The 144,179-nt window shown below is 44.1% G+C and overlaps 3 protein-coding genes and 1 long non-coding RNA gene across 10 annotated transcripts; 1 reads left to right on the top strand and 3 right to left on the bottom strand.

Annotated features, from left to right (window-relative positions):
• Positions 1-35,151: 35,151 nt before the first annotated feature.
• Positions 35,152-61,064, bottom strand: NAB1 (NGFI-A binding protein 1). 3 transcript variants are annotated; one of them, XM_066322535.1, is made up of 9 exons: positions 59,370-59,611; positions 58,274-58,447; positions 54,844-55,677; positions 49,279-49,412; positions 48,342-48,393; positions 42,764-42,874; positions 40,314-40,455; positions 38,932-39,081; positions 35,152-37,843 (listed from the first exon to the last, which is right to left on the bottom strand). In XM_066322535.1, the coding sequence occupies exons 3-9, from the start codon at positions 55,660-55,662 to the stop codon at positions 37,752-37,754; spliced, it is 1,500 nt and encodes a 499-aa protein (XP_066178632.1). In that variant the 5' UTR covers positions 55,663-55,677; positions 58,274-58,447; positions 59,370-59,611; the 3' UTR covers positions 35,152-37,751. The 3 variants fall into 3 exon arrangements, with proteins under 3 accessions (XP_066178632.1, XP_066178631.1, XP_066178633.1); XM_066322534.1 differs by lacking the exons at positions 58,274-58,447; positions 59,370-59,611 and adding an exon at positions 60,815-61,064; XM_066322536.1 differs by lacking the exons at positions 58,274-58,447; positions 59,370-59,611 and adding an exon at positions 60,286-60,420.
• Positions 61,065-83,934: 22,870 nt separating this feature from the next.
• Positions 83,935-96,712, top strand: NEMP2 (nuclear envelope integral membrane protein 2). Its single transcript, XM_066322533.1, has 9 exons — positions 83,935-84,074; positions 86,341-86,456; positions 87,997-88,225; positions 88,399-88,471; positions 89,476-89,569; positions 90,260-90,374; positions 91,025-91,250; positions 93,463-93,639; positions 95,657-96,712. The coding sequence occupies exons 1-9, from the start codon at positions 83,945-83,947 to the stop codon at positions 95,874-95,876; spliced, it is 1,380 nt and encodes a 459-aa protein (XP_066178630.1). The 5' UTR covers positions 83,935-83,944; the 3' UTR covers positions 95,877-96,712.
• On the bottom strand, positions 94,605-96,840 carry LOC136363359 (uncharacterized). The gene is made up of 2 exons (XR_010743976.1): positions 96,706-96,840; positions 94,605-95,694 (listed from the first exon to the last, which is right to left on the bottom strand). It is a non-coding gene; the product is annotated as an uncharacterized lncRNA (long non-coding RNA).
• A 2,071-nt stretch (positions 96,841-98,911) lies between these two features.
• On the bottom strand, positions 98,912-127,694 carry MFSD6 (major facilitator superfamily domain containing 6). Of its 5 annotated transcripts, none has more exons than XR_010743975.1 (8): positions 127,548-127,694; positions 117,940-119,530; positions 112,904-113,001; positions 106,470-106,631; positions 105,807-105,905; positions 103,734-104,014; positions 99,841-101,349; positions 98,912-99,799 (listed from the first exon to the last, which is right to left on the bottom strand). XR_010743975.1 is itself a non-coding variant. In XM_066322532.1 (8 exons), the coding sequence occupies exons 2-8, from the start codon at positions 119,481-119,483 to the stop codon at positions 101,339-101,341; spliced, it is 2,214 nt and encodes a 737-aa protein (XP_066178629.1). In that variant the 5' UTR covers positions 119,484-119,530; positions 127,548-127,694; the 3' UTR covers positions 101,207-101,338. The 5 variants fall into 5 exon arrangements, 4 of the variants coding, with proteins under 4 accessions (XP_066178626.1, XP_066178627.1, XP_066178628.1 ...); XM_066322532.1 differs by lacking the exon at positions 98,912-99,799 and adding an exon at positions 101,560-101,578 and having other exon boundaries at positions 101,207-101,349; XM_066322529.1 differs by having other exon boundaries at positions 98,912-101,349.
• Between the last annotated feature and the right edge of the window lie 16,485 nt (positions 127,695-144,179).

The raw sequence follows: 144,179 nt of genomic DNA, 5'->3' as shown, positions 1-144,179 counted from the left end.
GACCAGCACCTTGAGAGAAGCTGGGATTTTTCTTCTCTACTGAAAGAAAATATATCGTATAAGTCAACATTTAGCTGTCATCCTGTAGTGCTGAACAAAGTGCTGCAAACTGCCAAGGCTGCTCCAGACCCACCACCAGCAGAGCCTCAGATGAACCTACGAGTCAAATGCAAGTCATACTGTACACCTGAAACAACACATCTGTGTGACTGTTCACTTCAAAAAGCTACACTGTGCATTTAGGGTAAAGTGGTTAGGGAAAGCACAGGTCAGAAAAAAGATGCTCAAGAATACTTCTCTAGATGCTGCAGTACTTTCAAAGGCAAAAGACAAGAGTTTTAACCAAGAAGGGTTTTAAACAGAAGGGTTTGTACTTGTTTCCTGAACTAGTCAGTAAAGTTATTCATTAGCAGTTTGAATTCAGGCACAGGGATGTTTGTTTGGGGCAGGAATGCATGTTTGTTTTTTATCTCCTCAGAAGCAGGTAGCTTACATCTGAGGGATATCAATTATTAACTCCAGCCTGAGATGAAAGTGTACAGGTTTAACTTCCCTGAGAAACTGGTACCTCTCTGTGTTTCTAGATCTGACAGGTTCTGCTGTGCCTTACTCCCACACAGGAGGTAAAATACCAAGTGATCCCTCTGGGAGAAAGGACACTGCACTAAATGCTGATGGGGATATGGAAGGGATTGATTTAATTTAAATTCAAATTTTTACAGTGCTAATAGAAAAAATGTTGTGAAAAAATATTTATTGTTCCTAATTATCCTTAGGCCTCAGGTTTTGCTAAAATCTGTCAAGAGTTTTTGACAAGGTGCCATATTCCTGCACCTGCACTCTGTAGATGAGGTTTCAGACCTCTACAGAGCCACTTATGTGTGTATGTAATTAATGTGGGGAAACAACCTCGCACTTCTGAAGGCTGCTCTTGAAGTGTGACTTCAGACTCCTTCATCAGACCTAATTGAGCTCTTGGGTATCAGATGTTTCTGCACAAACATTTTTTTCCATGCACAGCAGTATATGTATTTTTTTAAATCAGTTTTCACTGTTAATCCTTTAGTGAGGGGACCTGAAGCTTTTTTCATGAACACCGGCTTATCATCATTTACACCAAAAATCACCACAGCTTTACAGCTGTGTGCCAGTAGCATCACCCATGCACAGGAACAGCAGCAGACGGTATACTTGAGCACTGTCACAAGTAGGTTTCATGTGTTACGTGAACAGTTGCCCTCAAGGTATATTCTAGGGCAGAACTTGTTCCCACAGAAGTCATAAGCAGACTCAGAGCATGCCTGACAATGGGCACTAAACTGCTGCCCCAGAAGTTTCCCTCTCCCTCAGGAGGATCAGTGTACCACCAAAGCAGGGGGCTGCCCAAACTGAATTCCCAAAGTGTTGGAGGTCACTGCCCCTGTGCTGGGGTCAGCTCCCAGTGGGACCAGGTGAAGCTCTCCTCTCCGTGCACAGGCACGACAAGCTGGTGGGGATTTCCCAGTTTTGGCCCTTGTTTTCTAAAATGAGGAAGTTCCCCACATCTGCTCGCTTGCAAATTCCATTTCTGTCTGACAGTAGACCTTACAGCCCGCGATGGCAGCACAAGCAGAGCCGGGGGCTGGAGCACTGCCACGGTGCTCTGCTCTGGGAAGCTGCCTCCCGTACAAAGCAGACCTTGTATTCTCCCACCAGGGCTGTGCTTCATCCCGCCCCGTTCCAGCCGCCCGTCTGCGAGCGCTGTCTGGCAGCAGAGATGCCAAACCCAGGGGAGTCACATGGCTGCGTGGCAGACACGAGCAGATCTATTTGAATTGATTAGGCTTCAAACAAAACTGGTTCGATGTCTACTTACATTCCGGTTTCAGGAACATTTCATAACCACCAAGCCTTTTAATTAAAAAATGCACGACCTTCGTTGCTGAGCCAGCAGTCTTTGCAAAGCATCTTTACAAACAGCATGTGAACTCAGGAAGAGACCTGAGGCACGAGAGGAGAATCTATTGACCTGAATCCCTCTCTCAGAACCTTTGAGCTGCCTGGGCACATCTGCACATAGGTGAGACTCTTACAGACCACAGCATGAATTATCTGCCCCGGTAGTCAGAGAGGACGGCTCAGACTGGTGCCTGGGGCTGACAATCAGGAGCATTTCCTAAACCAGGGGAAAGAGCTCTCTCGGTCCAGCTGACAGTGCCTGTAGTCAGAAAGTGTTTATAGCTTCCAGCGGAGGAGTCAGCTAAAGCACCAGCCTGCAACAGAGACTGTGCACAGGCTCTCACAAAGGAGGCTCCTGTTCGGGCAAACCTGTTGCTGTTTCTTTGGTATGACTGCACACAATGCTTCTCGGAAGGAAGCTGGTGGCCTCCTTCACGCTGAAGTTTTGCAAGGTTATTTAAAGGAGGGCTGTTTTTCTGGCTATCCCTGCAAGCTCCGGTCTGACACATCACCACCGCGTTGCTTTCTGGATTTCTCTCCCGAGGAGAGGCTTGCCGGAGATCTGCGCTTTCGGGCAGTTCCCTTATAAGGCAAAGCTTTGGGCTCAGCTGGGCTTAGCTATTCCCTTAGTCTTTAGTCTTCAGTGCAAAAAAATAGTCCTGCACTCTGATAAGCCATTGCACCAGGGTCAAGCCAGAAAGAAGAAAACAGAATTGCTCTTTTTGCCTTTGCTAAATGCCAGCTGACTTCGGCCTTCGAAAAAACCACACCACACCACCACCCCCCCCCCCCCAAAAAAAAAAAAAAAAAAAAAAAATCCGCTCAGAGAATGTGTAATGTTTGTACCATGAGCTTTGCCCACCAACAATAGCCTGCAAACTCTTCAGCACTCGTCTCTTCATCACGTGCTCATCCAGTGCTTAGCTCGGCAGACTCTGCCACTCATCTCTGATCCCTGGGCAGCATAGTCATGTAAGCGCTACAGAAAACAGGGAAAAGCCCATCAAACAACGACTTGAGTTACGAGGAGACTGGGCTGGGCCCTGACTCATCCCTCCCAAGAGCTCTCTCACAAAGGGCACCAGAGAATCGGTAATAACAAACATGCCAACCCAGCTAACTCCCTTTTGAGCTCTTAGCCAGAAAAAAAAAAGCGCTATTGTCTCAAATCCAGGGAGTGTAAAGTAATTTGGAGATAACAAGCAGTTCAGTTACTGTAGCAGCAATACTGAGAAGCAAAAGGAAGAGGCAACATATATTCAAACTGTGATATATACACTTACACTGCGCTCACGCTCACGCTGGAAGCCAGGTTTAAGCCTGGCCGTGTTTGTGGTTGAACTGATAATGCTCAGATCAGATCTCGAGCCCTAAATTTTCAAAGGAGCTGCAGAGATGCAAGTTTGAACCTAGTTCTGCACGATTGTGGTGCCCTGGATAAAGATATTCTGTGTCAACCATCCTAACACATAAAGTCTTAGCAATAAACACCTCACTGCTGTGTAAAGTGGATTACAGATTTGCCTTAAAAGAAAACCTATTGCTCAGATGCCGATTCAGGCACAGATTCAATGAAGTATTGAAATAAGGTGACAGAGAAGATGCTATCCTTGGCTGCCCTGTCTGCTGTGGATTATTAAGCCAGTGGCTAAGAGTATCTTTAGCTGGCAGCCTCCTCTTCCTAAGCAAGAGCAATTACTTTGGTATAGTTAAAAGCAGAACTTATTATTTCTTAATAAAGGATTAGCAGTGTCCCCATTGGTTTTCCTATATGCCTGCCATGGCCCTACTTGTAGGATGGATCTATATGTTATGACTGGATCCATAAATGCAAGTAACCCTGCTCCTAAAAGCCATTGAAAGGCATCATTGTGCTCCTCAGCTTGGAGATGACTCACTTTCAAAACTGAAATGCCAGTAGTTATGTGGTGGTTTCTCAAACCCCAAGAGCATTCTGTTGGAATAGTGTCACTGGAAAAAGTTACGTCAGCTTAAGGGAGAAGCTGAAATTTGTCACCTTGCCGCTGCTGCCCAGTTTATTTGTTACCTGCCTGCTGGAACAGCTCCTTACCAAGTGTTGTTTCCTTTTTGAAGGATGAGCACTTTGCAAAAACAGCACGTAACAAACTCTCCCTCTGGGATCCCATGATGCTGTCTCCTCTTCCCGTGGAGAGAGAGGGGCCTGCCACCCCACACTCCAGCAGCAGCATGTGAGCCCTGCTGAATGGGTGATGAGGCATGTGCACAGTCAATGGGGATTTACTGCTCCACCCAAAATTAATCTCCTCATAATCCAAAGTATTTGTACACCAGTGTGTGGTTCGCTGTAGATAACCAGGGCCACTGTGTCACAGGAGGCTTGTCTGTCAGGCAGGGCACGTAGTGTCTACCACTGCTTTCATGCTTATCTTACAAATCTATTGCAGCAATCAGCATGAAGATCATAAAAGTCACTAGAGAACAACAAAAATGTTTTAGACCAGTAGGTGTGCAGTGCAAGAGGAAGAGTTGTGGTGCACTTTGTTTTGTTTACTTCCTTGAGTAGTACCACCATGCATACCACAGCGATGGCTTAATCCAAAATAACATCTTTTTGTGTGTGTGAGAGGAGGAGGAGAGCTGAGAAAGGAACATGCTGTAAAAACAATGCAAACTGGATTTGCAGAAACAAGGGATATTTTTGTTTCTTCTACAAAGTCATTAAGCAAAACAAAATAAAACCTAACTAAATTCAACTTGTTCCGAGCCAAGCTGCCTGTTTCCTCCTGCGCCTGCCATATCCAAGCTACTTCTCCATTTAGCAGCACAAGGCACAGCCTCTTCATACTATAACGGCAAAACCAGCACAGGATTTTTCTCTGCATTTCACAAAGTTTGAGGAGTGGCACATTGTCAGGTGTGGTCAGCAACAAAGGTATTTCATCATGAACAGCAAAGAATTCAACAGAAAAAAACCCTCGACCATAGAAAACACATCAGCCCCAGCATTTTCCTCATGCCACTGACATTAATTAATCACTCAATGACATCGCTGCTCCAACATCCCAACCAGACAAGGCCCTTCCTCATTGCCCTTCCCCTAAACTGCTTTTGCTCCAAGGCTGCTGTGGGGCAAAGATCTGTCTCCCAAGGCTTTGAAGTGCTTAGTGCACTGCTGGCATCATATGAAAGCATCATAAAATATACACAAGCAAGTATCTGCATAGATGATTGTTATTACCAAGGCTGTTGCTACATTTGTTGGTTATTTGACTGTGCAGCAGCTATCTCGCTCTGTTTTATTATAAGCTCATGATAGTTTTATACAGATGCAAAGGTAATCTAGCAAATGCAAGTGATTAATAATTTCCCCAGCTAACATAATCCGCGAGCGGTAAGACAGAAACTGCGTCATTTTCCGGGCCGGGTCTCGGAGAGCGATTGGGAAAAGCTCTGCTGGGAAAAGCTATGCAGAGGCACAACCTACAGGTACAAACTGATACTGCACCTCGGGCTGAGGACTCGGCCGTGGAAAAGCAGTTTGTCCACCAGGGTAAAGTCCTCCTGACAGGATAAAACCGCTTATGGATGTGAAAGGGATACAAGCTCCACAGCTCCCCGTGCAGAGCATCCAAGAGTTCCCTTTTCAGAGCGAGGGACTACACTTAGCCCTTCTGGTCAAGGTGCTGGAAGAGGATTTCCAAACCTGACCGGAACGCAAGCACTGGGTACTGAGTAAAACGGTGAATGAAGGCTGGAGCATCATATTAATGATGGTTTTACCTCCAAGTTCTTTTGTCCTTGGAGAGAATTGGTCACTGTAATTTGTAATATCACCTCCTTCTCCAGCAAGTCAGGAAGACTTGGAGTCCATGAAAACATTATGTACACCAGATACAGAAAGAAGAAATGGCAAAAGGAAAGGTGGGCTGCCTGCAGGGAAAGCTCCTTTTCTTCAGGGAGCTTCCTGACTAGCTGTGAATGCAGCCTGCTCACCCTGCTGGCTCCCTCCTTTGCCTCCATCCCCTTTCCTACAGCGATTTCACAGGGAAATAAAAACTCTGTATTTCTGCATCTCCAGGACATTATTTTTATCATCAGACAATGTTTTTTTCCAGTCTTACCAACATACCTGGGTCCAGTGAGCTGGAACATAACCCCAGCGGGCTGCCACAGCCAGGGGATAGGGTTTGGAGGGCACTCATCACAGGCAGGGCTGTGCTGGCACCAGGTTGTCAGGGTTACCCAAATCATGGATGGGGGAGGAAGAAGAGGGCCCTGACTGCAAATAGTCAGCTGTGCCCCCTTCAGGGTCATACACCAGAGGTGAGGGGTCTTGTCAATCTCCTCTCCCCAGGCAGCTCTGTGCCCATCAGTCTCATGACTCCCAAATATATGAGCATTTTAATTTGTGTCTTGAAAAATGCAGGCATTCAGCCACTCCAGAACTAATGAACAAGGTTTGTTTCAGGGCTGACACCTCTAAAAAAGCCTGGCTTTCAGCTGCACAGCAATTTTTTCTAAATTGGCTCCACTTGAGAGGATTCAAATGGAGTGGCCAACCATCACCTACGACTCTTCAAAATATCAGTCTTCATACATGCCCTTGTGAAGGCCAGATAGAATCTGAAGACCTTTACTGCTCCCAGGTAATTCAGTCAGGCTGTTAACTGCAGCAGCTCTGCCTGTGGAGATCAGCTGGAATAACTATTTCCAAATCACTGCAGACATTTTGTTCAGGGATAAAGGGAGCATTATTTCTTTGATTTTTTCCCCCTTTTTTTAAAATACTTTTTTTTGGGGTGGAAAGTCATATGGAGGCAATCATCACATGAGCATCTGGGAGAGATTCCAGAGCAGAATCAAAGAACAGGTCTTTTTTTCTCTGTGTTGCTATTCTGGTAATTTTCTTCACATGGAAAAATCCCAACAACGGCCAAGCTCACAGTGTTGTTTACCTCTCTTAGGGCATGGAAAGGTGTCTTATATACCCCTACATTAGATGTTAGCAGTTTCAGATACACGATTAAATCGTTTTGGTAGGCACATGGATCTGGTAGAGGTTTCCAAAAGTACTGGAATCTGCTGTGGGAGCAGTCCTGCTCAGGCAACGTCCCTAACTTCTGCAGGTCCCTCCTTAGCAGCTCACACATCACTGCCCATGTTTTCAGAAGAGAAAACCAAGAAAGACACCATGGCGAAAAAGTTAATTTAGATTATAAAAAGACAGGAATGCCGTCTCTTTATAAGAAGTGTAGCCATGCATTTCCTTTGCACTCTTGCTACAACCCAGCAGGGTGTGCCAGTGGACCAGCTTTCCTACAGAAGGCTAATTTTTCGCCTTAAATGATGCAAACTCTCCTCATGCATCATAGCTTTCTTTTTTTAAAAAAGAGGCCATGGCCCAATTAAACTAACAAGAAAAGATCATCCTTGCTGATGCTGCACCACCTTTCTGTAGTTTCTCGCTAAAATACAGCAAAACTTCAGCAATACATAAAAGGAGCAGTAGACTGAGAATCAGAATCACCTCCGGTTTTCTAATGAGCATAAAGCACTCTCAGACTCCTCTTTAGGCTGCCTGCTCTTAGGCGGATCAGCTTGGCAGCCTTCCCAGCAGCACCTCGGAAATCAGGGTTCCTGGGGAGGCACACGAGGCCAGGGCACCTCCTTCCTCCCTCCAGCACCATGGAATGCAGCGAGTTCTCCAGCCCGCAGGGTTGGGAAGGGACTGTCCCCCTAGGAAGTGCCCCACCAGCAGCACAGCCTCCAAGAGCTGGATGCAATCCCTGAATTGCACCACCCTGAAAGCTACAGCTACCCAGAATACTGTTCTAGCACCAGGCAGTTTAGTTCATTGCTGAGTGAGATGCCCTTAGGATTGAGCTGTGCAAAAACACATCAGAAGCAGCAGTTGAAGACATTTAAAAGCACTTTGTGCTCCTCAAAGGAAAGCCTGGTTTCCCCCTATTCTCTTGTAATATTGTGCACATCACTCTGTGAATTCACCTCCATTGACCCAAAAGAGCTACAGCTGGCACTTGATCTATTTTTGACACTAATGCAAAAAAGCTGTCCTGGATCACTAGCGAGTACCATCTGCTCTTTGCAACTGAAATGCCATCAATTCACACACCAGGGCCAGGAGCTTCAAAAATAGCTAGTCTGAAGTGAGCTGCCTAAATCTGTATTTAGGCACCTGACTGACTTTCAGGGAGAGCTGGGCCTGCTGCAGCTCTCACTAACCTGAATTTGGGACCCTCTGCCATTTCAGCCTTAGCAGTGTCCTTCTGGGTTTCTCCAGCCTGAGACAAACAAAAAAGGGACTGGTTTGTACTAAATGCTGATTTAGCAGTCGCTCACGAGTGAAATTCTCCAAAGTCTGAAGTGACCAGATTGCTACTTACTTTTAATTTTTTAAGCCAGGATATACCTTTTAACTTGGAAACTCCTTTTTTTTTAAAAAAAAAATGAAGTTAGAATGACAATTTTCACCTTACAGAAATAATAAAATACAAACTCCAATTTTTAGTGTTTACAATGCGAAAAACAGCTTGCAGGAGTGATGGGAATGCTATGCTGAAGTTGTTGGAAGCTACAATCCATTGCATCCTATTTACAAAAGGTACTGTCAGGAATGTTCTTGTTCCTACCACACTGACATAATATATTCATTTTCTTCTGAAGGGGACCACAGGTACACAGTTTCATACCTACTGTTTAGGTCTAGGAGGACATTTCTATACCAGTGGAGATCCAGCATTTATACAATGCAACATAAAAATGCTGAAAGCTCTAAAAGATGTTTTCACTGTATAAGTGACGATCATTTTGATGTGAAACCTGCTTTAATGAATACCTGACAAGTAAAACTCTTAAAGGAATGATTTCACTTGACATGAATGCATTCAAGTACTGTTTGTTGAACAATATTCTTCTTAAACAGCCAGCCAAAGAATATGTGACACTGTAAATCAGGGGTTCACAACCTTAGCATCACTAAGGGCCACGTCTCAAACCTGCCAGTGCTCTCAGGGTGATGCTGGATTTCAGGATAAGCTATGGGGGATTTGCATAAGCAGAGAGAGGCCTTCAGGAAGTCAGTGTTTGCTTTGTAACCAAAGAGCAGTCCTCACCACAAACATTATCAAGGACTGCACACAGAATATCTCTTTTGCAGCCAGCATATTTACTTTTTCCTCATAAAATGTGGACTGATGTAATGTCAGCCTCTGTGGGCCAGGCACTCACTGCTTTCAGGTCAATGTACTGGTTCACGTTCAGAGCAGCTTCTGTTGGCACTGAAATAATTCGAAGTTTAATTACTTTTGGGGTGGGGCTTTTGGAAAGCCCGTTTTCTGCAGAATTTAAAAAAAAAAATCAAACACCTAAAGAGATACATCCTGTATGCATAAGCACCCCGGGAAAAGGACTTTCCAACCTGCTAAAATGAGTCAGAGTGCTGAGAATACCAACCAGGAGCACCAATAAACTCCGCAGAGGAAGGGTGTAAGAAATGAGTGCTTTTTGGAAGAACAAAAAGGCACGAACTGGTCTCGTTTCCACAGGGCAGCCGTGCCTTCTCTTACCAGCAGGTGTCACATGGAAGTAAGCTGTCATTTCAGCTGACACCGCATCCCCTGCAAGGACAACGAGCCTGGCCACAATTCACGGCGCCTGGGGAACACGGTCCTGGCCAGCAGATAAATGCAGCTGTCCTCCACCCGGACAAGGACCAGGATTACCCATAGATACCTTACATGCCACACCGGGGGCCTGGGTGGCATTTCAGGAGCCACCTCTCACTGGGCACTTCTCTAGCAGGACACACGACCCTCGTACAGGGCAGGGATGCCTGACAACCGACCCTTAGCTGCTTTCTTACGGGCACTAACAACACCGATGCTAAACAACTTTTTTGTTGTTGTTTTCAGGAAATATCACTATTTTGTGTCACTTCAGCCTACATTGTTCTTCCCACGAGGTCACACCTAGGTCCTCCAGGCTGCCAGGCTGTCCAGCCCAAAGTAAATGCACTAGATGGGGGATTTTAGCAGGATGTGCAAGAGCAAGGCTTTGAGTGGTGTTTCTTTTCAGAAGCCTTGGGATTCTCAAAGCATCCCTATCCTAGATGTGAGCTGTGAACAGTGAGTGAAAAAACACAGGCAAATAGCAATTTCTCATCTCACAGCAATTTCTGAGCTTGAGGTAAACACTGTATAGGTCATTTTTTAAAACACTTCAACAACTGCTTTCACTCAATGGGATCCTCTGAGCCCAAATCTCCTCTCAATCAACTCACCAGAAACACTGTGGGTATCATGAGCGTTGCACAGCAGCTGCACTAATCAGCCCAGCACTGTGAGTGCATCATCTCCTAGAGGGAAACTGTCTTGGGACCATCAGGAACTCACCCAAAGCTCTACCACCAGTGGCACTGCAGACTCCCCTGGCCCAGACACAGACAGTCTGCAAAAGCAGTTTCTGGGTGCCCCATGGGCTGGGAAACCATCAGGTGGATAGCAGCCCCAGGACAACAGGAATTTCACCCTGGATGAGTGCCTTTGGCTGTGCTGGCCCACTGCTAAGAGAGAGTGACAACCACTGCTTTGCCTAAAGGGGGAGGCATGAGCTTCAAGTCTGTCGCACCCAGAAAGGAGGCACCATCCTGGGGGAACCCTCCACATCAGCAGCTGCTAGGCCACAAAGCTTCAGCTGCTGAGTGACCAGCAGTGGAGCAAATCAAAGCAATTATAACTATTAAATATAAAGATTGATTAGTATGGTTCATAAAGTCAGGAATCATGCCATGTTCTCTTGCTTTGGTTTTGCTCCTAAATGCTTCCATGAATGTGGGTATCTTTTCTAGGATCCATACAGCCTTGTATTTTGTTCCCCTCCTGGAACAAATAGAAAGGAGAGGATGGATGCTTCATAGAAACCCATTTTCAACAGCCCTGTGAAAGTGTGGGAGTACAAATGTCTGACATCCCCCTGCACAGCTTCAAATACCCTCAGGCCCATCTCCTGCTTACAGGCTCCATCAGCCTATGCTGCTCTGAAATACCTTGAAATAGAGATGAGTCATTTGTAAGGACTGATGGCTAATGTTGCTTCCATCACCCTCTTTTGTGCAAGAGACTTTCAATAAAATTTTAAAAGACCAAGAAAAGCATGAGTTTTGTGGAAATTAAATGCTTCAGGAAAGCTTGAAAACTAAAGAATAAAATAATAGGGTGACCAATACAGTCCCTAGAGCTGGGGGATGCTCAGGAAAGCAAAACAAAAGAGATTTGCTTTACTGGCTTTGAGCAAACAGCTCAGCTTTAGGAACACAAGTGGCACAGAAACACCTGTGGCCCTAGCAGTGCTCCACAGTACTGGGATTGAAATGACCCACACTCATTCGTGCCAGAAAATAATCAAGCTCACAACTGAAGTCATCATCTCAAGATGGAGATGCTCCATCAGGGATGCCAGGTGGCATTTCCCTTGCACACATGCAGCAGGGAGAGGAGTAGACCAAAACCACAGAAAGCAGTGCTTATGTGCCCTAAGTGCTGCATGGCCTCATCATTCTCATCACTCCACAATCCCTCTAGTTCCCCACCATTTCCAGCTTTCACTTTCCAGTCCTCATTCATCCTGGAACTCTGGGAGGCTCATGGCAAGGAATGTGCTCTCATGCATTTCTGCTACAGTGGCTACAGGCAGCAAACAAAAACCCAGCTGTTCCCATCTCCCTCTCCAGAGTACAGCTGCCTCTGACACCCCAGCATCTACCAATGTTCATGCAGGGAGAAAATACAGAAGTTATTTAAATAAACAAATTCACTCTGTAAATGCTACGTGTGGCCAAACCGGATCTGCCAAGGCACACGGAGCTGCTCCTTAGCTGATACAAAGTGTATCAGCAAAGGATATTTGCTCAGAGATTACAGCCTCAAGGAGCAAAAGCCAAGCCTTGTGACAGGGCAGAGAAAAAAGAAACTGGAACTGAGAAGAAGAGAAGGAGACAAAAGGAGAAATCGGAAGAAAATTAAATGTCATCTTTCAACTGCACATTAATGGGCTTTGAACAGAGCCTATTGCTACACTGAACAGCAAAGTGCATGTTGCCACAAAACTGTCCCTCTGTACTTTGACATATTTTTGCAGTGGCTGAATACTGTGATTTTTTCATCAAGTGCAGCTCCATCAATGCCAGGACCTGGCATTTCCCAGGCCCAGGAGGACCCCTCTCCTCTAACTCAGAGGTTGAGGGGTGGGAAAGGGAGCAGAGAAGGGGCCAGCTGGGCCAGGGCAGCTCAACTGCCCTTGGTGTGAAGGCAGGGCAGCAGGGCTGGCTCACCCTGGGAAGATGCTGCATTAGATGAACTCCATCTCAGTCATCCTTACGAATTGCCACTGGAAAGGCACTGGGAAGAGCACAGTTGTGGTTTGCTCCTCAAATTTTCTTTCTCTTGCAGAAAGACCAGACTACAAGCACAGAGATCATGATTTTCTCCATAGGAGTCTTTCTGACCGAAGATCAGACTGCCAGAAATGTCTCCCAGGCTGCTGCATATAAAATGACTTAGCCCTTTCTCCCTTACAGGTGGAGAACTGCCATAATTAAAAAACATTTTATATACATTAGTCTTATGGTTTTATCCTCTTCATACACTCAGGTGTCTGCTGCGAGCCCAGTACAGCCACAGCCAAACTGGTTGTATCAGAACTCTGGCAGGGCAGGGACATCGACTGGTGGGAATTCATTATCCCCCTGCATACATGGTGTATCTCCCACCCTGTCTCTTCCCTTCTTCATCTCAGTGCTCCTTTCAATTGCAAACTTTCAAATTGGAGTTGTTTGTTTTTTTCCCTAACCCAAAGCTCCTTTGCCTGTGAGAGGGGATCAGAGTTCTGCCACCACCAGGCCCTGCTGCAGCTACTGACAGGGAAGCTCCAGGGCAACCCCAGCAAAAGACCCTTTGATCCAGAAAATAGAGGTGAGAGAGATGGTTTGGTATCAATGATTCACAAAACATTAGAAGTTCAACAACAAAGCAGTTGTGACATTTAGCAGAAGCAGCTAAAAAAATAACACTTATGCTCCTACCTGGTATCCCACCACCAGGAAAATGAAAGCCTAGAGAGGTGCTCATCCAGCGGGGTTGTGGGATCCATGGCTAAGGGGGAACAAAGTTTTAAAGATCTCAAGGACTTCTGCACCATCCCCTGAAGCACCTGGACAAATTCACAGGCTGGTTGAAATCTTGAACCACAGAGAGTATGAGGTGACAAACAAGTATGGCAAGAGGCTGCCATTCACTGCCATCACTAGTGGACAAGGGGAACGGCAAGAAAGAATTGGGTTTGATTTCTAAGTTCTTCAAGAGGTTTTAAAAAAATAAAAGAAAAAAAGAAAAAGACTGAGTGATGGAGGGAGTGGTGAAGCAGTCACAGCAGTGTGTGAAGGTGCGGCAGGGCAGGCAGATGAGTCAGTGTGAGTGAGCTGGGGCGAGGGCCATGGGAGGGACTGGGGATGTGGGCAGGCGTGGAGCTCCTGCTCAGGGTCCTTGCAGAACACATGGGCTCCAAATGGCACAGGGAAAAGGCAAAAAAACACTAAAGACCTGGTTTTACATAAAATGAGAAAGCTAAAAGCTGATGGTTAATGGCTCCAGACTCTCTCCTGCATCCTGCACATCTGGCAGCTTCACAGTCCCCTGATCTTAGGTTTTAAGCCTAAAATTCTTCTCCTGTGAGATGCAAAGCCCTCCTGCTGGGCACAGCTTTGTGAAGCAACCCTGGTTCCAGGAGAGCCCTCAAGCAGGAGGGCCTCAAAGAACCCAGCCCTCAATCCCCTTGAAACCGTTTTCCATATTGAGTGATCATCATAATTAAACCAAAGCCAAGTGTCATGGCAGAGCAGCAGCTAAATTACAGGGCTGGGAGGTGGGGAAAGGTGGGAGTCTGACTGCCTGGCAATCAAAGAGGGCAGAGGAAACCTGAGCTCCAACACACTGTAATTGCACCCCAATCTGAGAACAGGCAGGAATAGAAACATGCCTTCAAAAAAAACCATGTTGCAATAAAATTTCTCTCCCTTTCTAAACCATAATTTGAAATGTAACTATTTTAAATTACGGTGGGTAATACCTCTGTAGACCAGAGAGTGCTGTAAATTAAAAGCTACCTAATATGCAAACCTAAGCTATCTCCAGTAAGTTACATTCCATGAAACTGCTTGCAGACCATGTCCCAAGGAAGTGCAGCAAGTAAGGTGAGCACCAGGGTGGCTGGAAGTGACAGAGTTTCATCTCACCTCTGTACAGGACATCCACCACCCAGCCCCAAAGTCTCCAACTCATTCCCAGTCATCCCTACTGGCAGGGATAACCAGCAGTGAAGGTACCACCCTGGGCAGCTGTTTCAGAATGACTTCTTCAGTATGACAAAAAGCAAATTGTCGCACCCACGGCTTGGTGCAGTCTTGGAGTAGTTTCTGAGGTTTAAAAACCAGGTGAGATGTGGGCACTGGAGCTGACAGTGGCCGTGCTCGGCTCTGACAACAGAGAGAGGGCTGCTCATACATGCTGGGAAATGCTGCAACTGTGTGGGCAGAGAATGATACAGTGGACACATTTAGAAGCACTTACACTGACTTTTAAAAATACATTAATTTTACACATCTACTACTTCAAGAGTTTGAGTTTTTTGGGGGTGGTTTTTTTTTAATATTCAAAATAACACCCTTTCTCCCTGTGAAAATTTGTTCTGCATATCAATCAGAGTGAAGAGCAATCTTTTGGACCCTTCTCCGTACACAACACCTCGAAAAAAATTATCAATAAATTATAAAGCCTTCTTTCCACAGCCATCTGTGTGGAGAAGGAAATCCCCAGCATACATGTCTCCTGGCAGAGCCACTTTATCAAAATGCCACTAAAAAACACGCACAGTTTCCACCAGAAGTTAAGAGGTTTTCTGAAGCATAAAGGCAACCCTGAACTGGCAGACCTGGAAATGTGCTGGGCCCCGTTTGTAGGACCTGGGAGGACATCTCTTCTGGGAGCTGTGCTTCAACACACAACATCCTCATGGCACATGAGATGCCTGAGGCACTTGCTGGCAGCAAACCTAATTACAATTCATCATTAAATGTGGCAGGAAAACACACAGGGAATTATTTATCTCTCATATTGTAACAGAATGGCAAAGTTGGCCTTAGAGAATGACTTTTTAAATTTTTTCACCTCAAAACACATAAAAATTACTAACAGACTGAAGTAAATTACTGCTATGATTTAAGTCAGCAGTGCTGCTGCATAGAAGTGAAGCTTAAACATCAAAAGCCTAGGTATCAGCCCAAAGCAGGTGCCATTCCACTGGTTTTGCAGGTTTGTGACCACAAGATTTGAGTTTCCTTCATCCCTTACTGAATGAGGGCTTCATTGATTTATTTATTTTAATCAGATTTCTCTCATGTCACTCACACTCATCACATCTGATTGGCAGGGCATGAAATAGCAATACCTAAAAATAGAAGCGAGGAAGAGTCTCGCTCCACTTCCACTCACACTCTCCTCCCAAAAATCTGCCACATGGGGCCGCAGAGAGGTGGGATCCCATAGGATGGGGTCGGCCAGACTGTGGAACACGGATGCTGTTCCCATTGCAGGGGCACCGAGGCGAACAGCAAAGGAGCCAAAGCCACGTCCCTTGGAGGCTCTTGGTTGCAAGGGATTTGCATCGACTGCACAGGCAGCAGTACTGCCCAAGATCTTTTGGGGCTGGAGTACTGGGGTCATGTCACAAGTAGGATCTAGCACCAGTCCCTAGAAGCGATAGTGATGAGCAACAAAAAAAAATAACAACAAACCAGTAGCTCAAGCTTTTCTGTGAGCTCTGGGCATGATCCTAGTCCCACAGAAGTGTGTGGGCGTTTTGCAACTATTCCCAGTAAATGCAGATCTGTTCTCCTCTCCTTGTTCCCTTACTGTCTCTGCTTGGCATTCCTTCCTCGCCTCAGTTCTCCTTCCTCTGGCGGGGTCAGCGCCCGCGGCCCCAGGCAGGGATTCGCCACCCATCCTGTGCCGTCATGGAGGTGTGCACAGCAGCTGGAAACAGGCCCGTTTCCAGCCAGCAACTACCGGAGTTACCTCCCACATCAGCACGGATAACTGGCTCCATCCAGGAGCACAGCATCCAAGGGGAAACGCCCGCCAGCCCCCGAGCTGCCGGGAAGGAGCTATCTGCGAAACGCCGCGTTTGAAACCTGCGCCTTTAAATTCATTTTACTATTACAGTAATTTCGCTAACTACTTAATTGCAGCCATCTCTCTGCGTCTGTCTCGGTCCGACACCCACAGCTGCGGCCGCCCACGCCGCCACCCATGCCGGCCCACGCTCTGACTCATGCTCCGAGCCGGGCTCGAAAAGCCCCGCTCTCCGCCGAATGCTCCCTTCAAATGTGTGCTGCTACTTTGATCTATTTCCACAGATTCCAGTGAGTCATCTGATCCGTCTCTGATCTAAACCCAGTAGACTAGAGCCTACATGTATCGTGTTTTGCATGAATTTGACTTGCACAGAGGGCTGACCCTGCTGAAATGCACAGGCATGCGAGAGCACAAAATTTCTGGGAACTTCTTCCAGGAGGGAGTTGCTTACTTATCCAAAACGAAGAGCAATTATTTCCTATTAAAAAGTCCCATTGTACTCTAAAAAATGTTATATCTATATCTATATATATGTATGCATAGGTAGTGGGAACAGCATTATTCTGAGATACAGGGCCACAGTGATGCTCACATTCCCTTTCCACCAAATCCCTTCGAAGCCTTTTCCCACCTCCACCAGCTTGTTACCCTCTCCTCACTTTGCAGATGGCAGCATGGTGGTGCCAAATCTCGAAGTGCACTTCAGCAGGAGCGGGAGCCAACCTGCCACTGGCAGCACCTTAATGAAGGCACGGGGGATGATCCATCCTGGGCACCTCAAGGCACTGCGATTTGGTTGCTGTCACGGGGAAGGCAGTAATGACACCCAGCTACCACCAAGGCTTCACGCTGACAATCTGGCAGATTTGTGGTCCCTCATTATCCCAAACCCTGAGAGCTGTGCCCCAGGGATACCCAAACTCTTCCCGAGCAGGTATTTTCTCCTGGTGATCTATCCAGCACATGTGGGCGGGTCTACAAAAGCCACGGGGGAACATTTCTAAGCCTGCCATCTCTTTGAGCCATTATGTGGTTTGTGGAGGATGCTGTCATGGATGAGTGTGGATAGGCAGATGTTCATTCCCACCTGGAGGCTGTTGGCCAGGTCATGCCAGCCTGTACCTGAGCTACCCTTCCCCTCCCACAGCCAGCACTGCTCGCTGGCTGTGCCTGCCCTCGACCTTGCAGATGTACCTTCCTCAAGCCTTGCCGCTGCAGCCACCACCATTATTCCCATTCCACAGCCTCCCTGCGCACTGCAGGCAGGCAGCATTCCTTCCTGAATGCTTCACAGGCAAGTAGCAGATGGTGCCTGTCACTAAAAGCAAATAAATGCTTTGGTGCCCTGATTTATCTCTGCAAACAGCACCTGAATTATCAAGGACAGGAGGCCCCGCTGGAAACGCCTTTCTTAGGGGATTTGCACTCGTTGATAGCAAGCTCCAAGCACACGCAGTTCACACGTTACAGGGTGCACATCACTAATGGCTTATTTAGGTTTGCACAGATGCATTGGAAACACAATTAAAATTTAAAAAAAAAAAAAAAAAAAAAAAAAGGAAAAAAAAAAAGAGAGAAGCCAGATGGGTTTCACGAAGTTGTCACAAGGTTCATTCCAAGACATGCCTAAAACGCTAAATATCAAGAAAAAAACCCCAAAGATGTGAAACGTGAAGCCTACACCTGAGCTTCCTGAAGTCAGTGGCAAAGCTCCTGTCACCTCCCTGCGAGAAGAGAGCTGCAGGCAGGCAATTAGAGATGGAAAACCCAGGGCCAAACTGCTTCCCTTTGCTCCCTGGGTGTAAAACAAATTAACTCCCTTCTGCACAGCAGATGAGTAACAGAAAGCCAAATCTTCAAAGCTTCCCAGTGGCTGATGTTTAGGCTCACCCTTTTATATTCCCCATCCATCCTCTTAATGGGTCTCAGCACTGCCATCATGCCTGGCACCAGGGGAGAGTGGGGAACCTGTGACCATCCATCCCCCTGCAAAATGCAGCCCAGTTGTAAAGGAGCTCTGGGAGCCAGAGGTTTATTTGAACCAAGTCGATGGAACTTGCCCCCCTCTGAGCCATGCACAGCTGGTCTCAGCTCTCCCTGGGAGTGCCGGGTCTTTCAGCAATTCCTTCTGGTGAGCACCGCAGGGTGTGGCACAGGGAAGGCTCTGCCGGGCCCGGAGCGGGGCTGCTTATTAATTTAAACATCTTGGACTAGGGAAGCATGAATCTGGTAATTTGTCACAGGAATAACATCTGCATCAATACAGAGACCAACCCTTACTGCAAAATGCAGCTGTGCTCCATTCCTGGACGCCCCAAAAAGTGCCCAAAATAGCCCAAGTGTCCCAGGGAACGTGGCAAGGATTGCCAGCAAGGGATAACACTCCCTGGTTGTTTTTTCTGGAAAACCTACAGTGATGTAGCACTTCAATACTGAACAACCCCTTCTCCCTTTTTTCCCCTGGTTGTTTTTGTTCATTTTCTTTCATTTTGTTTTTGTTTGTTTTCAGGAGAACTGGAGGAGGAGGAAGAGAAAGGGGTAGAAAAAACATTGTGTGATTTGATTTGAATTGCACTGCGCTTTCCCTGTGCTTTTTTTTATGCTCGATGGGAATGATGCATGCAAGTCTGGGAAAACAGCACATTTCACCAGCCTGAAAATATTGCCTTGGGCCTAACCCAAATTTTCACCAGTTTCACTGGAAGCTGAATGACGCTTTTTGAATAGCCTGAGTGGCAACTTGTGATACCCGGAGTTCTAAGAAAATAGATAGTATATGATAACTGAAGTCTCAACAGTCTCAAACATTTTTAGGGTGTTGATGGCCATCAGCAGTACTGAGCCTTGTGCTCAGAAAGCGGCACAGCCCTTGCCAACCCTTGCAGCGCTTCCGAGTGGGAAGCAGAGAGGCAATCGAGTACTAGAAGGAGAATTTCTGTCTTCCAGGTCCATAAAGGATATGCAATGTAGAGGCAGAATCAAAACTAGTCACAAAACCACATGGAAACTGCCTGATTTCCCCTATTATTCTTAGCACATCAGCGCTAAATGATACACCCCAGAAGAGCAGCAGTTAAAATGTGGTTGTTTATTCAGTTATTTCCATACGCATCTTATTTATTTATTTAGGATCAAGACAAATACTACTCGCATGCCTGCTCCGCTGGCATTAATCATCTCCTGGGATGCAGGAGGTGGGAGGAACATGACAGCCATGTGTGTGGGCAGGCACAGAGGTGGGCGTTCGCCTGCTGGAGCAGAGGTTTGGAGCAAGCCGAGGTGAACGTTCAAATTCAGAGCCTAGCCAGGGTCTTGCACAACGCTCCGTGTTTATGGTTTAAATATCTATTCTTTGTGAAATTCTATCAGTGATCAGGGGCTATATTGGTGGGGCTTGCCGCTTTGGGATAAGATGGGGTATTTGCTTCCCTTTGCTGGAGGCTCACACCTCTGTGGCCTTTGAACACGGATTTTCAGCCTTGCCTCTCTGCTGCCTCTTGGCACTGAGCCGCCCTCCCCACGAGCCCTCCCTCTCCATTGAGAGCCGCTGAAAGCACCTTGGCTGTGTGTGAATGGGGGAACATTTGTTCCCAGGGAGGGAGCTGTGTGTCAAGAAGTGACGTCGGTGCAGCACACAGGAGCCCCGCCAGTGTAGCCTTGCACTGCGCCGAGGTGCGGGCGCTGCTGCCTCCACTCGGAGCAGGAATCCGATCCGTTCAGAGGAGCAAAGCCACACTGGTCGGGAAGCCCCAGGCCGTGAGAGGCACGGCAGGGCTCTGTGATGAGGAGGCAGCCCACAGACACCCTAGACAGGGATGGGGGCTATGGCTGTCCCCCAACACCACCTCCCCGCAACCCCCCAGCCGCTGACTCCTTAACCAACACAAACCCTTTCTCAGACATTTATTTCGTTTAAGAAAATGGTCAATTTCACTTGGAATGTGGGCCTAGCCTATCGAATTAAAAATCGATTAATCCCGTATCTAAACAAATGAAGGCAAAAGAAAGGTTTTGCACCAGCTCCAGTGAACCTGATTAGAGCAAGCCTGATCAAACATTCCCAAGCCAAACACCTCAATCCATCTGTGCACAGCCACACTGAGTCAGTCCTTTAGGTTAAACCTCACTGGCAGTGTACACCACTTGGGATATTAACAATACATTTAATATCTGAATGTCCCCTTTTATTTACCTTGGAATTACAGAATCAATTAGGTTGAAAAGACTTGCAGTCATTGAGTCCAACCGTAAACCTAACACTGCCACTTCCACCATGAAACTATGTCCCTAAGTGCCACAGACCTTTTTATTTCCCACCTACTTACAACAGCAAGGAAACCCATAACATCTCCTGTTCATGTGGTTCACGACCCAGCTGTGCCCACAATGAATTAAGTGATTTTTCAGCTTGGACAGGAGAACAACTCCCTGTTTTGGGAGCCCTCCACCATGAACAGAGCCTGAGTTGGCATTACAGGAGGGCTGATGTCCTGCTGACCTGAAGATCAACCTCATCCAGACAAATTTCATGCAAACAGCAAAGCAAAAGCCAGCGTCACCTACCTCTGCCTTCTGCTACCAACTTCCAGTGACAACAAGGAAGGCTTTTTAATCTCACCAAAGCCTGAGGCACTGCGGTAACATCCATTCTCTTACATCCTCTCTTCTCCATCCTTTCCAAGGAAAGTCTTCAGCACAGCAAAAAAAAAAAAGAAAACAGGTAAAAAAAGTAGTATCTGCTTAAATATGCCTTCTGCCTTCTTTTTAGAAGAGAAATTTTAGTTAAGACCCTGAGAGGGGAGCCCAAGGAGGGACAGGTTGCATCCCATCCTGCCCAGAGGAAATGTAACAGCACATTCCCTGAGGAACAGGGATCAGCTGCTGCCCCTCTCCCAGCTGCACCAGGACCACTTTGATTTCAGCTGAGGAGCTAAATTTTTAAAAAAACACAAAAACCAAAACAACAAAACAACAACAAAACAAAAAGTAAAAGCTCACTGTATTTTGGTTCCTTTCACCAAGGATCAAGAGGGCAGTGTGGGAATGGCAAATGGGAATTCAGGGTGATCTGGAGAGCAAAAAGGACCTCATGCCTTTTCTTCCTTCTTTGAAATACATAACAGTAACTTTAAAGGATAATTCTTCTGTCTTCTCTTAAACAATGGAAAGAAAAATACAAACTTGGCATTTCTGGCCTCGACTACAGAGACTGTGAATTTATTTTGGGAGAAAGCAAAATGGCATCTCAGAACCTAACACATTCAAGACACTGAGTGCTCCAAAAATAAAGCTGAGCATCACAAGGCAGACAGCCCTGTCAGCAGGCTCTGTGCGGGGATCGCCTGCCCCTGTCAGAGCAGATTTCATGAGGCTTGATAGCAAAGGCAGCTGGTGAGGGCTCTGCTGTCTAATCCTCAAAGCACACCTGATATTGCAGGAAGGAATCTTGGATGTACTCAATAGTCACACTGTCAGACTGGGGCTCCATTTAGCAGCGGGAGCTGTTTCTAGAGAGCTTGAGAAAAAGTGAGGGAGTGAGGAAATAAGGAAGAAAAATGGGAAAAAAATACAGGATGACACTTACATAGATGTAATGGCTAGCAAATGGCATATTTTCTACCCCTAGAAAGGTTCCTTTTGAAAAAATACTGTATTAGTTGTCTCCCAGTATTGGAGGCTCTATAGGACACCTTGATACTATACAAAGCACAAGGCAAACACGATCCTTACAGTGGAAAATTGGTGGGGCTTTGTTCCAGCAGTGAGAATGGATCATTTCTGGAATTAGTATTCAAAGTCATTACAATGACATACAAGGCTTTAAAATATGTATTGGGTTTTCCTGAGTAAATCAGCATTTACACAATAAGAGCACATGGGGAAATCCTCTAGACACTGTTGAGGAATCTTTTCATTTGTCATTACTGAGTTTGATAAATGCTCCTTAATGTGTGTCCTGCACTCCTGGAAGTTGCCATCGTTTGACAAGGACTGAGTGTGCCCCAGCTGCAGGAGAGATGTATTGTAGGGGGCAGCCCCAGCAAAGAGCTGTCACACTTGTGGGTAACAGAGCATCCTGCTCCCTCCTCACAGCCCAGTCATCAGCACAACGTGCCAGAAATACAGAGGCAAGGGTTGTTTCCACTGCATCTCAGTATGAGGATGAATCACGGAGCACCCTGACCCTCAGGTTTTACTCCCTTTGCACTACTGAAGAAAAGGGGAGCATTTTGGGGATGCAGAGCCTGGCTCTGCCACAGCAGCTGGCTCACAAACCAGGCAGTTCTTACTGCAGGGACCCCCTGCATTCTCTCTGTTGAAGTAATTTGTGTAGGAATGATGACACTGTCATTAAGGGTAGATGTTAATAGCGATATCTACACAAAGAGTGTAATTTCAGCTGCTCTGTTCAGGCTGTAGCCCACAAACATCAATAAGCAGGATGAATAAATACACACATGTCCCTGTGGGATCACTCCCCTGACTTGCTTTTCATCCTAAACCCTAGTGAACTAAAAGCTACAGTCACCTCCACTGCAACTCGGTATTTAGGCTTCATGGAAAAACAGTAAATCTTTACATTTGGAGAAACGGCTTGGGTTGTTATCCAGGATTCCCTGACCCCAGGCACAGCCTCTGCTCCCATCCTCTTTGTGGCGAGGAGCCCGGGGCTCCCCAGCCAGCCATGCCAAACCTGCCAGGCACTGCAAGGGCACCTGGGGCTATCAGCCTTCCTGCTCCGCTTTTCACCTGAGCTCCTCTCCTCCGGAGCTCTCTAACACCCATTAATTACTACTCTGAGCAGTGTGATGGATTGGGGGGCGTTTGGGCTTTGGAGGGAGCGCGGGGGACAGCAGTTCAGTGGGATCCAGCTTTCTCCATGCCTGCATCTCTTCCTCTCGCTCAGGCGGAAAACAACAGCTGTGACAAGCAGGGGAGCAGCATCGCCCACTCCCTACTCCCACTCACACCGGGAAGAAAACAGCCTGCTCTCAGTTCCTCCTCACTTCTGTCGGCTTCCAGCAGTGCCGGGCTGCCAGCGAGGCAAGAAGTCGTGTCAGCAGAGCGGGTGCAACTCTACAGATAGGGGGAGGTCACCGATTAAACATCTCATTGATTCTTTTCCAGGGACGGGAATTACAGAGTGCCTGGAGCGCTTGTAAATTATCATTGTTACGGGATGAAGTTCACCTGTAGTAGCCAGCCATGAGCAGACACTTTGTCAGAGTCAATGATTAGTTATTTATTTCTCTGGATTTCTACAATACTAAGGTGGCACCCATCCAAAAAGCTCTGGGCTCAGTGCCATGATCTAAAACATGCACATCCGAAGTTATCCACCCCCTGTCAGCCTCAACCCCAGCAATGCACCCAGCTGTGAGCCTTGGGTGGGGGGGAAAGAGAAGGTGGAAAAAAAATAAGGAGAAAATCAAGAAGCTATCCCCTTGGCCAGCCTACCCTTCTCCGGGAAGAGCAGGACCTCCCTCTAATGCTCAGTTAGCTGTATCCTCTCCATGTGAGAGTCAGGACACAGGGCAACCCTCAAAGCTTGGTGTCAGCCAACAGCACTGCCACAGCCTTACCCTCGCAGCCAGGCTTGGCTAGGGCCTCCTCATGTCCCTAGAGGTCACAGGGGTGCAGGTGCTGAGGCCAGGATCTCTAAATCCTGATTTGTGAGCAGTTAAACCAGGATGGGAGACCGTCTGCAAGGCGAGGGAGAGCTTTTTCTCAAGCCAGGAAAGGGAACCAGTGCCTCTTAATATAGCAAGAGGAGTAATATAAAAAGAGTCTTCCCTATCTCCCACCTCCCATCCCTCCTACATCTTGACTTATTTTAGTGCCTGGCTACACCCCGGCATGCAGAAAACCATTAGGGTTGCCAAATGCCTGTTTCAGGAGACAATTTACATACACAAAATAATTTAGTTTTTGTTTTCTGCTCCTCACTGGAGCACCTGTGGCTACGGCTGGCCAGCAACCCTGCCGACAGCTCCTGAAGTTCCAGCAAACTTCACTTGCTGGCTGGGTGCAGATTTGGCTTCCTGGCCCCAAATCCCAGGAAACTTCTCTGGTCCTGGCTGTGCCTCCAAGTGCGCTGGTGGCCAGGCTGCAGGGACATGGGGAAGGGTCCCTGCCCACCCTGGCACCTGCCAGGGGATGAGGGGGGACATTTAATGGGTCATGGCCACACGACACCACGGCTGGCAGCAACGCAGAGTCTTTGATTTTGGAGTGAGGACAGCGAGACCCCAGTTGTGGTGGGCTGAGGAAACCTCCCCTCCCACGCCAGCTCTCTGTGTCACGGTGAGAGACATTAGTCAGAGCCACAAGGTGAGGTCACAAAGTCACATACTGAGACCACAAGGGCTGTTTACAATGCAGCTTTGGAAAAAGCCTGAGCAAGTGAATCTTTTTGGAAGAAATCCTGCAGCTTCCCCATGTTTCAGTAGTGGTCATCATCCCCCTCCTAGTCCCAGCAGGGCAAAGCCATTGACCTGTTCCCTGGTACAGGGCACATCTGCCAGAGCATCTCTGCATCCCAAGAGGCTGCACACTGAGGACCCCAAGCTAATGACAGCTGTTCCTTAATTTTTGGTCAAACTAACCATTTTCTGTCACAAAAGCACTCACAACAGAATTCAGCTGTTGGTGAAACATGCACACTGATGAAAGCTGCCACTTTATAAATGAAGGCTCTTCCATTAAAAAAAAAAATTCTTATTTTATGGAGTTTCATTCTAATAATATTATTTTTACCTATTAAATTACATGTCAGAAGTAGTTACTCTATCATGTCATATTATGACAGGGATAATAGTTGAAATATTCTCCTTTTACTTGCCATTACAATCACAAAGAGCAGCTGTTATCTGGTGCTGCTCAAGACATCTTTTCTTTGTTCTAGATCAAAGTGGCTCCTGTTTGTGCCCCAGCAAAGTCATCAAACTATTTCGTTACAACATGAACATGAGCCACTTTGATCTAGAAACAAAGGCAGGGGAGATTAATCAGTATCTAGCCAAACCACTCTTAATTAAAAAAATTAAAATAAAAATAGCTGAAGCTCTTACATCATACTATGATGTGTAGGTAATTGTAAGGTATGTAATGCACTGCCTTTACAGGGATGACACAAGAAGCTAGAATGGCGAAACATACACACACACACTTGATTTTCCTAAAGTATTCTAAAATTAAAAAAAGAAAATTAAAAATAAAATAACTTGTAAAATAATAATTTGTAAAAGATTCCCTCAAAATTCCAATTTATGAAAAACTGAAAATACTTGGGTTTCCTCTAATTCACCAGCTACAGATTATTTTCCTTTGTGATATATTATAAGAATCCTGAAACCCAATTCTGAACTTTATCTATCATATATTTGGTTTATAAAACATCATCTTCAAATAATGACTGCTGAAGCCTAATTTGGTTAATGATGTATTATCACAGAAGTTTGCTGAATTATTTCTGAACCAGGTGATCTCCAAGGACAAAAAAATATCAGATTTAGTGAATCCAGAATATTTCAAAGGCATGTTTCTGTCTCATCAAGAAAGTCGTAGATAAATAATCTAAGATTTTTCTTCAAATTTACAATACATTTATAAATTAAAATCACAAAAATAAATTCTCAAAATAGTTGGTAAAATATTTGTGTATTAATTGTATAAAGTTTTTAGCAGGTCAAAAGACATTCCTAATTCTCAATTTCTAGATTAAAAGATTGCAGGTTTAGGGATGAAGCAACATTCCTTTGTTTTTCTCATCAGCTGAGTGGGGGAAGGAAAAGCCCCAGCAGTTCCACTGTGCAGAAGCCTTGCTGGAGGCTGCAGTGGCAGCAGGATAGGAGTGAAGGACCAGGGGTTTGTGTTCTCCTCTGGTGGTCTTTAATAGACTCTGCCTCCTGCCCCTCTGCTGCCAAGCTTTCCCTTTGATTTGCTGTCCCTCAGCCTTGATCATTGGTTTTATTTATGCAAACACAAAGCTGCATATTTTAAAGGACTGTCTCAGCACTCCAGCAGATGCAAAGCACAACAGCTGGATATTAATGCAGCTTGGCATCACAACCATTTGGGGCCCTTTTTTTTTTTTTTTCCTTAATTAATGCTCTACCATATTACAACAAGGAAACAGTTTCTCTTCTTTTATTACCATGCCATCCCTGAGCCAAGTATTAAATAAGACTTAATTTAATTAGTTCTTATATTTTCTCCCCTTGCAAGATTATTCAGTATAACACGAGGCTCCTACCCAGCTCCCTTTCTTGCAGGCAGATAGAAATCCTGCTGATGGTGGTGGGAACATTTCAGACACCTAATTTACATGCAAGACGGATTGCTGGGTTATGAAAAGTAGAAATGTTTTCAACCAGTCCTGTGGTTCACCTTTTGCTTTGCCACACATTCCCAAGCTGCTCCGCTCTCCCTGCCCTTCTGCAGTGTGTGGGGATGCCACCAGCCTCAGACCTCACTCCCAGCACCAGCAGGCTTGTCACACCTTTGGGTTGCTCCAGAAAAACGAAAGCTCTGAACTGTAGATTTGAGGGTTACGTCCTGGCATCCCTTTATCCTGCTGGCATTGATTCTTTCCCTCACCCCCAGCTTTTTGCTGCAGAGCAGGTGAGCCAGTTTTCCTCACCCTGGTGTTTTGAAGGAAGGAAATGCCCCTGGTCTCTACTCTTACGCACATTCCCATTTGGAGTGGACCTCTGGTGTTCTCAGGCTCCCTGGACATTTGGATCCAGATGACATCCTGCTAGCTACTTCATGAGTCTGCCCACCAAAAGCCTGGCTGGAGACCAGGACTGCAGCATCTACTGCATTCCCATACTCCACCACTAAAATACCCAATTAACCTGGCCGCTGCCCCAACAGATCCACTCTCATTCCATCAAGGGGAGGCTTCTGCTGGGAACCAAAGTCACAGAGTCACTGCTGTGTGTGCCCAAGGTAGAACCTGACTGAGGGGGACCTGCAGGGGCGGGGGTGTGGGAACAGAGCTCTCCAAGGGGCACAAGCTGCATCAACATGGGTTGGAGCAAGCCTGAGTCTCATCCCAAATCTCATCCCAAATGGGAAAAGCAGTGAAACAAGGCTGTGCCTCCAACTGAGCCCCACGCTGTCCCTGGTGCTTGCTCTGGGCAGTGAACAGTAACAGCAGCTCCCGAGGATGCGTTTGATACCACTGACATCTGGGCACTGCTAGCCATGGCTCACCACCTTGATCCAGCCCCTGGGTGACCAGGAACAGCAACATAGCCTGGCAGCCCAGAGTAGATCTGGTTTAGAAATCCTGCAGATGTTTTGACTGAGGAGTGGGCATCTCATCCTTTTGAGGCACAATAAATAACCGACACGTTGTGATTAGTCACTTAATATCAATTGACATTGACAGCCACGGTTTGAACGGAGCACAGAAAGCAAAGCCCTTGGGAAGGAGCCCTTGGGAAGGGGACGCACAGTGTCACATCACACAGATCATCTTTATGGAAGAAAAAAAACTGTCCCAGGCTTATTAGCTAGGCACTGCCTGCTCCACAAAGCACACGCTTCTAACCAAAAATGGAGAACATCACCTTGAAGCAACAAATCACAACAAAACCCGAAGCCTTGGGACAAATGCAGCCAAGAAAACGAGCAGGACCCAGCTCGGAGGGATTCATTCAGTCCAGAGCAGAAAACCCATGGGCTGAGTCAGGCTGCTCAGCTGTGAGTCACGTCCATCGATTTCCCAGCACTCCTGCCAGCAGGCTTGCCCAAGCAGGGGCTACAGCCTGCCTGCTGCTGGCTCTGCCCTCAGCACCCACCTCAGCTCTGCCTCCGAGCACTCTGCCTGCAGGAAACTGGGAGCGACACTCCCAGAGAAGAGCAAGGAGAATTCTGGCCACGAGCAGTGTCAGCAGGAGACATCAAATGGCAGCAGCTCTACAAGGAGAAGGAAGGATTGATGGGAAGGGTGAAGAGGCCAAAGAAGCCTGGGCAGGAGTGGGTGTCTGGTCCAGGTACTTGTGACAGCACACCAGGAGGCTTTGGAGTCTGAGAAAAGCACTCTGTGAAAGGAAAAACACATTCGAGCAGTGAGGTGAAAGGTCTGGAAAAAGCGGCGAGCGAGAGAGAAGGAGTAGGAGGAAACGTGGGCGCAGAAGTAGGTGGTGCCACATAGCAAGTTTCTGATGTAGCCGGGAAAGGCATCCAGAGCTCCCAATTTCCAGGCCCACACCTTCACCAGGAGACCATCTGTGCTCTCCCAGGGGGAAGGAGCCCCCGGGTCAGGCAAGAGCGTTTTCCTCATTCTGCAAAAAATAGCAGGCGGTGCCGAGGCACGGAACAGCAGCGCTTCCCAGGGCTCCTGCGCTGGCAGTGACGCTCCGAGCTGGGTCTGTGCCTGCAGTGCCCACTCTGTGGGAGAGCTGCATCACTGCTCTGGGACCTGCCATACTCACCTGCCTCCTAAAATGGTGTCTCAGCCCAAGTTTTAAAAGCATGAGACGATAGTTTGGCATTTTGTCTCCCAGTGCACAGCCATAGGTAATCCAATTCCTCCCTTTGGTATATTTTAATGAGGATTTTAGGTTGGATTTCTTTTCTGATTACAGGTTGTCTTTCAGGAAGACAGTAATTCCCCCAGATTCTGTTGAATGCAGACTAAAGCAAAGCAACCAAACAGTTCAGTGGTGGCTCTCTTCTTCTCGTTTTTTCTTTTTCCCTCCAGCCTTAATTAAAAGGAAAATTCTAACAATTCTGAATAGCGGTTCTTTTTCCTGGTATCATTTGTGTTTGTGAGAGCAGGCAGAACTCTCACATGCTTCCCCAAGTCTTGATGCTGAGGCACCATGGGGAGGATTCACAGGCAGTGTCAGGATTGCCTTCAATGAGGTGCTCAGCATCCCCACTGCACTGGCCTCATCCCCTGCAGGGTCCTGTCCAGCACAGCCTTGAACACTTCCAGGGATGGGACACTCACAGCTTCTCTGGACAGCCTATGCCAGGGCCTCATCACCCTCACAGGAAACAATTCCCTCCAAATAACTAATCTGAACCTGCTCTCTGTGAGTTTGAAGCCATTACCCTCTGTCACTACATGTCCTTGTCAACAGCCCCTCTTCAGCTTGTCTTGTAGGCCCTCTTTAGGTATTGAAAGGCTGCTATAAGGCTCCTCAAAGCTTCCTCTTTTCCAGGCTGAACTAGCTCAGCCCATCTTCATTGGAGAGGTGCTTCAGCCCTTCAGCCACATCTGTGGCTCTCCTCTGGACTCATTCCATCAGGTGCATGTCCTGAGGTTTAGGTGTCTGAGATCAGGAGACTGAAATATGGTGCAATGGTTCTGAGAGTCAAGATGTAGCTACTCCACTAAACAAAAGGTATCTCTGGCAGGCACTTCAGTTACACCTCATGGGGTTGGGAGCAGGGTCAGCAGCAGGTGAGACATCCAGCCCCTTCCCCAGCATGGGGAACTGCCCAGAACCCCTAACAATGCACACATTAAAGGGCTTTGCAAATACCGCAGCCCGTGAGGAGCAAAACACGGCCCATTAATTTACCAAAGAGGGTGTAGAGCGGGGGGAGTGACAGCTGTGCCAGCCTCACTGCCAGACACGGACAGGACACAAGGAAAACAGGAACTGTCAGTCCCTCAGTGTCCCCTGCCAGCAGCACACACCTCCTGGGTGAGCAGGGCTGCCAGAAGCTCCAGCACAGCCACAGCAAGCAGCAAACCAAACCAGCCTCTTGCCATCCCATGGGAACACAAACTTTTGACACCGCTGGAGAAGCCCCGTTGATGTGAGCTGTGCATTTACATGTCTCTGCTCTCTCCCTGTGAAATGCAGTTTTGCTGTGTTGCCTGTAATAAACATTTAATGCCACGCATTCAGGATCCCTTGTTTGCCCTGTAGAAAGTTTCTCTTCATGCATCAGACTCGGAGAACAAAGCCTGGACTGTTTAGCCGCAGGATTTAACCACCTGTTGTAATACCCTGTTGATCTAATCTTTTGTTTTAATTAAAAGCCTTTCAGTTGGGTTTGCAGGTTTTCTTGCTCCTTGCACCCAATGCCGGCTTGCCACCTGCTTCACTGGCTCTGTCTTGGCTGTGGAGCTCACATCAATCCTCTTCATTGCTTCCAAAGGCATAGAAATGGATTGAAAACAAACAAATCCACCTCAGCAAGTGTCCAGCCTGAGACCCAGCACTGTCTGGCCACTGCTGGGCACAGCAAAGGGTGAAATAAAACAGCTGCCATGAGTGGGGAGCCAACAAAGCAATTTGCAGAGTGTCTGCTGCTTTCCAGGCCAGCTCATCTCTGTTTGAGGGAAGAAAACAACTAACTGCCTTTGGGCAGCGAGATGGGACCCCACTCCACCAACACCCAGGGGATTGCTTTGGACACCAAGAGAAAGATGTTTGCGTGAGGTTGAGATGTAAACCTGGTTTCAAGCACTGACATGAATTCTCCTTTATCTCATAATTAAAACATACACAGCTACATCAGGGATCTCCTGCGGTGGATGCATACTTTAAGATGGCCACTTTGAGTATCATTCTGACATTTTTCCTCCACAGATTTAAATAAAACCCAGACTCTACCAGTCAGCAGAATTAGTTTTCGCTTTCTGAGTAGGCCACTTCAGAAGAGGAAAATCAGCAAATCAAAACACAATATTTTAGAAAACGTCTCCTCACCCCACTGCAGCTATGCACTGGTGCTGCCTTCTCCAGGCACTCACAGCATCTCCTTGGTAAGATACGCTTCATTCTCCTTCCCATTAGTAATTCTTTGTTCCTATCAAGCGTCAAAAGCTTTTCTTATTCTTCTGAGGAGCACAGTGACAAGCTCTTCAAAACTGGCCACATGCCTAACACACCAAAATAATTTGGAAACTCCGTGTTCACACTGTTTCTGGCACTTCACCAGCCAGTGCTACTGATACAGCAGGGAATCCAGCACGGCCCCAGCCAGCCCTGTGGAAGCACCTTCAGATATCACAGCCACCACCACCTGTGAGAATGAAAGGCCAAAACATTATCCAAGAAGAGAGCAAGCAAGGCTTTGGGAATATTGAGGGGCTGAATTTTTCCTTGCCTTTCCCCTGCTTTGGCAAAGAGGCACGTTAAAATCCAAGACACCTTTAGGTGCCATCAGCACCCACAGCATCCAGCACTCTCCTTTCCTTCCCCGGAGGCAGCTGCTAGCGGGAACCAGGGTCTGGCCAGCGGGAAATCAGGACACAGAGGAGACGGCTGCTCCAAGCCGAGCACGCCGTGCCGCCGAGACCTGTCAGGATGTGTCACAACACGCAGCGTGTCGTGCCTCACCGCTCTGTCGAGCAACAAGCCGGAAAAAAAAGGTAAAAAAAAAAAAAAAAAAAAAAAGAAAAAAAAAAAAAGGATTCGGATCTAATACATGAGTGGGCCGGTATGTGCAAGAGAGATGAATATGAAGTAAAACATGCTGGATGCTACAGTAATAACCGGGCACACGCCGAGAGGCTGGAAGCGAGCCAGGGAGGGGAGATACGAGAGGGATGCTCTGAGCTCAGGCTGTGCGTGGCGGAGAAGCTGCAGCTCCTCAATGAGCGCGAGGCGCATCCCGAGGCTGCCGCGTGGGCTTCAGGCTGACACCAAAGCCACTGGGAGCCCACGTCACCCCCAGGCTGGGGCCGTGCTCCCCGCCAGGCCCACCAGGGGCTTCACCAGACACCCAGTGTGCGGGGGAAAAGCTGCATTTTCTCCTTTAAAAACAAGGCCGTCCTTACACGTGTCGAGTCCGATGAACTGTGGTGCCAAGCGCAGAGATGGGTGGCTTCAACAGCTCCCTGCGAAACACAAGAATTTGTCCCCCAATATTTCTGCATTAAGGGTGGGACCAGCTCACACTTCTTTATATGGCAATGCTGAACCTAAGGGCCCCTCTGGTGGCGGCTTTGTGTCCATGCAAATCCCGTTTTGGGGACCAGTGGGAGGAGAACCGAGGTCGCAGGCAGGCACCCACGGCCAAGCAGCATCCCTGCCTCCATTCCCTGCCCGCCGGGGGCGGCGGGAGGAAGGGCTGCCTTCCCCAGGTCCTGTGGGCGTTCACATGGCCCCTCTGCAGCAGCCAAACACACATTTGCGAAGAGCAAACTTCTAACGGCATGGGGATGAGTCATTATGGGGTTTCAAAATGCGTAAATATGATCACATCCTAATTCAGTGTGTCACAACGAGCTACCCTGCATCTGCGGGGTTACTCGGCTCCGCAGAAACCTCGGAAATTCCTGCCCAGCCTTGTGATGCAAAAAGTTCATCTATATTCGTGTCACTGCATGCAGAGTTAATGTGGTTTTCAGGGTTTTTTTAATTTTGGCACTGGATTTCAATGGAGGCTTATGTGCAGTGTTACAACCCAGTACTGCTATGTTTTGCATCACAAATTTACAACCGAGTAATAAGTAAACACAACATTTTTTTTTGGCCTGGATTTTCCAAGGTGATTAAATAATTTTCTAAATGGCTTTGAGAATGAAGCTGTCTGAAATCCCCAGGGTAATAGGAAATGAACTGCATCCCCATACGCTCCATAGACACAGGAGGAATTCAAATTTACTGCGAAGTAATATAAAATATTTAAGAAAGCAAATAGACTTGAATAAAACCTCTTGCAATGTAAATTAAATCTGCCCAAACCAGCAGTGATTACCTTTTCTGCCGTGGCTCCTCCAGAGACTCTGGATGTGCCTCGGGCTCCATAAAGCCCCTGCCTCACCAGCACCTATCACAGCCAGTGTGTGCCTCAAATAAATACAATTTGAAGACCTCCAAATATATATATATTTAATGGTCAAAAGTAGCTAATTTTTGCACACTTACCCAAGGAACGGGGAGACAGAAGCATCAGGCCGAGTGGTGGTTTCGGAGTCAGCAGGTGTCTAGAGCACTACCTGATGACCCAAAGCTTTGGCAGCAGCCTGCCTTAGGGCTTCCCAAGCTTTCCCACAGCGGGAAGCACCTCCACCACCGCCCCGGGCCCTGAAGCACTGCCAGCTCACGGGCACGGCCGGCCAGCGGGAACCCCGTCCTGAGGGAGCGCCACAGCGCAGACCCACGCGTGGAGAGGCCTGGCCGCGGCGCAGGGTGGCGGGCAGGGCAGGGCAGGGCAGGCAGCCCCAGCCGCGGCCTCCCCTGAGGGGCCGGCCCCACTCCCGGCCTCTGCAGAGCCATCCCTCCTGAGCAGCTCGAGGAAATTCATATTTCATGTTCTGCTCCTTCTCTGCCCACGGAGTTCTTTCTCGTGGTGGTGCGTAGGTGTATGTGAGGGATTTATCCTTTCCCCACTGAATCACTGCAGCACAACATCTTTTCAACCCTTCTGTACAGCACAAAAGAGCCTCATGGCATTTCTCCTCGTTTTCCTGCTTAAGGAGACAGCCAGCAAGCTCCACGGTGTGACCCCATTACACCCCAGCTCAAGGCTGGGAACAGCCCGAGCCCCGCTAGCCCTGGGCGGGAGCGTGTCTGGAGGGGCACACCCCCTCCTTCTGCCAGCTGGCACCCCAAAAACACATTCTGGTGCCAGCATGAAGGCGCCTGCAATGATGCTGCTGGCTCAGCTGGAAAATGGCTCCACGCTCAAGGGAAGGAGCAGAGCAGGGCGTGCTGAGCATGCCGCACTCTCAAGGCCTCAGGACCCCAGACCCAAGCCAGAGCCTTACCAATTGCCGCAGTTAAAGCCTTCCTGCTTTAACTAGGGGCTGCTGACATGCTTCCATCAGGTCTGATCCCGGTGTTGTGTACGAGTTCTCCGTATTTTGAAAGGAAAATGGGGAGGAAAGGAGCTCTGCAGCTGTTGTCGTGGGCAAAGTCATTGCCGTGAGCTGAGGCTCAGCCACAGATGAAGGCCCTCCTGGCTGACCCTCATATCAACTGCTTCTTTAGAAAATAACACAGGAGCTTCAGGCAGGCAGCCAGCAATAAAAAAATTAAATTTTGGCTGTATGTGAAACCTCCTGAAGCTTCATATGAGCATTAATGATCCTCGTGTAAGTTTTTCCATCCCACAGTGCTCCCTGAACAAGGATGTCAGAGTTTGATGAGACACTGACTCAGGCAGGCCCGAAGCAAACCTGTGGGCTCCAGCAAGCATGGTGCCCTTCTAGCACCAATGTGTTCTTACTGAATTTCAAGCAGGCACTGCTCAGCCCGTATCACGTTAGAAAAAACAGGCATCTAAAGGTTTTCCAGTTATATTTGTGTGCAGCCTGACAGACCAATAACATGACTTTTCTTCCCCATCCTCATACCTTCAACATAAGACTGCGTAGCTGCTCCCTTCTCTTTCCCAGAATAGGGCAAGATTGCACTGAAGTGCAAGGTAAAAGCCAGCAAACACTGAGCCACTGGTTCAGAATTCCCATGTTTACTCTCCTCTAGACTGGGAGAAGACAGGGGCATCACACCTACTCCGACTCCATCTCTGCTTCAAACCACTCCTGACTTCCATGCCATCTCCGCAATCCGAATGCTTTGAGGGTTTATGGAGGGGCTCTACCCCTCACCCCCTGACTTCCCTGATGGTTTTGCTCCCTTGTCTGCCTCTCCCTTTTTATACCTCATCTCCCAGCTTCTGCATCCTGACAACTTCCTAGCAGAGATGTGGGCTGCTGCTCAGAAAGTAAGCTGGAACAGGGTGGATCACCAAGGCTCCCCCATTCCCAAAGAGCACTTACACATGCCTGGTATCCCATCCCAGTAGCTCTGTGCTGTTTGCAACCCTGTGTAAATGTGAGCACATGCAAAAGCAGTAGCTCAGTGCTGCAGACTGGTTGCCTGGGTTTTAGTTCCTCCCTCCTGCCTGAGCCCTGCAGGCTGTGCACATAATGAGGCCACCCTTAAATGAGGATTCAACCACAAGAGCAGGAAAAGGCTTCCTCCACTGAGAGCTGCAGTTCGAGGTGCTCCCTCCTCCCCTATCCCCCCACAAATTAACATGATCTTTTAGAAAACACAATTTAAAAAACCCAAAAAGGACAAACCCTGGGGAAACTAAAGAGTTCTCACGGTGAATTTTATTTTGTAAGCAACAATATAAACATGTGAATAAAACAGGCATCATTTGCAGGGCCAGCCTTTGATCCAGAGTCCCCTGGATCTAGCAACCCTTCCCGAGCAGACGAGGGCAAGCCTTTACCTGCGGCTCCAGAGGCTGGCCAGGGTGCAGTCCACCAAGACCTTTGTCGAGGAAAGACCAATGCTTGAGTATTTGCTATTATCAAGCCTATGTGCAATCTTGGAATGTACCTCCCACCTCCCCCACCCCAGGATAAAAAAAAAAAAAAAAAAAAAAAAAAAATCATACAGCTGCAAACCAGTTAAAAAAAATTGCTTCCAGCTTATTGAGACTGAAATGGCCTGTTGGACTATAAACTGAAATATCATTCTGGAGATAACCAACTGGTCATGACACAAAGTACTGTATTTACAACTCAAAAATATAACCGTTATAGACTTTAATTTATAGCAAATTTAATACATTAGTGTTTACAAAATAAATTCTGGACTCAACTGAAACAGCGTGCTGCTTAGCAAGTTCTTTTTCCTTCCTCTCACTTTAACTGAAGATATCAGCAAGCTTAAGAGCTTCTTCTGTGACCCACACACAACTTTTGATGGTGTCAGATGTTGGAGAAAACCAAATGTTTCCTGCATCTCTAAAGGTTTGCTGCTTGGTACCTTTCTACTGCTCAAGTTGTACAGTTCAAACCTTAAGCTGTCCTTTAACAAGTTCCATGAAAGCTACTCGGGTACTAACCAGGGCACTGGTTAATGTTACAAACTGAAGAAACATCTGTGCTACTACATCCATGCTACTGACTCACACAACAGGAAAGAGGAAATATTACTACACATTCAATCTCTTATGCCTAAACAGCAAAGCTGCGAACTCCATTGCTTTAAAGTAAGATACTTCAGTAAGTGAAACAGTACCATACAGTTCAAGAAACATTTTTTAAAAAAAAACCCCAAACATTTTAATAGTATAAAAAGTTGTTTTACTGGTGTTTCTACTATAAAGCTTTGTTCCACAAATCAAGTGATAAAATAATTAGATATGTTTACAGTGATAAGAGACTGCAGTGTAGACATTTCAGCTCACATTTTGCTGAGTGTTTCAGTACAACGGAGACTAACTGATTTGTTAAAACACACCAAGGACACAGAGCAAACTGCAGACATGAAGTGCACACCTGAATAGGGAAGTTTACCCTCTGACATGGTAACTCACTTTCTTCAGCTCTGCCTTTCTCCCCCAGAACACGTCAAGCAAAAACTGTTTTCGGAAATGGAGGCATATAACTGTCCTGACTGCAGAGCAGCACAGAGGAAAGATGGATGCACACAAACACACCATGGTAAATTCTGAAGTTATATGCCAACTACTCCTCCTTAGATAAAATGACATCTTCAGAAGTGAACATGTACAAAAAATAAAAACTGTCAAATAAATAAAGAATACAGATGTTAATTAATCACATACATAAGGAAACGTATTGGCATACTGTATGCAATATACAGTATATTCATAGAATCATGTGGGCTGGACAGCACTTAGTAAGGAGTTACGTGCTGAAGACAACTCCTTGTCTCTCTCCTCCAAAAAATCTTATGGTTTCTGGATATCAAGTGCAACCTCTTACACCGATGCATAAATCCTGCACCATATCTCATCTATCTCATCTTTGCCACACTTGGGATGCCTTTTTTTTTTTTTTTTTAAGATCCACAGAGAAGTCCAAGAAGTTATAATGGTCTGAATGACAATTTTTGCAGCCCTGTCCATACTACTTGGTCTCTTGAGTTTCCTACCAAATGAAATTTAGTAATTGTACGGTACAACAATCCCCAGTTTTTCCTGAGGAAATGGGAGCCAATCATATGGACTCCTCCATCCTCTAACTGGCATTTCCCACACTCCTGACCTGTATGTAGGTATTATGCTGTGTGTTACACAAAGGCTGCTGAAACCATTGGAAGTGATGTAGCAATAGTTAAGTGTCAAGTACATCTGCTATAATACAGAATCAGGGTCTAGGTCTATCAAATGCTATATCCACATAACATTTTAAACCATGAAAGTATTGTATGCATTTTCCTTTTTCTACAAATATTGTTGCAAACTTGCTGTTAATTGTGTCACGAGGTTTGCATACCTAATTCTGCAATGATTTTAAATTCAAATGTTTAACAACCATATCTACGCTAGGTACACTGAAAGTAGACATTGAAATTTCAAGTAAAATGAACTGTAGCCACATCTACTGGACTCAATACACGTCCCGACATCTAGATTTACTTTGATAAGTTATACAAATACATAATACATTCTTAAATAATGAAGACCCACAATATTAATTTGTGAATCTTCCCACGTTATAAAACCACTTTTACAGGAATGTTTATCCACCTGTATTACTGTTTTAGTTGCAGTGTCTCTTGCTTTCCTGTTTCCACGGATTACTGTACCAGTTCTTAGGCTTTGGCTATTGAAATCTCTTATTTGAATGAGGCAACGCTGGTTATTAAGGCTGGTTTTTTTTTCTCTTGTGAAGTTTCATTCTTTACTATGACACTGTTTTCCAGAGCAGAATGACTATCTTGTGTCTTCAGGTTCTGTTTTTATGACCTTCCTTTCAATGTTGTTAAAAGCCGAATGAGGAAAATCCTTTAAAATACCAAGGCCTTCTGCATTGAGAAAAGAAAGAAAGAAGGGTGTTAAAATACTGCTTGGAAACAAATATATTTTGTTCTTAAATCAACAAAAAGATCCAAGAACAATAAGAATACCAATAGCTGAGCAATAAACTCTGCCTCCTCCTCCTCCTGGGCTTTAGCCCAGCTGGGTTAGAACCACCTCAGTCACAGTGCAGTGATGAGAAAGGAAGCATCACAGATTCACTTCAAACCCCTCTGGCAGCAGGGGCTAATGGAGATGCACTCTGCACTTGGAATTTGAGAGGGAACAGGTAAAAATCCCCTACTAGAGATTTCACTAAGTGAACTAGCATTGGGATTGGGACAATTTGCAAAAGAGGTGAGCCAAGATTGCAGTAATGCAGAGTGAAAAAGACAAGATTCTGCCTGGTATTCAAAACAACTACTTTTGCATCTTGTCTTTCAAATAACCACTGTATCTCTCCCACTGTATCTCTCAAACTCAGGTGGGATTTTATTATTACTCCTGAAGTTGCAAGAGTCTCAAGAACTCTTGGCTTTATCTCAGTGCACTGAGTATTAAACTGAAATTTCCCACAAAGATTCCAAAAAGAATCCTTGCTCTCTTCTATCAAACTTAAGAGTGGGTTTCTCCCAATGCCAGAAGTAAATGACAAGATCGGCAGTGAGCAGAGGTCAGTGAATGAGAAACCCAGTTCACACCAGAGAAACAGTGCCACATCCTTATAAATCAGAATAAAGACATCTTTTTTATAAAAAGCCTGATTCTATTCTACAGAATGAAGCCATGTCATAATCATGCTGCTGTCACTGTGATGCAGTTTAAGTATTTAAGAGCACTAATTTGAGTCAATACCAAGGACAGACACATGACAGAACTTGGTTATCTGATTCCAGTTACTGCATCCCCTAAACTTTTCCCAAATAATATTCAATCTTACTCTAGATTAGCAAGTAACACTCCTCTTGGAGTTTTGTCCGAAGCCCTGATGGCATGGTTACACACAATGCATGCCAGCCTGCCCTCCTGGCTGCTTCACTCAGAGACATCACAGAAAATAAGAAATGCTGGGTAATTTCTCAGAGAGTGCACTAACCTGAGGACTGGGACTTCGCCTCACCACTGGGGTAAAGCCGGATCAAATCACTGCACAGAGATTTCCCCATGTGCTGCTCTCCATCAAGTGAAATGTGCTGCATCTGTCTGCTTGGCAGGCTGGGCATTCGGAGGTTCAGTGGTCTTTCACCTGCAAGTTGTTCACAGCAAAACATTGATGCATTAAAAGAAAAGCAGTATTAAAAAGCAGGTAGAGACTTAAACACATTAATTCTATCAGCCAGAGTGCATCCTAGATTCCAGCTGCTCCAGGGACATTTTCAAGCAAAACAAGGCTTATGTAAACATACTGGTTTGCAGACTACTTCACAAGCACTTGTTAGAAAGGGACACTCAGCCAGAGGAAAAAAAAATTAATTACTTTTTAAAATCCCCTTTTATTCTGCTCAAAAATCCTCTTGAGATACAAAAATTTTCCTCTCCCACTGCACAATCCCCCTCCGAGATCCTGAAAATTTTCAGTTCCCTGCACAATGGCTAAATGGTATAAAGCAGCTAGCTGGGCCAAGGAAACCTCGATCCACACGCCTATTCTTTATGATTACTTCTGTACCTCATTGCCTGACCAATACAAACAAGTGAAAATTTGGGTTTTAATGCTTACTTGTATTGATTTCCTTAGCTGTCCCTCTACTGCTTCTTTTCAACCCCCTTAAAAAAACTAGCACTTAAAAAACAGACACAAGAACTGCTGGTTGTATTTCTTTTGTTTGTAACATTTTGTCTCATTGTACAACAGTAAAAAAAGTGATCCAAACAGAAATGCTCAAACAAAACAAACACTCCTAAAATTAATTCAAGACAAGGACTAGCCAGTTGGTAAATCAAAGAGAACCACAGAACTGTAAGCTTTTTGAAGAATAACAAGCTACTAAGAACATCATTAGAATCTGCTTAGTGCTAAGTAATTTACATAGCCAGCTACTCAGGTTTTGTTCCTACACTGCACAAACAGGTAAACAAAAAGGGGGACCAACTATAGTACCTGCTTTATTTTCAATTTCCACAAAACAAGAAAACAAATGAAATGCAGCACTCTGCTCTATTTCCAAAACTGAGGATAAAGCTAGAGCCAAGTCCTGCCCTTGGTAACAGCAGTTGCACCCAACCTCCTTCCCTCCTCACGTTATCCCTGGGGAAAGCAGTTTGCTTTCCAGACAAATCCACAGCACTAAGAGAAGAGAACCTGAGTGTATATCTGATTGCATGATTTACACCGTAAGCACTTCAGGGCAGACAGAGATCTTGTCTTGTCCATTCAGTGCTCAAGGTTCTGTATGAGATAAACACCACCACTGACAGAGGTTGCGTAACATCAAATGTCTTTGCTGGCAGCAATGCTGTGCCTGGGAGCTACCATACCTTGTCCATCAGCATTATCTAATGACATGCCATTGGGGCTGTGCTCTTCCGAGTTCTGCCTGTAACACCCTGTGGAAAGACGTCTCTCCAACGCTGCCTGGTTGCAAAGAAACTCCATCTGTTTTGCCATCACCTTTTCCGACTGCAATTAAAACAAAAAAAAGATTTCTCCCTATATACATACATAGAGCAAGCCAAAACACAGGGGGAAAACCAGCATCAGATGAAAAGACTAACAGCCTAGATAGTGGCTTTTGTTGACTCATATGTACAGATGTGTGCTTTACGGTTTCTTCAAAACTATGAAGCAAACAAAATATTTTTGCACCCATAGAGATTTTCATAATGTACATCTGAGTCACTTGAGAATAGTTAAAATGCAAGCTGTTGTACTTCATCTAGACAGAAATGCAACATAAAATTCTGATCTTCAAAAACACTTCCTGCACTTTAGGACTGCAGGTTACGTAAAGAGAATCTCAAGAAAAGCAAAAAAGAATGTCTTAATTATCCAGTTAGCTCTGTTCAAATATATGCCTTCACAAAGTATTCCAGAAAGTATTCCAAGAGCAATGGCAACATCTGCTAAAAACTTATGCCAAGATTTCACCAGACATCTTGGAATCTTTATTTTAGGAAACAGAACTACACAAGCTTAAAAATCTGCCATTCTGAAAGTGTAGGATGACAGTATGTTTGTGGGGGATAAAGGTGTGAAATGTCTGTCTAGAAGAAGAACAAGACCTATACACCTCTAGGGAGTGGAGCTAAACAATCCAGAGCAACGTGGGAGGAAATGGCGTCTGAATGTTTGTCATTGACTTTAATGCCAAGAGAATTCTAACTTTCACTATAATCTTGTTCTTGAGAGAATGTAAATAAGCATCTTGCAAAAATAAGACAAAAATCACAAGTCAAGAAAGTTGACTTAGAAGAGCCACAAGGAACATAAGAACAGAAAGTATACGAACTTAACACGTACAACTGATAGGAAAAAATAATTTCTCTTTCAGGTAATGCTGTAATTGTTTCAACTGCAACAGAGGTTTATTCATTGCAGAGCATTTCACTTTTCATGGGAGATGCTGAAAGCCCTGGCTCCCCACAAAGGGCTGCTTGCTCAGCATAGTTCAGTAATTTTTACTACAATGACAGCCTAACAGACCAGCAAAACCTGGGCTTCTCCAGTACAGTAGTGACCCTGACAGCAGGGTAATGGCATGGCCAGTATTTTTATATATACACACTCCAGCTCAGAGCTCATCAGGGCCTGCAAGAACACTGGTGGCTCCAGCTTGGTCTTGGGAGGAAGGTAACAAGAGAAACTATTTTCAAACAGTTTACTTTCAAGAGTGCTTTAGCTTTGCTACTCCGTCACTCCCGCTACCAACTTTTAAACTATACAGTAATTTTAAAAAAGAATAAAACATTTCTCATTCATGCCATCTTTGTCGTTTACTTGGGATAAAACCAAAATTTTAAACTTCAACAATACTTCTGATCACCACAGAAAAACATGCAGAGTTGCATATATGTTTAAGCTTGAATTAAATCTGTAGTCCATTGTTACGTGGGAGTGACCAACAAAAACTTTAAGCATATACAAAATAAGCTCATGTAATTATTCTGTGACATGTGGCATAATTGCATTTGATGCATCACGGATTTGTATGACCGAGCACTGCTTTGCAATAGAACAAAGTAAATGATAGGGTAACACATCCATTCTCAGAAAACAGGAAGGTAACTCTAAATGTAATCTTCCGTGCAAATTTGGTGATTACATTTGCCCAAATCAGCTATACAAAACAAATTTGTTGCAACTTAGCATGAAATCCCTCCTTGGCAAGAACTGGCAGCAGGAGATGGGTATTTTGCCTCAAGGCTGGGATACACTACAGAAAAGACAAAGAAAGAACTGGCAACCTGTCTTCATTTATACAAAGCTTTCTGTCTGCTCAAGAACACTGTGCTTCCACAAGGTTAGGTGTTGTTTAGGAAGCCAATTTATCCTCTCCGATGCAGAGGTTCTCTTATTTCCTAAGCATATTGGCCTTTGTTCTTGTAAGACATGTCAGAAGTGAGGACTCCAAGATCGCCTACTCTATTCCTCTCGACTCAGTAACTTGAGCTTTCCATTTATAGCGGGTAACGCACGGAACACAGCACAGACTGTACCAATACTACCCTACTTGCTCCCAACAGGCAATCACAGATTTTCAAGCCTACTATGCTGCATCTTACCTCCTTGGAACTAACAAGGGCAAAGCTGTAGTACTGTGACAGAACAGTTTTGGGAGGTAAACCCAAAGTAAGAGTGATGCAATCACAGCTAAGCTAGGTAGCCTTTTAAAACTGATAGGAATTAATTTAGGCATCAAAACAACATATCAAAACCAATGTACAGAGAGATAGCCTGTGTAATTCACAATGTAGTGTAGTTGGTTTACCTGGGAATTAAGAGCTGCTGTGTCTTCACTCTTTCCTTTAGCCAAAGCAAGTGGCATTTTATCTTGCTGATAGAGCGTCTGGACTGTGTCCTGGAAATCAGGATAACCATCCTATTGAGCGTAAAAAGAAATCAAACCAAGAGGGACATATTACTATTTTTTCTTCACCTTCTCCGTAAACCTAGAAGAAAAAAATAACCTGAAAATCACATTCCTGAACTTCTGTAAAAATTCTGGACTGAAATTGTGCATAAAACACACACAGCCCCTCCACAGCAACTGCAGTGTACCTAATATGGCACAGAAAATCTCATTCCTCTCAGTTTCAGCTGAATCCAGATCACCCTTGTTTTTCAGGTGAATCCAGACTACCCTTGTTACTGGCATTAGTTTACATTCAGCCTTGACAGGCAGATTTAGGCCTACGGTTTCTGTCACTTTTCAGAAAGCAAGCTTATATGTAGTCAAGGATATATACTAACCTTGTGAAACTGAGAAAAGCCTCCTGAAATTCAACATATTTCACACAGAACCTACACTAGTATCACAAAATGAAATACCACCATTTCAGAAGTGGAGTGGAAAATTTATAGACTATGGGAAAGCATGATTCAAGAATTCTTCCAGTCTGAAATTCTTATGACATGCAAATCTTTTCTGCAGCTTGCAGATGTATCAATAAAGCAAATAAAGTTCCAGTGAAAGCCTGCCAGACTCCATTAAAATTATCACTGAAGCAAAGGTTCAAGATGAGGCATTTATCCAACCTGGTATTATAAAAGAAAAGCTCATGTGCACTAGAGGAACATCCAGAAATGTTTACTAAAGCACAGTATAGGTAACTGTCAAATTATGAGAGGAAGCCAGAGATCTTTGCACAGACCCAAACCTGATAACCATCTGTCACTGAGGCTCTGCAGACCTTGGTGTCAAAAATACACCAAATACGGTATGTTTGCCTTGTAGATTCTAAGACACATATATGTCAATAATTACATTTTCAACAATAGATGGACAAAAGGCTTAAGGCCCAAGAAAAACAGAAATAATTTTTCAGAAAAAACACAGGGGAAGGACTACGAGGTCCTCTCCACCGGCAGGCTGCCCACTGACCTGCAGAGCAGTGGTTTGACCCAAGGCAGATGGCCAGGACCTCAGTGCAATGTAATGCCATTAAACCTCTTCTTTATGCTCAGGAAAAAACCCTAAAATCTGTCAGAATGCTGCATATTGCTGTTAAACACCCAAGGAACAAATAAACACAATCGCTATGCAAAAACTTCACAGCCAGGTTAACTGCCACAAAGCCTCCAGCCTAAGCTAAAAACAAAGGCTTTGCAGCACATTTCCATGAGCACTGACCACTTCCACAGTTAACACCTGAATTTGTTTGGGAGAGGAGAATGATTATGTGTAGGAAGATCAGAAGCTGAACACACAAACCCTACCACTCAGGATCCTATTTTTGCAACAAAGCAGGTAACAAAGTTCTTCACATTTGTGATCACCTGCCTATACAAAACCGAAGGCTGTCTCCCAAAGGTGGCTCTGGCTGCCTGTTGCTGTGTCACTCCCCCCTCAGTCAGGCAGATAACTCCTGGAGGATGATGTGTTCTGGATCACCTTCCCAGAGCCCCTTCCCACTGCTGGCTGTCCCCAATGCCTCACAGGATGAGGAGCATGTTGGACCAAGCACCAACCTGCTCTGCCCCGTGGTTGCCTGGAGGGCCTCCTGCATGCACTGCAGCATTCTTGTTTTGCCACGCTGCTGCTCACTTGTTTTCCAAGCGGTTTTGTGCAGCAGATGTTCCCAGTCCCACATGTGCTTTTTCGCTCCCTCTAATGACATTTTTCCTATGAAAACAGTAGCTTCTACTGCTTTTGCTGTTTTTGTGAAAAACACAAATCCCACACTTTGGTTTTCTTTTCAGCCTTCTCAGAAATCGTGGAGGTGGGGCTTTTCTCTCCTCTTCCTCCCCCCATACTGGCACCAAGGGAAGAGGCTTCCTTGCAGCCTCCACTCAGGTCTCCCTGCCTGTGCCCTGCTGACTCCCACGGAGCTTTGGGAAATGAGTTTTTGAAAGCTCTTCCCACCCCTCTTCTTCAGATGAATGGAGATGCAGACACACAAAATAATTTCTTTGGGCCACAGACAGCAAAAATATTTTTTAAAACACCCCTGTTTTTTCCTCTCTTGGCTGTTCATTGCAGGCTCTGAAGGGGATCTTTGTCAATACCAACAGTGATGAGGAGCCTCTTCCTCCACTTCTGCCTGATGTACCTGTGACTTGTTTTGCTCTCTAAGCTGGTGCCACAACAGCTCACTGCTTTGAGTGGTGCTGGCACTGAGTCACAGAAGATGACAAAATAAGGGGTGCCCCTCCAAACAACACCTAACAGAAGAGATCCTGCTCTGCAGGAGGATACACCATTTCCATCCCTATTCGCCTGTCCTGCTCTCTGTCCAGAGCAGATTTAGGAACTACAGCCCTTTTTTAATAATCTGCTCTCAAATACCAATTCACTCCACTCCCTCCACACCTTTAGCCTGTCATTTGCCTGGAATTTTTTTCCCCTTCTCCTCTTTACACTTCACTCCCACAGCTCACCCACCCACTCAACGAATAAGAGGGGGAGAGCTCACAGGGGAAGAGAAAGGCTTTTACAGGTAATTTGATGTAATTCACGGCACATTGTTTCTTTGTAATGCCTGTGCGAGTTTCATATTCATGAAAAGGATAAATTTGCAGTGTGGCTGCACATTGACAATGCTGCAGCTTGCACACACAGCTCTGCTGGCTCTGCTCAAGGATGACCTTCAGAGCATCTCTTGGAGGCTTTTTTAAGAGTTATTATATTTCAGGAAATTAACTCATCTTTTTTTAAAGTAATCTTTTACACTATGCAAACAGGCTGTGAAGTCTTTCCAAACTGAAGCTCTAGTAATTTTAGGCCATGCTTCACGGAGACATTAATGACTAATAGTTAAAGGAATGGTGAATCAAAACAGAGAGTTCAGCTTTAAAACAGAAATGCAAAAATGGCTCTTCTAAAAAAAAAAGGAAAAAAAAAAAGAAAAAAAAAAAGAAAAAAACAGAAAAGAACTAGTTATAACAACAAAAAATATACCCCATGTTCAGGTCCTTTCTGTATTTTCATGATAGTGAGCGAACAGATCCACAGTGAAGCCTTACAACTTCAAAAACAGTGTGAGGAATTCTTACCCAGAACAGAAGGAAAAATCTGCATTTGCTACCATTTTCCTTTTTACTTTCACCTTTCCAAAAAAAAAACCCCAAACCAAAACAAAACCAAAAAAATCCCTGAACATATTACTAAAAAAAGGACTTTTAACCATTTTTTTAAAATGCAAGCACCAGTGACACAAAACAGCAGTGATCTACTATGTCATACTGCATCCTTTTTACATTTCATTGAAGTCAAGCCCAAAATTTACAGTGTACCTCAAATTTAAAATGCACTGAAATAATGCTTTATTCCTCCTTGTAAGACTCCCAAAGTTGTGAGGAAAAAAAATAAATTCTACTGATAACAATATGGGTAATTTCAAAATTAATAATGCTATGCTATCAGATTAAAGATTTAATTCAATTTAATTTTCAATTTCTTATTTTGGAAAAATGACCTATTTCTGAAATACTCATTTTTACAATTACAACATGAAATTTTCACAAGCATTTTAAAATATAACTGAAGTTTTAGATAAAACAAGAACCAAGTAAATATCCTTTCTCAGAATTACTGAGCTATAAAGGGCATAAAAAAAGCAGGGCTTCCAGACTATAAAGATTTCACCATGCAGAAAATATGAGAATGCACATCCCCTAAGGCTGTCCAGATTTTTTTCCCTCCAGAAAACCTTAAGTTTCAGCTTGTATTTCTCAGGGTTTTAATTTTACACTTTATTTCAATGAAGATCCTGTAAAAAAACAGCACCTCCCTTGCAGTGTGTCATTTTAGACACTTGCTCATCATCAATTATTCCTGAATGAAGGAAAAACTTCCTAATGCTGAAATCTAAGTCACTGAAATACTACTTCAAGCAGAGGAGTGGCAGCTCCCCACCAGCTCTTACAAATTAAGGCTAGACTGAACAAAGAGAGGAGACTCAAGCAATCATCCTGCAACATGTTGGTCAAGGCTGATAATGGTGAAGCTGGATAAAATCATTTAATGCACCTTTTCCCTGCTCTTTTTGGGGGATCAAACAACAAGTCAAAAGCAAACCCTGACACAGATAAATGACATTATTGATTTATCAACGCTACCACTGAATCCTCATTGCACATGTATGTTTTGCACCACGTAAACTCAAAACTGCAATTGTGTATGGACTGATGCAACTTAATAAATAAGATTAATTCCTCTATACCTATTCAAAACTGCCTTTTCAAAACTAACTGTTCTCACCAGGGTTTGCCTCACAGGAAACACCTTTGTACAAATGAAAGCATTGCAGTACTGAAAAAAAATTAAAGCCTTACTACACACAGTGCATCATTTATCACAGAATGCATTGCATATGAGAAACACATTTCAGAATGTGTTGCAATTTTCCTCTACAGTTAGAGAATACATCACCTATCTGTGTCACATACAAATCTAGCTCAGGTCTAGCTCATTTTCTAACAAACATTTAACCTACACCTTTTCAAGTAGACAGTACAATAAAAAACACCCACAATGCTAAGGATAAATTAGATACACACATAATAGTGAAACAGTAATTTGTTTAAAAGTACAAATTAGAAAGAAAGATCTGCTATACTTACGAGGTATATAGATATATATATTTAAGTACATTTTCCTTTTTAGTTTTTTTTTTTTTGTTAAAAGTAACTTTTAAAAGGCCACAAATTTACCTCCCAGCAGTGGTAACTGAAGAAAAAGCTAAACTACATACATGCTGCTCCTGCACTCTTAGCAAAAAAGATCTCCCTAAGCGACATCTTGTGCAAGTATATACATTAGCCATGCATACATGCACTTGACACGAAACTCATTACAAACACCTGTAAACTGCTATCTACAGGCACAACCTTTTGTGCTGAGATATTCAGTTTTTGACTTTTCAATATGATCAGTGTCCTAATTTATGGCACAGTCAGAGATGGCTAATATTCTGCCATCAGTCCTTATTCAGAACTCTGCATTTTGGACATGATCAACAGCTGACTCCAGTGAATTAGGCAAATTCATGCAGACTGAAGAGCAGCAGGCCTTATGGGAAGTCATTTCCTACAGTGCTTGAGCTTATTCCACCACAGGAAGTCAGTCAGTCCCATTCCTCCCCTCCCACTCACTCTGAGTGCAAAACACTGAGAGTATCTTTACCATTAAACAAATCCTACTCTTTACCCCTGGCTCCTACAGGTTTCTCCATCAAGCACTTACATTTACAGAGATAGTGGTGATGTTCTCCCACCCTCTCTCTCTCTCATACCCATCAACTGTCTATCAAATGTTTTTCTGACAAATTTCCTTAAGACAGATCCCTTCAAAACAAAACTGAATTTTAGCACGCACAGGTCAAAATACAGGAGTCACATTACTGTACCTCTATCTTGATTCTCTTTGGTGACAGCTCATCCCTTTCTCCACATTTAGATCTGCAAGAGAAGACACATATACGATCAGTAAACAGCACATTAACCCCAAACATCAAGAATAATGAAAAGGAGTCAAGGAAAAAAAAAAGCAGACCAGGGAAGAACAAGTGAGATGCACAAAAAAAGCCTCCAGTTCACTTTGACATGGCAGTGAAAGCCATTCAAGTATTGAGTAACACAAGCATTTTGTGCTGTTTTCGGAAGCATCAAGAGATTCATGGATTCTTCCTTCCAAAGAGGAAGGAAAGCACAGAGAATTACAGAAATGCCCTTGGAAAGGATATTACATTACAGGCAAGAAAATCAACATTTAAAAATCCAAGGAAAGTAGCAAGACATTCAATCATACTTACTAATGCTAAAGTTTTAATTGTATTTAAAAGCTGTTAAGCCTTTGTCACTGTTTCGTAACAGCAGTTCATTTGACAGAACAGTAACAACTGAAATCAAGACTCAGCTTCAGTTCATTTAAAGCAAGCTTGTAAGCCACTCCCTGTGACCTTATCTTTTTGGCTAACAAGCCAAGTCTGTATATGGAAAAAAGGAAACTGATGCAGTGAGCATCTCTGGCTACTCTGCCAATTTACATTAACCTAAAAACACACTAATACCTCGAATGCTTGAAATACCAACCTCTCAGATGCCTCTTCATATGTACTAGCCTCAAAATAGTTGGAAAGCCAGAGTGCAAGTAAAAAGGTAATTCAAGACAGCTGAATCTTATCAGTTTAAAAGCTTCAGGACTCAAATAGCATTTCCCTCCTTTACTTACAAGAGCACTTTGCTATCTGAAGAGCAAGAAGAAAGTGTCTCTAGTGCTTCAGAAGAAATGCTATCACTTAGTTGCCTGAAAGTAAAGCCCCTCTGAGCTAAAGAAAGCCTTACTTGGTGGTCCTGTAGGTGTACTTGTAGGTGACCTCCCGAGAGATTTGCCGGGCCAGTGCGAAGAGCTCGTCCCTCCTGGTCAGCAAGGCGTTATCTTTCACACACAGCTGGGCAGCTGCCTCGTTAACTGTGAGCTGCAAATCAAACAAACAGGCACTCAGGATTTTGCATACCTTCACCTACTGTGCTTGTTAAAGTACCTCTTCTGAAAATAATCACGAATTTTGATCGCGAGTAAAATTGCCTATAATTGTACACCAAACCCTGGAGGGTTTCTTCAGTTTATTTATATCCCTTACTAAACCAGGTAAGCCTTTGGGAAGAGGAAAGATATGAATGTAGTTGGTGCATGAAGTAAAACACAATTGTAAGACTGTCTCAATGTGCACCGCTTTTGCTTCATCCCAGCATTAATTAAATCTCAGTATAAAACAGTAGCTCTGAACGTTCACAGTGTTTGGCTCCCAGAGCCTGGCTTACAGGGAATACTATTTTTATAAACGCAATATGCCCAGGACTTGGGGGAAAAAAAAAAAAACAACCACCCTGACAGTGTGGGTACAGATGGCTTTCCCTGGTGAATACAGAATAAATTCTGTAGAAGGTGATGGTTTAAGAAACGATTAAACTTTTTTTAGCTGTGTTTCTCACCCTCATGTTTGTGAAGACTATCTTCAGACATGAATCAAATGTAACTTGTTTCAAGGATGTTTTCCTGAGCCTGCCAGGACACATTTCTAGTGCCTCTGCTGCTGGCAAAAGATTCATAAAGAAGAGTGGGGAGGGAAAAAAGCCTGAAATTGAGGCTCAAAATGGTTTTGCAATGCTCTTCAGAAGCCTACAGGAAGCTGTGATACTGTCATGAATTATATCAGCTTAAGAATACGGCTGTCCAAGAAGCCTATGGTCAGCAGTATGGACACAACATTATTAATGCCATGAGAGACACAAATGGAGATGCTGGACAGGCTATTCCAAGCTCCTTGCACAGGAAGCAAGGCTTGAAGAGGCTTTCTCACTTCTTCCTCAGCTGAAGAACAGCCAGAACATGTAATGAGGCATAACAGCAAGAGGCCAACAGAACACTACAGGTGTTTTTACCAAGTGCCCACAACTCTTTCTACTCTTTTACTTTTAGAGATTAGGCTGCTTTGAACAGGCTTGGCTTCTGGTGAAGGAGCACAGCTGCTGTGGAGCTAGTGTCAACAGCATGTTCTGTGTCCATCCCAGGCCAGTGAATACTCCAGAGCAGCTCAGTTTGCAGAGCACAGTCAGCACACCCACGAAGGATGCACCATCCCTGACCCTCCATCGGCAGCGCGGGGAGCACCGCGCAGGCGGCACGGCACACGTGTGACCTCAGACACCCACCCCGCTGCTCCCACGGAGCAGCAGCTCTGCAGGGACAGGCTGTCCCTTGGGAGACGGCCAAGGACTCACCCTTCACCCTGCTGTCTGCCACACTGCAGGTTACCTGTGAATTAATCCACAGAGGCCAGCAGCTCACCCGGGCTGCTGCATGCTCCACCCCTGAAGGATGGAAGCTGTCACAAGACATGAACCACACACGACCACGCTGTCCTTCGCCACGGGGCTTGGTGGCATCCAAACTATCAGAGATTTATTTTGCCTAACGTGACACTTGATCTCCAAGAAGGTTGAAAAAAACAAAAAAAAAGGTGTATAATGAAGAGCCAAGATTCTCTCAGTGGCCTGTGCCCGTGCAGTATTTCTAATAAAACCTCACATAGAACTGCTGCTCCTAATATTTCAGAAGCAATTTTTCCTGTGTTTAGCCTAAAAGCCTCTGATCTCAGTAGGGCACTTCCTATGGTACCTAAATGTTAATCAGAGCATAAACCTGTTTTTAACAGGCAAACTAGCTATGTTGCCTGATGGTTCAGTCTCTGTACAGACAAAACCCCCAAATCTTACAGAGATCAGATGTACCAAGATGCAAACAAGTTACTATGTTCCTACAATAGAAGGTACTAAAAAACCAAACCATTACCCCTTAGACAGGAACAGTTGTTCCACAACATCTGCCTTTTCAGAAAAAAACACAGGGAAAGAAGATACAATATAAGATTAATACAACACTAATTAAAAGAATTACCATCCAAAGCAGGCATTAATTTCTGTAACACTGATAGCTATTACTTTGCCAAGGATGAATAATATGGCTAATGCTTACAAAATAATTTGAGATATTTTTTATCCCTCCAAGTGCTGAAAGGTTGCAAAGAGCTGAAATGACTGAAAATGCTTTTGGTAGCTGTAGGCAAATGCTGTTTATCCTAATATGTGAGAAAAGCCAAATGTTTATTTGCTTGTTTTTCCTGGTTTCTCTTTCAGGTCACATTCAGACTTACTGAATTGAAGTACATCATGGCTTCCTGCCTTTTCAGGAGGCATAATATGCAGATACAAAGCATTGCATGCCTAAAAATAAAGGATCAGTTTGCTGGAAGCACTAAGGATATGGAGCAGCACAGAACCATACAGGAGAGGCATGGGTATACTTCCATCTGATGGGGTTCACAGATTCCCCCGCCAGAAACCACATAATTAAATACCAAGCCCTACTGTTTTGGTGAGTCAGCAAAAGAAAAGGAAGAGACCAAGCTAGACAAAATTCAATGCTTGTTTTTCTAATTCCACTGAACTGGATTTTTCTTCCATTTTATAGGTACTGAGACAAGCACCGAAATATTAAAATGCAAATTACAAATCTGACTCAAACTTGCAGGGGTCACTGAGTTCAAGGGCATGCCTTGTACTCATCCCTCCTCCAGTCCAACTTTAAACATTAAGTGCTCTCTGTGTTTGAAAAACTGTGTAATACTGAGAAAATGGGATGCATTAAGGACAGCATGTTTATTGGTTTTGGAACGCCTTAGAAAGATTTTATATCAGATTAATGCTATATGCAAATATTCCTTCCAAGAGCACACACTTCCAAACCAACACAGTGTCTACAGCTCTAATGGCTGCTCCAGCCCCCTGAGACACTTCAGTGCTCATACTGAAACAAAATATTCTCACTAATACACCACTAATAATTCCAACAGGTTTGATTTTAATTTGCATGCAACTCCTGTGTGCTCGAGGAGCCAGAGATACCCTATTCTTCACATTAAAAAGCTAACCACTACTTAAACTTTTTAAATTCACAATGAAGTTTATTCAGCTGTTCCTTGCCAGCTGCAAGGAGAAACCTTGAACTGTAAGGCAGAACGATAGCTCTGGAATCTATTAACCCATGCAGAAAAACAGTCTCTGGACCTGCAGAAACTTACCTCCCTGGTTGTTTAAGGTCCTTCCCTCTGAGCAGCAGATTGCTTAAGCCATCAGAACCAAAACCACACCGAGGCTGAGTTTACGAAAGGCAAACTCTGGTTTAGCAGATTTTAAACGAAAGAAAATGGTCTCGTTGCTGCTATTTATTTTCTGCCTTAAACAGAAAATGAAGACAAAACTGTTCAAGGCAAAACTTTGTGAAATCCAGCCTCTTTAAGCCAACAGTAAACTAATTATGAGCAAATTCTTCTTGCTTGCATGTGTGCAGTTCCCATCAAGTTCAGTGAGGCCCCACATGCGTAAGTGAGGCATAAGTCAACCACAGACTCCTTTGATCTTTTGCCCTTAATCACAATAGTGATAGAAATATTTCCTAAAGCCAAACCATGCTCTCATTCCATTTTTAAACGTGGTTTTACAATGATGTAGTAAAGATCTGTAGTGCAATACTGAAAGAAATGAACAAGGCAGAGCAGTTGTCCTTCCTTCCCATTCATTGCTATCCTGCTCCTTCAATTACCACCCCAGGGTTCATTTCCCCAGTTCTGCAGAGCCACTCCTGAGCCTACACAAAGGTGCCCCTGGAGCCCACCTTCCAGTACACTGCTGGATGCCAGAAAACTATCCTACAAGTAGTCTGCCCAGATTTCAGAGCATTCTCTGCAGTCACTACCCCAGAGAGAGAGGCTGCAAAAGCACACAGCCACACACTGTTGTGCACCTTGACTGCCTCCATCCTCAGGTAGGGAGAACCCCCTTTCTCTGAATCCTCAATCTGCAGCCATGTACACAGGGCATCTACACAATTAATCCTTTCAAATCCTGCCTCCATCTCATACACAACTTGTTCTGTTACGAGGGGGACTTCCACAAGGTCAGGGGAGTAAGAGGAGATCTCATCTTGTACAGTGGATGAAATCATAGATTGTAAGTGCTTGACATAAAGCCACAGAGCACGTAAGTGAAAGATGCACAACTGGAACTGTGTGGCAGGAATGTGGCTGACTACTGTGCAAGTGTCTCCCCAGTCTGCAGTAAAAGCCTTTGTCAAGTCACTGCTGGTGATGTGCAGTTGCCTTATAAATGTAACTACGTAAACAAAAATGTAAAGAAATACGCCTTGTTTCCTTCTGCCCTTCTACTGAGCAGCATAAAGAGAACTCAGTCTTATGCTATGGATCACACACCTACAAAACTTCTTGAAGCGAAAAAAAGGCTAAAGCCAGTACAGTTTTTTGGCACTCCTGTAACATAAACACTGCCTTTCCTTTTGGGAGCTAAGCCTTACATGCCAAATTTTAAATCCAACTGAAATTTTGCAATCAGTGTTAACTGTGAAAATGCTGATGCAGCATTCATATCAACAGTGTTTTGGCACTGCTGTGAACTAATGTTTGTTCTCCTCTTGTACAGTACTTTGGCACTAGGAAACGACTCCCCACACAGACACACCTATTGCCTTACAACACATGCAGTGTGAGCCTCAGGAATGCCACAAGAGGAGCAAGGGAGGCCCACAGGAACTTTCAAAGACAAGAGGAAAGAGATGCTACTCAGGGATTAAAAGACAAACATTCAGATTGCAACCACCCATCAATACTGGAGACAGTCCTTTCCCTTCCTCCTCACATAGTCCACACGTCACCCCAGGCTCAAGACCACCATACCCAAAAAACCCCACAGGTTGTATAACTGAGCTTCATCCCATTTCAAACAAACAAAAAAATCCAAGCCACTGAGTTTAGGGACCTTTTGATAGAATCCTTTTTATCTCAAGTGCACAAACTACAGAGCAGAAGACAGCAGAGGGTAGTAACCACAACAGACACAGAAATTTTAGTGACTGATCTTCCAAACAAGTCTACTCTCAAAGCTGCAAGGAAATACCACTACACGACATCTTTAAGAATGTATCAAATCCTTAGAATCCCAAGGCCACACTCAGTGCAATACAAGTTACTATTTCAGTGCCAAACTTTCTAAAGCTTCTGTCTGACAGGCTGCACAAGTGACCGAGCAGTCTGCTGCCACCGAGTCCAGATCACCATGTGCACACCCCCACAGCCACCCACAAAAGGAGACTTGGGCTGCACCTGAGATTTCCACCTCAGGCCAGGACTGCCTACAGCACTCAACAGGCAACTTCCCGATGCACAACTCTCCTCGCTCAGCAAGAAGTGCCCGTACAAGAAGTACCCTGGAAACACTTCTTGTCAAAGGTGTAGGAGTAGGGGAGGAAGCCCAGTTCCACTCAAGATGCTTTACCTCATGGAGGGTGAGATGCTTGCCATCCTTTCTTTTTGAGTCAAATCTGCCGTATATTGCACTGTACTTCCTGATCTCCTCCTCTTTGTGAGGGTCATCATCACTCATCTCAAAGATGTGACCAATCATCTTTGCCAGTTTCTTATTTGTTTTCAGTAACTCCTTGACTTCATTGGAGTCACTTTTGGGCAGGGAGGGAACCATACGTTCTACACATTCAGCAACCGACAGAGCAGCAGCAGCATCCAAGGTCTCGCTGTTTTCCTTTGGTGAGGCTGGAGAGCCAAGGTCAGCCGGGGAAAGGCTGTGCTCACTCTCTGTGGTGTGGTGTCCTTGCCAGAGTCTGGGCTCGCTGCTGCTCTGCAGTGACAAGCTCCCCACCACATCAGATTTGCTCGTGCCCACGCTCTGCACGCACGTCGTGGCAGCGCATTTCGGAATCTTCAGGTGAGGCTCTCTGGTGCTGCTGTTCCTTTCGTAACTGCTGCAGGATATCCCCAGCCACGCAGGAGACCCTTCTGGCAACTTATATATTGGAATGCTGCTGACTGGCAAGGAGGTGAGAGGCTGGTTAAAAAGGCCAGGGTTTGTGACCCAGTCCCTCAAAGCCTTCTGCAGCCGTCGGACATGAAGTGGCTTGCTAGCCATGCCCACGAGAGCCATTATTTCCAAAAACTCCTCTTCACCTGCTTCACAGAGCTGCTGGACATCATCACCACCCTGCTGAATGAAGGCATCGAAGTAGAACAAGAGATTTGCTTTTTGTAGTATTCGATACAGCTGCAATTCTCCGAGGGTTCTGGGTAGAGCTGACGCCATCACGGACGACAGAACCTGCAAACAGTAAAAACAGAGAGAAGATGAGCACCAAAGCACCAACATCCAGATGCGCTGTCCCAGCGCCCATCTTTCCACAAGGCTGTCAACTCAGAGGACAGCATTTCTTTCTCTCATTACAAGAACACTCACAGGAATGAATAAGGGGCAAAAGCTCTAATTTTTGATTTGTTAACTTAATGGAAACATTTTTGAAAAAAAAACAAATTAGCAAATAGTTGTGATGCCCCTACAAAAAAGATGATTCAAACATGAAGCCAGCTTGTTTTCAACTTTCCTACTTCATGTTTGTTCCCAAGAATGTCAGTTAATATCGCTCACAGCTTCCACTGAATTCTCTCTCATATCTTAAGATCAAAATGATCACAAAACATATTCTGAAGAATTACGGAATACTTGACTCCCTGAAGAAAAAAATCTCATCAGTTTCAATTCTTCTTAATTGCCACATTATTTTTCCCCCCATGTAAAGTGTGCAGGACTATAAAGGAAAGCAAGGAAGAAAAGTGCTTCACAGAACCCCAGAGGATTAATGAAGCTGGGTCAGTAAAAGGCTGTTTAAGAATCAAGTATCTCTACTATTTTACCTGTTTCACATAAAAAGGATCTAATGCCTCTGCTGTTCTTAATTATGGCAGCGACAGTTGCAGACAACGTAAAAATACTGATGGATTCCAACATATATAGTTTAAAAACCTTAGTTTGAATTCACCTGCCTGTTTCATCTGCTAACAAGGCTGCCTGCCACTGACACTTGAGACATGAAATACCACTCAGCAATACAGCAATTGTGCTTAAAGGCTCCCAACAGACAGATCGCAGCAGTGTTCAGCCCTAAAGTAGCAGGAAAAAACATCTGCACAAGTTTCAACTTCATAAACCCCTTATCCAGTTATCCCACAACTAATAAACTCCTGAGAGAATTCTAAGATACACACACACACCTCTCCACCCTACGGCAGCTTTCACAGCCACACGCAGATAATTTCCGGTATTACACTAAACCACCAATCAATAAGGTCTAAAGCATGTAATTTATAGTTGGTTGAGAAAGCAACAGAACTAAAACATTGAGCAGGTCTGCTAACGTTGTTCTGGCTCTGCTATCACACTGGACTTGCAAAAACACACAGTAGTAACCTAAAAAACACCACCTACAGAATGATTTGCACACACTCTGGAGAAAAAGTTTTTAATACCGTGCAAGTCTCCTTCCTCCAAAACTGCAATGCAAGCAAATAAATTTGCTATGGGGCACTGGGAGACTGGTGATCAAAAGCAAACTTGAGAGACAAATTATTTTTATAGTATGTGCTTTTGCATATTGTAAAACATGAAAAATATTGTAAACTATTCTATTCAGGAGGCATCTGGAAGACCAGGCTTTTTGCTACAAACTTCCAATTTAACTCTACTAGAGAAAAATAAACTCAGGAGGCAAACAGAAACTTTCCAGGAATGTATGTGGCAGCAAGAGGATACCTACAGTCAATCTCTTTAGGAAGAGAGATGGAGCCCAGGGGAAAAAAACCCAAAACCTAACACATACAAAACCCTCAAACCACCAGCTGAACATATCATTCCTGATATGTGTGCCAGTATGTGTAAAGCAGAAGGGGCAGTACTAGCAATTTAGATTTGAGCAGCTACCTCAAGGAGCTGCTGGTGAGCTTAAGAGATAACAAACTACACACTTTGGAACTCAGGGTGAAACTCTAAACATTTAAGAGCTACATATTTTAGAAACAGAGTTTGGCTTTCCGAAAGAACGGTTAACTACAAAAAATCAATCAAGTACACTCAAAGATACAAGAAGAAACGAGGAAAATGAGGAAAATCAATTAAAGGCATCCCTTTACAGAGCACAGAATTCACTGTTGTAGAAAGTGTCATTATTTCACTGAATTTCTCAGAAAAATCCCCCTATTCTTGACAAACTTTGTCAAGACAAACAAAATTTAGAGCTTGTGGTTTAGTGGCATTTCTATAAACCGTTCCTACCCTCCCATTTCAAATGATGCTGACTTTTCACCATTAATAGCACAAATTAACTTATATAACTTTTAAAAGAAGGTCCATTTCCTCTGAAAGTTATTCATCTTTGCACAAAATCTACATAAATCTACATAAATGGACTTTGTGCAGAGAGCTAAATTGAATCTTGGGAGGACAGTGGCAGTGAAATCACACACAGCCCAAGAGCTCCAGGCAAGCCATGAAACTGAACTCATTTTTCCAGCCCACAGGCTGGAAGAGCAGCACCAGTCCACAAGCAGCCTTTACCTAGAGGCTTCTAATCAACAAATCTCCTCCTGACAGATAAAATTGGATTAATATGTACTATGGAGGCGTCAGCAGCGAGTCCACGGTTCAGACTGCGTTGAGATTTGCATTTAAAGCAAGACTGAAATCCCTTTGTTTCATACTTTAAAGACCCATTCTGTTTTTCAAATTTAGTACAGTAACTCCTGAGAGGGCCGAGCAATTTTTCCGTGTACGACTGCTACCGATTTCTGCAGAGAAGGCATTTTCGAACGCTCCTCCTTTCAACCTCTTTTCTCCTTGCATTAAACAGAGTTCCTCCAGCACTCACCTCAAAGCCATCCCAAGTTATTTCTAAACTTTAACAAGGGGAAGGCTCCCTCTCCTTTCCCAGACGGCCTCTCCCACCGCCAGCTACGCTGCTTCTCCAGACACGACCGGTGCGGTCCCTGCCTCGGCCCCGCTCACAGCCTACAAAGCCCGGGAAGCAGCTATGCTAGTCCACCTGCAGGAGTAAGATGAGGCTTAGGCAGAGGACAAGCAACAAGCCAGGACTGCTGAAAAAGCAGGAGAGCACTGCTTGAACCCGAGGAGACTGTTAACCCAAAGGACACCTGGTGCTGCTGCTGGCTCTGCCCACCCGGCCGGCTACGCAAAGCCTTAGCACACCCACTCAAAGTCTCAGCGCCCCACATCTTTCAGGTGACCTTTAAGCTGTATCTAAGAGACCTGAAATACTGCTTTCCACCACTTCCCTCATTTCTTACTGCATTGGGGACGATGCTTTTGGGGCAAAGGGTGAGCACGAGAAGAGGTTACACAATGAGAAGACACAGGGAGAGTTCACAGCCAGGACACTTCTGTCAGCTCCTCACCAGAACAGCATCTTGGATAAGACCCTGAGGCACCATGCATGATCCCCCTCTTCAGCAGCCTGCTCGATAAGCCTTAGGTTGTCTAATCTGTGATCCCAAACCAACCAGGTTCAGGAGTAACAGCCTGGTTATGTCCTTTGGCAAACCCTAAGAAGCCAGCCAGAACGATCTGCTGCCTCGGGAGTGAGCAGGTACATCTAACACAACTGCAAACCCTTTATCTAGCAAGAGGCAGGAATACAAAGCTGGCACGGGGAGGTCTACAGGAATAAATGAATGCAGCCACGGCACTTGGGCTGCTACTTCTCTTCCTTCTTTGCTTGCTGTCCATACCAGTGGTGTCAGAACACACGGGGACGGGCAGCCGTCTCTTATGTTTTTCACATACAGAACAAACAAGGAAGCCAGAGAACTCCCCACAGCAGACAAAGCTGTTTAAAATACACGCAAGGCTGCATACGGTTATAGCCACGGGAGAACCAGGAAATCACAAGTTAGCTTTTCACTCAGGCTTTGCAACCCACAGCCATGCATTCTGATTTTCCACATTACCTCATTCACATCCACAGCCCATCACCCCACACGCCATGCCCTCCTCTCCAAACGCTGGCTGTCACCTTAACTCTGACCACAAACATAACTCCTGGGGAAAAGGAAAACAAAAACCACAGAGACACCACAGAGCGCTCTTAAGTATTTGTAAACAGCTAGTGCAGGAATCACAACCCATTCCTGCTCCCTCTATCAAGACGGCGGGCAGCGGCAGTGGCAGCCCCGCTCAGCATCTCTAACTATGGGAAAACCCCGGCTCCTTCCCCGTTGGGGCCGCTCCGCGCCCGGAGCCGCACATTTCCCGGAGGAGGCAGGAAGATGCGCGGCTGAAGCGGCAGGTGGTGGTGGATGTGGGTGAAGCACCGGGAGAAGGCAAACTCGGCGGCTGTGGAATGCGTACATGGGACAAGGGCTTCCCGAACAGCTTTCCTGCTTTTTAAGGCTGCACTTGGAAGTAAAAGCAACCGAGCGACTCGAACCGATTGTAGAGATTTTATTTCAGGTGAATTCTAATTGAGCTGTCACCAATTAAATTAGGAATACAAGGAGAAAGTGTGAAACATCACACCGCTGTATTTTAGGCAAAAGTGATTATTTCATAATGTATCTTGATCACTTTGGGCGTTTTGAAAAGTCTCTGAAGACAAACCGGGTTTGGGTTTGAGAGCTGGCTGTTTTGCATATTCATTACATTTCTGCAGCGTTTCCAAAGGACTTTTAGCAGGAGGAGAAAATTACATGTAGCTGCAGAAGAGAGACTTCGCAAATTAGTCTTGTCTAGCTCTGAGATGTGCCAAAATACAGCCGATGAGTGAGCTCCGCGTTTACGTACAAACCCGTACCTCGCCGCAACTAATGAGAAACTTGAAACGTGCAAAAACACCCTCGCGTAAGGACGAGACGAGCGCACAAATACCTCCAGAGCAGGGTCCCGCACCGCGGGATGGAGCCCACGAGAAGAAAAGCCACACCGCAGGCACGGACGGGGGGCTGCGGTCCCCACACAAAGTTCGCGGCCGCCGAGCGGGGTGACAGGAACGTCCCCGGGGCGCCTTCTCCGTCGGGGCTGCCCCGCGGGGCGCCTCCGAGCCCGCACAACCCCTCGCGTCCGCGCCGGGGACGGGCACGGCCCCGCAGAGCCCGGGGGGCCGCCGCTGCCCCGCCGCCCCCGCCCGGGACCCGCCGCCCCCGCCCGGCCCGGCCGCGCCGTCCCGCCCGCCGCCCCCGCCCCGCGGCCCCCGCCCCGCGGCGCACACGGCGGGGACGCTCCTGCACTTTCCTCCCGCTCCGCCGTCCCCCCCGCCTCGGATTTCTCCGGGAAGCACCCACGCACGACCCGCCCGCTCCTTCCGGCCGTGCCCCGCGGCGCCGGGGCCGCGCCCCCCGCGCCCCCCCCCCGGCCGCCCCGCCCCCCGCGCCCCCCCCCCCGGCCGCCCCGCACGTACTCTGCAGTCGGCCGCCGCCGGCCGCCCGGGGCTCCCCTCGGTGCCGTCCCGGGGCCGCAGACTCAGCCCCGCCGAAGTTCCTGCCCGCGCCCCCCCCCGCCCAGGCTCCTCCTTTCCCATCGACGGGGCGGGTGGGCGAGCCTGTCCCCGCCACCGCCTCGCTGCCGCCGCCGCCGGGGGGGCGCGCGGCCGCCCCGCCGCACCTCGCCTCGTCGCGGCCGCGCCTTCGCCGTGCGCGGGGGCCGAGCGGGCGGCAGAGAGGGGAGGGAAGGAGGGAGGGGAGGGAAGGAGGGGAGGGAGGGAGGGAGGGAGGGAGGGAGCGGCCCCCGCCCCCCCGCTCGCCGCCCCCTCCCGCGCGGTCACATGGGGAGAGCCCGCGCGCGCTCCGCCGCCCGCCCACGCGCGGCCGCCGCGTGACGCAGCGCCCGGCGGGGGCGGCACCGGCTGCGGCAGCGCCCCCCCGCGGCCGGACCGCGCCGGGGCCGCCCCCCGCCCGCGCCGCCCCCGCGGGAATGGCGCGGATCCCGACTTCTCGCCCGGCCCTGCCTTGGGAAAACAGCCCGCGGACCGGGCACTGCCCGCCCGGGCACACCGGAGGGGACACACAGAGCCGCCTGCGGTGTGACACGCAGCTGTGCAGAAACCCGTGCGAAAGTACCGAGCACCAATTCGAGCGAGGAGAAATGAGAGCGTGTAATTGTTTTACTGATGGAGAATTGGTTAAGCTATAAGTTTTTAAGCAAGTCATGTTTCAGTGATAAATTAAGTAATAAATAATAAATTAAGTAACTCATATTTAGTGCAGATAACAATAGAAAAAAACATTACATGTGTGGAAAAAATTAGCGAGTGAGGGAAAAATGCCTCAGTAAGATAGATTTGTCCTTTAGACAACGTCCAGCTCTGCCTAGAGCTGGGAGGGAGTACCTTTCACACGGGGTTCCCTTTCCTTTTTCCTTGCCTTCTAACCCATCCCTTGGCTCCCCTGCACCTCATGGCTGTTTGTCTGAGCAGGAAGCGGAGTCCCGACCTGGCTCCTTGGTAAACAACTCCAAACAAAACTGGATTTCTCCTTCAGTTTTTCCAGTAGAAGGATGAGACTCTGTAGCATCTATGTCAAATCACTGTCACCAAAACTACATCAAAAGTCTAAAAATTAATATATGAGCTAGGAACAAAGTTTTTAAAAGTTCTAAGGATGCACAACCGCATTCTGGATCTGGGGAAACGCAACCACCCTTTTTTTCATTTTGTAGCACGCAAACTGTCAAAACTTGCGTTCCTGCAGGGGGTATTTCCCTGTTTCCCGGTGAGTTGTGGCCCTGGGTTGCGTTAGGCCTGCTGGCAGCGGGGCAGGGGGCTGGCGGGTGTCACACAGGGCCCTCTGTGTGTCCCTGGCGCTGCCCCCGCAGGCCCGGCAGGGACGGGTGGGCGGCTGGCGGGAGCTCTGTCTGCATTGCACACCCTGACCCAGAGCAGGCACGCTGCTCTCCACACTGCTGGCAAGTCCGTGCCCCAAATCAGCGCTTGCCCAATCCGAAATTCACCCCGCAGGTGAAGCTGACTGCACGGAAGGGATGTTGCCTGAGGAAAAATACCTGTTGCCTGGAGGAACAAGCAGCACCTGCCCCTGGAGCCCCTCTGCCAAGCACAGTATCGGTCAGCCCAGCTTTTCCCCAAAACTGGAGTGACTGGGACTGTCTCCTCGTCTTTGGGGTGTGATCCAGTATCCCAACAGAGCGGATGAGGAGGCAGAGGCAGCTTTTCTCCCTGGCATGCTGTGGTTCCCATGAGAAAACTCCATTGCACATTGCCCAGCAAAACCACAAAAATGTTCACAGCACTGCCTCCTCTCCGCCCACTCAAAATGTTTTTGCATACGCCTCTAGGCACTACAATCATGGTAATTAAAGCTGTAAAATATTATTAGTATCACACTTGTATAGACTTTTCATCCTAAATGCTTTATATACCATGCAACAGAAATACAGCCCCTCCCATGGAAAGAAAAAGAGCAGGAACAATGCACATCAAGGTGGAAAGGCAAATTTTAACCAGGGCTCCCCAACAAAGATCCCTTCTCCTGCAAGGAGCTCTTGGGACATCGCTGAAGTCCACCCAGGACAATGCTGTGCTGGGATCTGGGCAGTGATACTGCGTGCCTGGGACTGTGAGTCTGCATCCTAGGGAATGAGAGACTAACAACACTGCTCCGGGAGCATTCCAATGGATTTGTGGAGATTCTCACACCTCTGAGCTGTGCCCTGCCCTGGGGTACTGAATATATCAAGGCAGGTATAGGAAAGGGTTGAATAGACTGTAGTCTCCACTGTAGTGTGTCCTTAGGAACAGGAACAGCAGCATATCTGCTCCAGTCTGGCATCTCACTCTGGGGAAGAGGAATAGGACAAATGTGCTCTGCTGTCTCCCTTCACCAGCAGATCTGAGAATGCTGGGCAAAAAGCCAGTGGCAGCCAACAAAGTGAGATTTCCCCAGCAAAAAGCAGGGAAGTGTTTCTCAAGTGTTTTTTAGCCCTGTCCTATCATTAACATTCAAACACTTTCCTGTCTAGGTACTGTTTCTGCTTACATCCCACAGAGGACCCACAAGGTCTGAGTCTGCTCCTTCTCCCACATGTCCTGACATGTGGAGGTAAAAGTGTCCTTCGGATGTTGCCCTGCACAAATGGGAAGGGAGGAGTGGATAGAGTTCTGTTAATTTTATAGCTGTTCTATTCTCTTATATTTTGGTATTGAAAAGGTTGTAGTGTACTGAGGGTAGGTAGGTAAACACAAAAAATTGTAACACTAGCTGAATAAAAAAATATGAAGGTGGCAGAACTTCACCTCTATTTCAGATCTCCTTTCCTTCCTAAAATGCTTACAAGCTAGGGAGTAAATGCCAAAATTTAAGTCCTTTACCTAGTGTGGACTACCTAGTCTGATCTTAATGACAGAGGCCCTACAGAGTGCTGAAAAGCTTATGAACTTCCAGTGTAATGTATAAAGAGCACATGCATCCTTGTACCCACATAAACCACTCAACCTTCTACACATGCTTTTGCTAAGGTACTTGAGTGGAAATCATTACAATTCTGGCCAATTCCACGAAGTGATTTGGTCCCTTGAGACCTCCAAAAACAAGGAACGGGTTCACCTGCAGCACAGACAGATTTCCATGTTCTGCCATTCCTCAAGGACTCTCTGCAGCCGGTGCTGCTCAAGCAGTCCTGCCCCAGCGGGCTCGGCTGGGGCAGAACATGCCCTGCCATGGAACATTTGCAAGGCTGAGCTGAGCAGGATGGGGAGGGGGAAGGGTTAGGGAGGGGGAAGCCAGAGATGTGCCGTCACCTCCAGGGAGCCGGGAGCATCTCCGCAGAAGCAGCTCCGACCTTCCCCGCCCAGAACACAGACCTGGCTGGTGCAGTCTGACACACTGATGTTCTATATGATTAAAGGAAAAAGAGATTGGAATCACACATGGCACAGGGACACTTTCATAATATACAGAAGAAGTCTGCAGATGATCAGTTCTCTATTTCCTCAGACTCCCCAGAGTGCGAGATTGATGAGGAATCTGAGTAGGATATGAGCGCTACACAATCAAAGGGAAAGCAAAAAAAAAAAAAAAAAATCAGCAGTGAGCAATTATATTCAAGGAGACAAGACAGTAAGTCAGACCCAGAGGCAACTTCAAGGCTGCCAACACAGCAGCTGGTATTGCAGAACATCTCTGTGGTCGGTCCCCAACCTCACTGACTGCCACTGGAGGAGTGGAGGGGTGCTGGAGCAGAGGAGCAGAGTGCAGGGGCGTAGGTGCAACCTCGCCCCAGTTCGCCTCCCAGCAGGTCACAGCTGCTGGCTGGGGCACAACACACAGACGAGTACTGCTGAAAATGCATGTTGAAACATATTTCTCACGAAGGCTATTAATACCTGTGAAGAAAACACTGGAAACAACACTGTTTGCTGTTAATAGAGAAGAATAATTTCATGACAAATTTCATGAGCTGTCATTGTCACTGAGGGTCTAGTGGCTGTACCATGTAGCTGGGGACAGAGAGAGCTGCATTCCCTTTCTAGCTCTCCTTTGCTGACATTGGATAAGTTATTTCACCTTGCAGCACCTCAGTTTCCCCATCTGGATATTAGGGTAATGATTTGACTGCTTCCTCAGTGAAGCAATGCTTGCTAGATCTGCTGATGAAGAGGGTCAGAGGCAAGTATTATTTAGCATCATAAATATTCATACCATTGTGCAATGGGCAGGACTTGCTGAACAGACAACAGCCCTTGTTAGAGATCAGAAAGTTTACAGTCTGTAATACACTGCACCTATAAATTCACCCAGTGCAACAAAGAACAAATATGGAGCTGCATATATTTTTGGCAGCTACACCATCTGACTGAATGCATGGTTGGGAAAAGAGTTTTGAAAAAGAGTTAGCATGCTTGGAGCATATAAATCAGAAAGTGGCTTCAAATTAAAATAGAGTACCACAGACACACAGGCGGCCATGCAGGATGAGCCGGAGCAGAGCTTCCAGGAACAAAAAAAGGTATCCAAACTCGATAGGATAGTGAAAACCAGGAGAATAGGGTCAGGGCTGAGTAGCAGAGGAAGTTATCTCATCAACATGGCAAGTGATATCTTTCTATTGATTTTCAAATGAATAGATTTTATGGCCAGGAGCAATTGTTTAAAATTGTAAATCATCATAATCTCACCTCTTGTACCCTGGAGATCAAAGAATTTCATCTAGTCATTTGAATTACATTAATCCTATGTAAATAAAACAGTGCACTAATTATAATCAGTTGGAAGACACAGATGCATCACAAAGACCTATATCAGCATACAGTTAATAAAAAAAGACTTTGCTAAAACTTAGCTTTTAACCTTCATCAAAACAGGCACAAACCTGAAAATTATTCCATTTTAGGGTTGTGCCTGTGTGATATTTTGGATATGCCCATTTCAGCGGCTTGGGAAACACAGGTCCTGCTGCCATTCTACCTGGAGGCACAGATCCCAAACCTTCCTTCCACAGCTGGAGGCAGGGCAGGGCTGCACAATGGGCAGTTCACGGCCACTCTGGCACTGCTGGTCTGGCCACCACACAGCCCCACACTTGCAAGGGCCAGAAGGTGCTGGCATGCACTGTACTTGGGTGTCACCTGAGCTCTTGGGTAGCAGAGCTGGGAAATGTGCTGAAACAGGGAGCTCCAGAACTGAACATCTTCACAGGTTCAGCCTGTCTGACAAAGAGCGTCATCTGAAAAGCACAGGGAGGAGAAGGAAGAACACCTCCTGAGAAGTCAAGATATTCTACTCCAATGCTTTCAAAATAGCAGGGCTGAACTTTTTGCTTTGAAAGGACCTGTGTCTGATAAAAGAACACTCAAATATAAAACAATATTAAAAAAAAAAACAAAAAACTGAGTAAAAAATTGCTTTTGAGAGCTCAAGATGCTGAGTATAGCGGTGATGCTGGAATCATCGTTTTGGCTCAGACTCACTGCTTTGGTCAAACAAAAATTACAGACAGAAACACAGTAACAGTGCTTTGTGACAGTTTGACTTCTGTGCTTTTCAGCCATAAATCCAAAAAGGCAATTATTTGCCTAGTCCTAATGAAGATCAAGTGGGAGGGGAAAAAAAAAGAATAGAGAAAATACACTGCCTATGAGCACACACCACACACCTAGTGGTGGTTTTGCTAGGGTGAAGCTTGTAAGAAACCTCTAAGAAATGACCAGATAGCATCAAAGGACTCACGACCCTCCCCATGTGCTTATCATGCTGCTGACTGCCACCCTTCCCTCTCCAGCCACATCCCAAGCAAAGCAATCCAGCCACCACAACTCAAGCAAGCAAGGCACCACTGAAGGCTACAAACCCCAAAGCTCAGGTGGTGCAACGAGGGGAGCGTAAAGCCACCCCTGAGCCCCCAGGTATTGCCAAGGCATTACTCAGGATCTTCCTCCAGGGCAAAACTGGTTTATTATTTAATCCTTGGTCCATAAAACCAGCAAGAGCCAGCAGCAGGAGGGGATGCCGGGAGCCAGCAGCTCCAGCGTGAGCGACAGCGCACACGGCTCTGCATCTCCAGAGTGGGAGTCTGGCCTTGCAGCCAGGCACTCAGATCTCAGCAGGAGCCCAAGGGGGTTTGCAGTTTGGGACTTTAATCTTTTAATCTGACTCTGTTCTGGTGCTCGTGGGCGTGGAGCGCGCAGTGGTGGGTGAAGCCTCCGGTGCCTCTCCCTCACTTTGCTGCACCCCGTGAGGTGGATCCACGTTTAGGACAAGAAATGAAAACCAAGACTGAGGTGGCAATAGGCCAAGGCATCGCCCCAGGGAAAGGGCTTTCAGCACACAGGGTGACAAGGCAGCCTAATTTTCTGGGAGACGAGGCAAGTCAAGGCCAGCAAACAGAGGTCTCCATTATGTGAAGGTGGAGCCATGAGCACCAGACAATAATTAAAAATTGTAACCTGGAAATAAAAATACCTAAGTGCAAATGGGGGTGTGTGCTTGCAGCTGAGACCAGGTAGCTGTCAGTGCCCACTGAAAATCCTCCCCCTACTCCCAGAGCAACATTCCAAACTCCTCACAGAGAGCCCGGTGCATGCTTGCTCTGCAGCTCGGTATAAGCCTCTTGCCACTGACATTTAGAGCCAGAGGGCAAAATCTTGACATTGCAGAGGTCAGGAAGCCATTCACCACTTATTTTGCCATAGCTAAGCAGACATCTGAATCCATGCTGAAGCCTCTTAAAAAAAGTAAGCTGGCGTTCAAACATGCCATACACTTATCTGTATATACAGACCCAAGTACCTAAATGTTAGATGCATGAATTTAAATACTCTGTGCCTCACTTTATCCATCTCTCCCAGGGTTGTTCATATCACAGCATTTTAGGAAGCCAAGCACTGATAAAGAAGCCCAAAGTCTACAGGTGAAAGCCTGCAGGAGAGGGGAGTGATGACTACCCTCCTTTTCCAAGTAAGGAGAAGGCTTCTGCGCCTTCCAGCTCTTCTCTTGGCAGTGATCTGTGTGTAGGCAGTGGTCATAATCAGGAAGTGCCTCCTCCAATTTACAGCTGGTGGTACCACCTGTGCCTCTCCAATTCCAGCCAAAACAACCACCTCCTCAAACCCACTTGTAAGGAAGGGCAGAGGCTCCAGCTATGACAGCTCAGAGGGAAAAGCAAGGCTTGGGTTTAAGTGCTGACATTTTCCCTAGATGTGTACCACTGCTTACCAGCATTTTCTTTCTTGTTAAAAACAATTACAGTGCCTGCTGAGAGAAGGTGGTCCCACCATACCATAACAGCAAGCAACTGATAAGTGATAGAGTAGACGTGGGACAACAAGAGAAGGGGAAGACATTCCAATTTTGCTGGGTCAATGAGCGACCAGCGTGCGTGCCTGTGTGGCAGCTGGAATGGAAGAAAGTGGAGTCATTACTCATCATTTCAAGTCTGTCAAGGATTTACTCTCTGGAAGAAAAATAGTGGGTTAGTGACTGCTGGGGAGGCAGGGAACATTTCTGTACAACTGAGACAACGCTGTGTATATGGGAGTATGTATGTGCACATTCCTCACTGGTATTATCCTTCTGTCTCCTGTGCTGGGTTTTGATTGCCAGGTCCCTCCTGGCCTTCCACCTCATCATGGCTGAAACCATCTCCCTACCAGTGCAGCATCTCAAGAACCAGTTCTGCATTAGCACTCACTGCTTTAATCCACTCCAGACGTCGAATGAAGCTCTTTTACTTGGGAAACTGGAAACCTGAGGAGATTTTAAATAATAGAAATTTGTAAGAATTACACCTCTGGTCAGCCAAAACTAATACCAGAAAGGGAAGTCTCGCTGTTCCCATCAATGGAACTAACAGCAGGGCTTCCCAGACTTCCATGGATGAGATAGTCTGGACAAGAAGAATGGAGGCCACTACCTTATGAGCTGGCATTCCTTCTGGGGGGCCTAATTTTTCTAAATATGTGTCTCTTGTGTGGAATATACTGTGTTTCTGCTCTGGTCCCACTCACAAAACTTCAGTTGACTTCTCTGAAGTGCACAGGGCCAAGAGACACTTATTTTCAGATTTACTAAATGCCTGCATTTCCAGTTAATCTGGAGCTGTGGGTGCCAAAACCTCAAGAGAGTCACTTACCCTCATTGCAAATATCATCTCAGCCTCTCTAATGCCACTGGAAGAGTAATAACCTTTTGAGAAGACTTAAGGGCACTCTAAAAGCTATATACAGAAAAAACCCAAGAATATCACAGTGAAAGCCAACAGCTTCTGACAACACTGAAAGGAAGTGTTTTATCTGACTTCTCCTATTGATTACCTATTTCTTTTAATTTCCATCCCATAGCCTCAAAAGGTTATTTTTGAATTATCTGTTTACTGCAGATTTCCTGTAGAGGCCCAACCATCTACTCATCTTTGAGAAAGTATCTTGCTGCTGCTTGGTCCTACAGTTGCTTCCATATGAACCTAAGGCAGGCAGGTTCTCATTTTCCATTTAGATTTTCCTTTAATGGATGATGAAAGCAGAAACAATTGAGCCATACAGCTCCCTAAAGCTTTTGATGTTCAGCTTCCCCAGTCCAGCTCCATGGTGACACACCAGCACAGGGAACATCCACTGCACAACAACAAAGAAATATGCACTTTGCATTTTAGAAAAGGTGCTCTTCACATGGCAAAACATCTGTCCAGACCTATAAAGCAGGCAGTCTGCTGTCTTTTAAGGCAGTCCTGACACAGTCCTATAAGCCACTCTCCTTGGAAAAGGGGAATGCTATTTTTTCTGCTAAACTCTGCGTCCCTTCATCAAAACCCCTGTACAGGCCATGCATTGAAAAGCTGGACTTGATGACCCTTGTGGGCCACTTCCAGCTCAGACAATTCTGTGATTCTGTAATTGATCCCCTCCACCTGTCCCTGCTGAACTCACACATTCACTCCCAATCTCCTGAGACTGGGGTTGTCTTGTCACTGTGTTCTGACCAGTGCTTGGGATATCCTGTTGCTACTGACACATAAATAAACCATAGATTTTCTTCCTCTAATCCACCAAGACATGTGCGATCACCTCAGATCCTTGCATCGAAGCAACACCCCCTGGGGCAGCGAGAAGCACACAACACACTCCAACAGCTGTCACCAGTTCCACCAGAGGCCACCTCCATGGGATCTAGAGTAAGGAGTCCCACTGCTTTCTTCCTGGAACTGCTTCCTTGAGGTAGGCCAGCAAATTTTGCATTTCCTGACATATAGCCTAGGTGGTGGTGCCTTAGAGAGCACCAGTGACAGCTGGATGAAAGGGAGCAAAGACCAGCCTTGTGATCTGTCAGAAAGTGACTGCTGGTCAACACAGACATGCGAGACCTGTGGTTTAGCAACAAGCAAGCAAAAACCAAGCCTGCAGCTTTGCTCTCCTCTGTGCAAGTTTGACATCACTGAGAAAGGTCACATACAAGTAAAATCTCACTTAGAAATACACTGAAATACAGCTGAAATACACACAGAACAGAAATTCTTCCAAAGGGTTTGCTAAGAAAACAAAGCAGAAAAGACATGGTCACCTTTGAATATTGTGTGGACAGCTGCAAAGTTGACTCCAATAATCGCTTTATAGGCCTTTCTCTTTCCAAAATTCACTGCCATCTTTTCAAAGACAGAACAACATATGATCTGGTTAAGGTACTAATCCATCCCAAGGTGGTGAATACTGTCAAGGCTGGGAGCTTCATCTCTTACATAACATTTCCTATAATGAAACTGACGAAACTTTGACATGGAAAACTTCAATCCTAATAATTAGGCTGAGTTACCTTGAGTTGACGCATCTTCTTACCTGTTTTGAGAAGTCTTGTATCACCATCCTCACTACAGAAGACATTAAAATTGCTCACTACACCCACTACCTTCAGGAGCAGGGGTGAGTAGGTCTGGTGTTACCCAAAAGAAACAGAGCTGGAGATCTTACATGATCAAGTGTTTTTGACAACAGATGAATTTTTTTTTTTGGTAATGAGCAATTTTGCTCATTCTGTAAGCCTTTCCTACACTGAGACTTATTTTTAGCCCTGGCAAGACCTAGCTCATTAACATACACAAAAGATTTTACAGTGAATTAGTATCACTGTTTGTTACAACGTGTGGAATTCTGCAACCTTCCAAAAGTAGGACAGGTTTAATTTTACCTGTTTCAAGGGTTTAACTGACCCTTCACATATACTGCTAGAGGGAAGATCAGATGGCAGATCCTGCACCATGCTGGGAATAAGGAAGAAGCTGAATGCCCAAAGGTTGCTGCTGCATTTCTCTTTTCTGTTGTCTCTTCTCCAGTGGGAACTGTTTAGAGAGAGAATGAAATGACTGTGGGAAAGAAAAAAATGTGTGAAAAAGGAAACCTGAAAAAAGTAACAATGAGAGGTCATTAGAAATCTCTTGAACAGTGAGAATGTTTGAGGTTTGTTGAGAAGCAGAACTATTCATCTCTGTGCCACATGCAAAGTCGCTGAACTAATACTATTTTCCCTCAGCTTAATTATAGAGATTTCAATCATGTAAGCAATTAAAAATAATTGTTTTCCCTCAGCTGTTTTCCCCCCCTACAAAATCCTGACAAAAATGGCACGTTTCTCCTCTTATTTGAATTTACTTTATTTGTGCCAAAATTAATTTCTGACCTCTAATACACGCTCCAAAAAATGGTGACTGAAACAGAAAGCAAGAGTTTCCATCTGACTAAATGTTTTTATGGTTTATAGTCACAGAAGACCCACTGCCTAGTGCTTTTCTGCAATTCCTTCTCAGTGTTTAGAAATTCCTGATCAACAAGGAACACATCTGGGAAACCAAACCACAGCATTTCAGGGAAAAGAAACTAAAAAGAGAAGGATTTCAGAAGTGACAGCGGCATAAGAAATAAATATGCGGAAAAAATGTTGGAAGGCCAGCCTAGTACTTACCCGCAGATCCCAGCAGTAGTTCCAGGCAGGATTTATTCTAGTAATAAAAATACCCGGGGGATACAGGTATCCTAACATGACAGAAGTAGCAGCACTGGTAGAGCTGAGTTATATAAACACAGTGTCACCTTCTCCCTGCGTGCCTGGATCTCTCCAGGTACTGAGCAGGTTCTGTGGAATCACAAATGGGCAATTTTGTTAGCAGAAGACTTGGGAGCAGATGAAAGCTTGGGTCCACCATCCCCCAACATACCTGCAAGAGAAGCTGAGCTGGTACAGGGTGGGGAAATAAACTGTGCTAGATAAAGGAGTGGTTTGAAAATCTCCTTTTGCCTGGAGCACTGAAGAAACCAAGAGAAGGAATAGCAGCTCTGCAAGGGATGCAGCTGCATGCCACTCCTTTTTGAGGGTGAGCTGTGATACTCTGCTCTTGCCTCTTGAATTCCTCCCCAGGGAATTAGAAGCTGGAGGAAAATTAGGGGGGTTTATTTATTTATTTTCACCAACTCATTGTGCAGCATTCTTTATCTATGATCTAATAACTCTTTTAGCATTCGTAACTTCTGTGATTTCAACCAGAGGAAAAATGCCATAGGATTTTGCATGACTCACGGGTCTTGTGAAATGCTTTAGAGCAGCTCATCTTTCAAACTTTTTACCCTGACTGAACCAGGGTAAAAACCCAAATTCTGTAAAATGGTCTGCTCACAAGTTTCTGCAAAGCATGCTGATTTTTAAAGGTGATTTTCTTCTGAATATACTAACTATTCTGGAAAATTTGACAAATATCTACCTGATTAAGCCCACAAAGGTGTGTTTCTACATTCTTAAGTACATTCTTACATACCTGCCCAGAGCTTCAGGCTTTTATCTTTTTTTTTTTTTTTTTTTTCTCTTCTTTATAATCAAGGCCAAATTTTCAATTGGCAAAGTAGATCTGCAGATTGGGGTTTGCTAAGCCAATGGGAACTATTACCTGAAGCTTGCATAGAGTTACACTGCTCTCAGCTCTGCTGCCACTCTCAGTTTCTGGGGCCAGACTCTCAGTTGTGTGAATCCACACAGGGCCACCATAAATCTAATTGCCAAAGATCACTCAGCTTTATTTCCAGTGAGCAAGTGCCATATGGATTTCCCTTTCCACTGAGCTCTGACGTGCCTGCTTCCCTTTTCCTGCTCCCTTACCTCATTAGAGCTTATGACAGAAAGGCAAGTCATTGCCTGGAGCTCCTCGAGAAGGAAAGCACAGCTGCAAGCTCCTCGTGCCTTTCCATCTGCATTTTTGTGGCACAGCAGCAATGCTCTGTGCATCACAGGCACTGAGCCTGACTGCTGTTGGCTTCCAAAACCCACAACACCCTCCCAAGTGGTGTATCCTCTTCTTTGATCTTTTCATCCATCCCTTTGGTCACAAGAACAGGAGCTTTGAGCTTTCTGGTTTTCAAATGCCTGCCTTGTTCAGGGCATTGCCGACCTCAGCCAAGGGCTTGGCAGCTTTCCCCGGGAGAGAGAGGCACTGTGGGGAGGGGGTGGACTTGGGAGGAGCAAGAGACAGTAGAGGCATGTCCCTGAAAGTTGTCCTTCAGTGCAACTTAGGAAAAGGAAGGCTGCGACCAACACGCAGAGTGACAGGCTGCAAACAGAGACATCTGAAAACCCTGACCTTTCCCACGGTGGGGAGAGTTGTTGTGCTGCTGTTCCAAGTAACTCCTCTTACAAGGCTTACTAATAAGAACAATTAGGAGTAGTAATAATGATGGTTCATGGAACAAATTTGGGGTTCTGACTACCATTCAGCAGGGAGTGAAACACATCACAACTGTCTCTGTTAGAAGTGCTGGGAAAACTTGTCATAGTTAAGGATTAAAGCACTAGCCAGGTGTGACATTTAATAACTGAACTGCCATCAGACAGGAAATTGCACTTTAAATTGCATTGCTATCCAAGTTAATAATAATAAAATTAATAGGAGGAAAAAAAAAAAAAAAGACAAGTCTAACAGTAAGCACTTATGCTGTAGCCTCTGACACCCAAGGATGTTCCTGTACCACAGCATCCCTTTGGAGCCAGCCCTGTGCCTGGGGATGTGAGCAGGCTTCACATGAGCCTCCTGTACAATGGCATGAAACACACTGCAAATTTCCAGGCCACACTGTAAACCAAAGGAAAACTAAGGCACTTTCCAAAACAAATGAAAGTATTTTCTTCTTTTATTTTCCCTAAATGCTTGTCTGTGAAATGTCTTGCTCCATTTGTCTCAGCCTTCCAATGCTGGAAAGGCTGTGGCACAACAGTGGCGAGCTGTGTGTGGACCGAGTTCTGGCAGAGTTGGATGGAGCAGGAAGGAAGTTAAAGGGGAAAAAGTTTTACATATCATCAGATAGATACAAGTATTTCCTATAATAAGGAAACAGGATTTGACAGAATTTTTTGTGTTTTAAGCTTTTTATGCCTCTCTTCATAAAAATTAAGCTCCTTTTCTCCTCCTGCCACAGTGTATCGTGCCTCAGATAAAATCCTTTTGAAGAACAACATGCACACACAGTCTAATCTGACATTATTCCAGTGCTACAGGGAACATCTTGAACATAATTGCACCACATGGAAGTTGACTTGCTATGAGAAAAACACACAAAAAAGCTTTCAAAACAAATCTGTAAACACATTTATGCTCCCAATAGCCATGATAAATCCAATTAAACAGCCAGGATTTGTGTTACAAACTGTCACTAAAGGAGTTAATGCAGTTTCTGTGGCAGGGAATATACCATCTCTAAGCAAGAAATCCCAGTTCCAGATTGTGTGAGGTTCATGATTTTATAGTCAAGCCTCACTGGAGAGGACCAATAGCCAAACCAAGACTCTTGAAGCCCAGCTCACCCATATCCTATCCATGCTGGCACTGCATTGCTTGACCCTCACTCTGCATAGTCCTGACACCACCTTCTCTCTGTGCCATTTCAGGCCTTCAGGATCTCTACTTGCCTCTAATACAAAAAAAGGTCCTGCAGATCCACGTGTCATGCCCCACACAATACCAGTCTGACATTCTGCTCCCAATACACTGAAAATATACAGCTGAAAATGACTGGGGAGGAATTATTTCAGCCTGAAACTGAAGAATTTCTTTCCTGCAAATGCCAGTAGGAAGAAAGGAGGAATACTGCCTTTGGACTGGGAAGGGCATGGTGTTTTGCAGCATCAGGGAACAAGAGACCCTGCCTGAAGAACATCTGCTTCTGAAGAACATCAGACAATCCACAGCGAGGTTTCCACTGGCTACCTGTTAGCCACACTGGAAATATAAATCCTACTAGATCAGTAACAGCACAATATCTGTAACACACCATTGCTTTGCATCAAAACAATTGAAATCTCCTCAATATTTCTCATGAGGGAGCAAATTCCATTTATGAGCACTCAGAACAAGAGCAGGAGCAGCTGGTCTGGTTCCCCACTGAAAGCTGGTCCCAGCTGCAGCACACAGTGGAAACCCAGGGTGTTGTGTTCCACAACAGTGGATGTTCCAGTGTGGAACATCTCAGCACTTGGCCCCACTGCTGGGCATCCTAATCACACATTAGCCATGTAGGTAAGACTTCAAAGCTCAACAGCTAATTCTCCTTCAAATTAAGGGAGTCAGTGGACCCAAATGTGTTCCCCCTTTCTGCTGGAAGGGGCTGAGGAACACATTGCTCCTCCACATTTCCCTGTTCCTGTTTTCCCCTCTTTTTAAGGTCTGTGCACACAATGGGTCACCCCTCCAGAACCTGCCCATTTTTATTCTTCAAAGGTTTGAAGACTCCATTTTTGATAGATGTAGCAATGATCTCTCTCAGGGCTGTGGTGCTATGACTCACAGCAAAAGAAACTAATATAGCACCTGGCTTGGATGCACAGCTTGGAAGCAAAATCAACAGGGAACATTTGCAGAGCAATATATGCCTACAGAACATTGGACAACGATTTTGAGCACTGCAAGTTTTGGCCACGTAGAGATGTTTTGAAAGTTTCTTAATTCTCAGCAAGTGGCAATACTCTGTCTTAAGGCATCCTGTAGGCACACATGATCAGCTTGGTGAACATGGGTGTTTTGGGCTGGAAGATGCTGTTGCTGACACCAGGCAGTGTGGATTGGAAGGGCAGAAGCAGAGCTGTGCCACAGGCAGTGGGCATCTGCCTGTGGAGTAGGATGTTTCTCCCTTGACCTTATGCCAGCAGGCACTGCTTTTTCCCACTGTCTTTGAACACAACCACAGATATTTTTATCCCTGTCCTTTCTACACGTGGATACCTGGCAAAGCCAGCATCTTATCTCCCTACAAGGATTACAGACACTAAGATAACAACAAATTAAGAAACGGACAAGCATTTAGCTGTGTGATTCCAGCCTGCTGAATTTATTTGGGCATACAAGCTGCTGAAGCCACACCTGCCTGGCTCAGACACCATCTGAATGTTTGCAGAGCTGCTGGACACCTTGAGCAATAATGATGAGGCCCAAGGGCTTTATGAGTATTTCCAGGTGTGTCTAAGTTGTTTCTGACCTCTTCAGACTGCAGCCTGTTTGGCTTATGGAACTGGCAGGATGCCCTGGTGTGTTTGGTATTGGAACTCCTTTGAAGCAGGGAACGATGTTTGCAAGCTCACCAGTTCTCTGGCATGTCTCCACACCAGCTCAGAGCTGGGAAGTGCCAAAGGTCCAAGTCAGCTGGCAAATAACATCTGCCTAGGGATGCTTTCCTTTGGACATACAGTTCTGGGAATAGACTTGAAGTTTGAATGACACTGAAGAAAAGCTCTTGTTTCCAGACCATGCTGGTTTTGAAATTACCAGCTTAAAAAGTTTTTTTTTTTTCCCCAGGAGTGAAAGAAAAAATTCAAGCCAGAAGCTCAGTCTTCTGTTAACTTTAGCCTTTTGACATAAATATTGATGGACAGACATATTTTATATCCTTTTTGCATTCAAATCCATATTATAGAACTGGAAAGGCCAGAGGAATGCTGAGCAGTTAAAAAATCTGGCAGTGCATGGAAAAAGAGTTTTGACTTTCAACCTGGAGTTATTCTTGTGCCTGCATCTGTTATGCATTTTCAGCATTATAAACATACATAATCCAGCATCCTAATCCTGAGCCAGGCACCTGTGCCTCAGAGGATCCTGGTACTGATGCCACAACCTTTGGCAGATTTATAACAACCCTGAACGTGGCTCCACATCCAGAGGAAACTGGAGCATGAGACAAGGCTGGTCATGAGTAGATGGTAGGAACCACAGGGACGAGCCCAGATTACCCCTCACTTTCAGAGGGTGGTCCCACTCCATGCTGTGGTAAACTGGACAGTAGATAAAACCAGGCTGTCTCCCTGCTCAGCAGATGTCAGTCCCAAACAGCCAAGAAGAAGTTACAGCTCTCACTAACACCTTGCCCTGCTAAAGGCATGAACTGGGCTCTCCTGCTCTTTCACACTCTGGAGATGTGCCCTGCAGTCAGGAGAAGCCAGATTTTCACACAGGCTCAGCACCACAGGAATCCCACTGGCTCAAACAGAAGCAGAGCAGCAGGACACAGAGAGAGAGAAATGCAAAGCTGTAAAGCTCCTGGACAAGTCCTACTGCAATGGCATTTGGCAAGTACCTTTGTTGCATTTGGCACCAGATCAGAAAACCAAACTGGCAGTACTTTGAAGAGAAAGCCTCTCTCCTCACCTTGACACATTATTTTTTAAGTAATCCTTTCTTATCCTGTCAGAATAGATGCCAGAGCTGGAAATACTCACTTTGTGAAGAGGATAAATCAGGGAAAAGTGCTTGTTTTCTTTGACTTTCTTGAAGATTCTCTGGCCACTGTCAGAGGCAGGAGCCCAGGCTTGTTCAACCTTTCCTCTGAGTCAGCATAGCAAGTCTTTACCTTCACTTGCTGGCTGGCACGAAAGGGGAAGAAAAGCATTTGTACTCTGCTGCAGTCGCCGTCACAAAAATCCTGTTGTTGTCAGCAAGAGCTAATACGGATGTCAGGAGAGGCTGAAATGACTCCATCAGGGAATATTTGTAAAGATCTATTTGGGGCACATCCTGCATTTCTCAAGTACCTGCAGGAATGGCTGTGACTAGCAGGGGTAAAATGACTGTACATCCTATCCTGACTCTCCCTGCCTAGATGTCCATACATGCACCAAGTATCGCTGGCTTATCAGCATTTTACAAAAAGATAGCCCTTTAAACAAATTTCCTTGTTTTAGAGAAAGCCATTGGAAAGCTGCCTGTGAGTAATGTACAATGTAAATCCATTAATCAGGCAAAGCCACTGGCATATCTCTATTTAATCATTCCACAGCACTTATTTCTTCGTCTCTCCCATGTTTATATTCAAATAGAACAAATGCAGCAGTCAAAAAATTCTGAGCTGGTGAGGAAAAAAGTCATTAAGCAGCCTGTTCAGAAGTGCAATGACAGAGGACTGCACCTGAAAGCAGGAAAAGTAGGAATTTAAAAAGGCCAGGCATCCTGGGAAGGGAGGGGAAGCATGCCAAGCTGGCGAGCCCTGCCGGACCAGGAATTTTGCACTGGTGGATTCCATGGGGGTGCAATGCATACAGCAGTGCATCCGTAAGGAACAGCAAGCTGTGAAACCATCAGCTACCCAACCCTGACCAGACAGGCTCTGAGAGAGCAAGGAGATATTTCTGGTAGGTTGGAGGTGCCTGGTTGTGGCCATGCCAGTGGCCACCTGCCTGAGCTGGACCTGGCAGAGCCCACACATGGAAGAAAATAGGAAGCAGCAAGACACTCAAAAACTTAACAAGTCAAACAGCAGTGGAGAGCCACAGGTTGCCTTTGTGTTGTACCCAAGAGCTGGAAAACATCATCAGAACCTTCTTAATAGAAAACAGCCTCCTTTGATCTAAAAGGGCTTTGACAGCCTCCTTTGGCAATACAGAGATTAATCCTGAAGGTAGTTGAGCACACTGGGGCTAAAATTTAATTTCAAGAAACGCTGGAAAGAGAATAATTCTTTTCACATTTGTTTAACAGTACTAGCAATTCATTCTTCCAAGAGTGCTTTGTCAAATCCCAGGACGATTACTACAGGCTACTGTGTAAATGTGGAAACAAGGAACAACAGTCAGTATAAAGATAAATCTGAAGGCACAAGACAGAGAGACATGCACTTATCCATAAATAAGACATTGCTCCCATGGCCTCCTTACAAAACCATACCACCATCTGTGGTTTCTCATAGCAAACAGAGGGGGTTGACTTCTTAGTTCTCTTTCCTTCTCAGGCTCTCGAGGTATGTTTTTAAATGAAATACAGCATGATGTTTTGAAGTTCATGACAGTGGGCAAGCCCTCTTTCTCCATGAAGGATGCAGCAATAAAACTGGTCCTGCCAGGTGCTGACCTGCCTGTCTGTATGGGTGAGGATTGTTCAGCTGCAGTGAAGCCCAGGTGTCTGAGACTCAGTCAGGATGTTAACATCAGTGGTAGGATCACCAGTGATCACAAACCATCTGGAATCCAAGGAAACAACAGATTTAGGTAATAACTAAGCTAAGCCACGCATCAACCAGTGGCCTAAAGAGCCAAAAGTGCTAATTTCTAAGTCAGCACATGCTACTGTCATCTCCATCCACCAGCCTGGTTTACCCCTCATGTTGCTTTCCAGAGGGAATGTCCCTCCTCACTACACTGGCACAGACACAGGCTCACCCACAGCAACACCCCCATCCACCCTCCCACATCCAGCAAATCCCCCATCCATCCCACATCTCCTCCCACAGGAGAATATATTCTATTCTGGGGTTTTATGGGTAAGCAGTGACCCACCCGAAGTGTGTTTTCTCTTGGGACCTTTCCCCACAGATAAATCCATGTAAGGCATTCGTGCTGTGCAGCAGCACAGGGCAGTCTCACAGCTCCTCTTAGGCTGCATCAATGCTCCTTTACAGAGCTAACAAGATCCCTTATGCTTGAAAGCAGGGGTTCAGAGTTCTTGAAAAATGAAGCCTATAACCTATTAATCAGAGCAAATTTAATGTAATAAATAAGAGCTCGTGGTCAAAAAGCCCCAGCTGCTTCTCTATTGCAGATTCAAAGCAAAGAAGGAATCCACTCAGATTTGTATCACTGCTTCCTTGCTCTATAAATAGCTGCAACTGCCTTTCTAAAAATAAACCAGCTAAATATTTAAGGCCCACTGCTACTTAACTTACTGATTTGCTTACATACTGCTTACTGTTGTGTAAATCAGGAGAAATATCAATGAGGTCAATAAATTTACACCACAGTACTTTGCTGAAGTGAGAGGGAAGGACTGTTTTTCCAGAGATTACAGACCAGTCCTCCCATGAACACCTCACCATCAGCTTTCCTTCCTCCTGACCTACAAATCCCTATGACAGCCATGGGAAAACGAGCATGGGGCAAATGCCAAGAAAGCTGCTACAGTCCTTTTGCCTAATCCATAGATAGATAAATAATTTTTTAAAGGGTACCTGTGTCCTTTTTAGTTTTTAAGCTTAGCGTGAACAAGGACTGCAAAAGATACCTGCTCCCTAGAGCAGTTTAGGAGAAAGTACTCTGCTGGAATTTTTTATCTAGCTTGGTATCTATACTTGTCAAATAAAACAGCCATTACCATAAAACTACTGTAAAAATAAGCAGCTATACTTTTCTTTTGTAGATAATTTGTCTGTCCCTAAAATAACTCAGTATTTTGCCCATGAAATACTTCAGACTAATGCACTTCTGAAAAAAAAGCAACCAGTTGAAGACGAACAAAATAGTCTCAAATAGCTTTTCTGTCTAATTTTATCTCAAAGACACCATTTTACATCAAATAAAAAGACAACATAATGTATCTGATAATGAATCGCATTATTTGTGAGGGCACTTACAGACCACAAATTATTTGTATCACTGGAGTAAACATTCAATAGAACCCACCAAAACATGTGAAACTATTTAAAGGAAAATACAGTAGTTCTCCATCCTGAATAAACCAAGGGGAAAAAAACCAACCCAACCAAACCAAAACCAACCCAAACCTGTGCTTGAGCATGCAGAGGTATTGTGTTATTCTGATCACACAGGAAAACTAAAGACACAAAGGCTGCCTGATTTGCTATTTTTCCTTGCTTTTCCAGGAAACCAAATATTAAGTACCTGGCTTACAAACCTCCAGCAGTCGATCCCACTTCCTTTGACGTTCACCTCCTACAAATGACACAATCCAACACCCACATACCTGCTCTAAGAAATCAAGAATGCTGTTGCTTCAACAAACCCCCATGCACTTGGGGCCAGCCAAAGAAAGATGAAACACCCTGGAACCCTGCAAACAAATTATACCCACTGCTGACGTAAGGAGGGGGAAGGGAGGGCAAAGGGGAAAAAAGCAAAATTAAATAAACCAGAGGAAGCATCCTTAGTCATCCAGAGCAATGTGCAGAGATCTTTAACAGCACACCTGGAGACTGAAAGCCTCTATTAGCTCTAGCTAGAAAGTAAAGAGCAGGCTGCAAGTGGGCAATGAGCATCATCTCCTTGTGGGGTGGGAATGGGACTTGAGTGCCTTCTCCTCAGCCTGGCCCTGCAGGTGCTGCAGGGGAGAGGGACTGCTTCCAGCAGCATGAGAGCCCACGGCAGGCAGGGCTTTGGGGGGCACAGAGGAGCTCCCTCCCCACCAGTGCCTTACACAACTGTTGCCTACTCCTACTGCACAGGCCAAATAAATCATCCACAGGGAGCACCTGGGGCCTTTGTGGAAAAACAGGGATTCAGCAGCATCGAGAGGATTTGGTATCCCATCTAACACTAGATGTGATTTTACACAGCTAGATGAAGGCATTGGGGATGATGTTGGGTGTTTCAGGGGTCAGAGTGTAAGGGGTAGCAGGCCTCCAAAAGCCTGGGGGGAAAACACATGCTGTGGACACGGCTCTGCACTGCTCCCCTTCCCCGTTACTGAAGGGGGAATTTGTCATGCACAGGGCTTGAGAGTTCTGCATGCAGCATCCCACCCATCGCTGGTACCAACAGCATTGCTGCCTGCCACAGCCAAGTCTTCTCTTGAGTGCTCCCAGCCAAAAGCAGTTCTCACTCAATTTTCCACAGCTGAAAAGACCTGTGAAGGGCGGAGCTGACCTGCACCTGTAAGTGACATCCCCATTCTCCCCTATTTTGAATTGTAATTGTGAGCAAACAGGTAAAAATACTGCCTTTAAGCTCAGAACCCCAGCTTTGACCTAAGCACCACCACCATTTAGGAAATGTGACAAACAAACAGGAAGCAAGGAAAATGCTGCATAATTACTCAGAGCCACCCTGGAAAGAGGGCTGTAACCAAAACCATTGAGTCTCTTTTATTGAGGATTTCTTACTGCAGTACAATGCTGCCTAATAGCTGCTATATGCTGCTTGAGTGAGTATATTCTCCTCGGAAATCAAGCAAAGGTTTTTAATAGTTTTTGACAGAGTGTGGTCCCCTAAAGCTACATTTTCTGTCTGATTCATGCTGACTAACTGTAACCCTACGACAGTTATTGAAAGTTAATTAGCGGTGAAGTGCTAAGAGCTCTAAAAATGAAAATACAAGCGAGAACAGAATGCAGAGTGTCTCCCTTCCCTGAAAAAATACTGTCAAGAAGGTTAACTTAACCGAAAAAAATATTGCCAGTTGAAAATATGAGAGGGATTCCTCTAATAACTTGGCTGTGATGGTCCCTTGTGTAGACACACAGTTGAGAGGTAACATATTCCTCATGGTTTATCAGGGACCCAGGGAACAAACCCCAGTATTTCTTCCTTTATTAAATTTGCTAGAGGAAGTGCCCGGAAAGTTACATAGAGACAACACCCAAGTTACATAAAGACAAAGATATAAATCAATTGCTGCTTCCTTTGGGGACTCAAGTTTGTCAGATGTTGCACACGCTATCAAATCCCAACTATTTTTTGCCCTTATCCTTCACTTCCTCAGTATTTGCAAGGAAAAATCCACAGTTAGCTGCGAGCCCAGCCAGCACGGAGCGGGCGTAGGAGGTGAGGCGAGGAGAGCCACAGCCCTGCACCGCCCACTCCCGGCAGATGTAAGCGCCGAGACAAGGTGCGAGGCAGTGGGCAGCACCCTTCAGGTGTTAAAAAAGCCCATCCTGTCACCCCCAGAAGTTGGATGCAGCCCTAAACAATCCAAGGTAAAACTCAAAGCAACCTTCACGCAGAGAAGGGGCATTGTTTCAAGAACAAGGAAGGGAGCGCGTTGAAGCGAAGCAAGTAGGTTGGAAAAGCCAAATGTAGGGCTCAGTATAAAAATAGACAACGGTGATGCCAGAATGCCTTGGCAAAATTGTGCTTATTGATTTTCATAGAATAGGGAAAAAAAGCTCCAGCCCTTTCCACCCCTGACTGCTGACTGTGACTCACTAGTGATCTAAAATGACTGCAATGAGCAAGCGGGGACCGAGCTGAGTTGGACATTGCTCACGTCTTCACAGGGCTGACAGGGGAACGGTGCCCTCCTCCAGGCTCTCCTTGTGGCTGCCCAGGAAATGCAGAATAGCTGTGGATGTTCACCTCCATCACAGCATCTAACAACACTTTGTTCAGACAAGTCCTCTGGGTGGACAGAGGCTCTGATTAATGCGTGGTTCAGTGTGTGCGGCTCAGCCACCGCTGCTTACCGGCACCCCGGTGACCTGAGGCCTTTCCCTCGGGCTGGGAACTGGCTGTGTGAGGAGAACACCCACTGGCTCCCGCTCACTGCCTGGGTTGAGGTCCACAAGCTGTCCACGTTTGGTTTGGAACTACTTTACACCTCTAGCGGGCAGCCAACGCTCTCACTCTGAGGGGATCACAGTCCGGGGACGCGCTTTGGGCCGAGCTGTTACGGTGGATGGTTCCCCCCGTCTCTCCCAAGCGCACTCTCTGGAGCCCACGGGAGGCGTACGAGGAGCCGAGGGCGGGGTGTCTCAGTGCCGACGGGCCCCTCAGCCTCGGCACTGCCCCGCCCGCTCCCGCTCAGGTGCCGGGGCCCGGGCCGGTGGCGGCCTGCGGGGGCAGCGGGGCCCGCACCGCCCCCGCCCCGCCCTTCGCCGGCCGCCGGGGCCGAGGCTGCAGCCGGCGGCGGCCGCATGGCTCCGGCGCGGCCGCCCCGCCGCTGGCAGCGCCCGCGGACCCGCCCGGGGCCGGGGCTGCTCCTGCTGCTCGTCCGGCTGGTGCTGCCCGGGGCGGCCGCGGGCAGCGGGGAGGCGCCGCCAGCAGGTACTGCCCGTCCCCTCCCGGCCCCGGGGCAGGGCGGGCGCTCACGGGCCGGGGGCTCCTCGGCCCCGTCCCTTCGGGAGCGGGACGCGCTCCGCTGCCGCTGTCCCCGGGCCCCGCGGCTCCCGCCCAACATGGCGCTGCCCGGTGCCGGGCCGGAGCCGCCTCGCCCCGCCGGCAGCTGCGGCTGAGGCGCTCGGCCGCGTCCCGCTGTTGTCCCGGCGCGGCTCGGGTCCCGCGGGACGGTCCCCGCCGTGGCCGGGGAGGCGGGGGCGCCGGGAAGCGGCCCGGGAGAGCCCGCACGGACAAAGGGACCGCGGCGCCCGGAGGGCGGGCGCGTCCCTCCCGCCCCAGCCGAGCTGCCTCGGGCCGTGCGACTCCCTCGGGCTTCCTCAGGAGCTCGGGACGGGCGAATCGGGTGCAGGACAGATCTTTTATTAACGTGTTTGAGGGCAGATAAACCCCTAAAGGCTGCGCTCAGTGGTAGTTAGCAGAAAGGAACTCGAGAACCGGCGTCCTCCTTGCATTGACCTTCTCGAGTCTTGGGCATCCTCCGGATTCTGCAGCAGATGCTGATGGCCCATAATTTCAAATTTCTTTGCTTGCCGTCTCCATTTGAGTTACTCTACCTGTGCATCCTCCCAGTAGGCTAAACCCAGCACCACCTCGGAGTTACCTGTTCAGAAGCATCTCCCCTTTTGGAACATCATTTTTTCACTCTGTGCAGCCGTTGCAACATTTCAAGCAACTGATTTTTCTCAAAAAAAAAAAAAAAAAGCCTTAAAACTATGAGTAGTAAGAAAATACTTGCTAGCCTTGCATGTGAATGACACTGCCTTTGACGGGGATGGATACCTTGTCCATAGTGGCAGGAAATCCTAAGATGCCCTCAGGGAAGGTGTGTACATTCTGGGCTGTGTTTTGGCCCTGGCATTTCCTGTTCCTGGATTATCTTGGGTTTAGACCTGGGTAGTGCCCAGCCTCACCTTGCTGCCTCAATCGGCAGCACTTCAGTCACAAATAATCCTTTTGCAGCATCATGCGATGACTTTTGTGAAAGTGCCTGTCTAAAGGTACAGCCAGTGCTGCTCTGAGTGGTTGTGCTCCCTCCCACGGGATTTGCCATGGATGCAAATTAATCCAATGGTTAATTTTTCCACAAGAAAAATGCCTGAATTTTAAAGTTAAACCAATTTAGTAGGATCATGTGTGGACAATAATTCTGTAATGCTATAATAAACCTAAGTAAGAACATCCACACAGTATTTTTCACTGGCTTAATTAAATTTGTTAAAATATAATTTAGCTTAATTTCAGCTTCCTAATAGAGATACAGCAGGTTTTTACCTGCAAACAGCATCTCCTTGTCTGGACTGAGACTGCACTTACTCATTTTGCTGCTCTGAGTGCACGACAGCGTGTTAGCAGTCATTACTGAGCTTGGCTGAGACCTGCATTTTCTATTCAGTAAGCCAGATGAGTCCCTCTGTTTGGATGTGTAATTATTTTCTCTATGCTTCTCTTTAATTACGTTCTTGAGACACTGTGGTAATGCACTGTAGGGTATATTTTACACATGTATATAGATCAGAATGTATGTTATTCAAACTTTGCTCCATTAATCTTTGAGGTCCATTTCTGCAGTCTTACTTCTGACGATCATAGGGGCTCATTAATGTTTCAAGAGAGTTAGAACAATTCACATCTTTAACTCAATGATGTATGGTGAGCTGTCAGTGCAGTTCCCTTATTACATGCCATGGCTGGACTGTGACAGGAGAAAAAATGTTCTAAAAAGAAGGGTTGTGTGATTTAACATTAGAAACATTTCTGAGGGAGAGCAGTATGACTTTTGTGATCAGCAGCCGTGTCACGTGCTAAATGACTGTGTTAATATGTCAGTCTGTTTACCTGCTCAGACTCCCACTGTTGAATTCACCACTGGTATAGGGAGCTCTGGTGGAGTTCCAGCCCACTCATGCCAGCAGTGAATTTGGCCCAGAGGCCCTATTCCAGTGCCATCAAAACACCGATGCTAAAGCCAAGCCTTTCTGGATTACGGTTTTTAAAAATACCACCCTGGTTACTTTTTTTCCAAAGGTGTTGCAGTTTACTTTGGAGCCTAAATGACTTGATTAGAAGTCCAATTTGAATTTCCATCTAAATCATATTGAGCATGTTTCTGTCAGCTTTTACAACAATGAAATGGACTAAAATTAGACATTTGTTTTTGACATATGCCTAAAATTAACTTTTTTGCTGCCCCCAGGTAAAAACTGCAGTTTATTGCAGGAAATGGATGTCATCCAGAAGCAGGATGAAAACTGTTACTGCTATGTGCAAAACAGAACCATTCACTTACAGTACCTGTGGTCGACTCTCCAGGTAAGAGGCTGTTCTGGGGGTCAGTCAGCACATTTCACGTGAGCTTTTCCCAGCAAACCATGTGGCCACTTAGCAAGAGCAGGGCAGCATCTCTACGGAATTAATAGTTGGAGTGGTGTATAGTTGGGACCATGATAAAAAATGCAGCATTACGAGCCTCCAGTTTGCATGCAGTGAGGTTTGGTCTCTACTGTAAGGTTGTCAACCACCCTTAGAGTATGATGGTGCCACAAAAATATTAATTTAGGGTTCTGTATTATTTTCTTGCATACTTTTTCTGTTGATGGGCCACTGTTAACCTCTAGAACAAATGCTTTTGCTTATCACCAATTGCCTTTATGGAACTTCTAAATTTGAGGGCTGCATGTAGTTCTGTGGCTTTCTCACCACAGCACACCAAAGTGCAGGAACCAAAGGCTCGTTAGATTGTGACTAATGAACAAACTGCAGCAGCAGTGAGTCTGTTTTCCTGAGTCACAGAGGGTCATCTTACAAGACGCACATTTAGAGAATAGTTTGAAGCAAATAAAAATCTCTTCAAGAGTGGAAGCAGTGACAGCTAAAGGAACAAGCCAACCATCTCCATGGTTCCTTTTCTTTCCTTACAAGTGTGTCTCCAAAGGCAGGAAACCATTTCATTTTGTCTCTCTTGTAGGACCCTTCTCTCAGATATAAGAAAGTGGAACATCTCTTTTTTCAGTTCCTAGGACTGTTTTCCTCAGGAACATGTTGCAGATGTTTTTATGAATGGTAGCAGGCGCCAGGTGGTAAAACCCTCCATCAGTCACACACACTATCCTGGAGTCAATGCTTTAAAGCAGGAAGTTCAGATTTTTCCCACAACAAATTGCTTGCTGACACATTGTCTCCTCTCCCAGTACAAACCTGGTTTATTATCCATTGCATCACTTTTTTGTAGATGGGTCTTTGTTGTCTAGTAGGTCCCCGATGAAAAGCTCACCATGTATCAGAGTTCTCAGGAAAATCACCCCAACTTAGAAGATGGACAAGATCTTTTACCAGTTTGGTGGGGGAGAGTGCTGGGAACCAGCAAAAAATCCCCAAAATACCCCACAGGAACGTGGTTCTATTTAAATTTCTGGTTATGCTCTCTTTCATTTTCCTCATCCCTCTTATGTCCCCAACATGAAGGTTTCATTATAAAGAAAAGCAGGTCAAATTTGTTACGGCTCAGGAAGGGAAGGAGGAGGGTATGAACATTCACAAAACTGTGGTCAATCAGATATTACTGGCTTTGTTAGAAGTTTGTGTGTGGGCAAGTGTCACAGTAAAACCAAACCCACTGTGCTCTTGGATGGATTGAGGGCCCTCCACTGAACTTTGCTGCTGCTGAGTTCTCTGAATTACCTTGTAAGGTGATTAGCTGTAAACAATTAATCTTTGCATAGTATAAATAACCAGTACTAAACAATTAAGATTGATTTTCATCACCACATGCGTGGCTGAAATGCAGTATAGTTCACAAAAGCCCCCAGTGACTCTGAGCTGCTTCTCTGTGTATTCTGTTCTTTGTTTCCAGATAAAGGTTAGCAGCAGAGAAAAGTTCCGGTTTGAGCCTATTTCAGAAAAAAACAACTGCCGGAATTCAGAAACTGTTTTTGAGTTTGCTGCATGTGCTGTTCAAATCCTCTGGAAGCCAGAGACGTGTACAGAAACTTTTCTGAGCATAAGACAATATGGAGAGGATGTTTGCTTCAAAATACAACCCTTCAAAATTGAACCGTACATTGTGAGGGTGAAAAGAGAAAGTAAGTACCAAATCTTTGAGTTTAGATTACAGATGGCTTGGTATTGCCAGTGCTGCTGAATGTAGCATCTCTTCTGTAAGAAGCTTAGGACTTTTCTGTTGATATTTTATATAATCAGCATTTCAAATTGAATTAGTCTAAAGTCAATTTCTATTTCTTTCCCCCCTTTTTAGTGCTAGATGGAAAGCTCTTGTTTTTGTTTGTAGCTGGAATTTTTCTGTTCCATTTTGCAAACAGCCTGAGCAGGTGAGTACTAGCTGTTTTTGACCTTCTTTCCCAAAGCCTGTGCATCTTTGGTCTGTTTGCTAAGCTAAAGAGGCAGTTCTTTGGGAAAGTGAAATAAGGAACTGAATATATATTTAAAACTTCCTCATACCATTTGTATTTGGACAGATTGTGACATACCTTGGAGTACCTAACTCTGTTTATCAATCACTGTGTTAGGGTTTTGTATCCAAGCTTCCTGCACTGGGAGACACAGGACAATCAATCCTCAGTGGGCAAATGTGTGGATCAGAAAAGTCCTTTTTCTCGTTTGTAGACCACTGAGGATAGCTGAATGCTAAATAATGCTGATTATTAATGATGCCTTCCTTGGGAGGAAATATTTAGGCTGTGAAGTCATCTGGGGCCTCTTCTGCCTCCACCTTTGTGCCAGCCTTTCTTCTGATGCACATTTTGCATAGCACGTAAGGGAGGACACTCAGTTCTTACAGCAAAATATGTGCCCACAACTTCAAAGCAAAGTGAGTCACAGAATAATTGTCAGGAGGCACCTCTAAAACAAGCAGAGCAGCAATAGGTTTTATAGCCTTAACTCTGAATTAATAAGATGGAATTTATAAATGTATATGCTTAGGAAAAAAAACCCTTGTGGGTTTGTGGAGGGTTTTCTGCATTTAAATTAAAACAAAACTCTTGCAGTACAGAACCATATTGGTTATTTCATTTTCTTCTGTGTACTAGAGACTGGAAGGTCAATGCAATCAGAAGGAGCATGAGCTTTAAAAAACCACAGCACAGTCTCTTAACCTGTAGCAACTCCAGTGACCTTAAGTATCTGTTGGGAATTTTTCCTTACACAGATTTAATACCTGAACTGCTATTGCCTGTTAACCATGTAACTACAACTCCAACTTACAGCTGATTTAAGTTCTGATTGAAGATCGCTGCTGTTTTTACAAATGTTGGCATCTTTTACCAATTACAAATGATACTTCTCACCATATTCTCTCTTGTTCTCTTTACAGGAGTGCCAAGTTCTTTTACCTTTCTGGAATAATACTGGGTGTTCTTGCTCTGCTAGTCTTTGTCCTGCTGACACTTAAAAGGTTTATTCCAAGGGTAAATCTGCATTTATAAAACAAAATAATAGTAATTATCATAACACAAGAAGTGACAGTACAGAACCAGATTCTGACCTTGTTCTGGTTTTGTGGCCAGGTGACTGCACTGAAATGCTGCAGGGTTGCTTGAATCAAATAAATATAGTTAGGTCAGAGTCAAGTTCTATTTAGCTTCCTCCTGAGTTTAAGCTGAACAGGCATTGGTGATATACAAGAAGAGTTCATTCTGAAACATAAATTATTTTTATTGAACTGAAGCTAATCTTACCTTTGAATCTGTGAATAAATCTAAATAAAAATATAGTGGCAACTGAGACAGATTCTCTTCCATTCACTAAAGACAATTCATTGTAAGGCAGATGTGAATTTTTCCTTTACTTCTATAAAGCCTGTGCATTCCCATAATATTGCTGAGATAATGTTAATTGGGAACACATGTCCATAGGGTTATACTGTGACATTGGGACATGATACACAAATACAGGGATGCAGTTGCTCTGCTTGGAATTGATACTGTTTTGTTGTAGCATGCAGAGGATTGTGCAGTGGGAGTCTCAAACCCTGTAGGTCTAAAGAATTTCACATCTGTTTTTGCCTGCAACTTCCTTTGGAAACAATGGTCCTGATTCTGACTTGAATTCTTTTGATGAAGATTTTTTTTCCTTTTTTTAAAAATTTATATTTCTAGCACAGTACCTTCTGGATTTTAATGAGTGGCTCCTGGATGATCTCCCTCTATTTTATTTACTGCTTCAAAGAGAATATACAGTGGTTGTGGTCTGAACACAAAAACTACGTGTTGGGTAAGAAAATTACCAAGAAATGTGCTGCAGATTTTGCTTTAATTTAGTGGTCAGACAAATACCTGCCCATAAAAAAGAAAATCAAGTGACTCATTTATAAAGCTCTATTTTCTCCTAAGCCATAGGTGTTGAAACATTCTAAAGGTTCCTAATGCAACTCAAATGAGTGTTTACTAATGTTGTACCATTAAATAAAGAGTTTGATGTAGAGGACTAGTTCTAAGAGCACATTTTGCTTGCATTATTTGTTCATTGATTTGCTGTTACATACTTTCCCTGTAAGAGCAAAAGGGCAGCTCCTGTGGTTCGCACTCTGCTGGATGTGGGAAATGGATGCACACATTGGGAACGGGATGTGGCTGCAGGGGCTGACAAACCCATTGATCTGGCACCTGCCTCGACATGGTCACATGAGGAGAATTCATGTGCAGCCCACACACAGCATTGGCTAAAAGCTGTTCAGAGATAACCTTGTGAACTCTTGGCACACTTTGGAAATAGAAAGCACATAAAATATCATGCAGTTGTATCTACGACAGCACAAGAATCAGCAGGCTACACTTCACAGCAGCTGCAAGCTTTGTGAAACAAAGTAAAGTTTATAGGGGTAGTCTGCATCTTTTTCTCCATGTCCTTTTCTGTTCCTGCAGGATATTTTCTGGCTGTTGGGATTACCAGCTTTGCCATTTGCTATCAGCATGGGCCACTGACCACGGAGCTCAGCATAACCTTGTTCACATGGACGCTCCAATTAACAGCCTTTGTCCTGATCTACTTTGGTGTCACCATCCCTCAAGTTGCATATGCAGTGATAGCAATCAGCCTCTGCTCCAAAGGCCTGTGTTACCCCCTGGGTGCTGCCTGTCACATTGCCAGGTCTGTGTCTGTTTGTCAATGTCCAAGTCCTGGGAGAACGAGGAAATACTGAAAGCTGAGAATGAAAAAGCCCCCTACACTTCAATAATAGTTTAAGAATTTAGTTCACAACTTTGCCAGATATAAAACTGCAGTAGGAAAGGTTTAAGTGTCCAGAGACAGTGAAATTATTTTCTACTTGTCAGTTTTAAGCATGAGTTTTGTTCTGTGGATAATGGAGAAATGTGACTGTGTTCTTAAGGACTAATGTAGCACCTTCTAGTGCACAGCATATGGCAACCAGAACATTTCTGTTTGATTGATTAGACTGCAGCAATACTGCCTTGGTTTGACACATAGTGAGAGAAGCTGCAGGGAACTTATATGGAATCTTAGGGATAAAACAGTGTACCATCACCAAGGATGCACTGTTCAAAAGTGCCAGTCCTTGGAGATTGAGTAGAGTTCAGAGACTAAAATCACATGTCCACAAAAGAGTGTTCTCCATGATTTTAGTTTTCCAAGTTCGTTGCCTCCCTGTGATTCATGGAAGCAATCTATCAGAATTGCTAACTATGGAGATACTCCTCAGTATTCCTAGAGGCCAGTTTACGTTGTGGATTTGGAACAGGAACTGCTTGCAGTAGGTAGACCTTAACTTGCTAAGTGTTTTCGATAGCAATGCAGGAACAACGTGTTTGTTCATCCTTGAATTTGAAGCACATTTTAAGCACAAGTGCAATGCTCAAATGAAGATTCTGAAAAGCCTTGCCAATTGACATCTGTTTTTTTACCTTCAGTGATGGATGGCATCCAGCTTCAGAGTCTTTAGTACAGACTGTTCCATAGCTGTGGACTCTGCTGAACCACAGAGAAGTAGGAAGAGACAAAGGCTAGAACTGGCACAACCAAAATAATAAAAAACAAATAATTTGGGCTTGGGGGGTTTTTTACACACTGAAGAACATACTGCTTTGGTCCTGTCTTCTCTTTTTACATGTTGAAGTGTGGCCTGAGTTGAAGCCTTTTTTATTTTAGGTAGAATTTATCATTTGTTGTAGACTCGTTTTTGCTTGCAGCTGAGGAGCAACAGCTGTTTCAAAAGCAACATATAAGATCAACACCTGTTGTAAGCAGGTTCCGAACACTCTGGAATCAGTATGATGTGGCCACAAGTTCACTTTTACTTTCAAGTTTTACTCTGAAACACTGTAGTTTATTCTTTTGTGGGTCTTTCTTTTTGGTTTTCATGAACTGATGCTTCTGTAAAGAAATACAGCTCTACAAATCTTTCTTAGGAGAATGATAAGGGCTTTCTAATTTTTCTGTTTCAAAATCCTTTAGCCACAGCACCAAACTGTGAGGCCGTGATGCCAAACACACAGTTCAGAGCAGCAAATACATCAAAATAATTTAGAATCTTCCAGTATTTCTTGTTAAAAACAGTGGATCTCACTGAGCCAGCAAGACCCTTCACCATTTGACCTAAACAATGGCTACAGTTCTCTGCTTTAAAGGGATATAAGGAGGAAAGCTGAATGCTGCTGATGTTGGAGCAGGTGTTTTTATACAGAGCTGAAGGTTTTATGGGCATCCAGCCCTTGCTTATCTTAGCTCATCACAACATTTAAATTGAAAGCAGTCGACAGAAGGAAACAGAACATGGCACACTTTCTAATTTATATCTAATTATATTATACATCTCTACGCAGCAGCTAAAAAACCATCAGATTGTAAACATTTTGGCCTCAGACTACTCAGTTTTGTAATTTAGAACAAGATTTAAGAGAAGCAATCTAGTAAACAACATGAACAACTCACAACAGGCTCAGAGCTTTGCTTATCTTTGAAGTAACATATGCAGACTGGGTTTTGATTCAGCCCATGTCTCTGCTCAGACACATTTTGCATTTTTGCACCTAAAAATGGCTGAGCAAGCAGCCATCTCTTTAATTCTGTGAGATTTTAGTTCATGCATACACAATAAGGACCTGATCTAAAGCTCATCTGAAGCTCATTAAATATCATGTGAAATTCTACAACTTTGGTAAAGACCTAGGGTAAACAGGCTAGCAAACATTACATACCTTGTCCTCAAATGTAAGAATGCAGCTTGTTCTCTTAAAAGGGTAGAGGTGACTAATGCATGTTAATAGCAGGTATAGAGAAAAAAGGACAGATAATTATACGTCAGAATAATTTATAAATAGTGATTATTTTAATTTCATTCTAGAAAAATGAAGCATGCCTTTAAATCAAAGAAATTGGTGTTTAAGTACCTTACTGAAGAGGAATATCGAGAACAAGGTGAAAGTGAAACTATCAGAGCTCTGGAGGAGCTGCGCTCGTTCTGCAGGAGCCCTGACTTCCCATCATGGATAGCTATATCCAAACTCCAGGCTCCACATAGGTAAGAAAACCCAGCTCCTCTAAAACAGGAACCACACTGAACAGACACTGGCACACAGCAGACCTAAATGCCACTTCAGGCACATTTCCAGGTGTGTTTATCCTGCATGTCCCACTCAGGACCACAGCCACACCTCTCAAGGGTATTACTCGATGGTGGCATTAAACTTCTCTTTGTTCCTCCCTGACCACAAATTACTCCTGGGAGTTTGCAGACCTTCACAGCTAATTCATGGTCATAGAACTTAAAGGCTTCCTGTGTGCCTCTGTAAGCTCTTGCAGCTCCATGGTGGCTCTCTAACCAGTGAAATTGCTCTCCTTCAGGTTCTAGAGCAGTGCCCTTTTCTGTGGTGTAAAACTGGGGCAGGGTGAAGATACATACTCAATTATTGCCTATATTTTCCAGCTCTCCAACTGCAAACCTACACAGTCAGGGAATCCTATTATTGAAGTATCACTATCTAAGACTAAAAATACAGGGAAAGAAATCAATACCTGCAACTCCCAAGTAGAACAGGTAAAGTAGCTGTGCCATGTATAGCTTAAAAGATAAACCTAAGTCAAATATAGGTCAGGAAGGGTCAAGCAAGCAAAGCCAGAAACGCCTGCATATTATAAAATTAATCTTAACAGTGTATTCCTATCGAGAGTGAAGATAGCAGAGTTTCATATATAATGCAGCCACAAAGATTTAGTCCTTGCCACAGAACCAAGCGTCACGATTTTAAAGGAGCCCCAGTCAACTTGGAATTTAAGCAATAACAAGTTAAATCTCCTTTCAGAATCTTCCTTGGACTGGCACACAGACAGCCTCTCTGCCAGGTTTTATAGATGTACTGTTAAACTGTCTGACTTTCTAAGCTGCTTGCCTTCTTCAGCATGATGGAGAGATAAAAAAGTGAAAGCTTACTGTTGTATTGTAGAACTAAATACCACCAAATGTACAAAACAACTGAGACATACATATTTTCTAGCCATCATTTCATTAATAAGAGTTGTTATAAACTGTTCACTGGTTGAGAATAGGGAAATAAAAAGGAGAACCAACAGCAATCAGATTTGGAGAAGCCCTCCCAGTTCCCATTAAGCATCAGACTGTGGTTCATCCCAAGGCAAACCTGTTCCCCATTTAGACTAACAGAGCTTCCAAGAACAGCGAGGTGACGACGTTCATCTCACAGAAATGTTAAGTCTGAAATGTAAATTATTGATCAGTTTACCAGAACTCCAGAATGTAGCTGCATTTCCTTTTTCATACACTTCTCTGATGCTGTCGACACTTACCCAGGTGTCAGAACTGCCGTCTGTTCCCACACTCCTGCCAGAAACCTCCAGCTCCGTTCTCTCTCCTCAATGGAGTTACCCACTGAAAGTAAGGTTTGTGGTGGATTGCAATATAGACAGTGCTAAGTTCATGCTTTGTTCGGGCATTTATTTGGAGCAGCTGCAAAATTCCCAGTCTGCAGCTCCAGCTTCACCAGAGGCAGGCGTTCTTTGGGAAGACTTGAGCTCAGCTTGCCCACAGTGCACACACAGCACCAGGAACAAGGTGACTACACACAACGTAGGAGTGCAGAATTCTTGCCATTTTTCCCTTTCATTAGCAGTATCAACACACCTGAATTCTTACAGCCTTTGTCTCAAATATGTTACAGCTTTCATTTATTTTTAGGAGCTAAAGTACCAACTACCTCACTATACAAATGCTTACTCTGGATTACCATTGCAAGTACTGACAAGACGTGAAAATGAAGTTAGATGTTCTTGCTTAGTCACAAGACCTTGCAGATGGTTTCCAGAAGAGCAAAAGTTACTTCTACAGAAAATACTGAAAAGATGAGCTGGGGAAACCAATCTTTGGGGTTGTTGCTATCTGTTATTGGAACTTCCAACTCATCTGCACTGCCTGTGGGGATGTCCTTGCACCACTCCTGCTTAAATAGCAACCCCCCTAGAATTTACAGTATTTCTTCTTATAATTTCTCAGCTGATCACTTCTCCCTTTCAAAATTTGGCAGGTTTGCAGCTTTTGTTCTGGGATCTCCCCACGTCTCACCTGCAGAAACAAAGGCGCACGATGAGCAGTATGGCATTGGGAGCTCCTTCCTGGAGGAGCAGCTGTTTGAGACAAGGGCACAGTCTGAGCAAGATGAGCCAGCCAATTCTGTCCATGAAGATGAGAATGAAAATGAAATGCATACACAAATTCCATTTCCATATGCTACTGAGCTGCTTTGAGAAATAACAACAACAACAAAAAAAAGAGACAGAAAACATACTTTTCCTAGAAAGGGAGGATACAGAATGAGAACTCACACTTGACCTTTTCTTGTGGTTGCTGGTGGACAAAGGAGGATTTTTGATAAAATTGCTTCCTGTATCACCGATGTTACCTGATGAGAGCAACAGAAGAAAACCATAGGGGCTGTTCAAGTGAAGAGGAATCTTGTGCTATGGGTATTTTCACTGGGGAAACAAACATTGTGTGTTTCCCAGGGAAGTACTGGAGACAGCCTGTCCACCAGGATGCCTTCTTTTACCAAGGACACTACCTCTAGTAAAGAGAGAATCTGTTTTGGCCCTTTCCATCAAGTCCTCTATGCTGAGCACTAGAGGGAGGAAAAGCCATTTTTAATACTCTCTTTTTACTAAGTACCTTCTGTGTCAACACTTCTGATGATGCTGTTAGTATCGATAAACTGTGTTTGTTGTTTATGAGACTTTTCATAGAGAGTTTCAGCTGAACAAGGTTTCTTCCCTCTTCTGGCTGGGCTTGTCTGTTAGCTTCATCCTGCCTCTGCCTTTAGTTTTAAGCTCCTTTTGCCCCTCAGAACGCTTCCTGACTTTTCACCCCTGCCCATATTACTCTGTTCTTGTTCTTTGATGTAGTTACACTGCGTTTTGTTCTTTCCAAGTCTTTACATACTTTCTTCCCTCTTGTACAGATCTTCTGCTAAATCTTTCTCTAGCTCTCTGCTTCTCTACCTCAGACAGTGCAGATGGCTTAGGAGAGGTTTTCCATCCCCAAACATTTTTGCTATTGCCTTCAATTTCAGTGTTAGCTTACCTCAGGCAGGTGCTGTTGTCTCTTCCAGGCGTCTCAAGAGCCCCTGAAAGGCCACAAAGGCTGAGGCTGAAACCAGCTGCTTGGAAAAACTGCTATTAGCAGGGGCAGAGTGCTTCTGTGAGCCTAGAACTGGGGATGCAGATAACTCACACAGAGCTCTACTGGCCTCAGAGTTCTCAGTAGTTTGTTCACTGAGTAAGAAGCAGAAAATCATTCCTGGCAAAACAATGAGGGAAGATACCTGGCTTTTACCTTCCTTTCCCAGTTGTCTGTGGGACATCTCACAGGATGCATATGGGGAGGAAAAGTAGACCAGGGAGACAAATTTAGGCAGTCATGTGTCTTTCAGCTTATGTGTTACACAGTCCTCGGCTAGGGAGTAGAGTGTGTACCTCAGTTCATCGACCTGCAGATGTCATTTCTTTCTTTTGTTCTTCAGACTACCCCTCCCTGTATTCTTCTGTTCTCACTTTGCTTACACACTGCAGAAAACAAAAGACCATTAATTCTGTCACCATCTGATCTTACAAACCCACCAGGAATTGTCAGCGACAGGGAGCAGTTGGTGCTCAAGAAGGGTATGTCAGACTGGGATCTATCTGCTTGAAGAGAGGTGTCTGTTCTTTGTAACATGCCTGGTGGTGCAGCATGACTTCAGCAGTGCAGGTGCTGTCCATCACTGCACCAGGGACAAAACCCATTACCTCACACGGTGCTAAGTGCAGCCATACCATAATCCAAGAGCTCCTGTGTCTAACAAAGGACTCAGAGTTGGTGCTTGAAAGCCTTAAAGCCTTACTGACGTGGTCTTTCCTCCTATATATTGCTTCAGTTTTAAGTTTACATTTTACAGTGAAGAGACAGGTAACACCCTTTGGTGCCATAAAATTTTAAGTACCTATACAAATCTAAAGCTTGTTTAGCAGAGAAAAGCCATGTCAGGCAGGTGATCCAAAAAGGCATTTGCTATTAAGCCCAGAATATTCAAGAACAGAGCAAGAGTTCTGTTTAGGAAGGCCACTAGCAGCAAGACTCAACCCTAACAGAGGCTGCTGCTACCAAATCTACAGCTACATTGCCACCCACACTCTGGAAGTCAGGTTTGGCTTGGGGGGCTCTGGCACTAGCAACAAGCAGTTGTGAAAACAGAAAAAAGCCTCATGATCTTGGATGGTTTAGGAGAAGAGTGGAAACTCCCCACTGAACAATTATCATAGACCAAATCCATTTTATTTAATCTTTGTCTGTGTCACCATCATGAAAATGGAATACTTAAAATCATTCCAGATTGAGCAAAGGATGTCTTAATGCTTCTTGGATGTTTTTGAGTACACAGGCTTTTTTAGGTGTACTTCATAGTCAGGCAAGAACACCCATCCAAGCAATTTGAGGCCAAGGAAGAGAATTAGATTTGTCTGAGCTTAAACACAAGAGTTTTTCTGGATGTCCTCTCTTTAGTGAGGTAGTGATGATTACCCTTCCACAATATGGGGGTATGTAAGTACATATATGTGCTATGTAGATACATAATATGCATTTACATACAATAGCCCAGAGTATACATTGAGGTAGTATTTTACCTAAGCAATATGTTAAATGGAAAAGCCTCCCCATCCAGGTAATTACATGTTTTAGAAGAATACCAGGTATACCTACTGCAACAAGGAAAAAAAGTTAAAAAGCAGAAAGAATGAAATAAAAATCAACCCATGCTCTATGTATTTGTGAGAGCCATTACTTGGCAGGGATGGGTAAATAGTGTCCAAAGTAGAGCAGGAATCTACTAAATGCATGCACAACAAAATGGCAGTAACAGCAGAAAGACGATGGCTACCTTGGTAGCTAATAGTGACCTTAAAAATCCTCCAAAGCCTGTTCCAACACTGAAAGCATGCCATAAACAAAACCCACCAAACCAGCTGCTGCCACTTGCACAGTGCTCCTGTGACATGTGGAGATGACACAGCCTTACTGAAACACAACTGTTAAGTACTGTCCACTGTTCAGCTAGAAAATCAAGGAACAGAATCTAGGCATTAATCCATTGCCCTAACTCTTACAAAAGCCCTTCTCCCTTAACAAAGGCTGTTGCATTTTTCTCTGTTCTCTGTTGTGTTCACAGTGATGCCCTGCACTCTTCCATATCGACCAGTTTACAACACACATTGGCTTGTGTCCCTCATTCCCTGCACCCCACAGAAGAGAATTGGTGCCTACAGTCAGATTTTATTATCAAATACTGTTTTAGCACAATGCAAAAGTAGTTCTCAGGCTCCTGGTTCAGCATCCTCCAGTGACTTAAGTAAAAGATCATTATCATTGAATTATTTTCACTTCAAGTGGTTATGTTCACTGCTGACACTAATATGAGCAAATAAAATAAAAGTTCACGTTCATACTATTAAATATGTTATGGATATTTTATATTTCTTACCACAGTTTTTACAGTTTCACAAATATCAAAATCCAGGTGTACATGTCCATTTTGCAACATAGAATGACTATACAATTCCAAAAAGAGCAGGCATTTCAAATACACAATTCTGAAGTGTAAACACAGTGTACAAGCTCTTCACTTCACAATCCAGGTGCTTTGCAGTAGCAGCTGAGGTAACACCATACAGCATGAACTCAACAAATGGTTGGTTAGCCTCAAGATGATTTTTAGCATCCTTCTGTCCTGTCACCTGTTCAGTCGTTAGTTCTCCCCCAAGTTATACAAACATACAATAAATACATTTCTGATTTTAAAGGACACTTAGACAAGTCATGAGGATTTATGTGAGTACAGTACATTTAAGTTCAAGTGCAAAAAAAGTAACTAGTGGCTAGTCATTGATGTTTCTTTTTATTGTCTACGGTGTTGGTCCCAGGCACTGCCAGAACGTGGGTTGTTCTAAAAGCACAGCTAAAGCACAGCTACGGGACACCCCTTCAGTCAAGCTAACAGATGTCAAAGTGGGTAAACCTGTGCAGCCCTTTCCTGCTCAGCTGCTGCCACCTTCCTCTCCCTCACTCTGGGCTCCTGTTGGCCTTGCCTCTGGCTCAGGGCAGCTCCACAGCAGCACCTTCACCATGAAAGCCTCACACACACCTCACTTCCAGGAGGGCAGAGGCCTCACACCTCACACACACCTCACTTCCAGGAGGGCAGCTGAGCAGTGCTCCCTCGGTCCCATGGGAGCAGAGTGCTCAGGATCTCCCAGGAACAAGCTGTTCATCTAAGAAAATGGGCCAAAACACTATCCTGACTAAACCCCCCTGACTCTTCCCTGAGCCCGAGGATTTTCCTCCAGCAGCAATTTTCTCCATGCACCAGCACGAGCTGGCTGCAGACAGTATTAAGAAGCATAACAAAACATAATCCAAAGTCCTCCAGTGTCTTGACATTGGGCAAAGTAACTTCCTACACATACTGCAATTGAGTTACATTTGCTTCCTCCTGAGAATCTCTCACTCTACTTGATTTCTGCATCCACTACTTTGCCCCTATAATCCTAAACATTAAGATTTTTAGGTGATTCCTCCCTACCCCCCCACCTTCCCTAGGCACTTAAAGCTTACTGTTTTCTTAATAAATAACCATAATAACTACACTGCATTAAATAAACCCTTATATAGATGACGAAATAAAAAAACCCAGAAGACCATTGATCAATCTCAGGCTGTGCAATCTTGATCAAAGATTCTTATCTCAATACAACATCAAACCTAAAATTCCCCAAACACACACAACCTTATGCCCAGCTGCAGTGCTGCAAGCACAGAGGGTAACTTCAGAAGCCTTCCTCCAGCTTTAATGTTGCACTAAAACACCAGTTCAAAACCTTTGCTTTGCAGAACTAAACTTCCATCTCAAACAACAGAACATTAGCTTCAAAAACATATTCTTTGAATATGCATGTGGTTTACTAAATCTGTCACCATAATATTAAGGTACACTTCCTTAAGCTACTCTTGTTTCTGAGAAATCTTTCCAAAGACAGTTTCATGACATTCCTAGAATTATTAGGTATGGTGTTTTCTAATAGACTATTCATGGAAGCTCAGTGTCTCCCTTAAAATGTCTTTTAATTTTGATTTGGGAATAAATTTGAAGAAAAAAAATGTATCAAATGAAGTCAGACACACTGTGCCTCAACAAATGAGGAGTGAACTCCCTTTCCTCCACAGACGGCAAAGGAATCTCATAGCACTCAACTCAGCTTTAGCAAAGCAGCTGAGAATTTTTCCTACCATTATATCTGGCCACATCACTTCCCTCAAGAATCCGAACTTTTGGCTTCCCTGCTCATGTTGCTCTGTGTAGTCATATGAATATTCTTTATATAGTTAAAAGCTTGCACTGCATCACATTATGATTGTTAAGATGAAGGAAGTCCTACTTTTGAGCTCCTACTCCAGCGTTTCCCAGGTGAGAAGCAGAATTCCATGCACTGGATTTGGTAAGATGAGCGCATCTCAGGGCCCTGCAGCAGCGGGCTGAGCATCACCATCCGACACCACCCGGCTGCCATCTGCTTGGGAATCTGATGGTGCTGTAGGTGTTGGTGCCGAACAATTTCTGGACTGCTCAGAATCTGTCGGATTTTGGGGTTGTCTTGCTGAGCTGGCTGATGAAGCACTGCAATTCTCATTGGTTTTCTATAAAGGGAAGGGATTGCATGCCAAAAGTCAACATGAATACTCAGGACACTGTCCCCACTGGCACACCCCCAGATGCATTCAGGCACTGCTGGAAAGTCACAAAGCACTTTGAATGCCCGCAACATAACAAGTCAAATTTAAAGCAGCAAAGCAAAAGTACTACATTTAAATCCAGATGACACTAATAGCAAGCAGACAGCGGCTTACCTTCCATCTCTTTTCCTAACTGCACTTTTCCAAGAAGCATGCAAAAAACAAACTTGTGTTTCAAGGGGAAAAAAATACAATTAACTGGACTTCAAAGTGTTCAGACAATTCTTTTGACTTAGCAAGTCTAAGACTTTTTTTTTTCCACGCTTCTTAAATACAGCTTTTCTTAGCTGATCCCGCCCTCCCCAAGATACTGCTCAGACTTTCTGACTGGCAGAATTTTTGCTGTATTGATGCACAAATCCACCCAGTCTTCTCAAACAAGCCGTATCAGGGAACATAAGAGCACATTTAAACACCAGTTACATTCCCAGGGCTGAAACAGCAAATCTCCACACTAACACATTTCATTAGAAAGTGATGCCCTGCCTATGATTATTTGTTTTGCACCAAAGCATAGAGAATACATAGGATGTCCCTTTGTTTGAAGTATAAGCAAACAAAAGCAAAACTGATCCAAAATTTCACTGAAACAAGGAGGAATCATTTTTGTCACTAATTCTTTGTGCACTGACCTTCCTTCCAAATGATCTATTCTCATTTTAAGGAAGCTTTAATTAATTTAATTAATTTAACAAATTTAATATGAGAGATGGGCAGCCTTTTCCTAGTTTCAGTATTTTAATATCATTAGCCTAAAATAAATGACTGAGCAAAAATCTGAAGTATTTTGGAGCCAGTTTGTCCTCTTGGAGCACTGAAACAAGGATGAGAAACTTTGGAGAATACACATGATGAAAAATATGATACAGTTTTTTTTGTGCATTGAATTTTGCCACATTAATAAAAAGAACTTTTATATCAGCACTGTATTTTTACAGGAAGAAAAGCATAGTGAAGAGATCACGTGCCATAGAGAACACATACAAAAGCCCTTTTGGCCACTTCACAGCGCTCAGAGAAGCAGCTGGGTTGTGTCCAGCAGTGTTGGACAAGTCACTCTCAGACAACACACACCTGCAAAACATTATTTTCTTGCCATGTTCATTGCCTGAGTTCTGTGTAACTTCTTTGCTCTGATTTAACAGAGGGCAGCGTACACAAATCAGACCCTGAGGACATTTGCAATGGGAAACTGTGCAGTTTGTTTGGACACATTATTTTGATGTCAGAGACCTTGTAATATCTTCAGCTCCCCTTCTTTGACTCTGGAAATGTCAAAATCAAACAAAAACCCCAGCCAACCTAAAGCATGCCTGTAACACGTTTCCAAGAATAAAGTCAAGTAAGAAAGGCAGGAGGTCACTGACCAGGTGAAATTCCTACACACAGCTCTGCTGATTCACACTCACATCCCAAATTACCCATTTCTAAAGACAGCACTTGTGGAAAAAGCATTTCTGTGTTTACGCCTACTGGGTGCAAGAAGGAACCTCACCCACTCCTTCAGACAGGTAAACACAGCGGCTGAGACTGGCCATGCTGTTCTAAACCCTGACTGACTGCACTTCCCTCCTTGGCTGAGCACTGTGCTCCAGCTCCAGGCAGAAAGGCACAGCCCAGAGCACTAGAAGTCAAGATCCAAGCCCATCCAACCACTGAGGCAGCTATTGCAAGCTGTTCTGTGGGGAGACTGAACAGAAGGTAATGGTGCACAGAAAGCACCAGCCGCCAGGTATTTTAAGTCCCAGGATGGCTCTTATCTGGTGTAACTCTAGGTAAAAAAGAGATTAACTTCATTTGAAAAGAAGGTTTTGTATCAAATCAGTAGCTGTCTGGCACGCAGCAGTCATGTAAATGTCTGACAGCATCATCTAAGGAAGAAAAACTAAATAAAAATAATGTTACAGTCTGTTAAGCAGCTGTGCATCTTCATGTTCAATTATCACCTTGTAAATTTTGCAAAATGCATAACCTGCACGTTCCAACTAATATGAAAAGAAATGTAAATTTAAAGGGAACCCAAATATATCCAAGTCTGTAAAACAGAGTCCTTTTCTACGTCTCTTCTTCTACCACCTCCAGGAAGACACTACTTGCAAAGTTATTCCTGCTACATTATACATAAAAAACAACTCTATTTCATGCAGTATTTCAACTACTGTATCACAAGTCCAGCTTTATTACAAGCTGACAGAAAATACCTGCCAGGTACTAACAGATTTTCAGAGCTATAAAGGTTTGAAAGCAGCTAAAACTACATAACAACTTCCTGAGCATTAGAAGATTACCTGTAAAGGCTGATTCTCAGGAACTGGATTGGTTTTGGATAGTTTCACCATCTCTTTTATCTGGTAGACAGCATAAGCTAAGGTGACCCATGGAGAAGAACTGATGCCCCAGGCAGGCTTGTTCACATCCTCTTGCTCTTCTTGGTGTTTAGTTTTCTTTGGAGGGAGTCTGGGCTCAGTCCGAGGCATGATATCTTCCGACTGCTGTTGTACAAGGTCAATAGTTGCTATGGGAACAGGACTGGAAGGCACTGGAATCCTTTCCGCCAGCATTGTCTTTTCTGAAGTTTAAAACAAAAGCATCACTGGCAAAGCCAACAAGCTGAAAAAACCCCAACCCCTGGAGCAGACAATGAATATGTAGTGTTTCTTGCTTTCACACTGTGGTTATCACTGCCCTGAAAGCACTGGCATGAACTGCCAGGAGCCAGACACAGCACAGCCTGGTATGGGAAATGTGGCTGGTGCCTGACAAGCACGGCTGCTGTGCCACTGCACGGGGGCTGAGGAGAATGGAAAACTCCAGCTGTTCCCAGCAAATAGTTACTATGCAGTTATGCAGTCAGTGAGACAAGAATTAAGCATAGTGACACACTGGAAGACACAAAGCATCTGTCAAAGAGTTTCAGGTAAAGGAAAAAAGCTTATCGAAAGACCTTTACATCTAAGGTCTTCCAATAAACTGTAATAGTTTTCATAGCTATCTTGAAATGTCATCCATAAAATGACTGCCAAGTGCCTTACAATCTCAATGTGCCTTACAATCTTGAAGAGCCAGAGAGTATTCATACAAAAAATAATTAAACAGATTTTTAGTAACTGTGGGATATTTTCAGTAATAGCTATGTGTGCTCTCTATAAAAACATACTCTGTAAACTTTGAAAAAAATTCTTTTCCAAAGAAAATATTTTACAGATTAAAAATATCTTTTTTTCAAAATTATAAAATTACATTTTGTTTACAAACTCCAAGATAGCACTGGGTATTTTAAGCAAGGGCTGGATGTTCTCAAGGAGTAAAGAAATGAAGAGACTAATCCTGCACACACTTGGCCATATACTTAATTTTACTCATCCAACTGGTCTGCTTGAAAGCACCCTAATTATTGTCATACTTAAAATTAACATACACACTGTTAAAATGGGTAGTGTGTATTCAACAAAAACCAAAGACAGAAACAAAGAGAATAAGGCCACTGTGAATAAACTGGCCTTTTGTAAATTAATGTGTCATTAACTGAATGCCAATGGGAAATGGAAGCCTTTTCACCTTTCCATTTTTTTGCCATTATCATTTGAACACAGGTGAAGGAAATACTAGCAAAATACATATTTGAACACTTCAGTACAGGCAGCTTGATAACTAGGTAATTTAATATTCCAGCTAAAGAAAACAAACTTTCATTTCATACTCAAAGCTCATACTGGAAAGTATTTGAGTAAAAAGCAGCTCAAAAATTCATGACTTATCACAGTTAGCCAGTCTTACTGTCTTTGTAAGAATTAGATTTATGGTAAACACCTAACTCCACAGTATTTAGTTTCTGGTTAGCATTTACTGATAAAGGTAGAGATTAAAAAGTTGAAGCTCCATCAGAGGGGAAATATCTCAAGTTAAAAAAAAAAAAAAAAAAAAAAAGCAAAAAAACCCTAAAATTTTGTGTTCTCTGAAGCAACCTTTACAATTTCTTGCAGGTGGCTTCAACTGGCAGAACATGAGAGCACAAAGTGGGATCGAGGTGACCTTAGAGAATTGATGCAAGTGAAATGACTCACTACACCTCTGAAGACTAACCTAAGGGATTCTCAGAACTAAGAGGACATACAGGCAGCAAAATATATAATGCTTTCCTTCTATGGACATTCAAGAACTCAATGCTGCCCTTCTTACAGCAGCAGCGTACCACTTCAATTTCTTCATTGCTCAGGACAAAAACTTTCCACTTGAAAATGAACTGTTTTGTCAAAATCCAATTAAGGACACCAAACATACAAAAGTAAAGCTACAGGAGCAGCTACAGAGAGATCTTTTTTCACAACATATAATTCTGTCTCTGTGACACAAACATTTACCTTCTTCTTCATCAGGAACGAGCATCCACTGGATCAGTGCAAACAGAAGCAGAATCACCAAACAAGCCATCCCTATTCCTCTGAATGTGGCAGCAGGACCTGTAATGAGATTGGTTTTTTTCTAAATTGAGAACCTACTTCCTTAATATGAGTCAGCATTATGTGCTTCTTGGCTATATATTGCCCATGTAGACTCTTATTAGCTTGTTTCATTACATTTTCCTCCCCCATCACTTCTTCAACAGGCTTTGCAAAGGATTTTGAAGCAAGTAATTAGATTCTCATTTGTTCATTGAGAGGCTTTATAGTATCAGCCCATTCTCTCACAAAGGATTCATTCATCTTACTTAAAGATCAGGTGGGGTATTCGACACAATAATGAAAATACCTGGGCGTAACATATTGAATCAATCTGGAACACTGACAGAACAAAGCCATGAGCAATTTGGTCTGAATGCAGTGCTGACCTTGCTTTAATCAGGGGTCTGGACTGGAGATCTCAGGGCCCTCCCCAGCCTGAGCAGTTCTATGATCATGTGACCCATACAAAGCATGTAACTCTTGAAGGTATAACAATACCTACAGCATAAATAAGTTTAAAGCTGATAGTTGGGTAAAACCAAAATAAATAAAATTAAAATTTTCAATATTACTTTTCCTTACCGAAGTAATTGACCAGAACCCCTCCAACCATGGCTCCACATCCCCTGCCCAGCCCCAGGTGGAGGCCTTGCAGTATTCCCTGTGCCGACGTTCTCAGCTCCGGAGGCACGGCTGCGCTCAGGTACGAGATGCAGGCTGCCCAGATAGCTGCGTGTGTGACACCTGGGGAAACGAGACATGGTCAGGAGCACCAGGGCCACGGGGTGCCAACACAACAGCTGAGCAACTGCACTCAGCAGCTGGAGAACACGGGAAAAAACAACAAAACCTCTCCAGTGACAAACGTCTGTGAAGTACAGATCAGCTTTTGGTAATGTGATACCCGCAACCAAGTCAGAGAGACAGGAAAACTCCTTCTGCAGAGCCTGCCAAAAGCTCTTTCTCCCTCTAAGATGACCTCCCTTCTCTTCTGGAGACACAGTCCCTGGGCAGACAAGTCTCTCTGCCAGATTCCCTGTGCCTTCGTAGTGACCCAGGGCCTTTGGAATACAGTCCCAGTTTCACAAGCTGCAGGCAGTTAAAAGCATTGATGCCTCTCAGCAGTCTCCTTACCGCCACACTGAAGGCACAGCACAAAGGTCAGAAAATCCAAACAGCATCAGAGGCAAGAATTAATCCCCGCCTGCCCTTCTCACTTTCTGCAAAAACCCAGAGCCTCCCAGCAAACTCTTTCTGAACTCAACATCAACACACTCTGCATTTAGCATGGAATGGTCCAGATGAGAACAGCACACAAGCTCCTCAAGGCAGGCCAAAGACATTGTTTTCCATGGCTGCTGTTGAGAGGCAGAGTTAGTGTGTCTTCCTCCTGGCTGTGGCTGCATCCTGCCCTGTGCCTGCTGTGCCTGCATCCTGCATGGGCACTGCCACCGCTACACCCACTGCTGCAGCAGCCATGCTCACTGCCATCAACCACGGCCCCAGGACAGCCCCAGTCCTCAGTGCCATCAACCACGGCCCCAGGACAGCCCCAGCCCTCACTGCCATCAACCACAGCCCCACAGCAGCCCCAGTCCTCAGTGCCATCAACCACGGCCTCAGGACAGCCCCAGTCCTCACTGCCATCAACCACGGCCCCACAGCAGCCCCAGTCCTCAGTGCCATCAACCACAGCCCCAGGACAGCCCCAGTCCTCAGTGCCATCAAACCACGGCCCCAGGATAGCCCCAGCCCTCACTGCCATGAACCATGGCCCCAGGACAGCCCCAGTCCTCACTGCCATCAACCATGGCCCCAGGACAGCCCCAGTCCTCACTGCCATCAACCACGGCCCCACAGCAGCCCCGGTCCTCATTGCCACCAACCATGGCCCCAGGACAGCCCCAGTCCTCAGTGACATCAACCACGGCCCCAGGACAGCCCCAGTCCTCACTGCCATCAACCATGGCCCCAGGACGGCCCCAGGACAGCCCCAGTCCTCACTGCCATCAACCACGGCCCCAGGACAGCCCCAGTCCTCAGTGCCATCAACCACGGCCCCAGGACAGCCCCAGTCCTCACTGCCATCAACCACGGCCCCAGGACAGCCCCAGTCCTCACTGCCATCAACCACGGCCCCAGGACAGCCCCAGTCCTCAGTGCCATCAACCACGGCCCCAGGACAGCCCCAGTCCTCAGTGCCATCAACCATGGCCCCAGGACAGCCCCAGTCCTCAGTGCCATCAACCATGGCCCCAGGACAGCCCCAGTCCTCAGTGACATCAACCATGGCCCCAGGACAGCCCCAGTCCTCAGTGCCATCAACCATGGCCCCAGGACAGCCCCAGTCCTCAGTGACATCAACCAGGGCCCCACCACAGCAGTCCCAGCCCCCAGCAGAGACCATGCAAGTGTCTGTCTGGCAGGTGCCTGGCAGATTTGGGGTTGGGAACCCTTTTTCCCCCTGCAGGAGAGCTAAGGGAAGGGCAGCACATGACCATCACCATGGGAGACTGGCTGCAGGTGGAGCCCTCGCCTTGGAGCACCTGCCTGGGGGCCTGTGTGGAGTGGGGAAGAACAGGACAGGAAAAGGCACGGTAGTGGAGAAGTTAGAAAAACAAAACAGTTTTGTAGTTCATCACACATTAAATAAGCCTGAACTATTTTGCCACCCTCAGATTGAGTGGGAATATTTTTTCCTTATTTCAGAGGTATTAAAAATAGTCATCACAGTTTACCAATGCCTAGGCTCTACTGCCTCAGTTTTAAACAAATATTGGCACAACTGATGATTCAGTCAACATGTTTCTGTCCTCTACACTTGACTTAGGAATGAACAGTTGGACAATCAATAATTACTTAGGCATTTTGGCTGAACACTCCTATGAACAAGAAAACACATTTTCATAAAATACAGAATAATGTGGATTTTGCTTAGGTAAAATGAGAAATAGCACTACATGAAATTGATGTAGTGCAGACATACATGCTAGATCTCCACCAGGCTGTACAGGTCTAATTCACTCAAAATCAAACCCCAAATTCCTCAAGCTTTGGGTATTATACAAATATATATATATGTATGTATATATCTCTCTCAAAGTTTTGGTATTAGTACATCATTGTGTTGAAAAACAAAAAGCTTGCATTAAAATGTGTCTGTATTAGCTTACCATTTATAGTTTACAGCCTTAAAACTCACAGATTTTCTATGCAAAAAGCTTAAAGAGTTTTAAAACTCACTGAGTCTCTACTTTCTTTAATGCAGATCCATGGATGCATTGCAAATAGCAACCAAGAGCTGGCCCAATAACAAAGCAGAGCTAATTTAAAATAGGTAAAGTGGTTTTGGTTTAGAAAGTCCATAAATTAAAATAAAACATGCAGTTTTAGCAGCTATTAGGAGTCAAATCAATTCTTAAAGACAGGCAAATAAAAAACACATCAGAAATTATTTGAACTGAGTTTGTTTGAACACAAAAGGCCACAACTTAACCAACAGGTTCTTGGGTGCTTTCATCTTTAGCAGTGAAAGCCCCACTAGAACATAGTGTTCTCAGTTTTTCTGAAAACAAATCCATACCTTTAAATCAGCTCACTACACTTGCCTTTAAAAGCACAGCTTTTCTATTTTAGTATGTGTACATTATTAATGTGATTTTATTATAATTATTTATACTACAGTGACTATTTGGAACAGTTTTTACCACAACTTACATAAGAAGTCTGGTATGGATTACTGTTACTGCTAACCACAATTCTTTTTAAAAGAAGTTGCTCACTATATATATTGTGACATTATTTGCTAAAACCACTAACCACCATTTCATCATCTGCACAAAAGTTCCAACAAGTGCAGCAACTCTAGAGTGATGCTTGTAATTTTAGTGAATTTAGGAGAACTTATACATAAACCAGGAGCTGAGGATTTGGGGATGCAAATTTTTTTCACGAGAAGTATGTATCATAATTACTGTCAGTCAAAGGCCAAACTCTGCTCTCTAGACATAAATGTGTTGCTGGAACAGCAGTAGAAATCACTTCTTAGAATAGTACTTGTTTCAGAGTTTGCTGAGTAACTGCCAGGTGAAAACAGCTCATTTTCAGGTTAACAAGATAAGTTTTGTAATTTAGAAAACATTCCTGTCATGCAAATTGGTGAGCTAGCATAGCTGTTATCAGAGAATCTGGACCACTGCCCTGGAACAATTAATTGCAGCTAACTAGCAGACCAAAACTTCATCTGCTAAGTGTCACATGAACAAGACTGCTTGTGTGGAATATATATTTAGATATATATGCTTTACAAGGATGTCTTGAAATCTTCAGTTATTACAGATTCAGCCTTAGCTCTTATTTTCATACACTGCCTGTGCAATACAGCATAGTGGCTGAAAACTTTAAACTGAGAAGTGAATTTAAATCTCCTCATTTACTCCTTTGAGAGTGCAATGCAATGAGAGCTGTCCTCATCCCAGCTACAAACAGCAGCTGGAACACAGCATGGTTCTTATTACAATCAATAGATGCAGTCTGCAGAGTCATCTCCCAGAAATGTCTCCATGCCCTTCAGCAATAGCACATGGGGATAATCCCGCTTGTATTGCAGAAACATATTAAACAGAAAAACAAATTTGATACAGAAGTCAACCAGAACTTTTGTTAGCCTTAAAGCCCCTTGAGCTGATGGAACTGGAGTTTACACAGAATTTAACAGCTTCCTGGAAAAAAGTTCTGCGCAATTAGAACAAGGACTTCACCGAGGGGTTTCAAAGACCCATCAACTTGATAGCCCACATGGTGCCCACGTGTTGTACACAATCTACTGTTTTCCTGGTCTTCAATACTTCTATTCCTCACATGGAGAAAACAGCTACAAACTCTTGCTTTCCTCTGTCAACAAGCTCACTTAAAGTAAGAGCTTACGCCTCCCCAAATTTCATTAAGGTGTCACTTCTTACTGTCACTGACAATACAGTGGTTATGTAGCAGAGAAAGCGAAGCCCAAAGAAACAGGACTTGGAACTGCTGCAGAATAAAATAACAACTCTAGAAAAGATGAAAACTGGTAAGAGCAGGAAGGGAATGAATAAAGGAGGGGGAGGAAGTCAACAGTACTTCTAAAAAGATAACCTTGATCCTCAGTTTGGCAACACTGCATGAGATGACTGGAATCCTACAAATGCAGTGGCAGTGGTTAGACATGGGGCACCCATGGACATGAGGCACCTACAAATGACGTGTGATGCAGGCTGAGAAGAGCACACAGAACACAGAGACCTGGGGGCTGGCTTGGGGGAGCTGTGCGTGGGTTTGGTTTGGGTTCAGCTCTCTCATTTGCTGACTATAAATAACTGCAAATAGCCAGATTAACCAAGGAGCCCATGATTCAACAGTGGCTAAATAAGGTAACATCTGGCAGACACATTTATGGCAAAGTATTATTTTGAAGGTCCTTATTTTTCTCTTCAAATTTCAATTGCTCAGTATTGTGCCACACAAAACCCCCCATCAAAACCACTCCCTCACAGCCTTGCTGTATTAAGGCAAACCTACGTATTGTGCAATTCATATTGAAATTTCAGCAGAATAAAAACCACATTCAAAGTAAAAGAAAATCCTTTTTTCAGCCAAGACTTATAGGATCCTTCCAGGCACAAACTTATGGCTCTCCTGGTGAAATCACAAGGGTTTTTTCCTAAATTTTGATGTGGGGTATCTTTAAAACCTAAAAGGCAACATCCAAAGCTTTATATTCATCATTTGTTTTCCTTAGATGTTTGAGCAGGTTTGAGTACCTATAATACATACTCATTCTTCAGGTTCTTTCTAACATGTTCCTATTTAAACACAACATGTTCCTATTTTAACGTTTGGTATGAACAGTGAAGCATCAATTCAATAGTTGTGGTTTGGGGGCTTTTTAATAACAAAATTCAGAAGGTAGCTGTTGTGGCAATTATAATATGATAAACTGTTTTTGTTAGCTTGGAAGGTTAAGGAGCCAGGACACAAATGGATCTCTTTGGGTATGTAGAGATCCACTCACTGTTCTCTAATGGTATTTTGTAACTCAAAGTCTAGCTTACAAAGGCTTCTGTAAGTAGAGTAGAAAAAGTTAATTTAAATTCAAGTTATGGTTACGCTGCACACAGAAGAATAAAACTTTTAAGTAAAATCTGTGGAAAAATTTCTAAATATTATTGTATAAAACTAAAATACTGGCTTTTAAAAGATGGTCAAAAATGGTATTCTTCAAATACTGAAGAAACAGAAAGTAAAACAGTTCCACTTTTTCAAGGTTTTGAGAAGTGGTACCAACCACAAAGACACAAAAAAGGTCCTGAAAACTAAGCAAGAACAATGTATTCTTTCACACTGCAATGAAGTTCTTAAAGACTTCTACAACAGGATCTGAAAACAGGACTCAAGTTACTTGTCAACAGACCACACCTCTGTCCTTGTAAATAAGTTTGTGAAAGGGCATGTCTCTTAAAGAAGTTCTCTTAGCATTGAGAAAGCTATTGAGAGAACTTCTGCTCTAGCTATTAAAACAAAAATTTTATAATCTAAAAGTACCAATGGAACTGCAAAACTGAAATATTTTAACAGAGACAGAACGACCCAGACTATGTTTGGAGGGCTTTTTGCGGCATCCTTTCAAGGACTGCAGCCTCTGGCTTTTAATGAAGTTCACATTTATCACCAAACAGGATTTGAAGTAGGTGTGTAGCCAGTTCGTGCTTCTGTCTCTTTGTTTATTTAAAGGGTGTGTTGGTCTCACACAGTTCTGTTTGAATAAACAGAGAACTGTGCACAATCAAATGCACACCCACCCTTTTGACGTCAAATATTTCCCAGGATAAACAGTAATGGTTTATGTGTTTCATGAACCTGCATCTTCTGGGGTAATCTTGGTCAAAGACAATAGAGTAATACCAGATTTTTTACTCAGGCATAGCTCACTTGAAAACAAGCTAAATGGCAGCACCTGATCTTGTGCTGGAAGGTCTTACCTTGAAGCACTTCCATCGGAAGGACAGTCCAGGCATTTTCCAGATACGAGATGTAGATGTATCGTGCTGTATTACAGGCAAGGCCAATATAAAGCACTCTAAAGGAAATAAAGAGAGAAGTCAGGATAGTCTGCACTTTCCCTTTCTGCTATATTATGATATAGCTTTCTGATTTAGAAGCTATTTGCATGCATACGGTTTGCCAGTCTAAAGCGTTTGCTCAACACAAAATACAGCCTTTTAAATCCTACACCCAAACATAAACTCTCCTCTTGCCCATTCAACACATTCAAAATCCTCATAGGAAAAAAAAAATAAATCAAAGAGACAGCCAACCCACTGAGCTTTTAACTGAGCTCTGTAGTTCTATGCCACACTCTAAACGGGATTGTGTTTCAGAGAGAGAATTTCTGAGTGCATTCAATATCCTTTCCAAACAACCTTCTTTTCTAATCATCCAGAGATTCATTCTGCCATTTGAATGAAAGCCTGGAGCAGGTTTGTATTAAAGGAATTAATTTTAACCCAATTAATATAAGTTTATAGTTCCAGTATCTGCAAACTGCTCAGAACTACTCTAAAACACATCCCACAGAAGCAATATGGTTTATAACAACATGCCTCAGGATAAAACTTAGCCATCCTGTTGAAAAGCAGCAGATGCTGCATCTCAAAATTTTGAGGGGAAAAAAAAAAGCTCTTACAACAGCTTTTAAACAATGAAATACAAAGACTATTTGTGCATTTCCCATTGCACATTTAATCTGATGACTCTTCCCTTCCAGTTTTTAGATTTAGCATAGCTTCCCTCTGGGGTGCTCATTCATCCAGCTATCTTCCTCTCATTTTGAGATGGATCTTGGGAAACAAAGACTTAATTGAAAACATGTTTACGGCTTGAGAAAGGGCACTATTGCAACCTTTAAAGATTTTTTTTCAGGACAAGGATAATTTATTGTCCAAATAGGGCTTGTTGTTTGAACCTTGGTTTGGCATAAGTGAAATAAATGGAATTGATAATTAAGGTGAAGCACTGATCCTGTGAAAGGGCTCGTTCTTCTTTGTGCTGCCTTTTCAGTTAGTTTTTCTACAAATGCACACCAAGATTTAATTACAGAGCCACTGGAAAATCTAGAGTGAGATGCCATCACAAAACACAGCTTCTTGTCAACATTTGAGGTCTTCAAATATACATGCTGACAGTGAAAAATCCAGTACCATAGTTTTCATCATGTCATTGATATTTAAAAAGGCCTGTGCATTTCATAACAACTTGAATTTACTTTCAACAAGGAGGGCAAGCTGGCAGGAAGTCATCCCCCCTCAGTCATACATCAAACCAAGCTTCGTTGCTTCCAGATACATGTGAGGTCCATGAATAGCTGGTCAAAGCTGCCTTTAGGCAACACAAGTCCAAGCATTCAAGGAAGAAAACATGGGAAGCCATGGAAAAGTTCACTATTATACAATAATGAGAACAAACTTGTTCTTTGTCCTGTGAATCATAAATTTCATCTCATCCTTTAATTAATGCCTTCTGCTCCAAAGAAATAACTTGGTTCCTTTCAGAGCCGCAACTTAATGTAGTTCTTATGTACAATCACATTTCTGAAGTGTATTAGGACACATCGACCTCAAAAGGTAACCAAACTCACTAGGTCTCCAGGCTCCTGTCTTCATTCCCCTACTAGAAAGGCCCAGGGTGATGCACACTCTCAGGAAAACAAAGGAATGGCCTCACCAGGTACATTCGTTCTTCCTCAGCAGCAGTACAGATGTACTTCTCTGTTTAGGATGAGTTCTAGACAGCTTATTTTCAATTTTGTCATTCAAAAACTTCATCTGTTCACTATGAACTGTCTTCCTATCTCAGCTGTTCTCTAGCACAGGCAGACCAGAGATGTGACCTCCTCCTGCTTCAGAGCTTTTCCATCATCACTAACCACTCACCTACCTGTGTTTTTCCAACGTGTTACATTTCCAGAAACATTTAGATTCAGAGTTCAAGAGCAGCAATTTAGTAAGATCCTACCTTTTAATTTGTTAGAATATATGTACAGAATTTTAGGCAAATTACAGTTCATGAAGATTTCTATAAATATGGTTTTGGAGAGGTACATCACACAAAAACTTTTGTGTATTTACAGATTCTCTTCAAAAATGCATTTATAATAATCACTTTGGCTCCTGATGGAAATGGAAAATATATACAGATATTCCTTATAAATCCTATATGCATACCATACTCAACTCACAGGTTAAACATTTAAAGCACTGAATCTATATTTGTATCAAGGAGTGTAAGCTGTTTACAGCCATGACTACAATTCTCTGCTTCCCATAAAAAACTCGCGTGCTGGGACTGTGGTCAGACAAACACATCCAAGCTTAACCTCAAGTAGGAAGTTATTTTCAGAGCTTGACATCATCTTCTTAAGTCACTGCAGTTTTGAGTGCTTCTACACCAGGTGGGGTCTAAATATTTCATAACCAGTTTTGTACATTTTTTTTGTGACAGCATCATCATAGAATGGTTTGGGTTGGAAGAGACCTTGAAGATCACCTAGTTCCAAGCCCTCTGCCATAGGCAGGGACACCTTCCACGAGACCAGGTTGTTCAAAGCCCCATCCAGCCTGGCCTTGAATGCTTCCAGCGATGGGTCAGCCCACAGCTTCTCTGGGCAACCTGTGCCAGGGCCTCAGCACCCTGACAATAAAGAATTTCTTTCTAATAGCCTCTCAAAGAAACACTAGAAGCACAAGTGTACAAAGAGGAAGTCAGAAACTGGGCATTTTAATCAGCACATATTAAATACGGTCATGCGTAAAATGTTCGGACAATGATTTGAGCATTAGTTTTAAAAAAAATGTAAAAACATAAGAAGTTTCAAACTGCTATGAGGGTTTTATATGCCACCACGTACAATGGTAGAAACAGATTTATAAGACTTGAAAAGGGAAACTGAGCTTCTGTCTGATAAGGTGTAAAGCCTGTTTTGTTGTAGTTCTACAAAGGACATTCAACAGCATTTTTTCCTGCTACCGTGACAATGCATGCAATTCTGGTACTCATGCCTGTCTTCAAACACTCAGCACAGAAAGGAAAATTGAATGATAAATATTCAAATACTGTAGAAAGAATATCTACATCTAGAAGTCCAACAACTCAGAAAAAAAAGGAATTTTGATCCATTAAAAAATAGATAAAATATCAACACCAAATGCTTCTGGCTAAGGATATGGAGTTGGAGGCTACTGACTCTTATTATTAGGAAAATGATTATCTGCACTAGGAGGCAGCAGACAACACATATACAGAACTGTCAAAGAAGATGAGCTATGAAGTCCTATCCACTTTTCTTTGGGAAAAAAAAGAAAAAAGCTCGCCTCCTCTTAAACACACAAAGTTCAGAAAGTACAAGGCGGCAGACAACCAGGTGGAGTCACCTCAAACTGTGATGACTAAACACAAGCAAGCATTAGATAACACTAAAATATGACTAATGTGCATTTCCCAGGTGTAGGTATGTAAAATGGTGTTTCAGAGCAAATAGGGATTAGTATTTAAACAATTTAATCTTGATCCAATCCTGGCTTCACAGGCTTAGCAGTGCCAAAAAACAAAAAGGAGCTAATCACATACATCATCCTTCTTTTCACTGGCCAATGCTCCCATCCTTTTTATTTCATCTTATTCGCAATCCTACCACTCTTGGTTTTCATTTTTCTTTAGTTGAAGCCTAAGCCTGAATTGTGTACTATAATATACACTGAAAGAGCATACCCAAGCTATCTTTAGCTATCAAGACTCTGATCTGTTCTCACCACTCCTCCATCATCATATCCTTCCTCCAGGCTTTGCATGCAAGATGTCATTTTCTTTTACTAATTATTGTCAAATTCAGAGATTAAGACTGACTCTAAGTAAAGAGATCCTCCTCAGTTTAAAGTAAGAAAGAACTCCATCTTTAAAATAATCTCTCAAATTACTGTGCTAAGCATCTCAAACATTTTTAGTAGAGGTCAAATGAATAAAAATATTCATCCCAATAAAGGCAAAACAAAGAGCAAAACCCTAAAACAGAATATACAAAAAACCCCAGTGCAAACAACTTCAAAATACTTGCATCTTAATGACTGCATGATTATAAACTGGGCATTTGGAAAGGATATAATGCTAACAACACACAGCTCTGTGCTTAGATGCACAGAACACCTGAGTAAACACAAAAAACTCCACCTCTGCAGCTTCATTAACTCAGCTTTTCCCTGTCTTTCCTCCCCTGCATTTTTTTTAGAGTAGTAGAGGGATTTAGAATATGTGGAAATTAAGTCAATTTACTGAATTTACTGGAAACCAGTGCTCACTAATATGCTGGGAGCAGTTGCTTTCACTGACACAAGGCAAAAACAACAGGACAAGCCCTGCAGCCATCTCACTTCACAGCTGACACACACTGCTGCAACTAAAGGAGGAGAGCAAGCCCTGAACTGGTAAGTGACACTGTCAGGCTGCAACCTCATTCTGCCAACACCCAGAGTCTGATTACGAGGCCGTGTACACAGGAGGTGCTCACCTCGTTTCCTCAGCTCAGCTTCTCCCCTCTCAGCCTGCAGCTGACACCTTTCCAGGCTACTGTGGGGGCAATGAACTGCCCTGCAAAGGGAACCAGGCTAAAGCAGGACATTTGCAGAATGCTGCTACTCATGGGACAAAAAACTGAAAAACTAATGGTATTTGTATGTCAAGACAACCCTTGAGTGGGTGGCAATTTGTAAAGATCTCTAACAGAATGATGCATCAGAGAACAAGGATATCTTGTGGCACCATCTGCAAAAGGTTATGGTTCCATGCACAAAGCACATACTAACGTGCAACTCAAATGCAAAGCAAGCATTTCCAACTCTTAAAATAACAAAAAAATCCATCATGTGAGCACATAACTGAGCAGGACTAGCCTGAGTTTCACTTTGTAGCACAAAGGCTGAGAGCCACCATTTCTTGTATAGCTCTTTAACGATTGCTGCCATCTTACCTGATGTGACCAACCAATTCAATGAGTTTGTGGCTGAAGAAGTAGGCAGTCAGCTCAGACACATGACTGAGCACAGAACAAACTCCAAAGAGAGTGGTGGTGCCATTCAGGTCTTCCAAGTGCCAGTACAGAAAGGTGAACACAAAGCCATATCCAAACCCCATGAACCAGGCCACAAAGAGCACGGAGCCATACTGGATACTGCACAGCAGTTTAATTAGGTCCCAAAAACTGAAAGACTGTGACTGGCTCATACTGGTAGGAGTGTTATCTGAAGATTCATTGGAGGCATTTCTGTCCACTTGGGAGATCTCGACCTCTTTTCTCTTATTTTCATCTTGCTTGAAGTGCGCATAATGAAATCGAAACTGGGTGGCCACAATTAACGCCATCGTCATGAGGACACCAAAAACAATGAAAACGATCCTGTAGTTCTTGTACTCTGGAGCTTTACATCCTTGACCTTCAACAGTAACTTCTGTGTGAGTATAGTCAATGCCAATCCCCACGGAGAGCATGGCCAGCCCCCAGCCCAGAGACCCCCACATACGCTGCAATCCATACCGGTCCCTGTGTTTGCCCAGGTACTGCAGAGTTATGGTGTCCACAATGGTAACAGAGGAAGCACTGAAAAATTCTCCTATTATGACAACCAGCAGAATGAGTAGAAAGATGGCCTCTACTTCTTGTTGATCATAAACGAGCACAGCCTGGTCAGAAGGCATTGGCTTTGTGCTGATGGAAGCTGGGGTGGTGGTCAGTGTCACGTTCCCCGGTGAGGCTGGGCTAGGGGTGGTGCTTGTCAAAATCAAATGGGTACTGTTTTCCAAGGTAAAATCCTCATCATTGCTCTGTGTAGATACCAGGAATGTTACTTCGGGATTAGGTGTCCCTGTTGTTTCCAAAGTGACTGGACTGGAAGTGACCAGGTCTCTCCTCACACGAACTTTGGGGGATGCAGCACTCACTGTGGTCAGTGGAGAAGACATCGAGGCGTTCTGCGGAATTGCTGTTAAAAGGCTGCTTGCGTTGGTGGGATGTGCTGGGGGAAGGCCCTTTGGTACACATCTTAAGGTGGCTGGTCTCACAAATCCAATGCCCAGGTTAAACAAAACCCAGCATAAAAGCGAAAACAGGAGGACAATCTTGCCTTTCTTGAAGCGATCTGCCACCACTCCCCAGAAGGGAGCACTGCAAAACTCAATAAAGTACCTGATGCCCACCAGAAGTCCGCTCTGGCTGGGTGTCATACCCAGCTGCTTGTAGTACACGGGCAGCAAGGGGTAGAGAGAGCCATATGCAGAATAGAAGAAAAAATAAAAGACCTTTGAGATCAGAAGATCGTTGTTTATTTTGACACAGTGCTTTTCTAACCAATCCAGCTCTTCATCTGGGACAGTGGTTGTCTCTGTCGAAGGGGACTCATTATTGGGTGGCAAGTCTTGATCCTTGGAAATGCCATTGAAAGGATCAGCAAGCACGTACTTTCTCTTCTGTTCCTCTTCGTCGTCGGTTAGAATGGCCACCTTATCATCAGCTGCCATGGCTTACCACAAGCATCCACTATCTGGTGGACTCTCTAGGAACTACCCTGTGAACAAATAAAACATAAGGTGGTTAAGGTATCACAGGGGAGCAGATCTGCAATGCATCAAGGACAAAGACAGCTTCTTTCTTGTAAGCAACATTCCTGAGGAATAAATGCAGTACCCTGGGTGGGGAGGACCATTTGTCTAGACTAGTGGTACATGGTAGCATCAATAAAAATGTGTTTTATGACCAATTCTGTGAAGTTCTCCTAACAGCAGCTTTTATAGTGTGCAATAAAACATCATTCATTTTTAGGAGAGAGAATAACTTATATATTCAGAGTTACTGTGGCAATTAAGTGCTAGCATTTGCAAGTCTTCTCTTTTAAGTTGGCTCTTCTCCCCCAAGGCTAACTGCTTAATTTCCAGTATTCCCTCCAGTGCCAATGGATAGTCATGATTTTGTAATTAAGCAGTTCAGCCACATATATCCAGGTTATTTTGATCATCAAAACAAATTATTATCCAAAGCCTCATAATAGCCTTCAAAAGGTTCATCAGTCTCCCCTTGAAACAAATTTTTCTAAGCACTCCACAACTCCAGCAGAAATTGATAGGAAGCTGGAGCTTCTAGGCTGAATGGGAACGGAGGTGGGAATTAGGATGGGGCTTTAAGATAAAAATTACTATAACTGTCTCAAAGGCATCAAAGACCTGAAAGCGAAGAAATGGAGACAAGTCCTATAAAGGTATCTTCAAGCCGAATTCTATAACTGAGTAAAGGTGGACTGGGAGGTAACAGCAATACAGCAATAACTGCACTTATCTTCTGCAGAAGAGCCTGTAAAATTGATAGGCAACACTAACAAATAAACATTCCTTAGACTTTGAGTGACCAACAAGCTTTCACATTTAAAACCAACCCATTCCAATAAACTAGCCTAGCTAAAGGCTATTTTCAAAAAACACAAACCAGCTCTGCCAGCAGGCTATCAGCTCCAAAGCATTATTAGAAAGTTATTTTTGCTCTATTAGTACCTTTTAATTTAACCCAGTAAGATTAGCTAATGTTCATTGAGAGAAAGTCAAACATTTAATATATTTTGGTTTTGTTATCCCTCTGCTATTTGGCCACTAGTATTACTATCACAGAGGAACTTTTTCAAGGACCAATATTTAAAAGGAGAACCAGATGAACATGATAAGAGCACTCAGTTTATGATCTGGACCTGTTCTAGGAATTTGAAGTCGGACAGGATGATCCTACTGAGTTCCTTCCAACTCAGGATATTATATCATTCTATGATAAGTATTTTTTTGCAGGTCTGCACTTTATTCCAAGTAGAAAAGGACAAGGAAATAAGTCTTTCATGACTCACCTGAAAGCACAATATCATCCCCTTAAAATTAGTCATGCAACAATATATTCAGTGCCTTTAAATTAATTAATTCTAATTCATCATTATTTAATACTGCCAATGGATTTGGAATGGATTATTTAATACTGACAAAGGCTAATAGAAAAGAGACTAACATTCACTAGTATATTAAATTAATTGTTTCCTATTGATTCAACATATATGTAACAGCTGACAAGAAGCCATGGATTTTCTAGAAACAGCAGTTCATGAAAATAATCTAAACCTTACACAGTTCAGTGAAAGACATGTCTAAAAATACCTTCACTAAACTCCCGAATACTCATAAGGCTTGTGTGTATTTTTCACTTTTAAATGTCATTTCTATGGGATACTATCTACAAGGATCTCTGGTCTCACTTAGGGAGAAAAGGCTACATACAAATCTTGGAACCTTAAATATTAATGCATTCAAGGTCAGAAGTAAATGAAAGCCATGCCAGCACATACACAGAGACTTAAGATTTTTTCCTCCAGTTCCTTCAGAGTCAATCTGATTAAATTTTAAAAAAAGTATTTCGACTGTCAAAAGATTAGTCCTAATTAAGTTGTTAGAACAGTCAAATGTGAAAGCACATTTTCTTGCTCCTACCTGTTACCATCAAAAGCCACATGAACCAAAACCCAACAGCTGTCTACTGAGCTCCTGCAATTTTTGGTTCACCCAGCCACATCCACCTGACAGGTGGAAGAACTGTGGGGGTTTTGCTCATTCCCATATCCATAAAACAAGCCCTTCTAATGAGTAAATTAGATCAGTCATCATCTGTGCTCTTGTTTCCTTTATGCCTTGCCTTTCTTTGACAACAAAGACTCCAGATCTTGTGCAGGGCCCCACTTATGTCAAGGGGAGCTTTCAGTATATGCTCATCTGTTTACAGCAACTTGCCTGCCTGCTACAGCAGAGCTTTACAGCACTTACCTTTGAAGAATAGATTTCCTGTTTCCCCAGACACGACAAGATAGAACTCACATCTCAACCAAGTGGGTATTTTAGGACAACTTCTTTATAAGTATGGCTTAAAATCATCCTGATTTAAACAAGCTTATTTCTATATATGAGCTCTGAACCATCTGGCTTCATATAAATTATACTGAAGGCTTTTAGGGCACTTAGTATTCAATCTTTTTAAATTTTGTTTCCCTGTTCTATTGAAGTGGAATTTCCATTTCATATGTTGTATGTATAGTGATTACATAAGAAATTATGACACTGTTAATCTTTAAACACTTCAGTTGCTGCATATTCTTCCCCCCTCCATAATTTATATCGGCCTCAGATTCCATCTTCTAACACATTGCATTTGCATAATCCAAAAGATCCACTCCTGCTATTCTGACTAGGACATCCTGGGTTAGAATGCTATGAAAAGTATATTCCAGAATAATTTCAGTAAATATTTTCCCACACTAAGAGCTCCACTGAATGTTGTTAATAATACAGAATATATTCTTCAGAAATATAACAGCGTCAAGAGTGGTAGGAGCCATATGGCATTCTTTATTGTTTTGATCACTAGTTTGTTTAGGAGTCAAGTTTTTGAAAGTCATATTAAGCAGTGTTTTAAATTCTAAAAATAAATGACTGAAACCGAGAAAATTAACAAAGTAGTATTGTTACTGAAAAAAAATCTACAAAAACCCTGAACCTATGGGGCTTTCCTTTTACTGACAAAAACCCTGCGCCAGTCAGGGATTGAATGTGCAGCAAACTAGACAGATGGAAAAACCAATATACTTCTCAGTTATCTACTGGTTATTTTAACCATTGCCTTCAAATACTGTATCTTTACTGTGTAAATTTTTTTTCTAATGCACAAGACAATAGGAGGACAGAAGACAAGCAAAACTGTAAAGTTTAAAATGATCAACAGAGAACTGGAGCAAGGAACAAGGGTTAAGAGAATTAACAGATGGCTTTCAGAGTGAATATAAATTTTAGCTCACTTGAAGAGAACAAAACATTCTGGCAGAGGCCTGTTGAATGCAATCAGCTCAGCCAGGACAAACGTGATCAGAGCATCTGCAGAGTGGTACCATCACTCTAAAAACAGGAGTAACGGGCTGGAGCTATTTCCCCCAAATTTAGGGTTCAGAAACACATAAGAAAGCCCTAAGATGTAAACTGGAAAGAACTGCAGGAATCCTGAGAAAGCCCTGCAAATGGAAAGGGAAAAGGCGTAGCAAGGACACAGCACAGCAGCCCGTGTGTCGCGAGAAAGCACTTTGGTCCTCCAGCTGACAAACGAGCTTTTATCTTGACAGAGGTTTGCATTTCCAAACCACTACAGAACTGGGAACTAAGCCCTTCCTCACCATCCCATCACCCCTCCAGGGCTACAAGGGGAAACAGCCCCACTGAGACCCGACGTGCCGATTCCCCCAGCCCGCGGTGTCACGGCGGCGGGCTGGGAGCGCACAGCGCTCACTCCCAGCTGCACGGGCAGCTCTCCCCGGCGGGGCACCGGCCTGTGACATCACACACTCCGAGCCTCTCTAGGCACAAGTGCTTCTCCTCACACACAAAGAATGCACTTGTTAACCACAAGGCTCTTCTCCCTTCACTATTTGCACAGATAGGATTTTTAAAAATATATAAATAGAGGCTATTATTTTTTCTAAGTTTCCTGATACAGATTGCTGTCACCTGCTTTAATATCTATTCCTCCAGCAAAATCCACTTTCAAGCCCTTACATCTAGAATATGTTTTTTATCCTGTCCTCTCCTGCAAACAGATACAACAACTTCCCTGCAGACTTGCACCTTTAAGAAGCTGTCCCGGGAATGGAGGAAGTACCATTTGTCCCAAGAAATTCAGTGATGACCATGCAGTGGTCATTTTAATGACTGTAATGAGCCTCTTTGGCAGGTAGGTAGAAAGAGGGAATTCTACATTTAGTTAACTATCTTCTTGGCATTCTTGCTTTTATTTCTTAAATCGATCCTCATTTAGTTTGTCTCTCCTAATAATTAACTGGATTTCCAGATCAGAAAGGATAAAAAGGTAATCTAAAGACAACTTGACATTACAAGAATAAAACCAAAGAAAACAAACCAAACAAACAAACAGAGTATTCTAAGAACTCAGGTCTCCCCTTGGAGTCACTTCTCCCAAAACTCTGGAGAAAAAAAAAAGAAACAGCTTTGCTTTGAACTGAATCTCAAATTCAAAAAGTCAGTCAAGAGATCAGACTGGGGTAGCAAATCCCTAAACCTCTCAGGGAAAATACCATAGCACTTACAGACCCCAGGCATTGAAACTTCATTTGCAGACCAAGACAAAGTTAGATTCGAGGTGAAAGTGTACTGTTGTTCTAAAATAAAGTTTAATTCAGCATAAATATTCCATTCACTAGGCTTTGAGAATTAAAATACAATTAAGAGTCACAAAGCAAAGACTCAAAATCTGGGTTTGGATGTATGTGAATGTTAAAAGACAAATCGCCAAAAAACCCCGTGACAGCTCATGAGAAGACAGTGTGAAGAATCAGGAGATGCTTAACCCATTAAATACCTAACAAAACGACTCACTGGAGAAGATTTATATTTATACAGTCTCAGAAAACACACTCAGAACAAAAATGATCAATTAATCTCTCAAACAACATGCAGCTGCAGGAACAGAGCAGGCCAGCTGGCTGTTTGCATTGTGCAGATAAATCAAAAGCCGCCAGAATGGCATTTTAGTTGACCCCTTCCAGCCTTTCACTGACTAGGAAACTTACTTTGTGGCAAATACATTCAAGTCCACATGAAGTTTTCATACAAACATTTTAAAATCCATTAATAGGAAACACGTTTCTTCAAAACGCTTTTATTTTTTAAAGTCACTAAGTATTGTTTGATCGAGGACAGGTCTGCTAGAGAAGGAGACCTGAAAATCATATGGAGGCTCACCTCACTCTGGTGAACTGCCATGAGTGGATCCATCACACAGCTCATGCACACTACCTCCTCCTCAGATTCCCCCCACACAGTCCCACAGATCCAAGCTACAAAACTTTTGGGTTCAAAGACTTTCTGCTATGGTATCTGTGCAGTGCCTCCACAACAAAGCCCCGCATCCAGCAGGCCTACAAGACACCACTGCAATAATATATAATATATAATGCATAAATAATAGACCATGTTTTCCATTTTCAGGCACATTTCACCCCTAAGGAGCAGCCTGGCGCTGTCACCTGCATTCATGCCAAAAAGGAGGAGAATGTTATACAAACAACTTACGTCAGGACAGAGAAGTGCCTAGACTTCATCCACTCTTGCATCAGGTTCTCAAGCCTCTCCCAGATAAGCCAACCTCCAGGCGGAGCCCTCGGACGGGTTGTTCCCTGCCAAGCCATCCAGAACAACTCCCACAGGTTGGCTCACCTGCCCCACACCATCCCCTGCTCTCTAAAGGAAAGCAGCTCCTCCTGTGAGGTCCCGGCATGAACACCTGACTCTGAATTTATAAAATCAGAAGTAAATCACATAGAGTGAATTAACTTGGTGCTGGGAAATGTACTTGTTTCAACTGTAAAGCAAGATACAATCATTGTAATATTAACCAACATAATTAAGGTTTCCATGAACGTGAAACCACCTTGTTCTACAGCACTTAACACTTAAAATTGCTTTATTTTGTGTTCCTGATATGCACTTACTTAATGTATTGGGCTATAGGTTTTGCTGCTTCTTCAATATGGATATAAAAACATTGACACATTCAGTCAATTAGACTGGGAGATAACAGTATGTCTGAAATATGTCAAGATCAGGTTTATAATGGGTTTAATGCACTTAAGATAAGCCTGAAGTTGCTATAATAGTGCTAGTATTAATATTAAAGAATACTACAAATCCTCTTCTATTAAAGAAAAAAACATCAAATTCACATCTTAGGACTTTCCAATCTTGTTTTCCATTTCATATGTGCTCATTAAGAGGTCCGAGCAGACACTATTTGTTAAAGAGTTTGGTTTTAGTTGGTATTGGCCTCCAGTTTTTTTAACCAGTTTTCAATTTGTCATCTGCCTCCAAGGTTTACACTTGATTAATGATGGTAATTTCCAAGTGTGCTTTCAGCTACAAACCAGGCAAGTGCGCAGAGCCCCGGAGGAGCACACACAGCCAGCCCTGGGGAGGGACACAGGCACCCAGCTGCCCCACCGAGCCTGGCAGCAGCAGCAGTCCTGGTCTGCTGTAACACAGCAAGGCCTTCCTGGCCATTCCAGCCTCTGGGAACAACTGCCACATCTGCAGACGGATCACGTCCCCAGCTCACAATTTCCCACACAGATATATAAACTCAGGCCCATTGTACTGTAGCTGAAGATTAAGATGAATTTTAGGCTGCATGCAAGCTATGCCCTAGTACCAGTACGTCAGTGATAAACCACAGCTTCCTCCCATTAGCTCCTCATATCATCAGCTCCTACTCTCCTATTTTCACTCCACCTGTTTCAAATTTTTTTTTTAAGTTTTCTTATGACTTTTACTGGATTTATGGCAGCTACCACAAATACTACCCTTAAAGGGATGATTGTTTTCTTTTCTCCTACTCTTTGATGAGTCTTCACAGAATACAAACAACAAAATACATGTCACCTTCGTCCATTATTTCAACCCAGTGAAACAAAAAACACACACAAAAAATAACCAACCTAGAAAACTAGCATTTTGTAATCTTTCTTTAGACATTACTAACTAGTGGACAACAAGATATAATATATGTTAGTAATGTAATAATGTTTGGAGCAAGTTTTTGCTGAAATACTTCAGTGCTATGTTTATTCAGCTGTTCTCTTCTGCCTTAGTTTATCAGTCCAAGTCTATCACTCCCCAACACTGCACTTTTCATTAACACAGCATCTGAAAAAGAGCCTGCTCTTAAAACTTTAGAGCTGCTGAACAGACACGGATTTTTAAACTCTAACTTAGAACATCACAGGCATCCGTAGCAGCTATGGCACCTTCAGCACTGACTTCCTAAATAAGTAGCTGTTCCTACGCTTGTTGCAATAAACAGACGAGCAACCGACATGCCGCTTACTAAACCCCATGGTATTTTAAGGATGTGAGGGCTCTGGATCCGAGTGACAGCCACGCGTAACGCCACGCCTGGATGCTGGCGGCGAGGAGAAGTGCGGGATGCCCGCGCCGGAGCTCCCGCGGGACACGGCCCGGCCAGCGGCCACCTCCGGGACTACGACCCCGTCACCGGGGAGGGCAACGGGGCATTAACACGGCTCGGCCGCAGCACGCTTCCACCCAGATGCCGAGCTTCGGGAGAAGCGGGCCGGCACCCTCCACAGCGGCCGTCAGGGCTGACACAACCGGCCGGCTCCGTGGAGGCGCAGCTGACCGGCCCCGGCTCGGCAGGAAACGCCTCCGGGGAAAAGCTGCGGCGCGGGCCCACCGGCAGCATCCCCGGCGGCCGCGGGGACGAGGCCCGCCGCCCCGCCGGGAGGGCGCTGCAGCCGGTGCCGGGGCAGACAGCGGGGGAGAACGGCCTCCCCAGCCCGGCGGCTCCCGGCGCCTCGGCGCGCCGCAGCCGGCCCCGGCCGCCCCGTGGGGCCGGTCCCCGCGGAGCGCGGGCAGGGGAGGCGGCGGCGCCCCGCCGGGCGGCCCCGGCTGCCGGCCCGGCCCCCCGCGCACCGCGGGGCCGCGCTGACTCACCTCGCCCGGGGGCGGCTCCGGGGGGGCGCTCGGCCGGGAGCATCGCAGCCCCTTCCCTGCCGCCGCGGCTGCTGCGGGCGGCGGCTTCGCGCACCTCCCGCCCCCCCGGCCGGGCCGCGCCGCCGCCGCCGCGCAGGGGCGCTGCGGGGAGGGACGGAGCCGCCCCCCGCCCCGCCGCGGGGGGGCCGCGCTCCCGCCCGGCAACGCCTCCGCGGGCCCCGCGGCCCGGCCGGGCTGTCGCTGCCCGGCTGTCCCTGGCCGGCTGTCCCTGCCCGGGCTGTCCCTGCCCGGCTGCCCCTGCCCGGGCTGTCCCTGCCCGGGCTGTCCCTGCCCGGGCTGTCCCTGCCCGGCTGTCCGTGCCCGGGCTGCCCCTGCTGTCCCTGCCCGGGCACGGCGCGGTCGCTCACGGCCTGCGTCCGCCTGCCGGCTCCGCGCCTCTGCCGGGACACGGGCAGGGCCTTGCGTTTAAAAACACTGCTTTTAAAGGGCAGCGTTCGTGGGCCCCAACAGCCGAATGACATTCATAGCGCTTCCTGCTCCTCACAAGTTCCAAACGCGCATTACAGCATAGAGAATTCATTACTGTAGTGCCTTTCACGGCCACTGGCATCATCTCTTCGGTAACAGTTTCTAGACTTGCACGCAAATAAAATTACTTAAATGTTTAAAACACCAACAACATAAACTTCCCCCCACGCTAGTTACTGAGGCAGAAAAAGGGAGGGAGGGTAACTGCTGAGGAACAGCTGAGTCGTGCTGCAATATCAAAAGGTCAGTGGTGTTAAACTAAAGAAGGGGAATAGTCGCGAAGTGAAAGGCCAGCCAGAGATTTGGGGAGTTTATCAGCCCTGAACCGAACAGGAGGTTTTGAAGCTGGCTGAGGATTATCCTTAAAAGGTGGAGTTCTTCTTTCACAAGAGTTCACACTGGGCCCTAGTCCAAGCAGCTCGGTAAAGTGAGCAAGCTCCACTGGCCGTCTCTCCCAGTAGCACAGGACAGCAGCTCCTGCCCAGAACAGTGACCTGACTGCGGACATCGTTAACTGGGATACCACAGAACAAACACATTACTACTTCCATCTTTTTTTGCACCTCCCTTTTCTGAGGGAGGATCCCCCGTTTTTTCAAAGAATAAAACATAATTTGCATGATTTTGCCCAAGGGAAGAAATTGAGAGAAAACTACAATTTTGCGTGATTGAGGTAGACGAACAGGAACAGAGAGAGGCACGACAGGCATTCCACCTATTTAATTTGAGTTCTCATGGAAGTTAAAGGGACTCCAGCTGGCAGGGCAGGTAATGCTCTCTCCAGGTTGTTCCCCTGACACAGACACAAACCAATGGGGCACGGTCTCTGTGGATTCACCCGGCATTGAGGACAGCGTGCCACTAAAATCCTGCCTACCTCTACAGTAAAGGCTTCTCCTGAAGGAGGCAGGAGACAAAAGCTGAATTTCCTAGGGGAGATGACCTCGGGCAGGAGAGGGCTTGTTTATCATCTGTCTCTGGAAGGATTTTCCGAACTTGTCATCTCTGAGAATCTCCCCCACGGCTAATTAACCACAAAGAGAAACCACGTCTGAGACCAGGAGTGCAGGCCTTCTGTAATCTTGCAGAATTCAGAGACAGACAATTATCAGCTCATGTAGTGGGGGTTTTATTACAAAATGTCACTGTAATAAACCAGATCTAAGCTCCAAACAAAATTACTTCATCTTGATGGAGACTCTTCTGGAAAATTACTACAAAAGCTTTTAGGGAGAACATGTAATTCAAATAATCTGCAGTCACTGTTTGTCAACTAAAAAGGAAAAGCAGATCTTTGTAGTCACAGACTACATTTACTGAAGCCTTAAAAGCAGTTTTTCTCTAACCTCTGATAACTTCACTGTTGCCCATCACAATAGGAATGTGATCATCTTCTGCAGCCTTGCTTGGAGCTATGTTTTTCCTTTTCTTGCAGCTGTATTTTTAAGTACTTGCATTGTGATCATCCCCCTTCCTTCTACTTGGTGTCAGAGGTGGCAGGGTCATTTCCTAAATAACTTTTTGTTTTTTAATAAATATTTAAACACTCTTTGAATAGAGGAATTAAGACCAAATACATAACATTTCTTTGTAGCCTGCTGCATAACCTGGTATGTGAACAAGAAGTTAGAGCTGAGGACCAGAGGACAGAATATGACCAATAAAGAGTGATGGACAATGTTTTTATACATACATACATACATACATATATATATATATATATAAAATGGTTTCTTACTGAGTTTAAAAGCTCAGTCCATCCCCGACTGAGTGTGGTGAGGTGAGCATTGTGAAAAGCCTGAGCACAGAACAGCATTATTCCAGCCTGACAAGCTGCTCTAGCCTGGGCAGAACTGAACATAGTAGGGGCTCTGCGTGGTTCTTTCTTTCAGCCAGGCTGTGTGTAAACATCTGGATTGCAGCCTGTTAACAAATTACTACACTTGCTCAGAGAGTTCTTTCAGCTGTGAAAATGAGGATTAGGAAAAATGGACGATCTGCTGCACCGCTCACAAATTGTCTGAATGTATCTTTATAACAAATATTTTTAGTCAAAGCAGTCTTTAGAGAAAAGGAAATGTAGTATTGTTACTTGAAGCATAAACAGTTTTTTAAATAGTTGCTAGTATGAAACAAAATAAAAAGCTGAGTCAAGTGTAAAATCCATTAAAATTACTGAAATATCTCTTTTTTGAAAACCTCAAGCTCTGAATGACAGTAAAATGGGATATATAAATGTGATATACCAAACCCCAATCTTTTTGTCTTAGATAAGAGAGTGACACTAATAAATAAGTACATGACCACTGGATATTCAAAAATTCAGAAGTAATACTTTTTAAAATGAATCTAAATCATACATGACCATGTCATATAAAACCCTCTGAACTATAAACACTCACCCGGGTTAACTTATCTATGCTTACGGGTTATTTGGTTCAATGCATATGTTATTTTATAAAGATTTTGCTTTGTGTTCCCCATTACTATATATCATGGTGAGAATGCTTGCCAAAAATAGTTACAAATGTTTAATGGCTTAAAAAAACAACCAAATTTAAGGTCTAAAAAAAAGCACTAAATAAACTGAAAAATAAAAGCAAAGTAATTCTCTTTTAAAAATAAAATGAACAAAATTAATTACAAACACCTGCTAGGACTGCACATAGCTAACCATAGTTACGTCCTCTTTGTTTGAAAAGGACAAAGTGATGTCAGCTGACTCCATGATTTGTTCCTTAGGTTAGAGGGTAAATAAAGCAAATATGGTTTCTAGGACTTTAAATTTTCATGTTTAGAAAAGCTTACTGGTTTTGTTAATAAGCTGGAATTGTGCTTTGAAATCAAGAATTTCCAAAATATTCTGCTGCCTTTTGGCGGCTTTTAACTCTGAGCCAAAAAAAAAAAAAATCATTTACATCAGTCAGATTAGAAAGATAAGTTGAAGGTGAGATTTATGCTGCTAGGACTTGCTCCAGAATACAATGAAGTCAACAGAAAAGCTTTCCTTTCCATAAGACTTTTAATACATTTTGCATAACATGAAAACTACGGTTTTTTTTAGTCAGTCATTTGCTGGGAGAGACATTGCATTAAGGCAACTATGACATTCATTTCTTCCTCTTGTAGAAGTTCTTTATAATACAACAGTTTGTACATAACCCAGGGTAAATCTGGGAACACTTTAAGTTAGTATGAGGAACAGTGTGACTTTTCCTTGCTTCTTCAAAGACTAAAAGCACTTATGTTACCAGTTAGAGAAAAATCCCAACAGAGGAACTGAGGAACAGTCACCAAGTGAATCAGCAAAACATCCACAGCTGTGGCAATGTTAGTGGTAACCAAGGACAAAATATTCACAAGCAGCAAGACAACCAGTGCAGTGGTCTGTCCGGTTTGGCAGGCAAGCAGAGTATTCTCCTCCTCTGAATTTTAATCCAACACTTTTAGAAGCATTACATTCATTAGCAAAGGGAGAGCAATGCACAAAACCAAAGACAGAAGCTGTGTATGCTGAGAGTGTCTTTACTGTGTGCGTATACACCAACTTTTTCCTACTCCACAGGCCTTTTTTTTCCCCTTGAATTCAGATTTGTTTTTGCATGGTGTCTGCATATAAATAATCAATCTTTCTTCACCTCTAGACCTTTGAACCCACTGGCAGATATTAAATTTGGTGGGCACAAATGTTAAGTTGCTACATCATAGTGTGTTCCTACAACATAGTGCAGAAAAGAAGGGCAAAACAAGTGCCCTCCATGGGAGGAAATTCCAGGGCAGGAACTCCACAGTGTCCAGTGTCCATTTGTCCAGTGAATCACTGTTTGTGTCTGAGCAGCAGTGGAGAAGTTTGAGGCAGGTAAGGGAATAGAGGAGGGAACCGGAGAAAAAGGACAGGTGAGACATTTGAAGTGGTGACACAAGGGAATGCAAGGAATCTGCATTTGTAAAAATACAAATACACAAACCCATAGGAAATACAGCTTCAGTGGTTTTGTTGTCCACAGAGTAAATGTTTAAGCTGGGCTGCTGACAACACTGATGCCAGAGGCAAAAAATAGGGATGTCCTTGATCCTGTCATGACCCTCCACATTGGGAAGTGTGCAAAGCCCTGCTGACCCTGTAGTCCAGGCAGGAGCTAGAGACAATTAATGCAATTTATCCACTGAACCTGCAATGAATTCTGCATTGGCCTTCACAGAGGGAAGGAAGCTCAAGAGATGGATCTACTTAGGCCCACTGGGGTCCCCAGAAAAAAATTCAGCTTTTAAAACTTAAAGGGATAGTTCCCACATGCTCGTACATCTTATTCTAAGTAAACACTAGAAATGTTACAATTAAAATGCAAAATGAGTAGGGCAGGCAAAGCAGCTAAAAATATGACACATCCTCCTACCTTCTCTGCCTACTATGTCCTTGCACAATGAGTCCTTACTTCTACATGACTTTAGGAAAACAAATGCATGGGTTTTATGCTGTGTTCTGAGTGTACCAAGTGCCTACTGAGCTTCATGTGTTTGATGACTGCAGCTTTGAGACCAAGAGACAGCAAACTGACCAATTCTCTCTGATCCCCAGGAACTTCCTTCTATCCCCTCTGAGAGCAAGGGGTTTAGCAAATACCAGCATTCAAGCAAGAAATTCTTTACTATTACTGTCCTTTACATCCACAAAAGAAATGCATACAGGGTCAGATGTCCCTGCTTTCCTAATTACTAGTCAATGACTTGAAGTCAATGGGAATTTGAGTTCTCAGCTTTAAAAAAAAAAATTTCTGACAATAGCTTTTAAAGGAACTACTATACCACTGCATGGCAAAATATTCCTTGATCAAAAGAAATCTTAATTGATTTGCTTTAGTTCCACATTCTACATATGGAAAGACTATTCAAGAAAATGACTTTTGATTTTTTACAGCACTACATGTTCTTCTCTTTTAGTACAAGGACTAGCTCTCACAATTTATATGACTTAAAAAACACGGTGGTAATTCAGAGCACTTTTCACCTGAACTGGTGTTTGTTTGTTTGTTTGTTTAAATCAGGTACAGTCATGTAGTTTTGTCTCTCTGCTTAAATTCAGATCTTCTACAATGTAGCTCTGTAAACCTAAACCAAGACTAAGGCATTTTTGTTTAGTACCTGTAAATTTAAGTGACACAAGCAGTGAAATAATCTTTTGTACTGAGGAACACATTGCACCAAATTTGGACCAAGACTAGCTTCTGACTTCAGAGGCCTCACATCTAACTCTTTTTAGAACTGAATTTGCCTCGGTGTGAATAAAAGCAGTAAATGTCACTTTTCATGGCCAAGCCATCTAGCCTCTTTTCCCAGAAAGCATACTGATCTTTTTATTCTGTATTTCTTCTCAGGACCTCCAACATAACTGATGGGTTCAACTCTTAATTTCTTAGTTAATAGGAGAACATCCAAGCAATATTAGTAGTTGAATTTAGTTTCTAGGTGAATTTCAAATGGGTCCTTCCCCTCAAAATGTGAAAACAATGAGCAATTTACTGATGCCCTTCTCAAACTCTTGAGATGATATCTTCACTGTAAAGAACAAAGGACCTGAATACTTAAGTCTCAGTAAGAGGACTGCCACAGACTTCAGCTACACTGATACTCAAAGCAATATCTCTGATCAAAAGTGATTGTGAAATAAATAGAAACTTTTTTGACAAATTGAAGGACTCAGCTATTGAAAATGTGCTTGGGACAGGTAAACTATATTGCCAGTCATGCCATGGAATAGTGGCAGCAGATTTAATACTCACTGATAATATCAGAGGACAAAGTTACATATTTTTTTCAATTTTTATATTCTCTTTTCTGGTTGGAAAGAAAAATCTTTAATAATATCTAAGAAATATTTTAGATGTTTTCTTTTTAGGGCTATCAGTGCAATGTGAGATAAAGTACTTTACTTCATGTAAAGGTACAAATTGTTCCAGAAATACTGTACACAGCTATTCCTACAATATCCCAGTTTTCACAATGTATTTAAGACAGCATATTGTACTATTCTCAGTGGAAAGCTTCAGAACATCTGTTTATTTCAGAGTCTGAAACTGAAGATAAAAATAAGACAAACAAAATCTCAGAAGATATTAATAGTTACATACTTACCAAGCTCATTAATAAATTCATTGGATTCTTCCACAGCAATGCTTCTTTTCCAAACCTGGAAACAAAATTACTGACAGTGAAAAAAAAACCAACAACATATGTTTAGTTTTCAACAGAATGCTAATTTAGGTTTGAAGGACCTGATTCTGCAGTGTGTACTGGCCTAAAGTTCTATTACAAAAAGTGTGGATAGACTTCAGGCAAAGACCAGGTCCTGCATTAGTGGTTTGTGTTTGGCAAGGATTGAGAATGGATAGCTTATATTAGGCTAGTTGCCATGATGTGACTATTGTGTTATAGCCTGGTTTCAGGAAGCAGCTCCTCTTTAAGGCAGAAACATGTTTTTGAGGAAGTTTGTTCCTTCCATTTAATGTCTTATTTTTCCCACAGTTACCAAAGCATCTTTCTCAGTCTCTCTAACAGAATTCTACAGCCAACTATAAGAAAACGGACCTTAGCTATTTGTATATGGCTGGGGGAATAACTCCACTCCCAGGTATTAGATTTCAGTGCAGGACAGCTACATATTTTCCCAAAATCTGTTTGGAAGTGCTGATGGGATCTAAATGACCCTACAAAGGAATTTCTCAAGCAGAAATTTCTCAAAGAGAAACAAAGGGATACTGAGCTGTTTCCCAGCTCTGATTTTTCCACTGCCTTATTAGACAAGGTCAAGCTTTCAACCATATGCTACAACACCTCACTAAAGTTAAGGCGTTTTGGAGGCAAAGTGGGAAAAGGGAACAAACTTGACGAACGCTATCAATTTGGAGTACACAAGTACTGCCTGAAAACCTGTGGTGGGAAAGTTAAACATTCTGATTTAGTGTCTCTACACTGTATAAAAGAGTGACTGCCTCTCGTGTTTTAGCTTTGCAGTAAGGAACAGCAAAGTGCCTCCTTCTCTCGTCATTGAGCTGAGAGCTCCCGGGGACCGCGCTGGACTCGCTCTCCGCTTGGCACCGTGGCTGAAAGTTGCCACCTGATTCCACCTGGCTGTTCCCTCCTGCTGCACACAGAGCACGGGCTCCTCTGCAGTGGTTAATAAAGCATTTCAAACCGAGCACTTCTACTCTAGGAGACAGCCAGAATCTCAATCCACCTCTAAATTTTTCAGGGAAGCTTTTACAGTGTTTCCATTGTCGTCGTCTCTTGCAGATTGTGATCTATTTATAACAGCTCAGCTATTTCTAAACCTCAAGCAGACAGAAAACTGATGCGTCATTGCAAGGATATGCCTTTGAAATGGCTGGGTGGGAAAAGAAAAAAAAAATATCTAAAACACAGGAAGGTGACAAAAGTAGAAAAAAATAGTCTTTGTCTATGTAACACTATTAACATTCCTTAGCCTTTTTCTGTCTTATCTCCTGACTTCCTAAATCAGCACATCAACTATGAATTCTAAGTACCTGTGCTTTTTGAAGTCATTTACTAATTCCTTTTCTTCCTTCCCTTCTCTTCCCCTATAAATAGCTCTATAAATAGTTGAGTAAAGAACTGTTGTTTGCATTTTATGTGCTTTTAGGATGTACAACCTAGCTCCCTGAGGATTTCTTGTATTGCTACAGCATGCTGTTAACTGTTAGTTACCAGGTTCAAAACTGTCAAAGTACCTATGAGGGAGGAAAAAAATTTATATGTGCAAAACCAATTGCAAAGTAAGGAATAATTCTATTTTAGCATAATATTTGGCTTTATTTTTTTCACACATAGAGAAATTCAGATGTGGATTTCATAAGATTTACAGGGAAAAAAACAGGATGTTCTGCTCCTTTCAAAAAGAATATGTTAGTGTAAGAAAAGTTCCAGGAAGGATGCTCAGAAGATTGGACTGACTTCTCTGCCTGGAACAGCTGAGGAGCCTAGTATTCACCAGTCAGGAAAAGAGGCTATTTAGCAGGGATATAGCAGATCTAAAAAGTCCTGAATTGGAGAAAGTAAATTCATTTACTCTTTCTTCTCATACATGGAAAACAAAACCTCAGATGAAGCTATGAGGAGACCTGTCCAAAACTTGTAAAGATACTGTGGATGCTAAAGGTTTGTCAAGTGCCAGCAAAGGAGAGCATGCACAGAAGAGAAATCCCCAGGTTACTGGATTTTTTGTTTCCAAGACCTGTAATCTTCTGGGGAACAACTAAAAGGTACTAGAATAACAATAGTTCTCAAAATTTTGTATCACAATTTATTTCTTTTTCAGTTTTTCAAAATACCTTACCTTAATTCATATAATTAAATGTTTCAAGGTTTTACAGCTTCCCTTTGGGCCACAGGTGGTTTCATGAGCCCTGCAGTTCCCTGGGGCACCATGTAGTAAGTGACACTAATCCTCATACTTTGCCTTAAAAATAATTTACAGATGTACTGAGTTGGGAAGGAATTTTTTCCTATTCCAGAATGGCAGAGCCATTCTGACTTATTTAAAGCAGCAGCATTTCCTACCTGAGTGAGAGAAGGAGAAGCAAGCAGCTATCAGCAGCTGGCCCCTCCTTGTCGTCACCTGTATCTAAGTCAGAAAAGCAGTTGTCAAATGTTCCTCCTGTCTTCCATAGTCTTGGCCCCTGACAGCAGGAACAGCAGGGAATGTTAAAGAAAGCCTAAGGTCTCAGTTTCTTCTTTCTTTGTAGCATGTGTGCTGCATAACATAACTACAGAGAGTGCAAATGCCATCAGCTCTGAACTGTAGGGGGGTTTTGTTGTTGAGGTTGAAGTGGAATAAAAAAGTTAAACAATTAAACTGAACACTATGGTGTACAATTGTGAATCAGCCCTCCTGATGCCTAAAAACCCTTCAGACAGCACTCTCAGAAGTAAGGCTTCTAATCTTGAACAGACTCCAGTAAAATGTGTTATTTATAATTTTCATTGGCAAAAATGAAAATGTGAATAGACACAAATGTATGTGACACATAAGTTGTCTGTCTTGTATTTCTCACTTTCTAAATTAGTAACGTAAGCATAAACTACCATTCCAAATAGTAATACTGGAAATGAATTTCAAAAATTTCAAACTGCAATATATTTTAAATTTTGACCCAACAGCACCAAATTTTAAGTCAATGCAGTATCACTAAACTAGAATGCAGCAATTAGTTTATAAAACCTGTTCCATCTTACTCATCTTTAGATTTATAAGCTAAACAAAACTGGTAAACCTTTGGACTCGAGCAGGGTGGGGGTGATCCTGCAACAACACTGGCTGAACATACACACAGTTTATAGAGAAAAGGTGCAAGAGGAAGAAATGCATATTGGAAGGTTGGTTACTAATTAACCCAGGCCTGTCCAGGAAAGGGAGACAGAAAGTGAACTAAACTACAGTTTCAATTTAGCTATTTCCTGAGCTAAAGCTCTTTAGAGCTGAACTACAGGGTTTTTTGAGGTAAGTGTACAGTACTCACATTCTACATATCAGATAAGTGAGAAAGGTTATAACAGATGTGCAAAGAGTTCCTCATCTTGAACAGGAAAAGTGAAGGTTACACAGTGGGGTCATTGCAGTCAAGTTTCCAGGTGTTCAAGTCACAGCTGGAAGGAAGAATGTTTTCCTTCACCTTCCAGAATTAGCACACATATTCCAGAGAGAGCTGCTCTGGTTGTTACTGTGTAGTGACAAAGTCACAACCTGCCGCTGCAGTCATTCTGTGGTGAGTAATCATGGTACCTACAAGCACCGTGACTGATGACTGTGAATAACTAACAAAAACAAATGAGTCCCTGGGAAACAGACAGAGGATTGCAAATACCCTACAACCCTGCCTGAAATGACATGCTGGAGAACATGACGGAGTTTGGGGCTTTTTACTTCTGTAAAGATAAATACTAGGCTTTTTTTTTTTTTTTTTTTTTTTTTTTTTTCTTCAAAAGTAAAGAAGGTGAGAAATTCTTAGATAGGTGGGAAATTTCCTCAGAAGAAAAGATAAATTGAGAGACTCCTGGGAAAGGAGGGTGGCTGAGTGAGCACATTTTAGTACATGGAGGATTTGTTTGTCCTGTGCTGAAAAAATGGGCTCGTTTCCTTCTGCAGAGCTGGGTAACAGCTGACAGGGGGCAGAGTTACAGGCTCACATGTGAAGCCAGGGTCAAATTATTTGCTTGGAAAGAAAAAGCATACATCCCTTGTAACACAGACACTTTTAAATATCAGTTTATAACAGTTCACAGAGCAGTCTTCTGTAAGATATAACTGGAAAATATATTCCATGTGTTGACTTGTAAAGCAACACAGAAATTCAAAGCATCTGAACCTTCTTCCTCTGGATCCCATACTCCTGGGTCATCGTGCTATGTGGCTTTTTTTTCTGGTACATGCCTAGAAACATATAGATACACTATATGTTTTAGCTCATTAATAGGAGCAGTGACAAGATGCCATTTGTTATCACCAGTGTATGGTGTCCTACTGTGTCAACTAAAAGGTTAATGTTGATATTACGATGAAACAGATGACTTTCTTTACTTCACAGAAGTGAGAACTAAAATAGAATAGTGAAAAAGCAATGAAGTAATTTCTCATTGCCTGCTTCTTCAGACTATTTGAAATATGCTGAAAATTGTATGTTGCTCTCGTAATTGAGGTGACAGGCAGCTGTACCTCCAAAATTCAGTTGTCTCTTACGAGGAAGGTCAATGGTGAATTTTCCAAAAGGCTCACAAAACTTTGGGGTGCTAGTGCTGACACAGGAAAGGAAATGCACAGATCAAATGTGTTTCATGAGTCTCCTGCTCAGTCACGGGGAAAAAAATTCCATTAACAATTTGAATTGAAAATTGATTTTTTTAAAAAAACATAAAGTCTCCACTTTCTTATGAAATTATTTAAATTTAATAAAACAGATAATAGATATTTTGTCTTAGTGTTGGCCAGAACTTTCTCTTCTTTATTTTTTAGGCTACCAGTGCCAATAAAATCACTTTTCAAAGATCTTAAATTTACAGAATAGTGTCTCCAACTAATTCTACATGGTGCAACATCTCCTAGGCAGAAGCACAGCTTTTAATTACATGCTTTAATTTCTTGCCAGGTCCCAGATTGAAACCCTGCTGTTAACTCCTGCAGTTAACTGTACAATAAAGCACCTTCTCACTCCTAGAGCCTGAAGAAGTGCTCTTAGCAACAGCTCTATAAGGGAGTGCCTGCATTTTTCTTGGCAGACAGAGGTGTGTCAAAGTATGACTCAATCACCTTGAGTTCCATGTTATTTCTGCAATAATTATATATATTCCCATACAGAGCTGTCAGCAGCATGAGCCTCTGCTCCAGTCTGCTCTTGCAGAGACACAGAGAGTGATGGACTGGCTGGGTCTGGACAGGAGAACCAGTGGCACCATGCAATCCATGGAGCAGATGCAAGACTGAGATCACAGAGAGGAGCTAATGGGACCATGGATTTCCTTTGGAACGATTTAAATCTACGCTGTGCCCTGCCACAGCTGCCACTGCCTTTCTTCACTGAGCACTATATCCCTAGGGAAGTCTATCCACTCAATAAATGCTCCAGGAGCCAAGTACTCTGTCTCTGTCACTGCCATTGCAAGTTTGTTTATGAGCCAGGGTGACCATATTTCTTTCTTTAAGAAAAACCAAAACAAAGAGAAACACTTCTCCATCTGACTTGCTACACATCCTTCTGCCAGGTTAATCATTATACACAGACCTGCTAAATTGAGCTGCATTGAAACTCATGATTACCCCATATTGGATGCTACTGCTTTAAACTTTGAACAGAATATATCTGCAGCAGTGAGTGATAGATGCTTATTTAATAGCTTAAAGGCCTCTGTTTATTCTACTGACCTATTTTTTCCCTCATTTTTACATTCTCCACTCCGCTGTGCTGTCCTTTGCATCATTTGTGGCATTGAGATCCCTTTTCCTAAGTAATGTTCAAGTCATTATTTTATGAACAGTTTTCACTGTACTCCAGGATGAAATAAAACAGAAAAAAATTTTGAAAAATGTTCTTAATGTTGACTATTAAAACAAAACGTAGATATTTTCAAGTGAAAATAATACTTGTGTGAGGCTAGAAACAGAAAGGTTTGAATACACCACATCCATTTAATAAGATACTGACTGTCATTCTGTCAGCCAGACTGCCGTGTTGAAGAGCCTCACTTGAATTCAGAGTAACAAATTCTTGAAATAAACATCTGAGGTGCTCAATTCCCTAGTCTGCCAGAAAGCTACTAATTAGCATCAAATGCTTCTGTGCTTAATGCACTATGATTCTGATGGAGACAAAATAGGTAACTAGTCATTCACTACGACCCCTGAGAAGGAAGCAGATGGTTCAAGACCAAAGTGTGTGACATTCCAGCTGAATAACAAAATAACAGACAAAACAGGAGGCCAAGAGGGATCTAACATACAGGACTGAGCTCCTAAAATAGATTTTTAATGATTCTAAATGTTTGGGTGATTTTTCCTTTTATTTTTTTTAACTGCCTCTTGAATAATCTAATTCTACCACAACAGATAGATAATACAAGGAAAATTTCAGGCTGATGCTAGTTGGCAAGATAAGCATATAATCTGCATTTAAAATCTGATGTATGTTCATTGATATAAAAGCTATGAAAAGCACTACCTCCAAAGTTAACTGAACCAATGCTAAATATGAGGTAGGATTACAAGCAGGCCAATAGTGCTTCAAAATGCTACTGACAAAGGAATTGCTGCAATGTTTTAAAGTAAAGGTAAAAAGGTTTTAAAGTAAGGTAAAAATTCCAGAGCTACAGGAGATAGGCTGTGGAGGAAGGCACTGAAGTCAGTGAGCCCAATTCCCAGGCTTGAGGTTTCTACTCACTAGGAGAAAATTACATGTCTTGTGCAGTATTTTTTTTTCAGGTATCTCCAGTACTTTCAGAGTCGAATTTCATTATTTGGCTGTTATTGCACCTCTGAATCATTAAAGACCATATCCTGGTGTAAGATTCTGCATCAGTAACATAAATGGAAGGTCTGGTGCTGGTGAGAAATCTGGTCAAAACCAATGTATGGGTAGAGTTTTGGCTTGAGAAGAATGTGTGCAATTAACTCGTGTGACAACAACGTTGAGGAGAACTATATATTGTAAAATATGTATTTCAAATAGCTAAGTCAAAGCAAGTCAGAAACTCACAGCTGTAGAGGACCTTTGGTTCTTGAAGTCTATCAGAGACATTTCTTAAGAAATAGCACTACCACTTTGTACTCTGGATCACAAGTCTTAGAAGTCCTGTTTTCCTTCCTAGTTCCACTGCTATTTTCATGTAATACAAGCAAAAGCACCTCAAATAACAAGCAGTTAACACAAATAAGCTTGGTTTTAATTTCTTATAGAAGCGCATAGAGTAAATCTTGAATTAACTGATATTCTGGGACAGTGCTATTTCAAGAGGTCCAACAGGGACAGTATTTTGAAATACAGACCCACATGGTGTGAAAACCACATGCCTTTTTCTCTTCCTACATACAGGCAGCTCTGACTCTCACAGAATCAAGCACACACATTGAGAGCAGAACAGCAGACGTGATGACACAACGAGATGCAATACAGATATCATTTGCTAAGCAGACTCCTGAAGTCTGGAAGGCAAGCTTCTCTGCCATCACTTGCTTCATTCCCTGCTTTATCCTTTCCAGACCTGGGAAACCCAAGAATTACACAGCCAAAGAAAGACACTCTAAGCAGTGAGATACCTTTGGGGTATTTTTTTTGGTCCACTAGAAGTTAACCGTCCTAACAAGAAAAAATGCACTTTCCTCTAGCCCCATTCCCACACACACTCCCTACAGCTATTTCCACCCACGCTACAGCTCTTTTTAACTGTGTTTAAAAAGCTGAGAGCGAGAGAAATGTGCTGCTGCCGCTGGTGCTCCTCCTCCTCAGGTGGGCGGGTTGGTAGCTGGTCAGTTTTCTGCGGCATTTCTCATTGCGAGATGCGTGGGAGGCTGAGAGCAGAGAGGGAAGGAAGCGGTCCGCTTAGGAAGGGAGGCGTATCAAAGCGAGTGGGAAGCAAATAGCCCCTTCCCACCTGCACATGTGCAATTATGTGCCATTGAAAAACGAACACAATAGATCTGCAAGCAGAGCTTTCCGAGCTCTAGTCCTAAAAGGTATCAAACAGCTTGGGTCTCAAAGCCAAAGTCGGGGGTGACCAGATCTCTGGGAAGATAGCATTTTTCACCCACGGAGAACAGGCTCGTGGGGAGAAAAACGAGGAGGGAAGAGGGCGTTCCTTACAGCTCTGGCTTTGTACGTAGGTGGAGGGTGGTTCGGGGAGAGGAGTGACAGATTGCTTGTGGCAGCAGGGAAGAAAGATGTAGGAGGGTGTTTGCCCAGGGTCCCGTCTCACCCAGGGGGTTCTGGCAGGGTGGCTGCAGCACGAGTGCCATGGCTAAGCCGGGCTGGTGGGAGGAGAGGAGCTCGCTGCTGGATGGACCTCGCTTGGATCGCCTCTCGGTGTCTCATCGACACGGCAGCATCTGCAGCGGCACCCAGCCACTCCCACACTTCCCCCGGTACTCTCTGAGTCTAAGAGAACTACTTCGTCACACAGTTTCATTATGGATTTGCTTTCAGCCTTTTCCAAACACTTCCTAGTTCCCCACTGATACGATGCAAATTAACTGGTGAAGAAAAAAAAAAAAAAAGGGGGAAAAATAAAAGTTGATTTTTTTTCCCCCTGCCTCACACACTTGTTACAGGAGAAATTCACTACCGCATGCCATTAGCTGGATGCCCTCATCCCAAATCTATGATTTCAGATGTTGTATGGTTGCATTATCTGAAAGATCTCTGACCAAAAGCCCTGGGGAAGGCACACTGTTCACAGGAGGTCACTCAGGTTACAGACAAAAGCAAAAATTTGTTTCTCCATATTACATAGCTGTTTCAGTGCTTCCTTGGGTTGGCCTGCTGTTGGAGAGTGAAGAAAAAGATTTGTTTTCTGCTTATTTTAAGTCTCCTTCTGCTCTCAGTGATGTCCCTGGAAGACTTTACTGCAGACCTGAGCCTTTACTATTAGGTACCCAGGCTGGCATGATGAAATTTCAAGCTGTCACCTGTTTTAGAGGGCCTTCAACTGGGTTTGGACTGAGAAATAACAATGTGAGGATTGTTTGTCAGCACAGTAATAACCAGTTAGTAGGCACAAACAGGAAATTTCCCCATTCTGTTCCTCAAACCTTCATAAACTCATTTTCCCTTAACCTTCATACACTGCAAGGATGCACTTACTACCCACACATACAGAACTGAGATGCCAACTGTTAGACCAGCAGAGGAAAAGAGTGAATTTCCAGCAAACCTGGAAACAGCAGCATGGGACATGATGAAGTACTTGGACCATTTATTATCTGGTCTTGGTCAACTACTCTGGGAGCTCTCCAAGGTAAATGCAGGGCACAAATTAATGTTTAACCAGGGCTGTACAGGTGACACACAGAATGCAGCTGAGCTGCTCTTGGAGGCCTTCTGGAGAGCAAGAGCTCCTACATTCTAAAGTGATATGTTTCTCTGGAAATGAAACAAACTAAAACCCCACAAACAAACGAAAAACCCTCAAAAAAAAAAATCCAAAACCCAAAACCAGACACAAAACCTGAAAACATCTGCTCAACTCTAAAGACCTCCTACAGTCTGCAACTTGTTTTCTCTTTTCAAACCTGCTGAACTCGCTGCCAGGAAATTTCTCCAGGGGGAAGAATTACAACCTGCTTATCCTTCTGTTGTTGCACTTAGACACTCTCAGTCCCCAGTTCTCTCAGGCTTGGTCCAGTATTGTGCAGTCCTCTTTGCCAATAGTAAAATAATCCATAAACTCCCAGGTTAAAGGTCATCTCATTCTGCTTATTCTCAGGCAATTCCATTATTTTCACTCTTTTTCCACTACCTATTTAGAGAACATTTTAATTTACTTTTTAGAAGGCATTTTCACTTTGATATCCCACTCTGAAAAAAAATGGAGTGTGCAGGAGGACTGTTG

This window comes from Sylvia atricapilla, chromosome 7 (genome assembly GCF_009819655.1).
Source record: "Sylvia atricapilla isolate bSylAtr1 chromosome 7, bSylAtr1.pri, whole genome shotgun sequence".
NCBI lineage: Eukaryota > Metazoa > Chordata > Aves > Passeriformes > Sylviidae > Sylvia > Sylvia atricapilla.
This window is presented reverse-complemented; position numbering and strand designations above follow the sequence as displayed.

What these genes read in the sequence shown, in the direction of transcription:
- NAB1 (XM_066322534.1), bottom strand. Translation starts at nt 60,934, where the DNA reads ATGGGAAAGGAGGAGCCTGGGCGGGGGGGGGCGCGGGCAGGAACTTCG. An exon ending in CGGCGGCGGCCGACTGCAGA is followed by an intron (nt 55,678 to 60,814) that starts GTACGTGCGGGG and finishes TACTGTTTGCAG; the next exon opens with GTTCTGTCGTCCGTGATGGC. An exon ending in TACACCTACAGGACCACCAA is followed by an intron (nt 48,394 to 49,278) that starts GTAAGGCTTTCT and finishes CTTCTCTTGCAG; the next exon opens with ATCTAAATGTGGAGAAAGGG.
- NEMP2 (XM_066322533.1), top strand. Translation starts at nt 83,945, where the DNA reads ATGGCTCCGGCGCGGCCGCCCCGCCGCTGGCAGCGCCCGCGGACCCGC. An exon ending in ACCTGTGGTCGACTCTCCAG is followed by an intron (nt 86,457 to 87,996) that starts GTAAGAGGCTGT and finishes CTTTGTTTCCAG; the next exon opens with ATAAAGGTTAGCAGCAGAGA. An exon ending in AAACTCCAGGCTCCACATAG is followed by an intron (nt 93,640 to 95,656) that starts GTAAGAAAACCC and finishes AAAATTTGGCAG; the next exon opens with GTTTGCAGCTTTTGTTCTGG.
- MFSD6 (XM_066322529.1), bottom strand. Translation starts at nt 119,483, where the DNA reads ATGGCAGCTGATGATAAGGTGGCCATTCTAACCGACGACGAAGAGGAA. An exon ending in GAATTGGTTGGTCACATCAG is followed by an intron (nt 113,002 to 117,939) that starts GTAAGATGGCAG and finishes TATTTCCTTTAG; the next exon opens with AGTGCTTTATATTGGCCTTG. An exon ending in TCCGATGGAAGTGCTTCAAG is followed by an intron (nt 106,632 to 112,903) that starts GTAAGACCTTCC and finishes TCGTTTCCCCAG; the next exon opens with GTGTCACACACGCAGCTATC.